Raw genomic sequence first — 144,179 nt, 5'->3', positions numbered from 1 at the left:
TCTTTTTATCTATTGAAGCATAGTTGATTTAAAATGCTGCATTAGTCTCAGATATACAGAAAAGTAATTTCTATTTATGATAGCCAAGACATGGAAACAACGTAAATGTCCATCTGAGATGAATGAATGGAGATATGTTTATACAATGGAATATTATTCAGTCATAAAAAATAATGTGATTTGCATGAACATGAATGAACCTAGAGATTATCGTACTAAATGAAGTAAGCCAGCCAATTCACATGTTTTTAAATGTCAGCAAGGCTGACTGGAAAAGAAACAAAGATAGGGGGATAAAGTCTATTGCCTGGGTGCCAGGAATTCTTGCTTCTTCTTAATTTCCAGTAACTGAAAGGGCTTAGAGAAATCTCCTTAGTAACATAGAGAGTTAGCATGTACTCTCACAGATTAACAACGGTTTTGTAAGGAAATTAAGAGTATTTTAAAGACAGATTGGATATAAAAGAAGTATATTGAATAGTAAAGGTAGTAAGTATTAGTATTATTAACATATATACAGTTAATCAGTTTGAAGTAACAGAGTAAATTAAAATTAAATAACAAGGCTATAAATTAAAAAAAAAAATACACTGACTCTAGAAAATCAGAAGTAGAATTTATATTGCTGGCATCTCTGTAAATCCTTAGAAGACTTTCTTTACCAGTCTGTTCACCAAGTCATGGGGAAGAAAGCTAGACTAATTGTATTATTCTTTGAAATTCTAGTCTCTTTGGGCTTAATATTTTGTGAAGAAGTTCCATTTGTATACAGGACTGCAGTCTAAATTACTTACCAGACATATTAAACACCTTTTGGGGAGCAAAGGAGCTTCTTTTTTTTTTTTTTTTTGCAAAGGAGCTTCTTAATAGCATCTTTCATATCCTTATTTCTCAAGATATATATAATGGGATTGAAAAAGGGAGTAAGCACAGAGAATGTTAGTGCAATGATGGTGTCCCAGAAGATGTATAAGTAGCAAAGAATCTAAAATACATGAGAGCCACACTGCCAAAAAACAGCAGGAAGATGGACATGTGTGCTGCACAGGTAGAAAAGGCCTTTTTACAACCCTCAGCTGAAGGGATACCCAGGATAACAATGATAATTCTGATGTAAGAAAGAGAAATAATCAGATCTGTTATTAGAATAGCGAGGGCATGAATCATCTTGCACCAAGATCACAGAGGCATTTGTGCAGGCTAAATTTATTAAAGGTGTGAAATCACAGAGCAGAAGATCTGATGGATTTAGTTGGGACCACAGAAAGGTAGGGTAGAAATTCACACAATCTCAGGTAGAAGGATAAGGAAACCAAATATACAAGAGCCTGCAGAGAGCCGAGCACGGAGGTGGGGAGTCATGATGGTTAGGTAGTGGAGTGGGTTGAGGTGGCCACATACCCGTCAATGGCCATGACGGTCAGCAAGGCTCCTTCAGTGTTTCCAAGTGGAGGCAAGAAGTACGTCTGCAAGAGGCAGCCAATGAAAGAGATGGCCTTTCGACTGCTGATCAGATTGGAGAGCATCTTAGGAATAGCAGCTGTGGTGTACCACATCTCAAGAAATGTGAAGATACTGATGGGATTATACATGGGATTGTGGAGACACATATCCAGTCTTACAGCAAAGATCAATAGTTTCCCAAATATGATAAAGGTGTAGATGAAGAGTAAAGGAACAAAGTATAGGAGGCCACCATCTTGGAAGCAGAGGAACCCAGTGAAGATAAATTCAGTCACTGCTGATAGATCTCCATCTCCCATGTCCCCAGAAGAGCTACCTGTGAATGAGGAAGATGGTACACCCAACTAATAGAGAAGGAGATCAACACAGTGTAAATGTAAACGGTATTTTTGTTACCTGGTATTTTTGTGTTTTGACTTTTTCCAGATTCAAAATAATGGACAACTTGTCTATATCACTAATCTTTTTATTTGAGAGATAATACAGAATGATGATTAGTAACGGGTTCAAATCAGACATTCTGAGCCTAAATTCTCATTCTGCTACTTATTAGTTAAGCAAATAAGCAAGTTACATAATCTCTCTCTGAACCTCAGAATCTTCTGTAGTGGAAAAATATTAGTGCAAAATTATGAGTATTGAAAGAATTAATGTATCAGAGTATTAATATTGCTCAAAATTTGTTAGTTATTTCCTACCTTGAATAGTTTTCTGAAAGAATAACAATATCTCATTTAGATCTCTTCACTCCTCAATCATTTGCTATGTGACTGCTTTCTCTCTCCTATAGGGAAGGCATTCTGTCCCATGTATCAGTGACATGGTAGCTGCAAAATAATGGAAAACTTTCAGTCTTTATAACTTCACTTTGGCATTAGAAACTGCTGATTACTACTACTTGAAGACTGTCTCCCTTGGCTCTCATGAAACCACCCTCTCCAAGTTTACCTTCTTCCTGAACAGAAGCTTCCTCTCAGGTGGTTTGTTATAAAACTTTCTTATTTCGTGTGTTATAAACTCACTGTCTTGACGCATTCTCTAAATGACTGTGTGTCCCAGTTTCCTGCTGTGGTCCCTAAAATTGTGTCCTGCCTTGTTGTTGATGAACACATGCCCTCCACAGTTTTCCAGTTCTTTCAAGTCTGTGTCGCCAGCAGAGGTATGTTTCCTGAACTTTAGATCTGCATATTCAGTCTTCCCCATCTGCCTCTCTCTCATGCTGCACTGCGACAGTTTTCAGAGTCCACCCTGATTTCTCCTGGATCGTTGCTTTTGTGAATGTTAACCCTCTTCTTAGAAGACCTGCTTACTCCTCTTCACTTGACTAACTCCTAGACTTTCCTCAAGTTTCAGCATAGGAATTGATCCCTATCAGAAGCCCTACAACAGTTACTGTGATTTCATCTCCCTCCCTACATTTATACACACACACACAGACAAACACAGACATGTTTATCTTCATATATATCCTACAGAGAGTTTCTACCATCATCCTTAATATGTTTTTATTATAACTTGTTATTTGTTAAACTTGACGAGATTGTGAGCTTCTATTAGATCTGGATCAACATTTTGTGTTTCATAACCCTAGCATGCATAGATCGCTTAAAAATGGCCATTTTCTAATGAATACATTTGGATTAGGCTTAGAAAAATATTGTTGCTATTTTTCAGTTCCTATGTCTTATTCAAATCTTTGCAACCCCATGGACTGCTGCACACCAGGCTTCCGTGTCCACTATCTCCCAGAGTTTACTCAAATTCATGCCCATTGACTCGGTGATGTCAACCAACCATCTTATCCTCTGTTGCCCCTTTCTCCTCCTGCCCTCAATCTTTCCCAGCATCATATTAAAGCTAGAAAAATCTAGAAATAAGACTGGTAGGAAGGAAACTTGTAAGCATTTATGTCTTGGACAGTTGTAAAGTCTGAATAACTAGATATTATTTCTGATTTTAAATGTGAAAAGCCCAGAACCCCAAAGATGGCGCTTTCACATAAATTCTATTCCAATGCCAAAATTTAAGCCTGCCTGAATCTTCATTATTTGAATCTTTAGAGTGTGTCTCATGCTGAACATAAAAAATGAATAGTTTCTACCCAAACCCCAGTGACCCTCAACTCACCTCTGCCAGATGCAGTAGTGGTCTTCATTTTTCCTGGATCTCTGCATTTTTAAATGTTCTCTCAACTTCTCTGGAAGGGATTGTTATAACGATCCTAGGAAAAATACTAAAGGGGAAATGAGTTTCACTGAGACTTCTTCCCTTGGTACTAAATAGAAAGCACTCTTTCTTTTTCCCATGGGATCAGTATCAGAATGTGATTGCACTTTTTTCTCATCATATTTTCAGATCAAAGGAGAATCAGTGCTCCAAGGAAGACTTCAAGTTCTGGTGACCATTGTTACATCTTTTCTTGTCATCATTGTGATTTAACCAGTCAACTTCCCTTTAGGTGTGGAATTGGAAGTGTACCATATAAAGGTGCACTCACCTTTGATTGGACCTCATCCTTTCACAAACACAAGAAACAGGATGATGTCAAAAGAGCCTTACTGACATGTTAATTATTGTGAACAAATTAATGAATAGAAAATAGATCAATTTTCATGAAACTATGTAAGTTAGAAGTACACCATACTAAAAAAGATGGAAGGGTGCCAAGTTTTATCCAACACTGTACACAGGGTTTGCCTTCAAATTGTTTCTATTAATTCTGCTGAACTCTTTACATTTCCCCTTTTTCAGCAAAAAATATATTAAAGATTTGTATGTACTTCTTGTATACTACTTTCTTCCACTCATTGTTTCTTAAATTCTCATAATTCCATCTCACTTCATGGCTATAAAGAAATAGCTCCAGAGTAGTTAGTCCATATTTATCATACTGTGAATGCTCACAAAATTGTTTTCATGACTCAAATGAGGTAAAAGTTTAGATATTTAATATTAACTAGCAGCATATCTGTAAATACTTTTGATAAATTTAGGTTAGTGTACAACGCATATGTGTGTGCAGGCAGATAAGAACAGGATATCATGTGATAATACAACTTATTGAAATGTTTTGGTTTTTTGGACAACCAAGTTTTAATTATGTGGATATTCATAAGAGCTCTAATTCAGAAAAAAATATTTTAATGATAAATAATTCATGTAAAAAAGTGCACAAATTATAAATACATATTTCAATAAATTTTTACTTTATGAAAATACTTGTCTAACTCTACACAAATCAAGTATTAATTCTGTTATCACTTATGTCCAGTTTGTTAATCTGCTTTTTAAGCTTCCACATGATTGTGAATTTCTCCATTGCTAATTTTGATTATATCAATTTTTGTCTTATAAATTATAAGCCTTTTTTTTTGAAACATAGATAATACAATGTATTCCATTTTAGTTAGAAACATTTATTTTTGTCTGGTTTTGTTTTAAGATAACTTCTTCTATCATTACTGTAGAAACTTTACAGTTTTCTCAGGGTATTAGTGAAAGTCACTTAGTCGTGTCTGACTCTTTGCAACCCCATAAACTACTTGGAATTCTCCAAGCCAGAATACTGGAGGGGGTAGCCTTTCCCTTCTCCAGGGGATCTTCCTGACCCAGGAATTGAACCCAGGTCTCCCGCCTTGAAGGAGTATTCTTTAACTGCTGAGCCACCAAGGAAGCCCCAAGGTACTCCTCAGGGTATTAGTCTCTTTATTTCTGGAATTTCTGTTTCATTAATATTTCATTTCTAGGATTTAGTTTCCATGTAATCTATTTTTGCAAGACATTGTACTTTTCTTCCTTAAATTTTATGATATTTTCTCAAGTCAAAATTCTAGATTAGTTTTCTAGTGTTCAATTCTTTAATTTATTCCACTGAATATTATTACTGATCATTAATTAGTTAGTTTTTATCACTAACAGTGCCACAACAAACTAGCACATGTCATACATTAAAAGACCTTTATAATTTCTTTTTTTTTTCTTTTTTTTTTTTTAGCCAGCTTGGAGAATTTTGAGTATTATTTTGCTAGCATGTGAGATGAGTGCAACTGTGTGGTAGTTTGAATATATTGTGGCATCACCTTTCTTTGGGATTGGAATGAAAACTGACTTTTTTTTTTTTTTTTAATTTAATTGTTCACTTTGTTTTTTTTTTTTTTAATTTATTTATTTATTTTTTCAGTGGGTTTTGTCATACATTGACATGAATCAGCAATAGATTTACACATATTCCCCATCCCGATCCCCCCTCCCACCTCCCTCCCCACCCGATTCCTCTGGGTCTTCCCAGTGCACCAGGTTCGAGCACTTGTCTCATGCATCCCACCTGGGCTGGTGATCTGTTTCACCATAGATAATATACATGCTGTTCTTTCGCAACATCCCACCCTCACCTTCTCCCACAGAGTTCAAAAGTCTGTTCTGTACTTCTGTGTCTCTTTTTCTGTTTTGCATATAGGGTTGTCGTTACCATCTTTCTAAATTCCATATATATGTGTTAGTATGCTGTAATGTTCTTTATCTTTCTGGCTTACTTCACTCTGTATAAGGGGCTTCAGTTTCATCCATCTCATTAGAACTGGTTCAAATGAATTCTTTTTAACAGCTGAGTAATATTCCATGGTGTATATGTACCACAGCTTCTTTATCCATTCATCTGCTGATGGGCATCTAGGTTGCTTCCATGTCCTGGCTATTATAAACAGCTGCGATGAACATTGGGGTGCACGTGTCTCTTTCAGATCTGGTTTCCTCAGTGTGTATGCCCAGGAGTGGTATTGCTGGGTCATATGGCAGTTCTATTTCCAGTTTTTTAAGAAATCTCCACACTGTTCTCCATAGTGGCTGTACTAGTTTGCATTCCCACCAACAGTGTAAGAGGGTTCCCTTTTCTCCACACCCTCTCCAGCATTTATTGCTTGTAGATTTTTGGATAGCAGCCATCCTGACTGGTGTGTGATGGTACCTCATTGTGGTTTTGATTTGCATTTCTCTGATAATGAGTGATGTTGAGCATCTTTTCATGTGTTTGTTAGCCATCTGTATGTCTTCTTTGGAGAAATGTCTGTTTAGTTCTTTGGCCCATTTTTTGATTGGGTCATTTATTTTTCTGGAATTGAGCTTCAAGGGTTGCTTGTATATTTTTGAGATTAATCCTTTGTCTGTTTCTTCATTTGCTATTATTTTCTCCCAATCTGAGGGCTGTCTTTTCACCTTACTTATAGTTTCCTTTGTAGTGCAAAAGCTTTTAAGTTTCATTAGGTCCCATTTGTTTAGCTTTGCTTTTATTTCCAATATTCTAGGAGGTGGGTCATAGAGGATCTTGCTGTGATTTATGTCGGAGAGTGTTTTGCCTATGTTCTCCTCTAGGAGTTTTATAGTTTCTGGTCTTACATTTAGATCTTTAATCCATTTTGAGTTTATTTTTGTGTATGGTGTTAGAAAGTGTTCTAGTTTCATTCTTTTACAAGTGGTTGACCAGCTTTCCCAGCACCACTTGTTAAAGAGGTTGTCTTTTTTCCATTGTGTATCTTTGCCTCCTTTGTCAAAGATAAGGTGTCCATAAGTTCGTGGATTTATCTCTGGGCTTTCTATTCTGTTCCATTGATCTATATTTCTGTCTTTGTGCCAGTACCATACTGTCTTGATGACTGTGGCTTTGTAGTAGAGTCTGAAGTCAGGCAGGTTGATTCCTCCAGTTCCATTCTTCTTTCTCAAGATTACTTTGGCTATTCAAGGTTTTTTGTATTTCCATACAAATTGTGAAATTATTTGTTCTAGTCCTGTGAAAAATACCGTTGGTAGCTTGATAGGGATTGCATTGAATCTATAGATTGCTTTGGGTAGAATAGCCATTTTGACAATATTGATTCTTCCAATCCATGAGCATGGTATGTTTCTCCATCTGTTTGTGTCCTCTTTGATTTCTTTCATCAGTGTTTTATAGTTTTCTATGTATAGGTCTTTTGTTTCTTTAGGTAGATATATTCCTAAGTATTTTATTCTTTTTGTTGCAATGGTGAATGGTATTGTTTCCTTAATTTCACTTTCTGTTTTTTCATTGTTAGTATATAGGAATGCAAGGGATTTTTGTGTGTTAATTTTATATCCTGCAACTTTACTATATTCATTGATTAGCTCTAGTAATTTTCTGGAAGAGTCTTTAGGGTTTTCTATGTATAGGATCATGTCATCCGCAAACAGTGAGAGTTTCACTTCTTCTTTTCCTATCTGGATTCCTTTTACTTCTTTTTCTGCTCTGATTGCTGTGGCCAAAACTTCCAACACTATGTTGAATAGTAGTGGTGAGAGTGGGCACCCTTGTCTTGTTCCTGATTTCAGGGGAAATGCTTTCAATTTTTCACCATTGAGGGTGATACTTGCTGTGGGTTTGTCATATATAGCTTTTATTATGTTGAGGTATGTTCCTTCTATTCCTGCTTTCTGGAGAGTTTTAATCATAAATGAGTGTTGAATTTTGTCAAAGGCTTTCTCTGCATCTATTGAGATAATCATATGGTTTTTATCTTTCAATTTGTTAATGTGGTGTATTACATTGATTGATTTGCGGATATTAAAGAATCCTTGCATTCCTGGGATAAAGCCCACTTGGTCATGGTGTATGATTTTTTTAATATGTTGTTGGATTCTGTTTGTTGGAGAAGTCCTGAGACTACAGGAAAAATAAAACTGAAATCCAGAGGCAGGAGACTTAAGCCCAAAACCTGAGAACACCAGAAAACTCCTGACTACATGGAACTTTAAGTAATAAGTGACCGTCCAAAAGCCTCCATACCTACACTGAAACCAACCACCACCCAAGAGCCAATAAGTTTTAGAGCAAGACATACCAAGCAAATTCTCCAGCAACGCAGGAACATAGCCCTAAACGTCAACATACAGGCTGCCCAAGGTGACATCTAACATATAATTTCTTTATAGATTTAAATTTGAAATATTTTAAATTATTTCTGTAATTCTTCCTTAGGGCAGCTTATGGTTAAATATTTGCTATTATTAACAGAATATGCCTATTTTTAGTGTACATTAACCTTTCTCCAACCATCACTCCATGCCTGAAAATGCAGATTCCAATGTAGTGTTCTCATAAACACACAGATATCCCTAAATGTCACACACTATTACATACACAGAAGCGTATACACAGTGTGGTGCTGGGGAATGAAATAGGGACATACATGCCTTTAAAATAAAGAAACAAAATACAGAGATATTAAAAATTGATTGTTTATGTTTCCAAAATTATTTTTCTCAACTAATCAAGAAGCAAAGCTTCAGATGCTAATCTCCTGTGGTCAAGTGCGCAAAAGTTTTGTGTGATATAGAATGAATCACATTTTCTGAATTTTAAGGCTTTATGAAATTTTCTGGCTAGAAATGTACTGTATTTTGCAAGTAAACTTTCCTTGGTTTTCTCCATTTGGTTTGTTTAAGAATCTTTTGGAAAATATAAATTTTCTAGATTGGGGCACACAGAGGGGCTAAGAGAGTGGTGTATTCAGACAGGGCTTGGAAGATCCATGACCCACTCTGCCTCCTTGCACTACCTTGCTCTATACAGCTTTTCTATTTGTTTTCCTTACAGTTTTATCTTAATAACAAGCTAGTAGATGAAAAACTATAAGTATCCTAGGGCTCATGATCAGTGAACAAAGATTTGAAAAACACAACCAATATCATGTTATGACCTGATCAAAAAAATCATCCATCCAAAGCACCAACCAACTATGGTGAACTCATTGCCTTAGGGTACAAAGACTGTCTCCCAAATGGTGATAAAGAAAGAAGGAAAAGTCTATTTGCCTTGTTTTTAAGATATAAAGCAAATAGAGTGAAGCCCAGCACTGTAGTTATGGCTTTTTCTCCTTAGGTTACAAAGGAAATAAGCAAGAAAGACCAGTATAGCATAGCATGGGGCCCAGACAGCAGTAACTGAATATGCTCATGAAAGCAACATTGATGTTTCAGATTGGTCAGTTGACTGAAAATCTCATTAATTTTGTAATAACTGATATAGTTCCAGGAGTAAAAGTATTGATAATTCTGATACACAGTCAGTGCAAAACAATATATCAAGATTTGCTTTTAGAATTATATGTGAATATAATTTCCCCTTTACAGCACAGATATATGCTGCAGGATTTGACTCATCAAAAAACACCTTTCTGGGGAAGAAGAGTGGCATATTGAAGGTGTCAGATGGGCAGAGGAATGGCTTGAACACTAATGGCCGTTTTGTTATGCATCCACATAATGGGTTCACATAGGATTCTAGCACTGAAATATGGAGAGAAGTATCAATGTGTTGAAATGCATTCAGCTTTGTATAAAACCAAATTAGCTCAGCAGAGAGGGAAAATGGTGGAAATTGAAATCAATAAGCTATAAGATGTCTTGTTAATTCAACTCTGCAGTATAATGTTGTTGTGGCATACTCCAGAAGGCCTTTTCTGCCTCCGGTAGTGAAAAATTCAGTTTTAAGACAGAAAATCAATGCAGTGTTACCTCAGAACCCTATAGAATTCAAAGCACTAGCATTTCCTAGTATAAACAGGAAAGATGTCGATGAAAATAGCCACGGGTATTCCTAAACTGTAGCCATATGTGTTGTTACCATAATGGGGGAAACAGAAAAACATGAGGGAAAACATCATAAATGTCCCATGTGTAAGTCTGTTGGTTCCTACATCCTTCTGTGGCTTGGATTTGAAGCTAGATTTTGTGTGGATCCTGGCCCTCCAACTTATGTATGTAGCATCTGTGGTTATGGGAGTTCAGGAAAAATAACCTCCTCTGAATCCCAGACCCCACTTCTTCGTGGTTCCCATGTTTCTCACGCAACCTGGCCCTTTTGTGTCCATTGGTTGGTTGGAGAACCAGGCTACATTGGAATTATTCCCCAAGGACCTTTAACAGTCCAGTTGTCCAATATGTTAGGTTTCCAATCTGTTATCTACATCACATTTTCTCTGACTCTAGCTATTTGCACCAAGATGAATAATTTATTAAACTGTATAATGAATGGTAGCAATTTCCAAGCAAAAATATGAGAAACTCAGCAAAGAATTTTTGAAAGTACCAGACTTTTGGATTCTGAGTTTTGAAAATATATTTTGACAAAAAAGGGCAAAATTAAATTGATAAAGTTAACTTGATGCCTTAATTTTAGTATTTTTTAATTGTACATCCTTAATGTTGAAAAATTGCTTTGTTTAACCGAGGGTGCTACTGGTTCAAGCTAATTAGTTTGCAGTTTACTGTAAACATTGCAAAATATAATATGTATATTAACCTTTTTCCTATTAATATTTATATTTATTGTGAAAGATGCCTTAGAAATTTCTTGATAGAGTAGCATAACAATGGTGTCACATCCTTGGTGCATTCACAAATAGTGGTTTAGTAAGCACAGTTCAAGGACTTGCTATGCTAGGAAGAAAGACAAGAGAGCATCTCTCCTCACCTCCATCAAATAATGGTATTTAGTAGATTAGAATACATTGTGAAGCCAAATTTGTATTAACTACCATTGTGTATAACATGTTTGTTTTTAACCATTGAAAATAATTGGGAAATATTTTTCCTTGATATTTCTACTAAATTTCTACTAAAATAGAAATTTAAAGTTAAGAAATATTTTATATGCTCCTTTGAATGTGAAATTATCTAATTTTCTTCCATGAAAACTGTTTTTAGAATCAGCAGCATTTGGCAAATTTATTTTTCAGACATAATCTATGTTTCATCTGTTCACTGTTTTTAGGAATAAAATTATTTCTATAAGAAAAGCATAAATTTACAAAAAAGAGAGTGACAATTTGCTTTTAAAAAAGAAATGCTTCATTAATTAGCCTATATTTGTCCTTATCCAGGTGTTAGGAAATCTAGATATAAAGGATTGAATGACAACAGTGCCTTCTTTGGTTAACCTAGCAGATTAGCTTTAACTGTGGGTTTGAATCCCGAAGAGAGTTGTCATGGTAACTCAAGTAAATGGTGGCAAATGGGCATCAATGGCAACAGTGTGGAAGGACATACTTTCAGTCTATTTGTTCTGTAAGGTCAATGAGTTCATGCTTTCAGAGCAAGAAAAATTTCTTCTCCCTGCTCTCTTATAAAATGTGTCTTGTCTTAAATTCCTCTATTCACAGATTATATAGTATTCTCAGAAAATCTGAGAAAGTCAATTACTCTTTTAAAAAATAATTTTGTTTATGTGCTGTGCTGGGACTTCATTGCTGAGTGGACTCTAGTTTCAGTGAGCTGGGACTACTCTCTAATTGCAGTGTGTGGGCTTCTCATTGCTTCTCTTGCTTCAGAGCATGAGATCTAGAGCAAGCGGGCTTCAATAGTTGTAGTGCATGGGCTCAGTAGTTGCAACTCTACAATTCTATGATTCTACACTTTAGTTTTTTTTATGGACATGTCTAACAATACTGAGAATTTAATCTTACTAAACATATACTTTTATTGTAATAAAGAAGAGTTAATTATATAACTAAAAATTAAAGTGTAATTTAATTCTGCAAGTGCAGTTTTTGCTTTTACTTAGCTATCTGCTTCTGGACAAACCTAATGGGAATACCAGACCATCTAACCTGCCTCCTGAGAAATCTGTATGCAGGTCAAGAAGCAAGCTAGAACTGGACATGAAACAACAGACTGGTTCCAAATTGGGAAAGGAGTACGTCAAGGCTGCATATTGTCATCCTGCTTATTTAACTTATACGCAGAGTACATCATGAGAAATGCTGGACTGGATGAAGCACAAGCTGAAATCAAGACTGCCAGGAGAAATATCAATAACCTCAGATATGCAGATGATACCAACTTTATGGCAGAATGTGAAGAAGAACTAAAACACCTCTTGATGAAAGTGAAAGAGGGGAGTGTAAAAGTTGGCTTAAAACTCAACATTCAGAAAACTAAGATCATGGTATATGGTCCCATCACTTCATGGCAAACAGATGGGGAAACAATGGAAACAGTGACAGACTTTATTATTTTGGGCTCCAAAATCACTGCAGATGGTGACTGCAGCCATGAAATTAAAAGACACTTGCTCCTTGGAAGAAAAGCTATGACCAACATAGACAGCATGTTAAAAAGCAGAAACATTACTTTACCAACAAAGGTCCATCTAGTCAAATTATGGTTTTTCCAGTAGTCATATATGGATGTGAGAGTTGGACTATAAAGAAAGCTGAGTGTCAAAGAATTGATGCTTTTGAACTGTGGTGTTGGAGAAGACTCTTGAGAGTTCCTTGGACTGCAAGGAGATCCAACCAGTCCATCCTAAAGGGAATCAGTCCTGAATATTCATTGGAAGGACTGATGCTGAAGTTGAAACTTCAATACTTTGGCCACCTGATGTGAAGAACTGACCCATTGGAAAAGACTCTGATGCTGGCAAAGACTGAAGGTGGGAGGAGAAGGGGATGACAGAGGATGAGATGGTTGGATGACATCACTGATGTGATGGACTTGAGTTTGAGTAGGCTCTGGGAGTTGGTGATGGACTAAGATAGCTAGAGTCCTACAGTCCATGAGGTCACAAAGAGTCAGACACAACTGAGTGACTGAACTGAACTCAACTGAATCAGGTAATCCATAATTCATAATTATATAGAAAATATTCCCAAGATCTATTTCCTACATAAAGACATATGTCTTGAAACACTTAGCCAGCTTCTGAAATGTAATTCTAACCCTCTAAAATGGTGAGAAATTTTTCCTTTAATTGTAACTTTTCAGAAGAAAGAAGAAAATCTTTCAGCTCCATAATAAAATTCTTGATGAAATACCCATCAAGTTTCCTAGCAATGGCAGAACATAAATGTGTTTTCCCAATAAAATAAAATAATCAGGATAGCAGACAGATGGCTCAATTTGGCAAAAAAATTTAGAGAGAAAATAATTTCATATTTTAATCTGTTAGAGAAATATTAAAAGAGTGAAAGGCAATCTGTGGCTCAGAATTAACCTCCAGATGTGTTCAACACTCTTTGAATACAGAAGAGTTTTCTAATTGCATTCTTCATGTCCTTTTTCTCAGACTATAGATGATAGGATTAAAGATTGGGGGAAGAAGAGTAAATATGAGTGCAATGGCTGTGTCCAAAATGGGTGAATAAGTGCCACTGAAATGCAAGTACATGAGGGACACACTGCTAAAAAATATCAGGAAAACTGTGAGATGACCTGCATAGATACAAAAAGCCTTTTGTTGACCTTCAGCAGAAGTAATCTTCAGGATCATGGTGACAATTCTTATATAGGACAGGGCAATGATTAAGACAGTAATTATGATGGCCACAGCAAGGATCACATCCTCAATCAGAATCATGGATGTGTCTGTTAAGGCTAGGCTCAGAACTGGGGCCAAGTCACAGAAGATTTGATGGATTTGACTGGGACCACAGAAAGGCTATATTGAAATCATTACACTCTCAGGAAGCAGGATGAGGAAGCCAAAGATGCAGGAGCCTGCAGAAAGCTAAGCACAAAGACAGGGAGTCATGATCATTTGATAGTGAAGAGGGTTGCGGATTGCAACATATCTGTCAATGGCCATGGTGATTAGCAAGATTCCCTCTGAATTTCCAAGTGAATGGAAGAAATACATCTGCAAGAGGCAACCAGTAATAGAGATCATTTTTTATTTCACTGATGAGATTGGAGAGCATCTTGGGAATGATGGCTGTGGTATACCAGATTCCAGAAAGGAAAAGATGCTAATGAAATTATACACGGGATTGTGGAGCTGGGTATCCAGCCTTACTGCAAAAAGATCAATAGATTTCCCATGACAATAAAAACATAGATGAAAAGTAAAGGAAAGAAGTACAGAAGACTACCTTCCTGGATCTGAGGAAAGTAAGTGATGACAAATTCAGTCACTGCTGATAGGTTTGTCTATCTCCATATCCCCAGAACTACCTGTGAATAAAAGAAAGGGTACACACCGGTTCAAGGAGATCAAACCAATCAGTCCTAAAGGAAACCAACCTTGAAGGACTGATGCTGAAGCTGAAGCTCCAATACTTTGGCCACCTGATGCAAAGAGTTGACTCACTGGAAAAGACCCTGATGCTAGGAGGTCTGAAGGTGAGAGGAGAAGGGGACTACAGAGGATAAGATGGTTGGTTGGCGTCACCAACTCAATGGACATGAGTTTGAACAAACTCTGGGAGATGGTGAAGAACAGGAAGCCTGGTGTGCTGCAGTCCATGGGGTCACAAAGACTTGGATACAACTTAGCGACTGAACAGTGAACAACATGCCATCTCACAAGGAAGAATATTTAGTGTATTGCTAAATAACTTGAATGAATAAGAAGAAATAACTTGAAAGTTTTTCCCCTAATTTCATATTTTATAAAAAGTGATCAACATTCTATATTTTTTTCTCACTTACTCCTCCAGAGTCACCACTGCAGAAATAGATTTTTACCAAATGCTTTTAGTGGTAAAAAAAAAAAAAAAAATAGAAGTATTTTTAACTTAACTTCTAATATAAATATTTGTATTTGAAAGTTATGCATGGGGACTTCCCTGGTGGTCAGGTGGAAAAGACTTCACCTTCCAATGCAGGGGCTGTGGGTTCGATCCTTGGTCGAGGCACTAGGATCCCACATGCTTCACAGCCAAAACATAAAACAGAAACAACGCTGTAATGAATTCAATAAGGACTTTAAAAAATAAAACAAAAGCTATGTGCATGTACTATACTATGATGGACAGGGCATGGCAACCAATTCCTAAATTATTGCCTGGGGAATCTCATGGACAGAGAAGCCTGGCGAGCCCACTGTGTCTCAAAGATTCATACATGACTGAGCGACTAACACACACATATGCACACATTATCTAACAATACATTTTAAAAGTAAGAAGCGTGAGTGAAAATAAACATAACAGAAGTACTGTTCTTTTCTTTTTCCACCCTTGGGCCATCTTGCACATTCCTCTTTGGAGATCTCTGTTCTAGGGCATTAGAATGTAGGCCTGGAGTCTACATTGAAATCTCAGTTAAGTTTGTTATTATCTATGTGTCTTTTGGTAAATTACTTAATCTGTCTGTCTCAAATACTCATCAGTAAAATGAGATTAATAATAGTATCCACTCATAGGTATAGTGTAGGATTAAGTTAATATCTACAAAAGACTTAAAACAGTGCTTAACAGGCAGCTTAGTGAAAGGGTAATAAAGTCCAATTCACCACACCTCTCATTTTCCTTTAACATTCTGCTTTGTGCTTCCTCTCCTACTAATCCATGAAGCTCATCTGACTATGTTAAGTAACACCCTGTCTGCTAATTACTAATAGAAACTAGCTCATAAGTTTCCGAGAATGGTTAAACATAATAAAAATAATAGTATAGCATAATATGATTCATATCATTGTGAATTCTACAGTATTGCATTGATTGTTCAATCGCTCAGACATGTCCGACTCCTTGTGAACCCATGGACTGTAGACCCCCAGACTAGATGGGATTTCCTAGGCAAGAATACTGGAGGGTTTGCCATTTCCTCCTCCAGGGGTTCTTCCCAACTCTGGGATCGAACTCGTGTTTCTGGAGTCTCCTGCATTGGCAGGCCGATTCTTTACCACTAGTGCCACCTGGGAAGGCAGTACTGTGTTACATAGCATTATGAATATTGTATGCATGCTGCTGCTGCTGCTAAGTCACTTCAGTCGTGCCCGACTCTATGCGACCCCATAGACGGCAGCCCACCAGGCTCCCCCGTCCCTGGGATTCTCCAGGCAAGAACACTGGAGTGGGTTGCCATTTCCTCCTCCAATGCATGAAAGTGAAAAGTGAAAGTGAAGTCGCTCAGTCGTGTCCGACTCTTTGCGACCCCACGGACTGCAGCCTACCAGACTCCTCCATCCATGGGATTTTCCATGGGACTTACTCATCTAGGCAAGAGTACTGGAGTGGGTTGCCATTGCCTTAGCCAGTATACTATGTATATTACATAGTACTGAGTCACTAACTGCAACAAGCACAAGTATATATTTTTCATTTAATGCTCAAAATGCTCTAAAAAGATAGAATTATTAATCCCACTTTACAAATGAGAAAACCTAGGCATAGACAAAGTAAATATATTTAAATACTTAAAGTATGTTAGAAATGTACTAAACATTCCAAAATACTGGGCACCATTACACTAGAGTGTCTGCATTATATTTATTGTGTTACATATATTTATTGCATTACATAAGGATCATTTATTGTATTACAACTTAGTTGTTTTACCTTCTCAAGAATGAGTTTCTCCTGAAAAGGGCTGACAAGCAAAATATGAGCTGGTGTCAAATAGATCAACTTGAATCAAGGCCACCAGGTGCAGTTATGATTAAACCCACAAGACAGTCATGAATAACCTAGCAAAGAAAACTGAGGACTGTTTGGAAAGAAAAGTATGAAAACTCAATTTTGATAAGAGTCATAATCAAGTCTAGACAAAATAATCTTTCAAAAGATGGCACTATAAATGGAGTCTTCTGTTTCATGTATACCTCTGCCTAGTACCTCAGCAGGCAGAGTTTCTTCTAAACTTACCATTGCCTATCACCAAAATTCAATGCCTCTAATTTTTTATATGCAATATAATAATAATCTATATTATATAATAATATAATAATGCAATCTTCATGTAATAAGATTATTCTTCTCATGCACAGTGAGTGAATACCTTCTTTCCAAGCCTGAGTCTTCTGTACTACCTCTACCAAAGACCACAGAAACTCTTCTGTTCTTCTGGATCTCTTCATCCTGATATCCTTTAAATCCCTCAAAAGGCAGACTTGCAATTATATTTACAGGTACCTCAGGGCATAACAGAAAGGGAAATGGGCTCCATAGGGGACTTCTCCCCTGCACTGCAGTAGAGAGCATCACTTTCCCTCATGGGGTTAATTACCAGAAAGCTCCCCACTGTACTTTCCTCTCATTAGATTTACAGGTAAAGGTTGTCAATAAATATTTATTTCCTGATTGCACTCATCATCCTGACTGTTGGAAGCTACTTTCTCCAGCCCCATGATCATTGCCCTTAGTTGTGCCTCAGGGCACCTTGAAAAGAACAGTTTTGTCATGGTCCTGTCTTACATGAACAAAGAGATACAGAAAGTCTTGAATGAATATACTGACACCAGTAAAAATATGTTGAAAGATATGTATAATAGAAAATAAGGTGATTTTATAATAATCAGGCAATTAGGATTTTATACCAATATTGAAATGAAGGAACAATGTTATTTTTTTCCTATACTACAAATGTATGTGAATCTCTCCTACCTTAAACAATTCTCTTTAGTCCTGTCAACCTCTCTATAGACAATCAATATCTCATCCTTTTCATGAGATTATTATGTACTTAAGCTACTGCTCTGCTGAAAACTCAAAGTTATTTTTTTTCCAAATGTAGTTGATTTTATCATGTAATCTTCTTAAAAGATTACCTATGAAATTTTATAAATATATTTTGGTATAAGAAGACAGGAATGGCGGCTGCACAGCGCAGGAGCCACCCCACGTCCAAGGTCAGGAGCGATGGCCATGAGGAGATACCACACGTCCAAGGTAAGAGAAACCCAAATAAGACAGTAAGTGCTGAGACAGGACATCAGAGGGCAGACAGACTGAAACCACAATCACAGAAAACTAGCCAATCTGATCCCATAGACCACAGCCTGTCTAACTCAGTGAAACTAAGACATGCCATGTGGGGCTGCCCAAAACAGATGAGTCATGGTGGAGAGGTCTGACAAAATATAGTCCACTGGAGAAGGGAATGGCAAACCACTTCAGTATTCTTGCCTTGAGAACCCCATGAACAGTATAAAAAGGCAAAAAGATAGGACACTGAAAGATGAACTCCCCAGGTCGGTAGGTGCCTAATATGCTACTGGAGCTCAGTGGAGAGATAACTCCAGAAAGAATGAAGGGATGGAGTAAAAGCAAAAACAATACCCAGTTGTGGATGTGACTGGTGATAGAAGCAAGGTCTAATGCTGTAAAGAGCAATATTGCAAAGGAACCTGGAATGTTAGGCCCATGAATCAGGACAAATTGGAAGTGGTCAAACAATAGATGGCAAGACTGAACATTGACATGCTAGGAATCAGTGAACTAAGAAGGACTGGAATGGGTGAATTTAACTCAGATGACCATTATATCTACTACTGTGGACAAGAATCCCTTAGAAGAAATGGAGTAGCTATCATAGTCAACAAAAGAGTCCAAAATGCAGTACTCAGATGCAATCTCAAAAATGACAGAATGATCTCTGTTTGTTTCCAAGGCAAACCATTCAGTGTCACAGTAATCCAAGTCTATCCCCTGACCAGTAATGCTGAAGAAGCTGAAGCTGAACGGTTCTATGAAGACCTACAAGACCTTTTAGAACTAACACTCAAAAAAGATGTCCTTTTCATTATAGGGGACTGGAATGGAAAAGTAGGAAGTCAATAAACACCTAGAGTAAGAGGCAAATTTGGCCTTGGAAAACAGAATGAAGCAGGGCAAAGGCTAATAGAGTTTTGTCAAGAGAACACACTGGTCATAGCAAACACCCTTTTCCAAAAGCACAAGAGAAGACTCTACACATGGACATCACCAGATTGATTATATTGATCAGACTGATTACATTCTTTACAGCCAAAGATGGAGAAGCTCTATACAGTCAGCAAAAACAAGACCTGGACCTGACTCAGATATATGAACTCCTTATTGCCAAATTTAGACTTAAAGATAGTGGGGAAGCCACTAGACCATTCAGTTCAGTTCAGTTCAATCGCTCAGTTGTGTCTGACTCTTTGTGACCCCATGATCGCAGCACGCCGGGCCTCCCTGTCTGTCTACCCAAACCCATGTCCATCGAGTTGGTGATGTCATCCAAAGATCTCATGTTCTGTAGTCCTCTTCTCTGCCTGCCCCCAATCCTTCTCAGCATTAGGGTCTTTTCCAGTGAGTCAACTATTCATATGAGGTGGCCAAAGTATTGGAGTTTCAGCTTCAGCATCAGTCCTTCCAATGAACACCCAGGACTGATTTCCTTTAGGATGGACTGGTGGGATCTCCTTGCAGTCCAAGGGACTCTCAAGAGTCTTCTCCAATACCACAGTTCAAAAGCATCAATTCTTTGGTGTTCAGCTTTCTTCACAGTCCAACTCTCACATCCATACATGACTACTGGAAAAACTATAGCCTTGACCAGATGGAACTTTGTTGGCAAAGTAATGTCTCTGGTTTTAAGTATGCTATCTAGGCTGGTCATAACATTCCTCCCAAGGAATAAGCATCTTTTAATATCATAGCTGCAATCACTACCTGCAGTGATTTTGGAGCCCCAAGAAATAAAGTCTAACACTGTTCCCACTGTTTCCCCATCTATTTCCCATGAAGTGATGGGACCAGATGCCATGATCTTAGTTTTCTGAATCTTGAGCTTTACGCCAACTTTTTCACTCTCCTCCTTCACTTTCATTAAGAGGCTTTTCAGTTCCTCTTCACTTTCTGCCATATGGGTGGTGTCGTTGCATATTTGAGGTTATTGATAGTTCTCCCAGCAATCTTGATTCCAGCTTGTGCTTCATCCAGGCCAGCATTTCTCATGATGTACTCTGCATATAAGTTAAATAAAGCAGGGGGACAATATACAGCCTTGACGTACTCCTTTCCCTATTTGGAACCAGTCTGTTGTTCCATGTCCAGTTCTAACTGTTGCTTCCTGACCTGCATACATGTTTCTCAAGAGAAAGGTCAGATGGTCTGGTATTCCCATCTCTTTCAGAATTTTCCACAGTTTATTGTGATCCACACAGTCAAAGGCTTTCGCATAGTCAATAAAGCAGAAATAGATGTTTTTCTGGAACTCTCTTGCTTTTTCGATGATCCAGCAGATGTTGGCCATTTGATCTCTGGTTCCTCTGCCTTTTCTAAAACCAGCTTGAGCATCTGGAAGTTCATGGTTCATGTATTGCTGAAGCCTGGCTTGGAGAATTTTGAGCACTGCTTTGCTAGCATATGAGATGAGTTTAATTTTGCGATAGTTTGAGCATTCTTTGGCATTGCATTTCTTTGGGATTGGAATGAACACTGACCTTTTCCAGTCCTGTGGCCACTGCTGAGTTTTCCAAATTTGCTGGCATATTGAGTGCAGCATTTTCAGAGCATCATCTTTCAGGATTTGAATAGCTCAACTAGCTCATTCAGATATGACCTAAATCAAATCCCTTATTATTATACAGTGGAAATGAGAAATAGATTTAAGGGGCTAGATTTGATAGACAGAGTCTGATGAACTACGGATGGAGGTTCATGACATTGTACAGGAGACAGGGATCAAGACAATCACCAAGAAAAAGAAATGCAAAAAAAGCAACATGGCTTGTTAAGGAGGCCTTACAAATAGCTGTGAAAAGAAGAGAAGCAAAAAGCAAAGGAGAAAAAGAAAGATATACCCATTTGAATGCAGAGTTCCAAAGAATAGCAAGGAGAGATAAGAAAGCCTTCCTCAGCGATCAATGCAAAGAAATAGAGGAAAACAACAGAATGGGAATCTCTTCAAGAAAATTAGAGATACCAAGGGAACATTTCATGCAAAGATGGGCTCAATAAAGGACAGAAATGGTATGGACCTAACAGAAGTAAAAGATATTAAGAAGAGGTGGCAAGAATACACAAAAGAACTGTACAAAAAAATATCTTCACGACCCAGATAATCACGATGGTGTGATCACTCACATAGAGCCAGACATCCTGGAATGTGAAGTCCAGTGGGCCTTAGGAAGCATCACTACGAACAAAGCTAATGGAGGTGATGGCATTCCATTTGAGCTATTTCAAATCCTGAAAGATGATGCTGTAAAAGTGCTACACTCAATATGTCAGCAAATTTGGAAAACTCAGCAGTGGCCACAGGACTGGAAAAGGTCAGTGTTCGTTCCAATCCCAAAGAAAGGCAACGCCAAAGAATGCTTGAAGTACCGCACAATTGCACTCACCTCATACGCTAGTAAAGCAGTGCTCAAAATTCTCCAAGCCAGGCTTCAGCAATACATGAACCACGAACTTCCAGATGCTCAAGCTGGTTTGAGAAAAGGCAGAGGAACCAGAGATCAAATGGCCAACATCTGCTGGATCATCGAAAAAGCAAGAGAGTTCCAGAAAAACATCTATTTCTGCTTTATTGACTATGCGAAAGCCTTTGACTGTGTGGATCACAATAAACTGTGGAAAATTCTGAAAGAGATGGGAATACCAGACCATCTGACCTGTCTCTTGAGAAACGTGTATGCAGGTCAGGAAGCAACAGTTAGAACTGGACATGGAACAACAGACTGGTTCCAAATAGGGAAAGGAGTACGTCAAGGCTGTATATTGTCCCCCTGCTTTATTTAACTTATATGCAGAGTACATCATGAGAAATGCTGGCCTGGATGAAGCACAAGCTGGAATCAAGATTGCTGGGAGAAATATCAATAACTTCAGATATGTATATGACACCACCCTTATGGCAGAAGAAGAGCTGGAGCTTCTTGATGAAAATGAAAGAGGAGAGTGAAAAAGTTGGCGTAAAGCTCAAGATTCAGAAAACTAAGATCATTGCATCCAGTCGCACCACTTCAAGGCAAACAGATGGGGAAACATTGGAAATAGTGCTAGACTTTATTTTTGGGGGCTCCAAAATCACTGCAGGTGGTGATTGTGAAAGTTTGTTGCTGAACGATAAGACGCAGGATTCTTGGCCTCCGAGGAGACGAATTCAATCCGGGGCCAGAGACGAGGCTAGATCGCTCAGAGCTTTTGTGTAATAAAGTTTTATTAAAGTATAAAGGAGATAGAGAAAGCTTCTGACATAGGCATCAGAAGGGGGCAAAAGAGTACACCCCTCCTAGTCTTTAGCTGTATGTTATATAGTCACTCACAGTCTGTTAATGAAGAGAAAGGAATGTCATAAAATTTAGAATGGCACCAGATAATTCATCCCTGGCCATAAAATGATTGACTTGAATCTTGTAGAAGGGCAGAATACCAACAAATAGTTTCATTTACATAGATTAGGGGAACAATACCTGAGTAAGTAAGTTAGGCCGTTTGGCGGAACCAACTTGAAGATAGAGTCTGGGGTACATTAACATAGCTTAAGACAACATTTCCATAAGAAAAAGAAATGTATTGTTTAACTCAAGGTTTGAGAGTAGTTAGCTTTAGGTGAGACCAGGTGTCATGGCAACAGAGCATTTTAAGAGAAACCTTCTTTTAACTTTGTATAGAGAAGGAAAAACACATCGCTGGTTTGTTTCTTCCTGCTGCTTAAGAGAGAGAAAAATGTCTGGCACTTGCAGCCTCTTTCCTCCATTTGGAGACCCCTGGCCTTCCTGCCTGTTACCCTGTCAATTGCAGCAATGAAATTAAAAGACGTTTACTCCTTGGGAGAAAAGTTATAACCAACCTAGACAGCATATTAAATAGCAGAAGCATTACTTTGTCAACAAAGGTCCGTCTTGTCAAGGCTATTGTTTTTTCAGTAGTCATGTATGGATGTGAGAGTTGGCATATAAAGAAAGCTGAGTGCTGAAGAATTTATGCTTTTGAACTGTGGTGTTGGAGAAGACTCTTGAGAGTCCCTTGGACTGCAAGGAGATCCAACCAGTCCATCCTAAAGGAGATCAGTCCTAGGTGTTCATTGGAAGGACTGATGTTGAAGCTAAAACTCCAATTATTTGACCACCTGATGCGAAGAGCTGGCTCATTTGACAAGACACTGATGCTTGGAAAGGTTGAGGGCAGGAGGAGAAGGGGACAACAGAGGATGAGATGGTTCGATGACATCACCGACTCAATGGACATGAATTTGGGTAATAGATAGCATATTAAAAAGCAGAGACATTACTTTTCCAACAAATGTCTGTCTGGTCAAGGCTATTGTTTTACCAGTGGTCATGTATGGATGTGAGTTGGACTGGGAAAAAAGCTGAGTGCCGAAAAATGGATGCTTTTGAAGTGTGGTGTTGGAGAAGGCTCTTGAGAGTCCCTTGGACAGCAAGGAGATCCAACCAGTCCATCCTAAAGGAGATCAGTCCTGGGTGTTCATTGGAAGGACTGATGCTGAAGCTGAAACTCCAGTACTTTGGCCACCTCATGGGAAGAGTTGAGTCATTGGAAAAGACCCTGATTCTGGGAGGGATTGGGGGCAACAGGAGAAGGGGACAACAGAGGATGAGATGGCTAGATGGCATCACCAACTCAATGGACGTGGGTTTAAGTAAGCTCCGGGAGTTGGTGATGGACAGGGAGGCCTGGCATGTTGTGATTCATGGGGTCGCAAAGAGTCGGACATGACTGAGCGACTGAACTGAACTGAACTGAACTGAGCTGAAACTTTGGGAGTTGGTGATGGACAGGGAGGCCTGGTGTGCTGCGGTTCATGGGGTCACAAAGAGTCAGACACGATTGAGTGACTGTGAAGAAGGAATTCATAGGGCCTGGACTCCATCTCAGGCCTGTCTGTGCTGATCGTGCGCGGCCACCTCTCCAGTGGACTCTGAACTCTGTGCTTAGCGCCTGTGGGAATGACAATGGAAGGATAAGACCCCCCTCTGGGCAGGGGAATCTTGAAGAAGAGAAAACAGACACTAATCACCCCTGCCTCCGGACACTATCTATCAGAATGTAAGCACAGGCTTATCAGTTATTAACTATTTGGAATGTAACTGTGGGCTTATTGATTATTGACTGTTTGAACACATAACACGTGAATGATGGGGTTATTGTAGTTGTATTTGCCCTTCCTTTGTTTATGTAAGTCTCAAGGGAATTGGGGTAGTGGGTTTGGACACATGGGGTATAAAAGATTTTCACAAATGCTGGTCGGGGTCCTTGGCTAAGAGGAGACTCTGCCTTGGGCCCGCCGGTGTAATAAACTGCACTCCACTATCTGCATTGTCCTTCTGAGTGAGTTTGTTTCCCGGAAAGCGTGGCTATAACAACTGAACTGAACTGAATGATAGGAAGACATTCTTTCTCTGTGAGTTTTGTCTCTTGTGACTTTGGAGCTTATTTTCCTTGTCTATTTTCTCATATTTTTTCTTAAAGTTAAAAACTTTCAGTTGGCAAAATTGGTTTTTTAATTATGTAACATAGGAAAAAGCCATCTTTCTTTCTTATCAGATTTATTGAGATATAATTCCATTAAAAAAAATTCTGGAAAGTTTGAAGGCAAAAGGAGAAGAGGGCAGGAAAGGATGAGATGGTTGGATACCGTTACTGAATCAATGGACACGAATTTAAACAAACTCCTGGAGATAGTGAAGGACAGGGAAGTTGCAGCTGGCATGCTGCATTCCATAGGGTCACAAAGACTTGATCACTATGAATGACTGAACAACAACAGTTTGGATATAAAGAACCACACATATTTAATGTGTACTGCTTGATGAGTTTGAATATATTGCAAACACCCTTGACAGCATCACAATAGAGGTAATATGCATATCCAGTACCTTCTAGAATGTCCTTATACCTCTTAGTTTGTAGTTTGATTGTTATGGTTTTCTCTGTGTTACTTGTGAAGAACACAATATGAGATTTACCCCTTAGAAATTGTGAAATGCCCAATGCCATATTCTTAACTATAGGCACTATGTTACATAGCAGATTTATAGAACTTATTCATGTATCATGGTTGAAACTCTATACTTACTGAACAACTCCTCGCTTCCCTCACCTCTCAGTTCCTGGCAACCATAATAGTATTCTCTGCTTCTGTGAATTTGACTGTTTTATATACTTCATTTAAGTGGAATCATACAGTGTTTTACTTTCTGTTGTTAGATTCATTTAGCTTAATATCTTCCAGATTTATTCATATTATTGCAAATGGCAGAGTTTCTCTCTTTTTTAAAAGGTAAATAACACTCCATTGTGTCTGTATACCACAGGTTTTAATCAGGTTATCTCACGATGTACACTTGGGTTGCTTCCATTTCCTGACTATTGTGGAGAGTGCTTCAGTAAACATAGGAGTGTAGATATCTATCTGTGATCCTGACTTGAGTTCTTTCAGATGTATACCCTGAAGTGGGAATACTAGATCATATGGTACTTGAATTTTTTATTTTGGGGGAATCTCCATATTGTTTTCCATATCTGTGCACCATTTTACATACCCACCATACAAGGGTTTCAATTTCTCTGTCACCTCACCAATATTTGTTATCTTCTGTTTTTTGGTTAATAGCCATCTTAACTGGTATAAGGAGATGTTTCATTGTAGTTTTGATTTGCATTTCCTTGATGATTAATAAGTGCTAGTTGCTCAGTCTCATCTGACTCTTTGCGACTTCATGCACGACAGCCTGCTAGGCTCCTCTGTCCATGGAATTCTCCAGGCAAGAATAGTGGAGTGGGTTGCCATTACCTTCTCCAGGATATCTTCCTGACCCAGGGATCAGATCCAAGTCTCCTGAAGCACAGGCAGATTTTTTATTGTCTGAGCCACCGTAATGTTTTAATGTTGAATATTTTTTTTTATATACCTGTTAGCTAAGTGTATGTCTTATTTGAAGAAACATCTGTTCAAATCCTTTACCCATTCTAATTGAGTTATTTGAGGGGATCCTTATATATTTTGGGGTTTCCCTGGTGGCTCAGACAATACAGTATCTGCCTGCAATGCGGAGACCTGGGTTTGATCCCTGGGTTGGGAAGATTGCCTGGAGAAGGAAATGGCAACCCACTCCAGTATTCTTCCTTGGAGAATTCTATGAACAGAGGTGCCTGATGGGCTACAGTCCTTGAGGTGGCAGAGTCGGACATGACTGGGTGACTGACATACGTTTTAGAAATTCTCTCCTCCTCAGATATATGGTTTGCAAATGTTTCTCTCATTCTGCAGGTTGCCTTTTTGTTCTGTTGATTTCCTTTGCTGTACTGTAGTTTTTAGTTTGACATAGTCCCACTTGTCTATTTTTTTCCTGCTTCTCTATTTTTGTTTTTGTTGCCTGTGCTTAACGTCATTGGCAAAATTGATGCCAAGGGTATTTTCCTCTGTTTTCTTCTAGGAATTTTACAGTCCCAGGTCTTATGTGAAATAGTCTCTTCTGATCTGCTGATTCAGTTGTTCTTTAGCTCAAAAATAATTTCCTTTAATTTCAATTATTATTTTTCTTCTACTTTGTTTCTTTATGGAATTTCTATATTCATGTGTATGGCAGAGGATGAGATGGTTGGATGGCATCACTGACTTAATGGACATGAGTTTGAGCAAACTCCAGGAGACAGTGAAAGACAGGGAAGCCTAGCATGCTGCAGTCCACGGGGTCACAAAAAGTCAGACACAACTTAGCTACTGAACAACAACAACAAAAATATATGGTTTGTAGAATAAGTGAATATATTCCCTATATATTTCTTTCCTTACATTTAATCTTTGGCTTTTCATGTTGGTCCTTTTTTTCTGGAATATGTCCTTTAGGCTTTCTTCTAAGTCATTATTTTCATTTTTTATAGTATTCAATTTATTAAATATTTCTATTTTATTTTTGTATTTTTTATTTGTCAGTATTTTTACTAATAGATATTAATACTATTTTAACAAATCTCATTGAACATTTAAATAAAAATTAATTATTTTTTAAATTAGATGTATTCTGTTTTATTTGCTTCCAATCCTCAAATCTCTCTATCTCTATTTAATTATAGTAATTCTTCAAGTAATTATTGAGCCATGCATTAAGCACATTTAGTGGTCTTATAGCACTCAGTGTAGGGGAAGACTAAAGTACTTTCTCTACAAAAGGATAATCTGGGTGTGTGGGTATATATGTGTGTGTTCGTGTATATGACTACATATATGGATACAAAACTAACTAGAGAAGAATATTTCAATGATCTAATGGCTCATCACCAATGTGCAAGCATCTGCCATGAAGTCTGATATCAGCTGTAGATGACTGCTTCTGTGCTGAGAAGCTGTATGTTTCTGGTTTTGTTTTAGCAGCCTGAGATCACTTGGGTACTTAATCACTTCTCTCGTTTGTGTATTTCAGATTTACCTTTTGTACACTTCTCAAGGCATGGCTCCACTGTGATTCTATTTGATTCTATTTCCTGTATCTGGAGCTTCCAAATGCACCATGACTTCTCAGCATCTGCTTTTCAAAGTTCCGAGCATTATTTTTTTCATAGCTTATATGTAGAATTATATCCATTTTCATCCCTAGGTTCTTTTGTCTTATTTCCTTTACCAATATCTGCTGATAAGTATGGTCTTCAACTGAACCTTGTATGTATGCATACTGGGGAAACAATTCAAGTTTAGGGATAAATTAAGGGACAATCTTTTTTACGGTATTTATAGTATTTTGGTTTTATTTTAGTTTAAGTTTTGTATGTTCTGATTTACTGTAGTTTTTATATATACAGCTTTGATCACTGCTGGACTACCCAACAGAGAGATTCAGCTGGTGCTTTAGACACTTCAAATCAAATATATTAATTTTTTTCTTGAAAGGAATGTGACATATGGTATTTCAAGGTATAAAAGTAGCCATTATGAATGTCCTTGGGCAACACAAAGAGAACAAAAATAAAAACAAGAGAAGTAGCTCAGAAAGATCTGTATCTTTAATCATATGTATTATCTCCCTATTCATCATCTATTTACATTTTAGCATTTCAGAGTGTGTTTGAAACCACATTAAATCAAATAGTTTAATTCAATCAAATTGGATGAATTCAACCAAAATAGTCAAAGTAAAGTTAAGATTGATTCTATTTGGCCCCAGAAAAACAATAGTAACAAAACTCTATGAATAATAATCATAGATAAATGTCCTTAAGTATGAGATTTCATTTCTAATATATCACTCTTTACTATAGCATTCTTTAAAACAGCCAAAATAAATGCAAGTAATTAGTGGTAAATAACAACTAACACTTATTTTTGGACTTGCCCTATGTTATGAAACATTCTAATTACTTGCATAGAGTAATTCACTCAGTTTTTATAATAACTATTTGAAGCTCTACTTTCAACATATATTACTTTTATATCCAGTTCATAGATGATGAAACTAAGATGCAGAGTGAATAATTAACAACCTGCCCAAGGTCTCAAAGCTAGTATGTGGTAACAGTGAAACACGGACCTCACCCTCTTCTCTATATCTTATGCTTTTAACTGCTATATTTTATAACTTTCAGTTGTTATTAATGCCTATAACATTATATAATAATATAATAATATTTATAATTTTAAAATATATTAACAATAAAATTGATGTTAATAAACAACAAAATAAATGTTCAAGAAAGCAAATAACAATATAATCAATGCTCAAATATATTTTGATGGCTTAAACATTATATTTCCTTTCTATTATTTATCTATCTGTTCAAGTCTAAACAGGTAGTTATTGATATCTTAATTGAATGCATATAAATGTAATAAACAGGTACATGGGAAGAAGAACTGGGATAAACAGAAAATATCAGTATGACAATAAATTAATTATATGTTAATTTTAGGATCTAGAACATTAGAGTGACATTAAAATTGAGAGATTTTAATGATCAATCAATTCTTAGAATCTAGCATTAACTTGCAGATGCATAAAATACCTTCTGAAGGCAGAGAAGCTTCTTAATTGCAATCTTCATATCCTTGTTTCTCAAGCTGTAAATGATAGGATTGAAAAAAGGAGCAAGAACTGCAAACATCAGGGCAATGATTGTGTCCAAAATTGGTGGGAAAGTGGCAGAGAAACGCAGGTACATGAGGGATACACTGCCATAGAACATCAGAAAGACACCAAGATGAGATGCACAGGTAGAAAAGGCCTTCTGACGACCTTCAGCAGAGGGAATTCTTAGGATCACGGTGATGATTCTGATATATGAGAGGGAAATTATCAAGACAGAGAAGATGATAGCAATAGCATGGATCACATCCTCAATCAGAATCACAGATGTGTCTGTACATGCCAAGCGTAGCACAGGTTCAAAGTCACAGAAGATCTGGTGGATTTGGTTTGGCCCGCAGAAAGGCAGTGTGGAAATCCATGCAATCTCTGGGAGCAACACAAGAAAACCAAAGATGCAGGAGCCTATAGAGAGCTGAGTGCACAGCCGGGGCGTCATAATGGTTGGGTAGCGGAGAGGATTACAGATAGCAACATACCTGTCAATGGCCATGGTAGTCAACAAAACCCCCTCTGAATTTCCCAGTGAGTGGAAGAAGTACATCTGCAAGAGGCAACCAATTATGGAGATGGTCCTCTTCTTACCGACAAGATTGGAGAGCATTTTGGGAATGGTGGCTGTGGTGTACCAGATCTCCAAAAATGAGAATATGCTGATGAAATTATACATGGGGTTGTGCAGATGAGTATCCATCCTGACTGCAAAAAACACAGTGAGATTCCCAATAATGATGAATATGTAGATGATGAACAAAGGAATAAAGAAGAGGAGGTTACCATCTTCAAACTTGGGAAATCCAGAAAAGAAAAACTCTGTCACCGTAGATGTTTGGTTACTTCTCACCATGGTCTCAGCAGCCTTAATTGTTATACGTAAAAAGACACAACTCACTCCCTAGATGAAGTGTGAAGAATCAGGTCAATTACCTCATATGAGTATAAAGAACAACACTTGAGGTAAATTATTTACCTCTTTCATTCTTTGATTCATTAAACAAATATTTATTTAGTGCCTACTCCGGGAGTTTGTGATGGGCAGGGAGGCCTGGCGTGCTGCGATTCATGGGGTCGCAAAGAGTCGGACACGACTGAGCTTATGAACTGAACTGAACTGAACTGAACTGATGTGCCTCGGGCTTCCCAGGTGATGCAGTGATAAGGAACCCTCCTGCCAATGCAGGAAATTCAAGAGAAGTGGGTTTGACCCCCAGGTTGGGAGGATCCCCTGGAGCAGGAAATAGCAACCCACTCCAATATTCTTGCCAGGAGAATTCCATGAACAGAGGAGCCTGATGGGCTACAGTCCATGGGGTCGCAAAGAGTTGGATATGACTGAGCACGCACACACACACATGCCAAACACAACTGTAGGTTTAGAGTTCAGTAGTGAAGAAAATAGTCTCTACTTTCATGAACCTTACATACTAACTAAAGAGACAGATAATAAGCAAATAAAGTATTAATAATGTCATGTATATAAGCCATAGTAACTACAATAAAGTAGAATATTAGGGGTACTATTAATAATCACATTTTTATAAGAACTCACAAAATCATTTTCAATCACATACTAAATTCTCTAATGACTCTTGGCTATAGATTAGAAAAATCAAAACTTTTAGTTTGTATGATGATGTAATCATCATAAAGTTACTTTTTGCATTTTATGGGACATCCCCAGTTTCCAATATTATGCTTCTTTATCAGGCCACAGAGCAGCTTTGAGTGTAGCTAGAGAAGAGACCAAGGCTTTCAGACACACATATCGATATAGAGATTTGGTAGGAAATTCCAGCAGCAGCAAAAGTAAATCTAGTAGAAATTGGCCACCACAGAATGAAAGGACTGGTGAAAAGTTCAGCACTAGAGCATTTTGTAAGTATGAAGGAGGCCCAGTGGGTGAACTGTGGGCTCTCTCTCGGGAATCTGGTTCTTGAAACCTTTTTAATCAGAGTTCTACTATGTCAATCTGTTAGAGTATTGAAAAGAAGCAGAGATTCTGGATGAATAACTCTCTCCCTATTCAGTTTTCTCAGCCGAATTACAAAAAAAGGTGATTTTCTTAGAACTGGAACTTTAAGCTTAGTAGATTTGGAGGAAGTGGCTGAAATGCTTCAAGGAAAAACTCAAAAATAATGGCATACATTGCTTAGCTTTTGGATTTAAGGGTTTAAGATGGATGTATAAGAATGTGAAGACAATAAGATATTGATAATTATGTGGAAATGGAGGTCTAGAAACTGATATTCCCATGAAATTCAAGATAAATTATAACAGAAATAATAATTAATGAGATAAAAGGTCATATTCTTAAAGACTGATATATTAGAGTTCAAAATATGTAAGGTAGAATAATTACTATATGTCGAAAGTCCTAGAATGGGAGAAAATCAATGATATAAATTCAAGGTAAAAGTTTACGAGAAAAGTTGTTAACTGAGTCATTCCTGTGAACTTTAATGTCTTTGCATGACTCAACTAAGGTTGAAGGTATCAAAGTATGTGCCAAAGAAAATAATTTTTAGGTAACAGCAATGTAAGGAAAAGGAGAATGCAAATAAAACATTTTCCCTGGAACATTTCTCAGCCTAGAAGCATGAGGGAAGTGGAAGAGTTGGCAACTTTCATCTGAAAATGGTATTGTTTTTAGAAAAGAGATTCACTTCAGTTAAGCAAGAAAGTAAATAGAAGGTAAATAAACAAGAAGGTAAATTATAGACACAGAGAAGACTATTTGCCAAGGGAAAAATGCTGCTGGGTATTCATAGGAAAGAATAGGAAGGGGTGGTGTTAGTTGGGATTAGTAGGAACAAGGCTATATTAGGAAACTCTTGGAGAAATCAAAAAAAGAAGGTAAGAAACAGGATTGACTTCAAATTCACAGAAATGTTAGGCTATCCCAACACCCAAAGGGAAAGCATCAGAAAGGAAAGAATTACACTTTTAAATAAAGGAAGTGGATTTAAGAGTTTAATGTACAGGAATAAAATAATAAGAGTAGAAGATCCTTCTTGCTCCACCCTCCACCTCAAAAATACAAGGACAGTGAAGAAACTGGCTCCTGATGAAAAACCTGTATGAGTTTTCAGACATTTCCCAGCAGGCTCTCCAGGGGAAAGATGCTCTCTCCACTCCAGATTTGTGCATAGCCAGGTCATCACAGTCTCTGAAGGGAGTTACAGTAAAAGACCCAGTCTCCCCTGGTCATTCACACTTTTTGAACTTTTACATTCACCCTGGCATTTTCATTCCTAGGTCGCTTTAGCTGAAGCCTCAGACCAAAGTACAAAAGTCATCCTCAGGTATCTCCGCTGAGGTCTGTTTATGGGAGGAGAAGGAAAAGCCTTTGAGATACTTTTCTCCTTTCTGACTTAGCTCACTCTGTGACTTCCCCTCTATTTCAATGTCTATGAAATGTTACAACCTTTTGTTCAGAGCCCTTTCAATGCTGAAATGACCTCCAAGTCTGTGTTGATACCCCTGATGCTTGACTGGTGCTCAGTTTTATAGGAGATATGAAACGGGGCTGGAGTGGGGGGAGTTGGTCCTTTCTCCAGTCGCACTATCACGGGAAGTGATTCAAAGCTTCACTTTTATTCTCACTTGTTTCAGTTGCTACTCTAATCCACTGTTTTGACATCTGACAATTCAATGCTCTTAGATCAGGTGAACTCAGGATGAGATCAAGGGAAGGAGCAAAGAAGAGTTACATGATCTCCATTTACAAATTAGTGGAGAAATGACTGCTGCTAATTCCTTAGAACTGAGACATTTCGGACCTCGAAAGCAGTCACAGCTACACGCTTCTTGGGTTTCTAGCACCTCTATTTATTTCCTCTAAGTGACTAGTAGTAATCCTTTCAATAGAATCCAGGTGCTTATATTTTAGCAAAATCAATATTGTATTCAACAGATCTTCATGTGAAATTTACCTGTTGGAGACTGGGAGAAGAGAAATGAGCTGACCCAACCCCTTTGGAGAAAGGAAGATGCACGTTAAAAAACTGATCTAGAGTTAGAGACCAGTCAATTTGAGTCAATACTCTGGGATATGATTTTCAGTAATATACTGATACTACCTAATCTTTCTTTATTCATTTTCTCATTTGGCTTATATTCATTTCATTGGGAACAGAAACCAGTATATAAAATGACTTACTTTTGGACCAGAGTTAATTTCACACTCTGAAGGTGTGAAGCAGAGAAACATAATAATTAGGGAAAAGGTGTTAATTATTCAACCCATCATGCCTCAGATAAAACATAACATTACCACTGGTTTTAAATCTATCACCTCCCTTCTAATCCTGATTCCATTCATACAATCTCAAATATGTCCCCAAATATTGGTATTTAAGTTAACAGAAGAAGCACTAGCTAAGTGCCCTTTTCTTCTACTTGGGAAGAAATTTACTTTCTCATTAACATCGGGCCAATCTCATCTTGGACCCGTGTGCATTTTCCTCTTACCTCTGGCAGAAACAATGAGGTCCCTTCCCTTTCCTGCATTTAAGCAGTTCAAGTCCCTTCGGTACCTCAGGTAGGACTGTTATACCTGTCTAAAGTCTTCTTGGGGATATTTCTCTACCAAAATATTTCCCCTGATGACTGAAGAAAAGCAGCAATTCTATTTCCCCATGGGTTAATTAGTAGAACCCTTCTCCTCTGGTCTTTTCTCTTTAGTTCTCCTTTCTGTTAAGAACTCCTAGAGTCTTCCTTAACTATGACAATTTTTGATAGATACGCTCAGAATCAATACAAATGAATACCATTATTCTGAAGAATTGCTTTCAACAGAATTAGGGTATATTTTTTGTGGTGCATTTTGTTGTTGTTGCTTTGTTTTTGTTTTTAACTATTCTCTGAAAGGATAGTGGCCTTTTTCAAGGCCTGCTGAATTTCCCTGAGGAAGATGCGATATCATTTGCAACAACATTGTTAATTGTAGCACACTATGCCGTGATAAACTTGTTTAATTTGCTAAAGATACTCCTCTACCACAAACTCTAAATATAGACCACTACCTTTCAGTTTGAGCCCACACATACAGGATTAGTTTCCGTGGTTCCAGTGAAGATTTCAGCATAATGTGGGGATACCAATCATCTCTATATGGTAAAGAAAATCACACAATCTTAACTCTTCCCTGTATCCATGCCCTTTGCAAGCTAGTTTGGTAGCTCTTTCTAGTGCAGTGGTAAATGATCTGCTTGCCAGTGCAAGAGAGGCAAGAGATGCAGGTTTGATTCTTGAGTCATGAAGATCCCCTGGAGACAGGAATGGCTATCCACTCCAGTATTCTTGCTTGTAGAATTCCATGGACAGAGGAGTCTGGTGGGCTACACTCCACAGGGTCACAAACAGTCAGACACGACTGAGCATTCATACACTCACTCACTCTACCAAGAAGTGAAATTTCTTTCCCTCCTCTAAGCACCCCTTTGTTGACTATGAGGGCTACTCCATTTCTTCTAAGGGACTTTTGCCCACGGTAGTATATATGATGGTTATCTGAATTAAATTCTCCCATTCCCATCCACTTTAGTTCTCTGACTCTTAAAATGTCAATATTCACTCTTGCCATCTCCTGTTTGGCCACATCAAATTAAACTTGATTCATGGACCTGACATTCCAGGTTTGTATGCAAAATTGTTCTTTACAGCATCAGACTTAACTTTGACCACCAGACACATCCACAACTGGGCATCATTTCCACTTTGGCTCAGCCTCTTCACTCTTTCTAGAGCTTCCCCAGTAGCATGTTGGACATCTACTGACCTGGGAGGCTCATTTTTTTGCCTTTTCATACTGTTCATGGGGTTCTCAAGGCAAGAATGCTGAAGTGGTTTGTCATTCTCTTCTCCAGTGGATCACATTTTGTCAGAATTCTCCACCACAACCCAGCCATCTTGGGTGGCCCTGCACAGCATGGCTCATAGATTCATTGAGTTAGACAAGGCTGTGATCCATGTGATCATCTTGGTTAGATTCCTGTGATTTTGGTTTTCATTCTGTCTGCTGTCTTATAGATGAGGATAAGAGGCTTTTGCAAGCTTCCTGATGGGAGGGACTGGCTGTTGGGAAAACTGGATCATGCTCTGGTGGACAGGGCCTGCTCAGTAAATTCAATTTTCTGCTGATGGGTGGGTATGTACTCCTGCCCTGTATTTTGGCCTGGGGCTGCCCAGTCCTGGAGTCTGCAGTCTCTGTGGTAGGGCTATATTCTCTATACGGACTTCCCGGTTGGCTCAAATGGAAAAGAATCTGCCCACAATGTGGGAGAGCTGGGTTCGATCCCTGGGTTAGGAAGATCTCTTGGAGAAGGGCATTGCAACCCACTCCAGTATTTTTGTCAGGAGAATTCCATGAACAGAGAAGTCTGGCCGGCTACAGTCCATGAGATCACGGAGTCGGACATGACTGAGCAACTAACACTTTCCCTTTCACAGTCTCTATGGTAGGGCTAATGGCAACCTTCTCCTAGAGGACTTATGCCAACATGCCACATCTCTCAAGACCGCTGCTGCCAGTGCCCCTGACCCTGCAGCAGGCCTTTGTCGACCTATGCATCTGCTGGAGACTCCCAAACACTCACAGGCAAGTCCAGCTCAGTTTCTTGGGGGGTCACTGCTCCTTTCCCCTGGGTTCCTGGTGCACATAAGGTTTGGTTTGTGCTCTCCAAAAGTCTCTGTTTCCCCAATCCTATAGAAGTTCTGTAATCAAATCCCACTGACCTTCAAAGTCAGATTCCCTGGGGATTCCCAGTCCCTTTAAGAGATCCCCAGGTTGGGAAGTCTGTTGTGGGGCATAGAACCTTTGCAACAGTGTGAGAACTTCTCTTGTATAATTGTTCTTCCATTCCTGGGTCACCCACCCAGCGGCTTTATGGTAGGACTAATGGCGACCTCCTCCAAGAGGACTTATACCTCACAGGTCTGCTGCTGCCAGAGCCTGTGTCGCCACGGCAGGCCACTGTTGACCCATGCCTCTGCAGGAGACCCTCCAACCCTCACAGGCAAATCTGGCTCAGTCTTTTGTGGGGGTCACTTTTCCTCTCCCTGGGTCACAAAGAATTGGACACTCCTGAGCAACTGAACAAGTCCCCCTTTTAAATTGATTTGGCTGTAGGGTGCAACAGAAGGATTTATGTGTCAGTTCTGAAATGAGTCTCTAGAAGCCCATGTACTCAGCCTCTATATTAACACCCTAGCGAGCCATTGTGTGCACAATAGGGGTTAGCCTGCTATAAGATGAAAGACATGGGAGACAGTATAACTGTCTTAGCCAGACAGAACATTGTCCTAGCTCAGTCAGTTCTAACCAAACAGTTGTTGACTCTTAATGCATGACTGAACCAGGACTATAAGAACTAGCTATTCGATTACAGTGAAAATTAACCCATAAATTAAGAGACAGAGAGATAGTTTCTGTTTTAAGCTCTAATTCTGGGGGCAGTCTGTTTTGTAACAGAAAAGCATTACTATGTTCCCATAATTCATCTTTTCTACCTCCACATTTGCTACACTCCAACTTGTATTCATGGGCTTCCTAGGTGGCTCAGAGGTAAAGAATCACTGCCAATGCAGGAGACACAAGAGACACGTTTTTGATCCCTGGGTTGGGAAGATCCCCTGGAGGAGAAAATGGCAACCGACTCCAAGATTCTTACCTGGATAATCCCATGGACAGAGGAGTCTTGCAGGCTATAGCGTATGGAGTTGCAGAGTTGAACATGACTAAGCGACTGAGCGTGCACACAATTGGCATTCATACAACAGCAGGGATGTTATTATAAGAATCTAATATCTTACTTCAATGTCTTCAGTGTCTTCAGTTGGAACAAATTCCAGTATCTCATAACATGCACTGCAAGTTTGCATATTTTGCTACTAATCTTCATCTCATGGCTCTTACTGTGTTCCATTTGCACATATGCATTTGGTTTCTTTAAAATGGTTTTCTTAGAAACCCAGCTACTTCTAACCTCAGGATATTTGCACAATTGCTTTATCTTCTATATTTTCCTGGCTGATTTCTTCTCAGTATTCAACTGTCAGTTTAAATGCTACTTCATCAAAAAAGCATTCTCTGTCACTACTTCTAAATACACATATTAATTCTTTTGATGCATGTTGCTAAATTGCATTAGAAAAGATTATACTATTTTAACACTGTGTCAGTACTGTCAGAGAGTGTATATTTATTTTGCTTTAGAAAAGATTATACTATTTTAACATTGTGTCAGTACTGTCAGAGAGTGTATATTTATTTTCTTCATCATTAAAATTGCCATCATTTTTAAAAGTAAAACTTGTTTTTTTAATAAAGTGCAATACTTTATTATAAATAGATTAGAAAACTATAAGCAAATACAAAGTTAAAAATAGAAACAGCTTATTAAATACTCATCCAAAGAGAGCAAAGATTAAAGACCTAATTTCATCAATTTTTCAAACTTATCACAATCCATTAGGAAGTGGTGAAATCAGTTCCAAAATGATTTTAAAGAAATAGAATGAGGAAAGGAAGTAAAGAAAAGATAAAAAGTACCATATGGATTAAGCATAATTATTCTTTTGTAAAAACACTGTTTTAGCTATAAATATGGATGTGAATATGCATTTATGTAGATATGTGTATCCTATATTATGGTTTAAACTATATTGTGACTCACACTTAACTAAGTATTTTAATGATTCCACTTGCTTATTATTACCTTATTTCTCTGTTTTCTGTCGTAGTAAAACTCTGTGAAAGAGTTATCTGTAATTGAAATTTCCAATTTTTCTTTGATTCTCTTCTATCCAACTACTCAAGTCAGGCTTTTACTTTCACCGTTTCATGCATACTTCTCTTACTTATTTAACAGTCATCTCCAAGTGTCTAAGTTCAAAGTCAGACTTCAGTCTTTACCTTACTTGACTATTTTGCAGAATTTAACAATCACTTCTTTCTTGATGTATTCTGTTCACTTGACTTTCAGAATGCTTTATCTTTGTTCTTGTATCTTATTGATCATGTCTTCTGAGTCTTCACTAGCTTTTACTCCTGCTTAGATAATTCATTATTTTCTCACCTCATATTCCTATGAATCCCAATTTTATTCAAATCTTTGTTCAATTGTAACCTTATAATGAGGTCCTATTATGGCCACTTTATTTAAAATTATGATCTCCCTACCCACACTAAATCCTATTATCTTGCAATAGTTTTATTTTTCTGTTTCATAGAGACTAGATGATTTTATTCTATTTTGGAATTTTTTTATTATTTTTAATATTTTTTTGATAACTTCCCTCATCATGGTGCAAGTTGCATAATGGCAGGGAACTTTTTTTAGTCTTATCACAAGCACTCAAAACAGTGCTTGGCATAGTAGCCTTAGTAAACATTTGCTGTATGAATAACAAAATGGGTCATATTATTATTTCTTTAGTTGGTTAGTATCTTTTAAACTCAACAAGGTTTTAGAAATGTTTAATAGAATCAAAACTTATTATCTATATTTTGCACTAAGGAATTTGTATATATTTAGTATTTTATGCAGTTGCATTATTTGAGATAATTTGACCTATTAGAATACTAAATCTACCTTGCAATTCTAATTTTAGATTTCTAATTAAGAAATTAATTTACACATTTAAAATTTTTATTTATTTATTTACTTTTGGCTATGCTGGGTCATCAGTGCAGTGTGGGCTTTCTCTAGTTGCAGAGCACAGGCTCTAGGCATGCGGGCTTTAGTGGTTGTGGTATATGGGCCTGAGTTCTGGTTCTTAGGCCCTAGAACACAGGCTTGATAGTGGTGGTATACAGGCTTAGCTGCTCCACAACATGTGGGATTCTCCCAGACCAGGGATCAAATCTGTGTCTCCTGCATTAGCAGGCAGATTCTTTACCACTGAGCCCCCAGAGAAGCCTTTTACTTTTTAAAAAAAATTTTAAGTTTATAAAACGCACACATTAAATCAAGATTTTACACTTTATTATTTAAAATTTAAATCTTACTATATTTGTCACAGTATTAAAACACTTAAAAGTATTTAGGATAAGCCATGTTTATAACTTTCTTTTTAGTTTTGGGGAGTTTTTTAAGATTATAAAGATTGTTTTTTAAAACCTGTGGAGGCTTTGTTTATTGAGTCAGAAAATTGAGGTACTTAAAAGCAAAGTAGTATATGTCATGTGCTGTGCTGTGCTTAGTCGTGTCTGACTCTTCGTGACCTCCTAGGCTATACAGCCCACCAGGCTCCTCTGTCCATGGAGATTCTCCAGGCAAGAGTGTTAGAGTGGCTTGCCATGCCCTCCTCCAGGGGGTCTTCCCAACTCAGGGATTGAATCCATGTTTCCTGCCTTTCAGGTGGACTCTTAACTGCCTGAGCCACCAGGGAAGCCCAAGAATTCTGGAGGGGGTAACCTATCCATTCTCCAGGGGACCTCCCCAACCCAGGGGTCAAACTCCCTGGCCCAGGGATCTCCTGCATTGCAGGCGAATTTTTTACAAGCTGAATTACCAGAGAAGCCCAGTGTATACCATATTTAAATGTAATTTTAAATGATTTAATTGCCAAGTTTATAAACCAGACCAAATATTTGTCAAATACCTTTAATAGTGAATAATAAAGTCTGTTAGATTTATAAATGGAATACTAAGCTTTTAAACCAGGAGTTCAAAGGTCAAAAGGCTAGGTTTCTAAACAGTAACCTCAAAGAAGTTCATTTTAATTTTATAACCGAGAAAAGTCTATATACTTTTCTTTACTTCCAAAAAATTTCCTTATGGGTATCAAAAAGCTCACATTAATATAGGAGATAATTTGCATTTACTGGAGTGAGAGGGGATATAGGATAGCACTGGTTCCCTGAGGCATGAGAGGAAACGGGGCCTGGAGCTGATCCAAAGTTGAGAGCTAACACTGTCTTCCACCTTAACATTCCCAAGTGCATTTAAGAATTTATCTCCCTCATCAAAGCTGACTGAACTTTCTTTTGATGTTCTATCCTACTGATATTTCTATTTTTTGGCACCTCTCTTTTCTCTCACCTGTGGTTGTCTTCCTGCTACTTCTGAGACCACTGAGACCATTGGTTTGCTTCCAACAGGAGCTGGAAAAAAAAAAAAAACTTTTTCTGGAGACAATTTACCCTAAAATCACTAGAGCACTTTTGTAGGAGGAAGGCATGGATTCTTATCCCAGAAGATAAAATATGTGTGAATTCCAGTTAGAATGGCAATCATCAAAAAATCCACAAATAAAAATGCTGGAGAAGGTGTGGAGAAAAAGGAAACATCTGCACTGTGGGTGGGAATATAACTTGATACAGCCACTATGAAGACAGTATGGAGATGACTCAAAGCACTCTGAGTGGAACTACCATATGAGCCAGCAATCCCACTACTTGGCGTATACCTCGAGGAAACCAAAATTGAAAAAGGCACAAGCATAGCAATGTTCACTGCAGCACTATTTACAATAGCGAGGACAGGAGAAGCAACCTAGAAGTCCAACATCAGATAAATGGATAAAGAAACAGGGTACGTATATTCAATGGAATATTACTCAGCCATTAAAAGGAACACATTTTTTGAGTCAGTCCTAATGAGGTAAATGAACCTAGAGCCTATTATACAGAGTGAAGTAAGTCAGAAAGAGAAAAACAAATATTGTATATTAATGCATATATATATAGAATCTAGAAAGATGGTACCAATGAATCTAATTGCAGGTCAATAATGGAGGCACAGACATAAAAAACAGACTTATGGACATGGGTGGGGGAGAGGAAAGAGAGGGTGGTACGAATGGGGAGAGTAACACGGAAGCATATACACCACCATGTGTAAAACAGATAACCAACGGAAATGTGTTGTAGGACCCAGGGAACTCAAACTGGGGCTCTATGACAACCAAGAGGGGTGGGCAGATACGGGAGGCGGGAGGGAGGTAAAGAGGGAGGGGACATGTGTACTTACGGCTGACTCATGTTGATCTAGACAGAGGTCAGTGCAACATTGTGAAGCAGGTTTCCTTCAATTAAAAATAAATACATTTGAGGTGGGGAAGGAAACAAAAATGTGTGTGTGTGTGTGTGTGTGTGTGTGTGTGTATTTTTATTTATTTTTTTGATGCTGAGTATAAGTTCCAAGGCAGAAAATAAGAAAGGGAGAAGCATTCCAGAGCAGAAAGGCAATAAGAATAGGGACACTGAGGCGTGAGACTGGCCCAGCATTTTAGTATAACATAACATAGAGCATTATTTATATAGTGATAGTGATTTTTTTTAGATTAGCACATCAGATATAATTATATATTTACATAATTTATGGGAGCTTTTTGATCTGAAGCCTATATATTTTGTCTATTTAACCTTCAAGCTTTCAAGAGTACTTGGTTGAGAATTTTCTGAGCAATGTAAAACAAAACCCAAAAGAGTTAATAAAAACAGCAGGACACAAGCATCACAAGGTCAAAGGCTATATGGACTGCACAATTCTTGTCATCTATCATTTGACAACCTATGGAGGGATAACTGTCTCTTAGATGAGTGTTAGCAAGCCAGGTTTCTTCTTCTGCCTTAAACTACCTCGCTGCTGCACATCTTGTTAATCTTTTTTAAATAAAATAATAATAATAATAATGATATAGGAGTGCCGTGAATATAAAATGGAAGTGTAGGTAAGGAAAATTTTAGATTTGCAATAAATAAATATGATTATTATTTAGCTCAGTATCCCCACTGATTTGGTGTTATAAAGTGTACAAAATACTCCATCATAATCTATGTGTTATAAAGATAGGTGGATCACCAACAACTTCCTCTATCAGATTAAGCAATAGTTCTTAACGTTAGAAAAGTGGAAATCATACCCAAACTACTACATAAAAATAAATTATGCCCAGTAGTTTTAAAAACTGATTTGTTAGCATTTTAAACTTATGAATATAGATGTTTGAACAGATAGAGTGAATTCTCATTGGCTTCCAGAGACAGTGAACATTTTTAGAGAACAGAGGATATTCTTTCTTTTTACATTTTTTTTTTAAGAGTTACTTATTTGCTTTATTTTTTGGCTGTGGTAGGTCTTAGTTGCTGCGCAGGGATTTCTCTAGTTGCAGGGGTGGGCTACTCTTGCAGTGTGTGGGCTTTTCATTGTGGGGGCTTCTTTTGCAGAGCACAGGTTCTAGGCTTGCAGGCTTCCCTAGCTGTGGCTCACGGACTCTAGAGCACTGTCTCAGTAGCTGTGGTACACAGGCTTAGTTGCTCCAGGGCATGTGGGATCTCCCTGGACCAGGGACTGAACCCGTGTCCTTTGCATTGCAAGGTGGATTCTTAACCTTTGGACCACCAGTGAAGCCCCAAGAACAGAGGATTTTCTCGATGGCATCTTTCATGTCTTTGTTCCTCAGACTGTAGATTATCGGGTTGAAAAGCGGGGCAAGGACAGCAAACATCAGTGCAATGGCCTTGTCCAGTAGTGGTGGGAAAGTGACAGAGAAACGCAGGTACATGAGTGTCACACTGCCAAAAAACAGGAAGAAAATAGTAATGTGGGCTGCACAAGTGGAGAATGCCTTCTGACGGCTCTTACCTGAGGGGATCCTCAGGATCACAACAATGATTCTTAAATAGGAAAGGGTGATGATACAAACAGAAGTCAAGATGGAAATAGCATGAATCACATCTTCAATCAGAATCATAGATGTATCTGTACAGGCTAAGCGTAATACAGGTTCAAAGTCACAGAAGAGTTGATGGATTTGGTTGGGACCACAGAAGGGAAGAGTAGAAATCCACACAATCTCGGGCAGCAGCATAAGGAAGCCAAAGATGCTGGAACCAGCAGAGAGTTGAATGCATAGTCGAGGGGTCATGATGGTTGCATAGCGGAGGGGGTGGCAGATGGCAACGTACCTATCAATGGCCATCACTGTGAGGACTAGGGCTTCTGTGACCCCAAGTGAGTGAAAAAAATACATTTGCAGGAGGCAGCCAATGAAAGAAATAGTCTTCTCTTTACTGACAAGGTTGGAGAGCATCTTAGGGATGGTCACTGTGGTGTACCACATCTCCAGGAAGGAGAAGAAGCTGATGAAATTGTACATGGGATTGTGGAGACGTGCATCCAGCTGGACAGCAAAGAAGATCATGAAATTTCCAACAATAATGAACACGTAAATTAAGAGCAAAGGAATGAAGAATAAGAGACTGCCCTTCTCAAACTGAGGGAAATCAGAGAAATAAAACTCAGTCACCATTGTCTGATTCTCCTGACTCATATTTTCAGGTGTTTCACTTGTTGGCTGGTGAAATCAAATATAAAAGTCAGAACTCTACCTAATTTAAATAACCAATATAAACTTTCTTTTTAAGCAGCTCATCAGCCTTGAAATGAGGTTGATTAAATTAAACAAAATATTTATGTGCATTGCTTTGCAAATTATAAAATGAGTATGTCTAACTTGCAAATATGTTTTTAGTAATTATAACACATTGTATTATCAACTATTCTGAGAGCTAAGCAAACAGTTTTGCTATTTGCACATTTAAATTGGTACAAACTCTCCTGAATGGAAATTTGGCAATCTTTTTTTAAGAGTTTTGAGACTTTTTAGAGACTTCCTTTCACTGTATAGCCCAAGAAAATTATTTTAAATATTTAAAACAAATACAAGGCTATTCATTGGAATATTTATTATAATAGTGAATTAGAAACACCTTAAATAGGCAGACATTTTTATTTTTGACTTTAAATATTGGAGACACAAATGAGTTATGACAAAATGATCCCCTTTGTGAATAAAAATAAAACTATTTTTAAGTGGGTATCTTTAAAATCAAGTGCAGGTACTGTCTTCCCTTGCTGGCTTCATAGTTAGCAAAATAGAGTAAAGAGAAGAACTAAATATCATACTGAATTCAATTTACTTTAAAACATGACAGCTTAGACCCATGCAATATACCTTTGTGTGCAAATTAATCTTAATCTATGTTAGTTAATGGTCAATGGTAAAGAGCATTAGCTAATAATTGAAATATACTAATCGAGAAATCACACTCTAGGAGTGGTTTGATGACATTTCAAAAACTTTGATTAGCAGTCTCTAGCCAGAGGCAGATAGTTTCAAGTATCCAGAATGGCATCTTCACCATGAGTGCTTAGATGCTCAGTTGTCTGACTCTTTGCAACCTTTTGGATTGGAGCCCACCAGGCTACTCTAGGGGCTTCCCTGGTGACCAGATGGTAAAGAATCTTTCCACAATGCAGGAGACCCGGGTTCGATCCCTGGATAGGGAAGATCCCCTGGAGAAAGGACTGGCAACCCACTCTAATATTCTCGCCCGGCAAATTCCATGGACAGAGGAACCTTGTGGGCTACAGTCCATGACGTTGTGACTAACACTTAGACTTTCAGGCCACTCTGTCCATGGGATGTTTCAGGCAAGAATATTGCATTGGGTTGCCATTTTCCTTCTTCAAGGGATTTTCCTGACCCAGGGACCAAACCTGCGTCTCCTGTGCTGCCTTTATTGCAGGTGGATTAATTAACTGTTGAGCCTTCAGGAAAGTGGATTTATTAATTAGCATAGGGCAGGTTTTCTCAACTTCAGCACTACTAACTTTGTGTATCAGATAATTTTTTGCTAGGGTTAAGGAAGAGAGAGGTTTTCCATGCATTGTAGGACATTTGGCAGCAGTTCTAGCTTCTACTAGAAACCAATAGCCCAGACCCTTTCCTCAGTCATGATAAACAAAATGTGTCTAGAAATTGCTAAATATGTCTGCAGGGGAAGAATGGGAGTAAAATTGCCCCAGCTGAAAATCAGCAGCATAAAGAAGTTTAGGTTTCTTTTTTTTAATTAAAAACCAGGTGACCAAGATATGTGGCCTGGCTAGAAATAAACCTAAACCATTTCTTGAAGTGGTGTTAGAATAAGAGCTTGTCATGCCTCCTATACAGTGTGGAAGGGTGGAATAGACCCAGGATTCATTCATTTCTGTGCCCCTCCCTTACCAGAGGATCTATCACATGACTTCACCATGTCAGTTTTTCTTCCAGTGAGAATTTGGTTACCTTTTGTCTTTGATAGAATCTTTCATTCATTCTAATCAGAGAGACTAAGGAATAGAGTTGGAACTTCCTTGGGCTTCCAAAACCAGGTTTGATATTGGTTTTTGTACCTGCTTGTTAGTAAATATTTGTGTGCCTGGCAGAATTCTGAGACTTGCCTTCAATGAACTAGCTGATAGTTTAGCTCTTGTACATGGGACTTCTATAATTTTGTGATGTGACAAGAGTGATAAATAACACTATGATGTTAATCAGACTGCAATGTATAAATGCATCAAATAAACACATACACCTTAAATTTATACAGTGTTATATGTCAATTTCAATTATTAAAAATTTAAATAAATAAACAAATAAGTCAGCAGAGGTAAAGCGTCTAGTGTCCCAGACAAAAATGATCTCTCAAGGGCTAATGTCCCAGACAAAATTTAATAGGTTATCTTATGACCAAGTCTAGTCCTAGAACACACATTATCCAAAATCCCTCATTCCTGAACTACTTACTATCTTTCCCCCTACCTCACATGCCTACAAAATGTCAGCAAATCTTCTACAAATCTTAATTTAAAACCAACATAAAAATAATCTGGTTTTCTGTGCCTCTTCCCCTATGTAGGGCACTCACCCATATGCCAAAGTACAGAGCCCACCCTTCATCCCATACCTACCTCTTTGAGAAACTCAGAGGGCTCCCTCTTTATTTCCCAAATGTCTTCATTTTCACTGTTCTGCAGACCAGCAAATCAGAAGGTTCTAGCCACAATCACAAATCTAGGTTCTCTGGGACTAGTTAGTAGAGTAGGGAATGGCTTGCTTCTGTAGGGTTCTCCCTCAGTGCCTAGAGGAAATCAACTCCATGTCCCATGTGGTTAATTAAGAAAACACTTGTTACCAGGCTCCCTTTCAGGGAGTTGTCTTACCTATGGGAAGTTAAGTCTTTGAGTCAGGCTAGAAATCAGAAGGAAAGAGATACTTTGTTTCTTTTCTGAACAAAGTGTGAAAGGATTGTCTGTGTAAAAAGTGTCTGCTGAGACAGGGGAAGGTTAAAGAACAAGAGGAATTAAGCTGACAAAAGGTGGTTCAAAGGCAGAAGGATTTTCTTCACTCTTCATTGAAACAGATTCAGAGCAGTTCGGTGATAGCATAGCACAGCTCCGAAGTATATTCTAGAAAATTACATCAGCAGCTGTGTAGCACAGCTCAGCAGAACTTCTTCAGAAGGATCTAGGTTGTTAAAGGACCATTAGCAGTGGTGGTGGGAAGCAGGGGTTCACATGCAGGAGATTTCACCGACTTCAACGGTTCCAGAGGCAGATGGCCCCAAAAGCTGGAGTCAGGATTTAACACTCCTTGACTGCAAGATAAAGCTTACTGTTAAACTATTTGACCCAGTTTCCTACCACTTGCTCTAGTTAGTATCTCTTTGGTCTTCAATATCTTTAGTTTCTTTTTCACTACTGACTCTTCTCCCTCTCTTCCAAGTATGCACATTTTACTACTATATCATAGTATCTAAGAAACTATATATCTACTATAACTTAAAGAAAGTTATCCTTGATTACATTACCTGCTCTAGTTCTCCCATCTTTTCATTATCAAAAGTCTCAAACATCATCCCTATTGGTTGACTCATTTGTGTTAATTTTATTCTTTCATCTTCCATGGACTATGCAGAAGTCATATGGCTAAAACTATATTAACTCTTCATTTGCCAATGATCCTCTAACCACAAAATTTAATTGCCCTTTTTTTTTGTTTTTATTTTCCCTGACAAATATTCACTCAGCAAATATATCCAAGGTGGTTTTAAGACGTGGGTGGGCTTCTCTGGTGGCTCAGAATCTGCTTTCAGTGTGGGAGACCTGAGTTTGATCCTTGGGTCTGGAGGATTCCCCTGGAGAAGGAAATGGCTCCCCATTCCAGTATTTTTGCCTGGAGAATCCCATGGGCAGAGGAGCCTGGCGGGCTACAGTCCATGAGGTCACAGAGAGTTTGACATGATTGAGTGATTAACACTTCCAACACTTTAAGACATTGAGAATAGGGAATAATAATAATAAAACTAGATCATTTCCAAATCTCACCCATTGATCATTTATTTGTTCTTATACTTTTTTCCCTTGATTTTCATGACACAGCTGTGTCTTTGTTCTCTTAGTTCCCTGGATGTTCTGGAACAAGACAGTAGGATAGACTTAGATTCTAATTCTGACTTTGTCACCTTCTTAGTTACATGACTATTGGGATGATACATAAGTCTTTTAAACTTTAGTTTCTTCACTTTTAAAGTGGTTTATAATAATGAGCAACTTATAGGAATACTGAATCGATGAAATGAGAAGAAATATATAATTTCCTTGGTGCATTTTTAGCACATACTTAACCCAGTAAATAATTGTTATGTATTATATTCCTCCACCCACCAATTATAATCTTCCAGTCTCTCTTGCCATTTCTGACACTGTTTTTCAACTATCTAGTGCATCCTCATAGTTCAATTATAATCTTTACTTAACACTTATATCTAAGTCCATAGACTTTTCATCTCTCCTGAAGTCCATTCTTCATCTTTAATGGCAATAAGAAATTTCTACTTATAAGCTTGTCCATATATTCAAAATAACATATCTATAACTCATATTATAAAGGCCCCCATCTATTAGCTTTTGCTTTAGCTGTTACTGTATTTATCAATAATGGTCCCTGACAAACTAACTCAAACTTAAAATCTATCTCTTTAATGCTCTTCTTTCCAACATGCCCTACACAGAGTCAGTTGTCAGATCTTATTAATTATTTATATTTATTCTTACCCCTTTTATCCTTTATCTTCATTATTACTGTCTTATTTAGGCCTTTATTCCAGACCATTGCAGAAAGGAGTCTGATGCCTGAACAGTGGTGAATAAATGCTAGTTAAATGAATTAATGACAGTCCTCACTTCCATAATTTCTCTGCATTCTACACATTAAAGTGCAATTTTGTGCAATAATGTCCACTGTAAAATTTCCTAATAACTTCATACTGCTTGCAAAATATATTAAAAAAAATCCCAACACTTGACATTCTAGATCTCCAAATCCACCTAACTTAATCCTCCAATGCTGTTTCTCCACCGATTCACTATACAAGCCCTCTGTTTCAAATCAAGTATATTTAATATCCTACAAATATAGTTCTTATATTTTCACTCCTAGACCTTTGTTTATCCTCTTCATTAAGCATGCGTTACTTGAGCTCCATGTAAGTCCCTGGGCTGTGTACTAGAAATTCAAATATGAATAGATAATTACAGATCACCATTAAATTTCTTAGAATCTGGACATATAACTAGATAATGTCAACAACATATGTATGTACCAGATGCTTTAGGAATACAAAAGAAGATCCCCCAAAACAACCTGAGAACCAAGAAAGGCTTCCAGAAGAAGAGGGTATAGTACTGAAACTTGAAAAATTAATAAGAATTACAGAGGTGAAGTGTGTGCCTATATTTTGGGTGGAAAGAAGAAAGCAGGGTTGAAATTTGAGGAAGAGGGAAGAATAGGGAAAAAACCCAAAGCATGATAGATCAAAATAGCATTGTGAGAGTATGGCTACAAACAGTTTGGTTGCTGGGACTTACAGTTCAAGACAGGGAATAGAGTGGAAAATAGAAAAATGTAAAGCAAAAGCTCAGGAATGTCCTTATTTTCCCTGCCTTTCTTCTTAGTTAAACTAAGCCCTATTAAATGATACTGCAAGTTAAGTAAAAGATCATTTTAGAGAATTTATATTTGGGAATAATTAAAGTTGTAATCAAAGGAAAGGTTAATCTTTAGCTAATTTTGAGTTTTGAGGCTCAAGGTTCAATTTCAACCTTGCATTTCTTGGCTATGTAAACTGGAGCAAGCCTTTAACTGCTCTGAATTGTTCCACCTGCAAAATGGGAATAACTCTTGTCTTGGCTGCTTCATACAAACAGTTTTTTATATTTAATTGTGGTAAAAAGTGTGTAATATAAAATTTACTTTGTTAATCATTTTAAGTTTACAAATTCTTTTTCTAAAGAATTAAATGAGGGGGAGGGAGGCTCAAAAGGGAGATGATATGTGTGTGTATACATATACATATACATATACATATACATATATATATACACATGTATGTGTGGCTCTAGGTTAGTGATCACACCATTGTGGTTATCTGGGTCATTGAGATCTTTTTTGTACAGTTCTTCTGTGTATTCTTGCCCCCTCTTCTGAATATCGTCTGCTTTTATTAGGTCCATACTGTTCTGTCCTTTATTGTACCCATTGTGCATGAAATGTTCCCTTGGTATTGCTGATTTTTTGAAGCAATCTCTGATCTTTCCCATCCTATTGTTTTCCTCTATTGCTTTATATTGATCAGTTAGGAAGGCTTTCTTATCTCTCCTTGCTATTTTTGAAACTCTGCATTCAAATGGATATATCTTTCCTTTTCTTCTTTGCCTTTCACTTCTCTTCTTTTCTCAGCTATTTGTAACATCTCCTCAAACAACCATTTTGCCTTTTTGCATTTCTTCTTCTTGGGGACAGTTTTGGTTACTGCCTCCTGTACAATGCTAGGAACCTCTGTCCATAGTTCTTCAAGCACTCTATCAATTTTAATACCTTGACTCTATTTGTCACTTACACTGTATAATCATAAGGAGTTTGATTTAGGTCATACATGAATGGTCTAGTGGTTTTCCCTACTTTCTTCAATTTAAGTCTGAATTTTGCAATAAGGAGTTCATGATAAGAGCCACAGTCAAATATATAAAATTATGACTCATTCACATAGTTTTATGAAAGAAACCAACACCTTGTAATTATCCTCCAATTAAACAATAAATTAAAAAAAAGAATTAAATGAATGTGTATTTAAAACTTCAAAAATATATTATTTTCATCATCATTATCATCATCTCAGTAGAAGTGGAAAACATAGTGAAAAATGAGTGAAAGGCTGAGAAGAAAGTAGTGTTTATTGGTGGTCTGTTTCAGAGAGGTGTGATCTTGAGAGAAGTCTATTCTGACACCCATTGTCATTCTGGGCCCCAGTGCCTAGATCTATACTCCCCTATGAGAGATAAGATTATTTAGCCAAAAGAAAGTTTTGAGACTGACCCCCTCAGGAATGTCTAGTTACCATGTGACATGCTTCCTCTAATAGGTCCCTTAGAGTGGAGAATGAGATGCACCACTTTTAAAAGATCCTGTATTATCTAAAGAGAAACTCCCAGGAAAGATAATCTTTCCATTCTAGATACTCCAGAAAGAGAGTGCAGAAACATCTATAGTCTCACTGACAAATCAGCAGAAGGGGCAGATTGTTGCAGAGATTCTGAGGAACATTCTTGTGGTCTCAGGCAAGGTACGTGGTAAACTAGTTGAGCATGCTAACCTGCGTTTGGTACCCAAATTAACCTGGTCTTTCAGGTTAAATTTTCTTTCAGGGTAAAATTTTCTCAGAATATGGAGTAAAACTTCATATGTTTAGAACTGTATTATATAAGTGAAGAAATTAGAATAAGTAAAGAAATTAGAAAGGATATTAGGAAGAATATTGTTCACCTAACAGATGAAGATACTGATGATATCTAAGGTCTTTCCAACACTAAAATTTTAAGGTCCAAAGAATTGTGGGTTCCTGGAGACTTATAGAAAATTTTACTTCTTTATTTCCAGGACTGCAATCTAATTCAAGTCTCTTTTTACTCTACAATGAAAATCTGTAGGCTGAACTCCTTAGGCACTGCTGATTATCTGTCATTCCAGGATTTACTTAAATGTTCTTTATGTGTCTCAGGAGCAAAAATTAATGTTTCATTCAACTTTATATAGCCCTTGAGCCTTCAGCGAGCTTCCCAGGTGGCACCAGTGGTACAGAACCTGTCTACCAATGCTAGAGATGTAAGAGTCACAGGTTCTATCTCTAGATTGATAAGATCCCCTGGAGGAGGGCATGGCAACCCACTCTGGTATTTGTGCCTGGTAAATTCCATGGACAGAGGAGCTGGCAGGATACAGTCCATTGGGTTGCAAAGACTAAGACATGGCTTAGCACACGTTTATGCACAAACCTTCAGCAGTGATTGGCACATAGCAGAGGATCAATAAATATATGAATGCAACTGAATTGATGTACAGATGATAGATAACAATGTAAACTTGCTAGTGAGAAGAGCCTCACTCAAAGTAAGAAATAGTCACTCTAGTTGCCTTTTATAAGCCACTTAGCTCTGAAATTCCATTTTTCATAGCTCCATGGTCTCTTGCTTTATCCTTCTGTGTTCTCTATAATGACTACTCAGTATGGCCACTCTCTGGGACTTTAGTCTGAGAAAAGATAACACACAAGAGACAGAAATGTGGCTGCTTTCAACAGAGAAAACTCAGTTATCTCACATCTTTCTCAGTGCACGCCTTCTGCCCTTCTGCTTCACTTGTGCCTGCTCCCTTGCAAAACCTGGCTCTCCTATCTTTCTTTCTCAAGGCTTGAGACATAAGGCAAGAAGCATCTTCTAAAACTAATTTTCCTAGCCTTCAATGCATTTATTTTAACCTCTGTTTGACCTGAGGTGGGGAAAAACACATTAGCTCTCTCATCTCATACCTGGCACAGCCATAAACACATAGTGATACTCAAAGAAGAAAACAGAATGAATGATGAATCCTGATCTAAATTTCCCAGTATGGTACAAATAATAATAGTACTAAAGACCTAAAGACCAAAATTCCAGTTATTGCTTTGGATCCTAGCTATGTGAATTTGGGAAATTACTTTTCTCCTCTGGTTCTCAATTTCTCTACCTATAAAACAATAATAATAATAATCTCCCTAACATGCATACAGGCCTTCTCAATTGCTTCAGCCATGTCTGACTCTTTGCGACCTCATGGACTGTAGCCTATGAGGCTCCTCTGTCCATGGGATTTCCCAGGCAAGAATATTGGAGTGGATTGCCATTTCCTCCTCCAGGGGATCTTCCTGAATCAGGAATCAAACACAGGTCTCCTGCATTGCTGGCATATTCTTTACTGTCTGATTTGGGTCTCCTGTATTGTAGGCAGATTCTTTACCATCTGAGCCCCCAGGGGAAAATGAAAAAAAGATGTATTAAATATCATGAAAGAAGAAAATATAAAGTATTCTTAAGAGAGGGTGTTTACTTCTGGTGGTGAGAATCAGTGAGACGTTTATGATAATGGGAGCATTTACTGAATATTGGCAATTGGATTCCAACAGGAAGAGGTCAAGAAATAGAAGAAAAGAATAATATAAAAATAAAATGCAGGAAATTGGCCCTATATGGCAGAGCTGATGAGCATATAGAAAATCATTTGGCTTAAAAGTTTGACTGGTATACAGTGAAAGACAAATACATGATACTGCTTATATGTGGAATCCAAAAAAATGGTACAAATAAACTTATTTACAAAGCAGAAAAAGAGCCACAGATATAGAAGACAAATTTATGGTTACCAGGGGAAAGGGGGCCAGGAGGGATAAATAGAGAGATGGGAATTGACATAGACAGAGTACTATTGTGTTATTCAAAAATATATAAAATAGACAGGTCGGGGCAGCGGCCAAGAGGAGCTATCCCACATCCAGGGTAAGGAGCAGTGGCTGAGCATTGCTGGAGCAGCCGTGAAGAGATACCCACGTCCAAGGTAAGAGAAACCTGAGTAAGATGGATGGCAGTGAGAGAGGGCATCAGAGGGCAGACAGACTGAAACCACAATCACAGACAACTGGCCAATCTAATCACACAGACCACAGCTTGTCTAACTCAATGAAAATAAGCCATGCCATGTGGGGCCACCCAAGAAGGACGGGTCGTGGTGGAGAGGTCTGACAGAATGTGGTCCACTGGAGAAGGGAGTGGCAAACCACTTCAGTATTCTTGCCTTGAGAACCCCATGAACAGTATAAAAAAGGAAAAAGATAGGACACTGAAAGATGAACTCCCCAAGTCAGTAGGTGCCCAATATGCTACTGGAGATCAGTGGAGAAATAACTCCAGAAAGAATGAAGGGATGGAGTCAAAGCAAAAACAACACCCAGTTGTGGATGTCACTGGTGATAGAAGCAAGGTCTGATGCTGTAAAGAGGAATATTGCATAGGAACCTGGGATGTTAGGTCCATGAATCAAGGCAAATTGGAAATGGTCAAACAGTAGATGGCAAGAGTGAACATCGACATTCTAGGAATCAGAGAACTAAGATGGACTGGAATGGGTGAATTTAATTCAGATGACCATTATATCTACTACTGTGGGCAGGAATCCCTTAGAAGAAATGGATTAGCCATCATAGTCAACAGAAGAGTCCAAAATGCCGTATTTGGATGCAATCTCAAAAATGACAGAATGACCTCTGTTCATTTCCAAGGCAAAAACCATTCAATATCATGGTAATCAAAGTCTATGTCCTGACCAGAAATGCTGAAGAGGCTGAAGTTGAACAGTTCTATGAAGACCTACACGATCTTTTAGAACTAACACACAAAAAAGATGTCCTTTTCATTATAGGGGACTGGAATACAAAAGTAGGAAGTCAAGAAATACCTGGAGTAACAGGCAAATTTGGCCTTGGAGTACAAAATGAAGCATGGGTAAAGGCTGATAGAGTTTTGCCAAGAGAATGTAATGGTCATAGCAAACACTCTCTTCTGACAACACAAGAGACTCTGCACATGGACATCACCAGATGGTCAACATCAAAATCAGACTGATTATATTCTTTGCAGCCAAAGATGGAGCAGCTCTATACAGCCAGCAGAAAAAAAAAAAAAGACCAGGAGCTGACTGTGGCTCAGATCATGATCTCCTTATTGTCAAATTCAGACTTAAATTTAAGAAAGTGGGGAAACCACTAGACAATTCAGGTATGACCTAAATCAAATCCCTTATGACTATACAGTGGAAGTGAGAAATGGATTTAAGGGACTAGATCTGATAGAGTGCCTGATGAGCTATGAACGGAGTTTCGTGACACGGTACAGGAGACAGGGCTCAAGACTATCCCCAAGAAAAAGAAATTCAAAAAAGAAAAATGGCTGTCTGAGGAAGCCTTACAAATAGCTGTAAAAAGAAGAAAAGCAAAAAGAAAAGGAGAAAAGGAAAGATATTCCCATTTGAATGCAGAGTTCCAAAGAATAGCAAGGAGAGATAAGAAAGCCTTCCTCAGTGATCAGTGCAAAGCAATAGAGGAAAACAACAGATTGGGAAAGACTAAAGATCTCTTCAAGAAAATTAGAGATACCAAGGGAACATTTCATGCAAGATGGGCTCAATAAAGGGCAGAAATGGTATGGATCTAACAGAAGCAGAAGATATTAAGAAGAGGTTGCAAGAATCCACAGAACTATGCAAAAAAATCTTCACGAGCCAGATAATCATGATGGTGTGATCACTCACCTAGAGCCAGACATGCTGGAATGTGAAGTTAAGTGGGCCTTATGAAATATCACTTCGATCAAAGCTAGTGGAGGTGATGGCATTCCATTTGAGCTATTTCACATCCTAAAAGATGATGCTGTGAAAGTGCTGCACTCAATATGTCAGCAAATTTGGAAAACTCAGCAGTGGCCACAGGACTGGAAAAGGTCAGTTTTCATTCCAATCCCAAAGAAAGGCAATGCCAAAGAATGCTCAAACTACTGCACAATTGCACTCATCTCACACGCTAGTAAAGTAATGCTCAAAATTCTCCAAGCCAAACTTCAGCAATACGTGAACTGTGAACTTCCAGATATTCAAGCTGGTTTTAGAAAAGGCAGAGGAACCAGAGATCAAATGGCCAACATCCGTTGGATCATCAAAAAAGCAAGAGAGTTCCAGAAAAACATCTATTTCTGCCTTATTGACTATGCCAAAGCCTTTGGCTGTGTGGATCACAGCAAACTGTGGAAAACTCTGAAAGAGATGGGAACACCAGACCACCTGGCCTGCCTCTTGAGAAACCTGTATGCAGGTCAGGAAGCAACAGTTAGAGCTGGACATGGAACAACAGACTGGTTCCAAATAGGTAAAGAGTATGTCAAGGCTGTAGATTGTCACCCTGCTTATTTAACTTATATGCAGAGTACATCATGAGAAATGCTGGGCTGGATGAAGGTGGAATCAAGATTGCCGGGAGAAATATCAATAACCTCAGATGTGCAGATGACACCACCCTTATGGCAGAAAGTAAAGAACTAAAGAGCCTCTTGATGAAAGTGAAGGGGGAAAGTGAAAAAGTTGGCTTAGAGCTCAACATTCAGAAAACTACGATCATTGCACCTGGTCCCATCACTTCCTAGCAAATAGATCGGGAAACAGCTGAAACAGTGGCTGACTGTATTTTGGGGGGCTCCAAAATCACTGCAGATGGTGATTGCAGCCATGAAATTAAAAGAGACTTACTCCTTGGAAGAAAGTTATGACCAACCTAGACAACATATTAAAGAGCAGAGACATTACTTTGTCAACTAAATTCCGTCTAGTCAAGGCTGTGGTTTTTCCAGTAGTCATATATGGATATGAAAGTTGGACTATAAAGGAAGCTGAGCGCAGAAGAACTGTTGCTTTTGAACTGTGGTGTTGGAAAAGACTCTTGAGAGTCCTTTGGACTGCAAGGAGATCCAACCAGTCCATCCTAAAGGAGATCAATCCTGGGTATTCATTGTAAGGACTGATGTTGAAGCTGAAATTCCAATATTTAGGCCACCTGATGCAAAGAATAGACTCTTTGCATCAAAGAGATCTTGATGTTGGGAAAGATTGAAGGCAGGAAGAGAAGGGAACGATAGAGGATGAGATGGTTGGATGGCATCACTGACTCAATGGACATGAGTTTGGGTAAACTCCGGGAGTTGGTGATGGACAGGGAGGCCTGGCGTGCTGAGGTTCATGGGGTCACAAAGAGTCAGACACAACTGAGCGATGAACTGAACTGAACTGAATAAAGACCTTCTGTATAACACAGGGACCTCTACATAGTACTACTCAGGGACATAGGTGGGAAAAGAATCTGAAAAAGAATGGATCTATAAATGTGTATTACTGATTCACATTGCTGTATGCCCGAAACTATCCAACATCGTGAATCAATTACACCTCAAAAAATTTTTAAATTAATAAATAAATTGAAATCCATAAAAGATAAGAAAAAGAAAAAAATGATGAGAAAAGACAATAAATATCAGGCTATGATCTTTGGGTTTGTCCTTTAATGTTTTTGAAAAAAACAAGGGACAGTAAGACCACATGCAGAGATATTCATGTGTAGAATGACTTCATGGAGATAAGATCAGTGAAAAAGATGTTAAAATAGTTAAGAGATAAGCATACTGCCCTGGTGGCTCAGACGGTAAAGCATCTGCCTAAAATGTGGGAGACCCGGGTTCAATCCCTGGGTTGGGAAAATCTCCTGGGGAAGGAAATGGCAACCCACTCCAGTATTCTTGCCTGGAAAATCACATGGACGGAGGAACCTGGTAGGCTACAGTCCATGGGGTCACAAAGAGTCGGACACGACTGAGCAACTTCACTTTCACATACTTAAGTTTAATTAGCCTTTCAAAAACTTTAGTGGCCCTTTTTTCCCAGCAACTAGATGTTGGCCTGAGTTCTATTGCAGCTGATTTTGGGGACATTTTCTTCCCAAGATTGACAAAGGTATTAGAGAAGCATTTTTTTTTTTTAAAAATTTCAGGATGATCTCTTCCTCCCTTTGGTTCTTAGATGTGGTCTTTCTAGGAGAAATGGGATGTGCAAGGGTGAAATTACATGTTTGTCCAAAATTCAATGGCCACTTTTCAGGTATACTGTGATTCTGAAGAGACTCTTGGTCTGAGCACCTATCAATATCAACCACTAAGAGAAGAGAAGGAGAGGGAGTTACAGAGAAAGCAGAGGAGAGGAGGGATACTATCTGGTGTCTGGGTACCTATGCTCTAAATGGAAAATAGGCTTACTACTATGAAACCAACAGAAAAGAGGCAGAGAGATAAAGGTAACCAGTCCAAGGTTAGATAGCAGAGCTAGAAAATATGAGTGAGCAACTGAAGATTTATTGAGTGAAGTGTTCTTGATGGTGTTTTATATTTTTTAATTGCTTTTCTAAAGAACAAGAATTGAGAATAGTGAAAAAGAAAGGTACATGTTTTAAAGCTAAACACAGAGTGGGACAAAAAACTCAGAAATTAAAAGTTGACTGCACCTCCATATAATAATCCCAGAGGATTAAAATTGTGTGCTGCTTTGTGTTTTCTTCATATCATTTGAAGATGTTTACAAAAAAATTAATTTAGAGGTTCAAAAGCAAGCATTTCAGATGTTCCTGCATAGAGGTGCAACTGGAGAGATTTCTAACTGGCCTGTTTAGGGCCTCAGCATCAGGTTAAGTAACTGATTACAGAAAAGAGCAAAGCAATTTTCAATAAGTAATCACCATCCCTATTTCAGGAGTTTTTGGTCTCCTTTCTTCCCTTCCCAGGTGACACAGGGGATGACCAGTGGGAATCAGACAAGGGTGACTGAGTTCCTCTTCTCTATGTTCCTGCATCTACATGAAGGTGGCCTCTTATTCTTCATTCTCTTGCTTCTCATCTATGGATTTATCATAACTGGAAACCTAATGATATTCGTTGTCACCCAGCTGGACGTGGCCTTGCACACCCCCATGTATTTCTTCATCCGCGTCCTCTCTTTCCTGGAGATCTGGTACACCACGACCACCATCCCCAAGATGCTCTCCTGCCTAGTCAGTGAGCAGAAGACCATCTCTCTTGCTGGTTGCCTTCTGCAGATGTACTTCTTCCACTCACTTGGCATCACAGAAGGCTGTGTCCTGACAGCAATGGCCATCGACAGGTACATTGCTATCTGCAACCCCCTCCGTTACCCAACCATCATGACTCCCAAACTCTGTATCTGTCTGACAGCTGGATCCTGCCTCTGTGGCTTCCTCCTGGTGCTACCCGAGATCGCATGGATTGGCACCCTGCCCTTCTGTGGCTCCAATGAGATCCAGCAGATCTTCTGTGACTTCACCCCCGTGCTGAGCTTGGCTTGCACAGATACATCTCTGGTGCTCATTGTGGATGCCATCCATGCAGTGGAGATCCTGGCCTCCTTCCTGGTCATCGCCCTATCCTACCTCCGGATCATTGTGGTGATTCTGCAAATGCCCTCGGCTGAAGGCCGCCACAAAGCTTTTTCTACCTGCGCCGCCCACCTTGCTGTGTTCTTGCTCTTTTTTGGCAGTGTGGCTGTCATGTACTTGCGATTCTCAGCCACCTACTCAGTGTTTTGGGACACAGCAATTGCTGTCACTTTTGTTATCCTCGCTCCCTTCTTCAACCCCATTATCTATAGCCTGAGAAATAAAGATATGAAAGATGCAATTGGGAGGCTCTTCGGCTCTCAGAAGAGGGCTGGTGGGGTTGAGAGATAGATCTAGATCTCTCTAGACTCTGAAAAATCTCGGAAGTTCAGCTTTGCACTGTTCCTTGTCTTGTTCATGATTATGCTCCTTTTCTATTGTCATAGCTACTTGTTCCATTATTATAAACAAGGATGAAAAACTGCTGCATCCAAGTCATTGGTAGCGATCACAGAGCTTATTTACATTGATGTAGTTGTGGTAGCTGAAAGCAGTCTGCATGGGTTTTCCTGCTTTATGGTGCAGGCAGGCTTCTTCCTCATACTCTGTTAGCAAGACTCCTGCCCTTGTTTTCTGTGGTCCCAAGTGCTGCTGAGGCCAGAGAGCAGGACTGAAGAAGCATAAAAGACATCATGGTTCTTGATATTGCTGTTAGCTTTTCCCCAAGGATGAACCCCATGCAAGCCCACATTCCACATCAATAAACAATTTCCTGAAACTGCAGAGAAAACATCTTCACTTTTAGCTTATTTAATGCACAAATTCAACTCAATGGCCATGTTCTGATCTTGTATACCATGTACTATAGAATTTTAGCCCAATAGAGTGGCATAGTAATTAGTAATAGTCCACTATTTCCTCTAGTAATTTATTATTTTAAATATTTTCACATACATGAATCCTCTTGACTTAAAAAAAAATAATTAGGTCAGATATCACCATTATTTAAATGTTGGAACAAAGGTTCAAAGAAATCTAATGATCTTCCTAAAGCCATATAGATCATTAGTGACAGAGCTGGAACTTAACTTCAGGATTCTGCTTCATGCTCTGCCCCCAATAAATACATGTGTTCATTTAATATATTCTGTGTTCAAGAAAATAAATTATACACATTGCTTTTCCTCAAAGTTTCTTGAAACCTTACCAGTCTTTAATGAATACTAGGAGTTATGGGTTCTTTCCTTTGTGAATTTCCTAGTCCTCAGGTGAGGTGGAAAGACTATTGGACTATAGGGTTCAAGGACAAAATATTCTGTCTTTTTCTGCCACTAAGCTGTGTCATTTCCTCATCTTTAAAATTACATGGTTCCTGGAACTGATTGATCATCAGAACTTATGACTGAGAAAAACTTAAAGTGAAAACCATTCTTGTGCATTTCTGAGATGTTTCCAAGAATATTCTGATGATGAGCCAGATGTGGGAATGACTAAACTCATTCCTAGCTCTAGGGTTTCTTTACATGCGTAAGAGCTAAGATTTTTTTTTTTTTAATTTAAGGTAAAGATCTTAAATGTATTACTCATTTATTCTTACAACAACCCTGTGAAATAAATATTAAATCTTTTTTGTTTTACAAATGGAAAACATGAAACACAGTTTCAATAGTTCAAGTATGTGGAGCTTACTATTAGAAATCCAGAGCAAAAATTCAATTCTACCTGATCCCAGAGTCAGGTCTTTATTTGCCAAGATATTGTGCTCACTTTATATGGTTTTCATTCTGGACCAATTACTAAACCTAATCTTCCAAAGGAAATACAATATTCAGTAAATATGATAACTATTAAACAAAAAGTGATGAAAGAGTTTGCTCCTCAAGATTTCAAGATTTACTTAAAAAAAAAACAGTTTGATTAGCAGTTCTATGTTAGGTACCCTATTAAGTGCAGAGGGTTTAATTAGTGGCTATCATATCAGTATTTTTGATCTTTGGAGGCCTCAGAGTCTGATGAATAACTATTGTTCCTATTTTAATGAGTGTTGTTATTCATTGAATTCTCATTTTTCTTAGCATAAAATGTAATGGTCCCTATAGACTCAGTGTTCCCAGCCTTAGGCTATTTTATTTCATCTAAATCTTCTAAACATTTAGTATGTGTTCTTCAAGCCTCTTTGAATATGTATCATTTTTTCATCCTTTCTTCTTTCAATCTAGCATATTGATTCTTTTCACAAGGATAACCTTAACTTTTGACACTGAAGCTCAGAAATTATTGTTTTTACTATTATTGTCCTCTACTTCTCAATATTAACTGCAAGCTTCAAGAAAGATTCCTCATATTCAAGTATGATATTCTGGGTACTGACATCAGGGCCAATATAGGCCCTTGTTTTGCTGTGACTTATTTTCTATCTTTTTGCTTGTCTTGCTGTTTCTTGCTTGCTCCACATCTCCCATTGGACTGAGGATCCACAGGGATAAGGTTTCCTCATCCTTCTGAATGTTACACCATTCAGCATAGGATCTGTTGACTATCCAAGGTTTGCTGTTGGCTAACTGACTGACTGATTGAGAAGCTGGGCTGACTGCCAAAGGTGGATCAATACCTGTGAGAACAAATGAAGGAGAGAGAAAAGATGGTCTTGGTAAAAACCCAGTATCTATATCAGTCTAAAGTAGCAAAAGGACAAGGAATGAAGAGAAGATGTGTTAAACAGGTGGATGCAATATTCAGAGGAGCAAGACTAAGATAATGATTAATCTAAGATAATCATCAGACTAATGATTAGTCTTAACTGCTTCATGCTCTGGACTATTTCTTAGACCCAGCCCTATTTCAGGATGAGTATCTTCTATGTATAATAGTGCCTTTGCTTTCTGTTTAAGGTCATTAGAATGATAGAGTAGCTACTTTTCCCCATTTGTTCTGAACTCCAAAGTTAACTTTGGAGACATCAGGTTATCTCTACACCTGATGAGGAATCACTATTCAGCATGTCTGAACAAATGTAATCTAATCTCTGCTTGAACACTTAACCAGGGTGGTCTCCTACAATGTTGGATAGCTCTAATTTTCAGATTGCTTCTCCTTATTAGAGTAAACTTAATGTGGTCTAAGACTGAGAATCTGAGATCATACTGTCTGAACATGAACCTTTACTTTTCCATTTGCCAACTGTACAACCATGGGGAACTAGCATAGGTGTCCTGAGCTATGGTGTCAGTATCTACAATATGGGATCTTCAAGGCTTTTGAGGATTAAATGCTGTAAGGTGTATAAAATGCCAAGCACTATGTCTATAGTGCTTATCAAATATTAGTTACTATTAGTCAATTTTTTTTTTTTACTTTTATTATTGTTCTAAACTGAAAATTACTTCCAGGTCCCTCATCTTGTACATCTCTAGGGAATGCCATTCAATCTTTAATTTTTGCTTTCTGAAATACCAGTAGCAGATGCTGAGTTACACAAATTTCATAACATGAGTTACCCAAGGCCAAGACCTGAAATTGTTGTATGAACTGTTGGCACAAACTAAAGAACACTTTGCCATTGTACACATAGATTACAGAGGCCTGGCTAAGATGTAATCACATCTCCCCATGTTGGAAATTTACTGTTTTTCAGAAGACAAAATTCCTCTCATTTTGAAACTTAAAAATGATCAGAGCTATAATTAAACCCCTTAGCAAAATAGTCAGTACCATCAGAGGATGGAATTAAACACTGCTTCTCTAAAACTGTGATTGGAGAACCTCATTCTCTGCATTTAAATTTCATTTCTCCAGGGAACAAAGCACCAGGTCTGCATAAAGCTGGTTGGTTGTGCAAAACCCTTGTTTAAATCAGTTTAGCCAGTGACATTCCTGAATTCAATACTTATTTTTCCTTTAAAAATAAACTTTTTATTACTCATTTTGTTACACTACATCCCATCCCATATATCTTATATCTTTGGACTAATCAACTCTCATGCAGGGTAAAGTAAAAAAGATCCAAGAGATAACATTTATTTTTGATAATGTTATCTCCTTTCAATAATCTCTTCCTAATCCATCCCTCCCATCCACTTAAAATCACTATGTTCAGAGAAATTAATCAGTAAAATATCTATATTTTGAAATAGAATTTGTTTATAAGATTTTATTTTCGTATGCAGAGTCCCTGATTCTGATTTGCTCTATAGTTTTGGCAGGTGTTTTATCTAAGTCTAAATTTCCAATTCTGTAAAATAGAAATAATTATTGCAATTACTGCTTTCCTAAATATGTCTAATTGTGATTTATCCTTAGGTTTTCACCTTAAATGTAACTTATTTGAGAAGAGAGTGCATATGTGCATGCTAAGTCACTTTAGTCGTGTCCAACTCTTTGAGGCCCTGTGGACTGTAGCCTGCCAGGCTTCTCTGTAGCTGGGATTCTCCAGGCAAGTATACTGGAGAGGGTTGCCATGCCCTCTTCCAGGGGATCTTCCAAACCCAGGAATCAAACCCATGTCTCATATATCTCCTGTATTGACAGGCAGGTTCTTTACCAGTAGCATCACCTGGGAAGACAGTGCATGTATATTTAATTACTAATTGCCACAATTTAAATCAATTTGTAATTAATTATAAATTGAGCACAAATTTAATGTCTAGAATCTTCAACTCTTTGAAAACATTTCTAAGAACAAGAACTTAAAAACAGGGTAACATCTGCTTTGTACATCATCATTTTATGTAAAGTTTAGCACAGCATTTGGTATACACTAATAGCTAAATAAATATGTGCTGAATTGACAGATGGAAGATTGTAGAAATACAAATACTTTGGGATCTTTATTGTGTTGATCTATGTAATTCTACACAGATTTAAAGATTTTATAGTCAACATTTGATAATCTATCAACAGTAGATAGCCAATGTATAAATAATCCCTAACACCAAATAATAATTAAAGACTTAAATTTCTCAGATGCTAAACCATAGGATTATTTGTCATATATTAAGGGAAGTAATTAGCTTGAAATGAAATAAAGTAGTCCAACATAAAATGTGATCCTATTTCTTGCCACAGACTCCTTCATTTTCATGCTTTTTACTGGGAACAGATATTAAGACCACTGAGATAAACACATCTCACAAATTCTCCTTCTGGCTAGTTTAGCCCTTTCTTCCTTTTAAGAAAAATATCTGGGAAATATTTTTGCTTAATTATGTTTTCCTGGATATTGTTCTAACAGAGTAATGATGAGAGGTCTGGGCAGAGTTAAATAAAATAAATGTAATTCTTTTTTTCAAAACAACCTTCAAGAATAACAAATGATGAAATTGACTCATCAATTAAGAAAGTTTGAGTTATAGAAATTCTGTATGTAATAGCTGATTAAATGAACTAGAATTTAAACCAGATATATGTGATGTTGAAAGAAAGCTTTTCTCTACTACATCCGTGTTTTCCATTTTAATACATAGATATTCAGTATACATGAAATGATTGTAAATGATACATGAAATACCCTTTTTTTCCTAAGATGTGTTTAGGAAATTTTATTATTGATCATATGACTAAATGTATTTACATTAAATCAAGTAAATCTGAAAGACTTATATATAAGGAAGACATAGATTTGACTAACATCCAAAGTATGGTGTACAAACATCCAGGATTTGATAGTCACAGTACCGTATCATATTGCTAGAGAGGATTGCCAGTCTCTGGTCCGAAGTCACATGTGGTGGCAGCAGATATTATAATGGCTACACTATCACTGAAAACTAGGCGTCATTTGCCCCAGTTCAGTAGCCCATGCAGAAAATCTCTGAGCACTTTGTATTTCATCTCTGACCACTGAGGACCCCCAAGGTCACCATATGCTCAGCTTCACACTTGGCCTGCTTCCTCCACCTTCACTCCAGTATCCCTGTCCTCTTTAACTGCTTCCTCACAGCCTCCTTGATCTCCTTGTTGCGCAAGCTGTAGATAAAGGGGTTGAGGAAGGGCGTGAGCACTGAGTAGACCACAGCCAAGGCCCGGTCATAGTCCAGGGAGTAGCTCTTCTTCAGCCGCACGTACATGAAGAGGATGCTCCCGTAGAAGATGAGGACCACAGTGAGGTGGGAGGCACAGGTGGAGAAGGCCTTCCTCTTGCCTGCAGTGGAAGGAATTCTGAGCACCGTACAGATGATCTGCACATAGGAGCTGAGGATTAACAGAAAGGTGGCCAGGATCTTGCAAGAATTTATAATAAAGTCCACTAGGACATTGATCGATGTGTCAGTACAAGCCAAGCTCAGAACAGGAGGGAAATCACAAAAGATGTGCTGAATGTGATTGGGACCACAAAAAGGGAGGTGGGAGACCAAGGAAATTTCAGCCACTGGCCCAGCCAAGCCTCCCAACCAACAGCCAACAGCAATCTTGACACAGAGTGCTGGGGTCATGCGAGTAGGATAGTGGAGGGGCTGACAGATGGCTAAGTATCTGTCATAAGCCATAGCTGTGAGAAGATAGCATTCAGTGGCCCCAAGAGAGTGGAAGAAGTAGATTTGCAGAAGGCATCCAGAGAAAGAAATGGTCTTCTTCTCACTGAGCAAGTTCGACAGCATCTTGGGGATGGTGGCAGCTGTGTAGCCAAGCTCCAGTAAGGAGAGCATGCTGACAAAACGGTACATGGGTGTGTGGAGCCGGGGGTCCAGGCAGACCACCAAGAATATCAGCAGGTTTCCCAGGATGGTAGTGAGGTAGATTAGGAGTAACAAGAGGAAGAGAAAAGCCTGAACACCCTGAAGATGGGGAAAGCCCAAGATGATGAACTCTGTTACCTGGCTCCAATTCCCAGGCTTCATTGCTCTCCATTCATATCCCTGGAATGTAAAGTACGGAAGGATGAGGAACAATGCTGAGCCAAAGAATATCTAAGAAGAAGGAAACCCTCAAAGTCCATTTGTCCTTCCCCCGGACTTCCAGAATAACTGATCTTAGTACCTGTCTTAGTACATGTTCTACGAGGCTGGACTTTCTATCCCTCCCCCAAACAATTGTCCACAACCTCCTTCAGAGTATTTATTCTTATAACCAGACTTAAATTGTCTTCTCTAATTATACAACCCATTTTTGGCCACTGTAATTCCTTCTATAACCAATTTATCTTTCTTAATGGAATCTATAAGTGTTTTAAAAATTTAAATATTCCTCAACCAGATTCATATCATAACTTATATATATTCCTTGTATGAGGTATAAATCATCATTTATACTAATAAAATATTGGTAGTTCACTCCACTAAGATTAAATCATTTGGACCATACATTTTAATTTCAATTTTAATTCACTTTCTTCTTCAGTGTTCCGGACACCAAAGAATCAATGCTTTCACTCCCAGCTCCATTCCATTTTCTTATGGAAACAGGTCTAACAGCTTCTTTCAAGCAGGTAGATCAGAGTTTCACCTCTTTTGGACATTGGTGAGAATCCCAGCCAAGGAAAAAGGGGGATTAAGTAAATAAAAGAGCCACCAAAAACCAGAGGGCAAATCTATCTCTGCATTTCTACTCCATACTGTGGCTACTTTATCAGTTCTTCTTACCACTTTCCCCCTCCACTAACTTCAAATGCACTTTTCTGATTTGTTGCTTCACAGATGGTAAATATTTGTTTTTCATTGTGTTGAGGTCAATGTGGCAAAAGTTAACTGAACATTATCTGTGTATAAGCATTATATTAATACCTAGAACAGGGGCTAAATCGATAAAGAAAATATGGCATCTGAAGTTGAGAAACTAATATTCTAATAGAGAAAATGGAGGGCCAACTAATTACTTTACAACTGTTTACTAGAACATTCTATCATCATGGAAATATGCTACTGTTTTGTCAAGGAACAGAAAAACAAGAAACAAAACAAAACAAAATGCAAAAAGTGAACCTCTTGATTCACTTACCCCACAGCCACTGCCCCATTTCCTTCTCTGTCACTGTAATAAACTCTTCCCATATGTAAGCTGCCTATATTTACTGCCTCTAATTCCTCTCTTACTACTCTTTTGGGGTATACTTGATTAAGAAGGCTATGTTAATGTCAGGCGTACAATAAAGTGGTTCAGTTTACATACACATGTATCTGTTCATTTTCAAATTCTCTTCCCATTTAGATTATTACACAATATTGAACAGAGTTCCCCATACTCCACAGTAGGTCCTTGTTTGTTATCCATTTTGAAAGCAGCATTGTGTACATGTTAATTCCTAACTATTCCTCTCCAACTTTGTCACTGTATTTCTTCTCTAAGTCTGTGAGTCTGTTTCTGTTTTATAAATAAGTTTATTTGCATCACTTTTTTTATCTTCCACACATAAGTGATAAGGTACAGTATTTTTCTTTCTCTGTCTAACTTGCTTCACTATTAAATTCATTCTAATTAAACCTTCACCACATCCTCTCCAGCAAAGCCTACATCCTATAGCCACTAATTAGCTAAGATTTGATAAATCCAATTGTCACTCTTATTCCTTTGCTTACTTGGACTCTCAGCCATTCTTCATGGAGGTCATCTATCCTGACTCTTGACACACTCTCATCGCTTGGCCCTCAGGATGCTATACTTTAGGTTTCTTTCTACGTTAGTGGAAATTTTCTCTCTGCCCTACCTTTTTAATGCCATAGTTTGCAGAGGTTAGCATTAGTTCTTCTTTTCTCATTTCTTTGTAAACTCACCACTTTGCTAAAGTCATCCAATGCTATGGTTTAAACCTCCCCTCCATATATGTGTTGATTTCTAAATGAATATCCCAACCAACATTTCTCTCCCCTATATATCTCTCCCTTATTCAACTGCCTGTGCACATCTCCTATGAATCATTTAGTAGCCATCTCCAAATGAATTCCCTTGGGCACTGCCCCTAGTCTTCCCCATCTCAAATGATGGCAATTACAATCTCTCAGCTAATGGACCAAAATTCTCACATTCATCACTGTTTCCACCTTTCTCTCATACATCCAGGATCTATTTTTCACTTGAATTAAGCCACTGTCATCATGCACCTCTGTTACTATAATTGCCTCCTAACAGATATTCTTATTTGCATTTGTTCATCAATACCCTCAAGCTGATGCAGCCACCTGAGTTATCCTTTTAAATTATTAAATTAGGTCTTTCTTTTCCTCTCTTCTGTGGCTTGATATTTTACTGTCTTTGCTGTAGATGTTTCCTCTTCCTAAACTTTTTTTCACCAGATATCCACTTGGATATCTTTTTCATTCATTACAAGTTTTTGGCCAAATCTAACTCTCTCAGTCAGCTCTACCTGAACCATCCTAAATAAAACTGCAGTCTCCCTCCTTCCTTGCATCCATATCCTGTACTGAAATCACCTTTCGCTACTTTACTTTTCATTTTTTTTTCCAATGGTACTTATCATCTTTAACATATTATAAAATGTACTTATTGATTATCCCAATTATTTATTGTTTCTCTCCTTTGTGAGAATATAAACTCTGTGAGATCAAGGGATTTTGTTGTTTAGTTCGCTGATATACTTCAAGTGTTTAGAGTTGTGTCTCAAACATGATAACAATTCAGTAAATACTTGTTAAATGAAAAAGCAAATTTGTAAAGATAAATGCTTATTTGCATATACAGTAAGAGTTGGAAGAGCAATAAATGACCTATGGGCTGGAAATGGAGTTCAGGAAAACCTCATAGAAGGCATAATTTCATTTGAAATGAAAAATTGTCAGAATTTTCTAGATGAAAAAATTAAAGTATTCTAGGCACAAAGGTATACTTGTGTAAAGGCAAAGTGTTATGAAAGGTCTCCTCTTTCTGCCCTCCAAGCTTCTTATCACATCTTCCCTCTCCAGACCCCTCTGATCCCATCCAAGCTAATATTATTTACTCCGCTTTGTTCTTAGGATTTTCTTCTAAATCCAAGCAGCATGGCCACCTCTTATATCAAAACCTTTTTCATTCTGAGAATTAATGTGAATGTTTCTCCACTAAGATACCAGAGGACTACTTCTAGACAGAACTCTTCTGTGGGTGACTCTGCTTCAGCAGAATCATTTACTATCAGAGATTTCCTCTTTGTTTAGTTTTTTTAACTTTGAATTCATGTCTGTCCACTGCCCAATTCTGCCTTCTCTCTCTTTCAAATCTTGGATGTAGGCATGTCACCTCTAGAAACTTATCCCACATTTTTATCCAACTCAGATCCTTTCTTTCCCAAATGTTTTACATTCCATCCCTTTAAACTTAAATATAAAACACCATTCCTGGAACTGTTGCTGCTGTTGCCGCTAAGTCACTTCAGTCGTGTCCGACTCTGTGTGACCCCATAGACGGCAGCCCACCAGGCTCCCCCATCCCTGGGATTCTCTAGGCAAGAACACTGGAGTGGGTTGCTATTTCCTTCTCCAATGCATGAAAGTGAAAAGTGAAAGTGAAGTTGCTCAGTCATGTCCGACTCTTAGCGACCCCATGGACTGCAGCCTACCAGGCTCCTCCGTCCATGGGATTTTCCAGGCAAGAGTACTGGAGTGGGGTGCCATTGCCTTCTCCAATTCCTGGAACTGCTCCTCTCCATATCTGGCCTCCCAATTCCACTCACAGATATGTTGTGTAGAGACCTTAACTAAACTTTCAGATATTCATGGCTGCAGCCTCCAGGCTGAATGTTAGAAGCCAATATCTTTCTCTTTACTTTCTCAGAGGGTAAGGTTTCCACTTGACTCCAAAGACTCACAGTATTCTCAAAATGCTTTGCTTCATTGCTTAATGATGACCTGATGTCATTAGCTCCTTGGATACTCTGTCTGGGAAATCAAAGTTCAGGCCAAGCATATTTCCCACTGAAAACTAGCACCTCTGTACTCATTCAACTCCTCAGTTTACAATTAGAGCGATTTTGACCAATTCCCTCATACCCAATCAATATGGCAAAAAATACTGATGTTTCTCCCTTTGCACAGTTGTTTTATTTCATTTTCTTTTATAATTTTTAAATGCTGCTATAATTCAGTTTCTGCACCAAGAGATTTTGAGTCAGTGTTGAAAAAAGCATTAGGAAATATCACTCCCTCTAGTGACTTTCATAATTTTGTATTTCATTGTATGACTAAGAATATTTTAAGTGTATCAAAGATTCCATCAACTGATAAAAATGAAAGATCTTTTAATATCTGTAAAAAGAAAGAAAGCTGAAATAAAGAATAAAAGGAAACAGTCTGAACCAAACTTTATATTGTCTGTATGGTTTTCATTTTTATTCAAAGCAGTGAAAACTCAGATCTTCTCAGCCATGTAGGAATCCATCCTCTTGGCATCCCCCCACAAATGGGAATTAAGCTTTTGTTTAGACTGACAGTGCCAGAAGGTCCTTGCACCATATGACAGTTCTTTCCCACTGTTGAAATAAGCCATTGCTGTTTATGGCTCATAAACATAAAGTCTTGTCCTTCCCTGGAGGAAGGAAATGACAACCCATGTCAGTATTCTTGCCTGGAGAATCCCACGGACAAAGGAGCCTGGCAGGCTATATATAGCCCCTGGGGTCACAGAGAGTCGGACACAACTGAGCAACTAACACTCCTTCTATGGACCTGAAATCTGAGTTTCACCCACTATTCTTAGTTTTCACTCTGTGGTGGGGAAAAATTGCTCTAGGACAGATTCATAAATTTAAACATAATTGTCATGTCATAGGGATCTCACTGTTTACCAAATCGGTTCCCATCTTCAGCCTTGCTTCTTTTGTTTGCCATGCACCCTTACTAGAATATACTTTATCTAATATTAGTCTGTTGACACCTAAACCATTTCTGGCTCAAGTTTCCTCACATTTTCCCTTGACCATCCAAGGTAAACACTGGCCTTTCGTACCTCTAAATTCCCAGTAGCACTTCCTCACTTTTCCTCCAATTATATTCTGTAATGTACTGCAATTACTTTTCATGTATACATCTTATCATCCCAAAGCAACTCTCTGTCAAGTTAAAGAAATCTCATATTATGCCCCATCTTCTAGATACTTAGCACAATGCCTGATACGTTGCAACCGTGGTGGCTAATAGAAAAATTATGATAATTTAGATGACTTACACAGCTCCTTAACTTACTAATTACTCATCCCCTCCCATTGGTTTCCTGATATTGTTGTCAGGGATCTTATAAAAATCTACTGCATGTATTGTTTTTGTTTTTCAGTAACTAAGCTGTGTCCGACTCTGTGACCCCATGGACACATCTGTCTATTGGGTTCTCCCGGCAAGAATATTAGAGTGGGTTGCTACTCTCTTCTCCAGGGGATCTTCCCTATCAAGGAATTAAACCTAGGGCTCCTGCATTGGCAAGCAGATTCATTACCACTGAGCCATCTGGGAAGCCCATACCACATGTATAAATCAGTATTTATCTTACTTCGGTCCTTTGTAATCATATTTTATTCCCCTTATTCCAAAAATAGCTTTTACTACAAACCCCTTGCATTCTATTTTCAAGTCCCTACAGTTGCATTATCCATAACCCCAAATTATTTAAGCATAGGACCAAAAAGTTGGGAGTTAGGAAGGGGGTGAATTTTAAAGATCATCTTGCTCTATCTTCTTTTTGCAAAAGAGGAAACTAGAATACAGAAAGGAGGGATGACTTTCTCAAAGTCAGATTAATTACAACATAGCCATATATCCCTCCCCCTTGCACCTTCCTCTCACTCCACCCCCCTCTTCACTTTGTCATATAGCAGACACTAACACAATATTGTAAAGCAACTATAATCCAATAAAATATAAAAAATAATCAAAGTTTAAAAAAACAAACAAACAAAAATAATCATAACAGCATTAATGGATGTACAGAGTTAAGACAAAGTACATAAAAATGGAAAAAAAATTAAAAGATAAAACATAGCTAATTTACTAATTCTGAGCCCAAAGGAACATTTGGAAAGGAGAATATCTGTGTGTGTGTGTGTGTGTGTGTGTGTGTGTGTGTGTTTTAATGGTTTTTATGTTCTGAATTATATGTCCTCTGAACTCTAATCATTCTCCTCCTCTTCCTATTTTACAATGCTCTACGTTCTTCCCAGTGCTCAGCCTAGAATACGTGATGGTAAAAATGCCTGACTGACCACGTTCTTACCCAGAGCTTGATGGTGGGAGGGTTCTTGGCTGTGGCAGCCCAGTCACTGCTGAGTTGGAATTGGAAAAGAAAAACTCTCAGCTCACTTCTTACCTTTTACTTACAGCATTACAGTCACATACTCCTGGGGCCTGGAAGAGTAGGAGTTTGGCACTTCGGTAGAACCGCTGGGAGTAAGTCAAATCATGAAAGATTCCCCTCCTGTGACCAATATCATTGATAAAGTTCTTAGAGAGGTAGAAGCCCCTGGGTCTCTGAGCAAGCCTTCTGGGTTTGTTAAAATGCTCTCTCAGGAAGGTAAACTGTCAAAGAAGTTCATTACCCAATGGTCCTTCATCATCCAGTAGTTCACTACAATTGTAATAACCACCAGTCCAAGTTGAGAAAGAATATCTCTAAGGGCAAATATTTTTTTCTGTAAAAATACAGTAACTGGTATGGGAGATCTAGGTTCAGATGGATTCCTGTATCATACAACCTAGGAGAAAGCATATAACTTCTAATTATAACAGGATCTTTCTAAAATGCAACTGGCCTTCTGGGGCCCTGAGAGAATAAGAATAGAGCCAGGATGAGAACATAAATGATGTCAAGGCAGCCTCCTACTCCTGCCTGTTGCTCGTATCTATAGCAGTTTTATTTCAACTGCATACAGAATCTTCCTCTTTACTCTGCTGTTATCTTGCTCTACAGAGAGCCCTGCCTCAGGATCTTGCATTTCAGTTCCAGGTGTTCTTCTAGCCATTTATGTGACATTGGCCACCTACCTGAGTATTTGATGTTCCATATTTCATGTTAAGAAGATATACTTTCTTCATATGAAGCAATAACGACCAAATGTCATAATGAATTTAAAATGTACTTATCAGCTATAACATATTCCATGAAAGGATTTAAGGTTTTTTCATTTTCCCAGTCCCATTCATGCCTTCAAGTTTGTTCAACCAAACTTTTCCTTCTCTTCTTACTAACCTATTCCTTGAGAACTTTACTCTTTTCAAACTGAGTTATGAAAGTTTTTTTTTTTGTTTGTTTATTGTAGATATATTTTAAACAATAATTTAATTTTTGAGTCAAAGTGTTATTTTATCCCTTGATTGTTATGGATAGATTTTTAACTAATAATTATATGTAATTGATGACTATAGATTTATTTAAAACTTTTGGCTATCTCCACCCCCAACTCACACACATTAAAAGACTTGAACAAACAATAACATAGTTTATAACACCTCAGTGCTTCATCCCAAGAATGATTCTCAGTTCAGTTCATTCAGTCGTGTCCGACTCTCTGCAACCCCATGAACTGCAGCACGTCAGGCCTCCCTGTCCATCACCAACTCCCAGAGTTTACCCAAACTCATGTCCATCGAGTCGATGATGCTATCCATCCATCCCATCCTCTGTCATCCCCCTCTCCTCCTGCCCTCAATCCTTCCCAGCATCGGGGTCTTTTCCAGTGAGTCAGCTCTTCGCATCAGGTGGCCAAAGTATTGGAGTTTCAGCTTAAACATCAGTTCTTCCAATGAACACTCAGGACTAATCTCCTTTAGGATGGACTGGTTGGATCTCCTTGCAGTCCAAGGGACGCTCAAGAGTCTTCTCCAACACCACAGCTCAAAGACATCAATTCTTTGGTGCTCAACTTTCTTTATAGTCCAACTCTAACATCCATACATGACTACTGGAAAAACCATAGCCTTGACTAGATAGACCTTTGTTGGCAAAGTAATGTCTCTGCTTTTTAATATTCTGTCTAGGTTGGTCATAACGTTCCTTCCAAGGAGTAAGCGGTTTTTAATTTCATGGCTGCAATCACTGTCTGCAGTGATTTTGGAGCCCAGAAAAATAAAGTCAGTCACTGTTTCCATTGTTTCCCCATCTATTTGCCATGAAGTTGAAAGGTTGTTGCTGAATCATGCAAAGATGCCAGGGTTCTTGGCCTCTAGAGGAGAATAATTCAATTCAGGGCCAGAGACAAGGCTGGATCGCTCAGAGCTTTTGTGTAACAAAATTTTATTAAAGTATAAAGGAGATAGAGAAAGCTTCTGACATAGACATCAGAAGTGGGTAGAAAGAGTATCCTCTTGCTAGTCTTAGCACTGGAATTATATACTCTCAAATTAGTTGTTACAGTGAATCAAAAGAATGTCTAGAGGTTGTAAAGACCTCACCAGACCTACTCCCATGATTTACATTTTGAGATAACAGAATTAGCCAGAAGGTTTTTTTCAGAGACTGTCCTCAAGCAGGATACATTATTGTTATATAATCCTAAGGAATGTAGAGGGGGAAAAAAGTTTATCCTTTCTTCCTCCTTAAGAATTCCAAACCCCTCTCTCCATGGGGACCCCTAGACTTCTTATCAACCTGCCTAGGAATTGACTCTCTCAAAGCGATGGGACCAGATGCCATGATCTCAGTTTTCTGAATGTTGAGTTTTAAGCCAACTTTTTCACTCTCCTCTTTTCACTTTCATCAAGAGGCTCTTTAGTTCTTCTTCACTTTCTGACATAAGGGTGGTGTCATCTGGACATTTGAGGTTACTGATATTTCTCCCGACAATCTTGATTCCAGCTTGTGCTTCCTCCAGTCCAGCGTTTCTCATGATGTACTCTGCATATAAGTTAGACAAACAGGGTGACAATATACAGCCTTGACATACTACTTTTCCTATTTGGAACCCTTCTAGCCACCCTTAATGAAGTTGCTGCCTGAGACAGTCCAAGGCTGCCAAAAGAATCTACTGTTTATTCTAGCCAACAAGTAGGCCCTTTATTTTTGGGGACTCCAAAATCACTGCAGATGGTGATTGCAGCCATGAAATTAAAAGACGCTTACTCCTTGGAAGGAAAGTTATGACCAACCTAGACAGAATATTAAAAAGCAGAGACATTACTTTGCCAATAAAGGTCCATCTAGTCAAGGCTATGGTTTTTCCAGTGGTCATGTATGGATGTAAGAGTTGGATTGTGAAGAAAGCTGAGCACCGAAAAATTTATGCTTTTGAACTGTGGTGTTGGAGAAGACTCTTGAGAGTCCCTTGGACTGCAAGGAGATCCAACCAGTCCATCCTAAAGGAGATCAGTCCTGGGTGTTCATTGGAAGGACTGATGCTGAAGCTGAAACTCCAATACTTTGGCCACCTCATGCGAAGAGTTGACTCATTGGAAAAGACCCTGATGCTGGGAGGGATTGAGGGCAGGAGGAGAAGGGGACAACAGAGGATGAGATGGCTGGATGGCATCACCAAATTGATGGACATGAGTTTGAGTAAACTCTGGGAGTTGGTGATGGACAGGGAGGCCTGGAGTGCTGCAGTTCATGGGGTCACAAAGAGTTGGACACGACTGAGCGACTGAACTGAACTGAACTGAGTAGGCCCTTGATTACCCTTTCTTAGAGCACTTACTGAAAAGGGCTTGCAATTGTGACTCCTTCCCTTATCCTTTTGAGATGTGTATGGATCTCTTCCAACTCAGAAGTGTCTTTCTCAAAGTACCTAAGAGCCATTCCTTTAAAGTGTAGTCATCAGGAAAGGCAGGACCTCTGTCTCCCAGTCTCTGTAACAGATTAGAATCCTAACTTAGTTTATTGCCAGCTACCAGACACAACTGGCCTTATTGCACTTATACTTACCAACCATATTTAATTTTTTACTTCCCTGACTCTACGTGCCCATTCTCAATTCTCTCTCTACTCTCTCATTCTTATTTTAAACAACTGTCACCTGTGTACAAATTGAAGTTGAGTTCGGTTCACACTGTACCTCCTACTTTATTCCAATAGCATGTAACTGATTAAAATTTCTCCTTACTACTATAACTAGTACCTAGCTTTGTTTATTTTTGATACCCATCACCTTGAAAAAAGGCTCCTATTTGTAGGATTTGGGTTTCCCTGGCAGCTCACCTGGTAAAAAAAATCTGCCTGCAATGTGGGACACCTGGGTTCGATCCCTGGGTTAAGATTCCCTGGAGAAGGGAACAGTTACCCACTCCAGTATTCTTGCCTGGAGAATTCCATGGACCATATAGTCCACGAGGTGGCAAAGAGCCAGACTCGACTGAGCAACTTTCACTTTCCTTGTAACATTTATTGATTTGCATAGTGTATATATTCCAACACCATGACTGATTTCAAGCTACCTCTCAGGAATAAACTGAATATGTTCAATTGTTCAGTCACTCTGTCTTGTCTGACTCTTTTAGATCCTGTGGACTGTAACCCACCAGGATTCTCTGTCCATGGCATTTTCCACACAATACTGTAATGGGTTGTCATTTCCTTTTACAGGGGAACTTCCTGATCCAGGGGTCAAATCTGCATACTCTGCATTGGCAGGTGAATTCTTTACCACCAAGCCACCCGGGAAGCCCCCAGGAATGAAAAAGCTACAGCCAACTAAGACAGCAGAGATGAATCTCATAAATATATGTAGAGTGAAAAAAATCAGACACAAAAGATGTATACTGTAAGAAACAACTTCTGCAAATACCAAAACAGACAAAATCAACCGACAGTGTTAGATGTCATGTTATTGATTATACTCGTGGGAAGGAAAGGGATATGTTTAATATAAAGGAACATGGGGAGTGTTGGAGATATTTCCAGTGTTCTGTTCTGAATGCTCATTATATAAAAAGGTTCCATCAAGATTTCTCTGGTAGTTCAGGGGCTAAGATTCTGGACTCCCAGTGCAGAGGGCCCAGTTTTGATCCCTACTTGGGGAATTAGATCCCACATGTCTCAACTAAAGATTCAGAATGCCACAATGAAAGAGTCAGTGTGCCAAAATGAAGATCCTATGTGCTGTAATTAAGACTCAGCACAGCCAAATAAATGTTTTTTTCCAATAATCATGCACAGATGTGAGAATTGGACCATAAAGAAGGCTGAGTGCTGAAGAATTGATGCTTTCAACATGTAGTGCTGGAGAAGATTCTTGAGAGTCCCTTGGACTACGAGGACATCAAACCATTCAATCCTAAAGGAAATCAACCCTGACTATTCATTGGAAGGACTGATGCTGAAGCTGAAGTTCCAATACTTTGACTGATATGAAGAGCCAACTCATTGGAAAAGACCTTCATGATGGGAAAGACTGAGGGCAAGAGGAGAAGAGGTGACAGGGTGAGATGGTTGGATGGTATCACTGACTCCATGAACATGGGTTTGAGCAAACTCTGGGAGATAGTGGAGGACAGAGAAGCCAGGTATTCTGCAGTTCAATGGGTCACAAAGAGTTGGACATGACTTAGCAACTGAACAACAACAACAACAACACAGCCAAATAAAAAATAAAAATAAATATGTTTTCTTAAAAAATAGTTCAGTCTCTACGAACATCCATTTTGTTGCACATTTATATCTTATACAGTTCTCTGTATGTTTAAGTGTCATATTTCAATAATGATTTTCACTGATAGTCTACCATCTAGCTTGTACATTTTGCATTCCTTTGGCTAGTTGCAGGCTCTGCAAAACAAAAAGATTGTGGGGTCAAGAACTGAAGCTGACATATAGTATGTAATTTATTCAGAGTGTAGTCAATTTTTTACCAAATCAAGTAGAGAGTAAAACAAACTAGGAATCAGGCCCAAAGAAAGCTGAGTCTTTTCTTTTGTAATTTCCAAACCCTTTTGCTTTGTGTTTCCCACAGACATTTACATTGAATGCATTGCAACTAGGTGTGGAGGATTTGAAGAAAGAGATGAAAGATAGTACCTTTCATTAGTAAGTAGGAAGGCAATGGGCTCCAGTAGTGATTGGAATCAGGAAGAAATCACTAAAGATAAAAATATGTCAGTGACAAGAGTGGGTAAGACTCATGGTTGTTATCATTCAGTCTCCCAGTCATGTCCAACTCTTTTCAACCCCACGAACTGCAGAATGCCGGGCCTCCCTGTCCCTCACTATTTCCTGAAGTTTGCACAAGTTCATGTCTGTTGCATCAGTGATGCCATCCAGCCATCTCATTCTCTGACTCCCTCTTCTCCTTCTGTCCTCTGTCTTTCCCAGCATCAGGGACCTTTCCAATGAGTCAGCTGTTCGTAGCAGATGACCAAAATACTGGAGCTTCAGCTTCAGCATCAGTTCTTCCAGTGAGTATTCAGGATTGATTTTCATCAAGATTGACTGGTTTGGTCTCCTTGCTGTCCAATGTACTCTCAGGCATCTTCTCCAGCATTACAGTGTGAAGGCATCAATTATTTGGCACTCTGCCTTCTTTGTGGTCCAGCTTTCACAACCGTACATGACCACTGGAAAGAACATAGCCTTGACTATACAGACCTTTGTCAGCAGAGTAATGTCTCTGCTTTTCAACTATTGTCTAGGTTTGTCATAGCTTTCCTGCCAAGAAGCAATCATTTGATTTCATGGCTGCAGTCACCATCCACAGTGATTTTAGAGTATAAGAAGAAGAAATCTGTTACTACTTTCACCTTTTCCCCTTCTATTTGCCATGAAGTTACAAGGCTGAATGCCATGATCTTCAGTTCAGCTCAGTTCAGTTGCTCAGTCATGTCTGACTCTTTGTGACCACATGGACTGCAGCACGCCAGGCCTCCCTGTCCATCACCAACTCCCAGAGTTTACTCAAACTCATGTCCATTGAGTCATTGATGCCATCCAAACATCTCATCCTCTGCTGTCCCCTTCTCCTCCCACCTTCAATCTTTCCCAGCATCAGAGTCTTTTCAAATGAGTCAGCTCTTTGCATCAGGTGGCCAAAGTACTGGAGTTTCAGCTTCAACATCAGTCCTTCCAATGACTATTCAGGACTGATCTTTAGGGTGGACTGGTTGGATATTCTTGCAGTCCAAGGGACTCTCAAGAGTCTTCTCCAACACCACAGTTCTAAAGCATCAATTCTTTGGTGCTGGGCTGGAGGAAGCACAAGCTGGAATCTAGATTGTCGGGAGAAATATCAATAACCTCAGATATGCAGATGACACCACCCTTATGGCAGAAAGTGAAGAAGAACTAAAGAGCCTCTTGATGAAAGTGAAAGAGGAGAGTCAAAAAAGTTGGCTTAAAGCTCAACATTCAGAAAACAAAAATCATGGCATCTTGTCCCATCACTTGATGGCAAATAAGTGGAGGAACAGTAGAAACAGTGGCTGACTTTATTTTGGGGGGGGCTCCAAAATCACTGCAGATGGTGACTGCAGCCATTAAATTAAAAGACACTTACTTCTTGGAAGAAAAGTTATGACCAACCTAGACAGCGTATTAAAAAGCAGAGACATTACTTTGCCAACAAACGTCCAGCTAGTCAAGGCTACTGTTTTTCCAGTCGTCATGTATGGATGTGTGAGCTGGACTATAAAGAAAGCTGAGCACCATAATCTTAGTTATTTTAATGTTTAGTTTTAAGCCAGCTTTTTCACTCTCTTCCTTCACCCTCATCAAGAGTCTCTTTAGTTCCTCTTTGCTTTCTGCCGTTAGAGTGATATCATCCACATATATGAGGTTGTTGATGTTTCCCCCACCTATCTCGATTCCAGCTTGTAATTTTCAGCCCAGCATTCCTCATGACATGCTCAGTGTATAGGTTAAATAAACATGGTGACAGCAGACAGCCCTGTCGTACTCCTTTCTCAATTCTGAACCAATCTTTTGTTCCATACAGGGTTTTAACTGTTACTACTTGACCCACATACAGATTTCTCAGGAGACAGGTTAGATGGCCTGGAATTCCCATCTCTTTAAGAGCTTTTCACAGTTTGTTAAAGACTCATTACACTTTCCATTTATTACATTTTTATTAAATACTCACGATATTTAGACACTTGTTAGATTCTGGGTATAGATATACATCAAGTAACAAAACTGACATGATTTTAGACCAAATATATTTTATAGTCTTGTAGGAAAAAACTGAAGATTTTATCTATATCCAACTATATCTACATATACACAAATGTGAGAGACTTCCCTGGTGGCCAGATGGTAAAGTGTCTGCCTACAATGCAGGAGACCTGGGTTCAAACCCTGGGCTGGGAAGATCTCCTAGAGAAGGAAATGGTAACCCACTCCAGTATTCTTGCCTGGAAAATCCTATGGATGGAGGAGCCTGGTAGACTACAGTCCATGGGGTCGCAAAGAGTTGGACACGACTGAGCAACTTCACTTTCACACAAATGTGAATATACATATAAATTTTGATACATATTTTGAAGGAAAACAAACTACTTCAAAAAGAAAATAAGTAGCATAAATAGGATGGCTTTTCAGAAGTTCTTTAAAAGATAATGTCATTTGAAAGTGACATTTGAACAGAAACTCATGCAAAGAGGAATGAGTCAATTGAAGTGCTAGAGGGGTTGTGGAGGTTGTGGAGAACAGTATCAGTTTCCTGAAACCATACGGATCTTAATTTGTTTGAAGAAATTAGAGTGATAAATTGACTGTATAAGAGTGAACTGGTGAAGGAAAGGTGGGAGTCAATGTTGGAGAGAAAGGTATGGGAGAATACTGTTGAATCTTATAAAGTGTAACAAGGCTTTGGATTTTGTGTTAACCATAATTGTAATATTTCATGGTTTTATTGAATGACATATCCAATTTAGCTTTAAAATATGTCACTTTGGTTTTGCTATGGAAAATATATTAGAATGGAACAAGAGTAGGATCAAGGAGAGTGGGGAGAATATTATTGTATCAATTCAGTAGAGAGATATAGGAGATTTATACCAGGAGAAACACTAAAGAGAAAAAGAAAGGGGAAAAAGAAAGGGGAAAAAAAAAAGATTTGAGAATATATTTTGAAGAAGGATTGGCACATGATAATAATGAAGGACTAGAAGAAAAATTAAAATAAACTTTGAAATTTTCTGCCCAAGAACAGAGAAACAAAAGCATTAAGCTTTCAGGATGGGAAAATTGAAAACTTACCTGTGAGCTCTAATAAATATTCAAAGATTGGAAAATTATAATCTTATAAGAACTCTTGCAGAGTCTAGGAAAAAAAGAACTCTGTTTTTAACAAGTTAAGTTTTAAAGTATTTAAATACATCCAGATAGGATTGTTAAGAGGCATTTGGATGTATAATTCTAAAGCTCATAAAAGAGTTCTGGTTTGGAGATGTCAAGAATTTTTGACATCAGTAGGGATGGAATTTAAATTCTTAGGAAAAGCTGTGAACATCTAGAAGACAGTGCTACATGACAAGGACCACTGATAGAGACCAATTAGAGAGATAAGGAGAAAATCAAGAGATGTTGATAACATGGAATCTTAGAGACAAACTTCTTAAGAGGAACTGGTTACATGCGTCAGGAGCTCAGTAAAGAGCAAAGGCAAGACGTACCTAATGGATTTGGCAGTGTGGAGGTCAGTAATGACAGTGGCAAAATATTGGTTGAAAGGTCTGAGCCAAAGCCAGATTGAAATGGGTTGAAAAGTGAATAGGATGTGAAGAACAAAAGATAGATTGTGCCTTTCACTATATTGAGAAATGTGACTGGAAAAGAACAGAGGAATAGACCTCTAGCTGGCTGGAAATATGCAACCAAGGAAATGTGTGCTGTGCTATGCTTGGTCACTCAGTTGTCCAACTCTTTGCGACCCCATGGATTGTGGCCCGCCTGGCACCTCTGTCCATGCGGATTCACCAGGCAAGAATACTGGAGTAGATAGCCCGTTCCTTTCTCCAGAGGATCTTCCCAATCCAGGGATTGAACCCAGGTCTCCCACATTGCAGGAGGATTCTTTACCAGCTGAGCTACTAGGGAAGCCTGAAGGAAATGTGTACACTTATTTTTAAGAATGGAGATACTAAAGTATTCTTAAATGCAGAAAGCACTGTTCAATTAAAGAATAAAAGCATAAAGATGTAAGAAATAAAACACAAAGAAGTAAAGCCCTTGAGAATGTAAGAGGAGATGATATCCATTGCATGTATGATGATGGGAAGGTTATTACAGGTTAGGACAAAGATACATAGAACTTTATGAGATCAACATAGAAGCGGAGGAAAGACCTTGGTAGAATGTCAATGTTGGGTGGGACTAGCTCTCTCTCCCTTCCGAAAGATGGTTCTCTTAATGGCCTTAATGAGTTCCTTGTTACGAAGACTGTAGATAATTGGGTTGACTAGTGGTGTTAGTACAGAGTAGACTACAGCAAGCGTCCGATCAAGGGTCAGTGAATAGCTCTCCTTTAGCCGCACATACATGAAGATGATGCTCCCGAAAAAGATGAGGACCACAATAAGATGTGAAGCACATGTAGAGAAGGCCTTCTTTCTTCCTGCAATCGTTTTTATCTTCAGTACAGTCCCAATGATTCTTCCATAAGACACCATAATAAAGAAGAAGGTGATAAGGATGATGAAGGCATTGATGGCAAAGTCCACCAGGACATTAGTGGATGTGTCCTTGCAGGCCAGGCTCAGAAGAGGTGGAAAGTCACAGAAGATGTGTTGAATTTCATTGTAGCCACAAAAAGGGAGCTGGGAGACCAGGATGACTTCAGATATGGGACATAGAAAGCCACAGGTCCAACAACCAGCAGCCATCTTGGCACAGAGCATGGGGGTCATAATTGCGGGATAGTGCAGGGGCCGGCAAATGGCCAGGTATCGGTCATAGGCCATTGCTGTAAGAAGGTAGCATTCAGAGGCCCCTAGGGAGTGGAAGAAGTAAGTCTGAAGGAGGCATCCTGAAAAAGAAATGGTCTTCTTATCACTGAGAAGATTAGCTAGCATCTTGGGGATAGTGGTGGCTGTATACCACAGCTCCAAGAAGGAAAGAATACTGACAAAGTGGTACATGGGTTTGTGTAGGGCTGCATCCAGCCGTATGACTAAGAAGATGAGCATGTTGCCACAGATAGTGAACAGGTATGCCAACAGCAGCAGGACAAAAAGCCAGCCCCTGATATGTCCCACCCTGGGGAAACCAAGGAGCACAAATTCAGCCAGGCTTGATTGGTTGTGGGGCTCCATGAGAGGCTGAGGTAAGGAATGAAAGGAGAAACTGGATTGAAGTGACTGCAAAATTCAACTCAAAAGTTCCTCTTTACTATTTAGTCTTTTTTTTTTTTTTTTAAATTTAAAGGCAGAACTTTAATTACTACTGCAACAGCTATTGCTATTTATACTACCCTAAAAATAATAATAGCTAACTCTCATTAGCACTCACTGTGCGTTGAGCATTTTACAAGTGTTTTGCATTCAATATTTTACTTAATTTTCACACATCCACTCAAATAAGTACCATTGTTATACGTGTTTTACCAATGATTAAATTAAGAAGAGAAAATAGATTATGAAGATTTTCTATTTCATATGGATACCGTGGTACAGAAACAGAATTTGACCTTATGCATGCTAACTCCTTGCTATTTACCTCTATACTATGTGACCTTCCCCAAGCATTCTATTTCCCTACCCCAGGTCATAGTTTTTCCTTCAGTCAGGTCTCCAAAATTTGAGGCAGGAGGCAGATGCACTCCCCCCGCAGGGTAAAACAATTAGAGATTCATTCCCTGTGGACTGAAACTCTGAGATGAGAGTAGCAGGACAATTAAGAGAGGAGGCTGGCCCCTGCCCAGACCACATATTTCTCATTCTCAAAGTCAGAAGACCTCCCGGACCACACATGAAATCCAGTTTGGCTAACAGATGTGTGTGCACACATGGGACAATCCTGAAATATACCAAATGTGAACAGTGAGCCAGGAAAATAAAAATGATTGGCTGAAGAAAACCTGGAAAAAATGTCCCGTAAAATGAATTCAAATTGCCATGAGAGTGAGACTCAGGGACTCTCTGAGCCTGCCCTTGTGTCTACCAACACATGTTGTACTCTTTTCCTCCAAGTAAATACTTCACATGTTTCACTACTTTCTATCTTTGTGGGAATTCTTTTCTGCAGAGCTGAGGGGCCTTTGTCACTGATCACTGGGCTAATGGCTAGGATTTGGTGTTTTCACTGCCATGACCCAGCCTCAACCTCTGGCCAGGAACCTAAGCCCTGCTTCAAGCTGTTGCAGGCCGAGGCCACTCAAGATCAGGGTGAATTTTATCCTATGAGATTAATGCAGTGAAAAGCCTTTTCTAATTGTTCAGCTCACCTGTTTAAAACTTTATTGGATACAGATGTATCTGGCACAAGGAATGCAGAGTGAAACAAGCTATAATCCCTGTGTCCAGAAAGCTTGCATCCTGCTGGGGAAGCAGACAAAGCAATCATCTTGATACAGCCTATGAAGTACAGAATACTACAGTGTGCTAAGGCAAGGGCCCATTTCTCAGACCAGGAAGGCTGAGAGAGGCTTCTCAGAGGAGAAATGCTTTGAAAAGAATTTTCCAGGAAGAGTAGGAGTTACCTGGAAGAGGAAAACAACATTTCAGACAAAAAGCGCACAAGCAGATGCTGAACTGGAAGCAACCCGATTTAGGGAAACTCATGCTTGCCTCTACAATAAGGCAACTGGGAAAGCTCACCCAATGATTCAGGATCTTTCCCCAAAAGGTTGGGGGAGCCATTGCAGAATATTAGGTCAGTAAATGACATGGCCATATGAAGATTTTGAAAATGTCACTGATATTTAGCTACTCTAACCAAGCTCAGAGATGAAGGTACGAATTTGCCTGTGGGCATCACTAATGGAAAGATGAGTGGGGTGTTAATACATCTGGTGAGAGAATGAAGGCTAAAAAATAAACATGAGACAAGTGCTCGGGCCTGGTGCACTGGGAAGATCCAAAGGGATCGGGTAGAGAGGGAGGTGGGAGGGGAGATCGGGTTGGGGAATACATGTAAATCCATGGCTGATTCATGTCAATGTATGACAAAAACCACCACAATATTGTAAAGTAATTAGCCTCCAACTAATAAAAATAAATGAAAAAAAAAAAAAACATGATAAAGTGGCAGTTACTATAAATCCTACATTTTCAGAAAAACAGAAACAGGTGAGACATATGTAGGTGGCTTGATGATATTTCATAGGAACAGATATCAGACATTCTTATTCTCAAGCCCAAAGTGAAGTGGATACAGAAAGAAAAAAGGGGAAAGAAAAGAAACCATGAGAACTAAAAACAAACAAACAAAAACCCCCACAAGGAACGTGACTTTAAATGCATGAAAATGGTAACCAGTGTCAGTCACATCACATTTGCAGAGGACTGTCCATATTTTAGCCACCAAACTGACAAACTGCAGTCTCTTCCTATTTTTGTAGTCCTAATATTTGTCATAACTTATTAAAGGTATTCAGTAAAAGCTAATTGCTTAATGAAACAAATCAATGTGGAAATTATTTAAAAATTGGTAGATTCCCCTCCCAATACTTTCCCTTCAACTCATACCTCAGACCTAAAGCAAGACATTGCTCCCAAACCAAAATATCCTACAGAGGAAATCAAATTCTGGGCTTAATATTTGTAAATCCTAAATTGACTCAAAGTAATTAGTGTTTAAGACATTCTTCTTGAATCTATTCTAACTCTAAAGGAATTGTGTATTAACCTCTCTAATTGCAAGAGACAAACATGCTAAAACAGAAATCTTTGCTTGACTACAATCTGGCACATTTGCTCTTCTGCCCCATTTGCTTCTGGTTTACCACTCAGCCCATTTTTTCCAGCTGGTAACTTGCTTCTCATCCTTCAAAATGAGATCAAATGTCAGCTTGTTAGTGACACCTTCTGAATCCCCCAGAAAATGTTTATTCCATCTTCAAAGTCCTCATAATGGTTACAGTGTCCACTTGACATATTGTATTACCTTTATAACATCGGTATTCCTCATAAATTGTAAGATCTTTGAGAGTAAATGTGATACCTTATTAACTATTGTATATCCCCCGTCAGTGCTTAGAACAATGATAAAATTGTAAACTCAATGTTTCTCAAATATTCTTGAACTTTTTGTAGATAAATTTATGTTTTTTGATTGCATTTGAACACATCCTTCTTGTTCTTTTGGTGCCTTAAGTTTAATATCCCTACTAAACTTAGCAGCTCAAGTTTTGTCCTGCCTCCTTTCCCCTAATTCTGTTGAAAACCCATCATTACTCTGACCTACCCAGAAAAATTAAATCCAAGAAATATTTTGATCATTTTTTGTGTATAGGCAAGGATTATTGAGGGGCTTCTCCAGTGGCTTAGGAGGTAAAGAACCTGCCTGCCAGTCCAGGAGATCCAAGAGACACAGGTTCAGTCGCCTGGAGACTCCCATGGAGTCTCTAGGGAAGAATTGTAGGAGGGTTGGGAGTTTGAGTTTGAATCTACCTGCTGGAAGACAGACGTGGTTTCTATCCAAGTGCCCTCCCAGGAACTTCACCTAAGCCTGATTCTCATCGGTATCTGGGGCTGAAGGTATCCCCCTTGCCTGTGTCCCCCATGGCCTGAGACAGTCTATGGGGTTGCAAAGAGTCAGACATTTGAGCATGTTATTGATTATATTGATGAGTGAGGGTTATTGATGATGTTTTATCTTTCTATAAATTAGCTTTGTTTCAACAAAGCTAACTGTATGTATAGGTTGAGTAAGTTCTTACCAATGTGGAATAATTTCAGTAGCATTCTGAAGACCTCTAGATCTTAACACTGACTCATCATCAGGTACCTTTAACATCCCCAGTGAGAGAGCTGTGTACACCCTCTCTACATGAAACATTTTCAAATACAGCTAGCTGTTCCTGAGATGATACAATATTTCATTAGACCTTCTTAGTTACAGTCCCTATGTCATGAGTGATTTTCTCAGAAACCTCTACTCTCTGCCATCCTTGCCAGAATGTAGCCAGTTTACAGCAGTACACAGGGAAACTTCCTGTCTCTCAAAACAGCCATTAGCCAATCTCTTGGCTGTAAAGTGAAATTAAGTATCAAGCAGGACAGTGGACAAGGTAACCTGTAAAGTTTCCTCTAAATTAGAAACTCTATGATTCTCAGAATTGGACATCCCAAGTCCCTATCATTTAAATCATCTTTCTGCCAGCCCAACTCTCTAACTTCAAAATATTATGGTTTCAAATCCTTTATTAGAGGTCTCCCCTTCCAGATCCTCAGATCACCTACCAGCAACTGGATGTCATTCGGTATCCTTTGTCTCACTTTGCTCAGGTACATGTGGGAGATGGAGACTGTACCTAGAAGCGTTTTCTCCTCTTTAAGAAACTCCATCCCCGTGGGACAGTGTCCCCAGAGCTAACCTCGACTGTCTCAGGCCATGAGGGACACAGGCAAGGGGAACACCTTCAGCCTCATATGCAAGGCTCCTGAGAGGGCACTTGGATAGAGGCCACGTCTGTCTTCTACCAGGTAGACTCAAAGAAGCCTTTCTCCAAATGCTTGCGATCTTTTCACCGGTTCTTCAACCCCTATTCCTCTCCCCATCTCTAGTGACTTCTCAACAGACTTTTGGACTCTGGCTCTGCAGAAATGACCCCCAACCCTACAATTCTTCCCATAAACATACATTCTTGTTTCCTTGTCTTGCCTCACAAGTCCAAAGAGACTTTGTATATCCCCTCATCTTTTCAAATAATGACTTCTCCTAATTATTTGCCCAATCCAGCCAAACATTGTTCTTTCTTTGAGAAAACTTTCTAATAGGAGTTGCTTGTTCTGGGGAAAACAAAACAAAAGAAAACAAAACAAAGTCTTAGAGCCTCAGAAACCTAAATTTCAGCCTGGCTCTCATAAAATACCCATTTACTGATCCTTTGACAAGTAATGTTGTTCTAAGTAGAATGCATGTATCAACTGATATGATAGTTGCAATTTGTCTATGAGGTTGGTACAACTGTTATTCTCATGTTAAACTCTCTGAAGCACAGAGAGTTTAAAAATATATCCAAGATCACACAGCTAGTATGAATCCTTGTCAGGATTATGAAGCAAAGTGTTCTGACCCCAGAACCTGTGTTCATCACTCCTAAGCTCACTGCCTTCAGTGGTTGATGGAATAACCAAGGGCAATAGCCACCTGGCCACCACTCATTATCTATGTGCCCTGAAGCAGTCATTCATCTCTGTGACTATATTGTCTCATGTATAAATCTGTGTTGTGAGGGTTATGTGAAAATTAATAGGAAAAGTAACTATATTGGTTCTAAAATGTGTCTGCATATATTCCTGTTTCATTTAGTAGGTGTAGAGTATATGTTTGTTCATTAAATTCCTCTAAATAACTGTGAAGGCATCTAAATTATTCAACCACTCATAACCTTATTTTCTTCACCCTTAAAGTGTGTATATTTAGGTTGCTTTTAAAATTAAAGAACATAGCAATGCCTTCCACACAGTGGACAGGAACACACCTTAGAGTTTAACAAAATTTGGTTTATTGCAATGAGTGAGATTGCACATCATATGGACTGTGGAGCATTTCAGTAAGGGGTTGTTAGAAAAGAACTTATTGTAGGGTATGGTTTCATGTTAGGTGATTCAGGGGAAGGTCCAAAGAAGCAGGAATTGGTCTGAGTTGGATCCTGTCGGTTACTGGAGATAATTCTGTGACTGAGTATCTTAATGAATTTTATTTAGAAGGTAAACTAAACTTGCAGTTGATAAGCAATAGTCGGGGCTAGTGACCCAATAGTCTCACCTCCTGAAAAGAGCAACAAGGCCACCAAGATTTCACACAAAAATAGAAATCACCTAAATTATGTTGTTTAATCACACTTCCCTCTGCTTGGGACAGTCCTAGAAAAGAATTCTATTACAGTATCCCTCTACCCTGACCCCTTTCACCAAGGTAATACCACTTCATTCTTACAGTAACATCTCTTCCTCAAAGAGGTCTGATCTGATCACACTATCTAAATATATATATATATGCCCTATCTTCCAATGCTTTTTCTATCCATTGCATCCTAGCCATTCCTTTCACAGAACAAATTTTAATTACTTATGTTTATTTATCAATATATGATAAAGTTGGTGAAGAGAAAGGCCAACTGTGCTTAATACATCATTCAGTGCCAAGTATTTTTTCTTGCACAAAGTAGATATTCAAGAACTATACACTGAATGAATAGATTAAGAAAAGACTTTTCTGATACCCTCCATCACACACATAAACATACACAATATTTATAACCAAGATAGGCCAGATTCTCCTATTAGATGTTTGCAGAGAACTATGCATTTCTACATTCCTCCCATTTCTAATAACATTATCTATTTCCAAACTGAATGTAAGCTTCATGAAGGTAGAGATTGTGTTTTGCTCTGTATTTGTCCAATCAATGCTATTTCTTGAATTTTGGGAGGCCATGCCATTCAGCTTGTGGAATCTCAGTTCCCTGACAAGGGATTGAATGCAGGCCAGGCAGTGAAAGCCAGGAATCCTAATCACTAGGTCACCAGGAAACTATCATTCAATGCTTTATTTTTTATTGCCTAATACAGTGTCTGGATTAGAAAAAAACATTTAGTATAATTTTAAAACTGGATATAAATATTTTTTCCTGACAATATTTGTTTGAAAAGTTTTATTATGGTTATGGTACTTTTTTTGTTTGTTTGTTTTGAAAACCAAGCACAAGACCCTTTCTTAACTACATTGAAGTTTATCTTATGAGATTCAATCTATTTTCCAAGAGCTTTCAGATATTTTTAGATTCTGACTCTGCCACCTGCCCTTTTGTGTATTCCTCCCAACTTTATCCACAGGTCTGACAAGTATATAATTTAGATTCTCTGATGGCTCAGTGGGTAAAGATCTTCCTGCAATGCAGGAGACACAGAAGACACAGGTTCAATTCTTTGGTCAGAAAGATCACCTGGAGGAGATGGAAACCCACTCCAGTATTCTTGCCTGGAGAATTCCATGGACAGAGGAGCATAGTCCATGGGATCTGAATGTCAAATGCGATTAAGCTCACCAGGTTATTAGTGAAAATTTTGAGTGCCACTGCCGATTGAGTAGAGACCACTGTAACAGACCCCAGATCCTTTTTATGAAAGTCTTTTTGAAATAAACATTTCTTAGGAAAAGAAGAAAGAGAGGAGAGTGAAAAGGCTGGCTTGAAACTCAGCATTCAAAAAACTAAGATCATGGCATCCAGTCCCATCATTTCATGGCAAATAAATGGGGAAACAATTTAAACAGTGACAGACTTTATTTTCTTGTGCTCCAAAATCACTGCAGATGGTGATTGCAACCATGAAATTAAAAGACACTTGCTCCTTGGAAGAAAAGCTATAACAAACATAGACAGCATGTTAAAAAGCAGAGACATTACTTTGCCAACAAAGGTCCGTCTAGTCAAAGCTACTATTTCCAATAATCATGTATGGATGTGAGAGCTGGGCCATCATCAAAAAAATTGATGCTTTTGAACTGTGGTGTTGGAGAAGACTCTTGAGAGTCCCTTGGACTGCAAGGAGATCAAACCAGTCAATCCTAAAGGAAATCAGTTCTGAATATTCATTGGAAGGGCTGATACTGAAACTGAAGCTCCAATACTTTGGCCACCTGATGACAAGAACTAACTCACTGGAAAAAACCCTGATGCTGGGAAAGATTGAAGGCAGGAGGAGAAGGGGATGACAGAGGATGAGATGGCTGGATGGCATCACTGACTCAATGGACATGAGTTTGAGCAAGCTCCGGAAGATGGTAAAGGACAGGGAAGCCTGGTGTGCTGCAGCCCATGGGGTCACAAAGAGTCAGACAAGATTGAGCAATTGAACAACAACAGCAACAAGGAAAAGTTATTTTTCTAGCTATAAGCTATAACATTACTCTCATCCAATGCATTTTTCCTTTTCTCCCCAGGTATATCCAGGGCATATTCATATGACTGGAATCATGCAGGCAGGGAGAAATTGAAGATAAGAAGCCCTGGTAAAGGATGGATGCATGAGACAAGTGCTCGGGCCTGGCGCACTGGAAAAACCCAGAAGGATCGGGTAGAGAGTGAGGTGGGAGGGGGTATCGGGATGGGGAATACATGTAAATCCATGGCTGATTCATGTCAATGTATGACAAAAAACACTACAATATTGTAAAGTAATTAGCCTCCAACTAATAAAAATAAATGAAAAAAAAAAAAAAAAAGCCCTGATAATAACTGAGCAGGGCTAAAAGAAAATGTTGTGTAAGACATCAAAAAATGGTATTGCAGAATCTGAATCAGCAGTGGGGAGATGCCTAATAAAAAACCAACTTAAAAATGGTAAGTGACCACTTATTAGTTTGCCCTGAGAATATAATTTGCCCTAAGATTATAATTTACTCAACTCTATGTTTACCAGTCTATACATTATTAGATAATATATAAATACTGGAGCTTCCCAGGTGGAGCTAGTGGTAAAGAATACACGTGCCAATGCAGGAAATGCAGGAGACAAGGATCAGGAAGATATCCTGGAGGAGGAAATGGCAGTCCACTCTAGTACTCTTGCCAGGAGAATCCCATGGACAGAGGAACATGGCAGGCTGCAGTCCATGGGGTCACAAAGAGTTGGACATGAGTTGGACAAGAGCATGTCCGACTCTTTGTGACTGTTGGCATGGATGGGCAAACATTTATTAGAACCAGAGAGAAAGTATTTTATGCTTTTCAAACCCTATGTCTCTGTCACAACCCTTCAGCCCTGTGGCTGCAGCACAAATGTAGCCATTGACAATATATGAATTAATGGATGTGGCTGGGTTCCACAAAGTTTGTTTTCAAAAACAGTCTGTGTACCTGATTTGGTCCATGGACCATAGTTGTATCCAAGGCTATAACTGAGGAATCTTTTTAAATACACACACACACACACACACACACACACACACACACAGATATGCACTATTTTGAATGACTTTTCTCTTACTTTAGTGTTTTGAGTCTATTTTCATCTGTCATTATGCCTGAAAAACTTTCCCTTCCCAGAAAGTATTCATTCAGCAAAAATGTCTCAACTGAATGGACATTCTTCTACAAGTTTGTCTTATGTTTAGATGAAGTTGACAAATGCAGAATTTTAGAAAGCAATACCTCGTACCTCAGAACTGGAAGGCAGTGCCCTTTATATAATTTGTTGATGGCAGAAATAACACCAGCAAACCCTGGTGGGAGCAGTGATCACAGTGAAATGTCATCCAAGTCCCTATGAGGAAGAAAAAACTGGTATGTTAAGGTGATGAGGGTTTCCACCAGGCATTGAGTGAGTCAGAAGGAAATAAACCATAAGGGGGAAAGGAAGGAAATAAGCTATAAAGAAGGAAATAAGCTATAATTGAAAAGAATCTACAAAATCATCACTTGGACTTAAATGTTTGTTTAAAAACTCTTTTCTAAATATCTTGATTATTGTTAATAGGAGAAGCATAAAAATATGATTATATAATTCCCCCAGAAACTAGACAATTGTGCATATTAATCAAAATGAGACAAAGTTGCTCAATAAGACTGATGTCGACTCTGCTTGGCAGAGACCACATCTGTTTTGATTCTACAAATTTAGGAAAAGAAATTGGACTATATTGCTGTTAATTTTAATTATGAGCATAAAACATAAGCTTTCATTTTTTGTCATGATGGATCAGCTGGCAAAGAATCTGCCTGCAATGCGGGAGATCTGAGTTTGATCCCTGAGTTGGAAAGATCTCCTGGAGAAGGGAAAGGCTACCCTCTCCAGTATTCTGGCCTGGAGAATTCAATGGACTGTAGTCCACAGGGTTGCAAGGAGTCAGACACAACTGAGCACCTTTTACTTCATAAAATATTATTTGGTAGATTTTAGGATATCATAAAGCATGTCCAATATGAAAGATTAAGAGTGGTCATAATTTGTTTTTGTAGTTAGTCATTTCAGATGTATCTGATTTCCCCACACACAAAATGAGTCTAACTTTTGTTTCTTCAAGAGGAACCATTATAAAAATTCAGAACAGCTTTCAATTTCTAAAGCAATAATCACATTAACTTTCTTTCTTCTGTTTCAGTTTGTAGGAATCTAAAACATTTAAATCTTTTGGCAATTTTTAAGCTGAGCATTATGTGGAACACTTTATAAACTGTGACAGGCACCCTTATAACCTCCTGTTCAGGGTTTCAATTTGAATTTTTTTACCTTCTCATATGGATAATACATTCCCACATGGCCCTGCTTCTAAAAGGCCATTAGAGAAAAACATCAGGTTCAAAATAATTCTTTAATATAAATCAAAACTTAAATTATAATATTTTCCAATATCATCACCTTCATAGACCTCTGAGTATAACTAAATTATCTTGTAAATCTGACTCCCTGGATGCCTGGTGGAAATCCCCATCACACTGATATGCCACCTCTTTTTATTCTTCTTGAATGGCATGATCAAGTTGTCCTTGGGAAAGATTATCTAATTCCATGGACACCACTTTTCGAATTTTGTGTGAGATTTTGTTTTATTAATAGGTCAACTCAGAGCAAGAAATATTTTTCTAATATTGATGTCCCATCCATGAAGGTGTTCTATATCATCATTTATATAAAAATTCTATATAATAAGTTTAAATGTAAGTCTATAGGGATTTTCAAAGTAGTCTTGAATATCTCTTAAGTACTTTATATGTATTTTATTTTTATTACAAATTATTTTAAATTATATTTATGATTGCTGATATTATACAATAACACAATGTTGCTTTTTTTTCATTGAGAAGTATCTAGCAAGCTCATCAACCATATTAATGCTAATAATTTATCCATGGCTACCTATAAATGCATGAGTGCCCAATTGTGTCCAACTCTTTGCAAGCCCATGGACTGTAGCCCACCAGGTTCCTCTGTCCTTGGGGATTCTCCAGGCAAGAATACTGGAGTGGGTTGCCATTTCCTATTCCAGGGGATCTTCTGGACTCAGGGGTCAAAACTGCATCTCTTGCATCTCCTGAATTGACAGGTAGATTCTTTACCACTAGTACCACCAGGGAAGCCTGATGGTTAACTATGTGCTTAGATGGTACCTATATCTGTAAATGTGTAAGTGCTCAATTGTGTCTGACTCTGTGATCCATGGACTGTAGCCAGCCAGACTCCTCTGTTCACGGGGATTCTCCAGGCAAGAATATTGGAGTGGGTTGCCATGCTCTCCTCCAGGGGATCTTCCAAACCCATGGATCAAACCCAGGTCTCCCATATTGCAGGAGGATTCTTTACCAGCTGAGCTACCAGGAAGCCCATGGTTATCTATGCTTCAGTGTAATATCATCTAAAAATAATTCAAGTTTTATCCAGTACTTTTAATTTCTTTATTCTTTTTGCTTATTTGCTATAGTAGCCAGGACTATCTATAAAAGGTAGATTAGAAGTTATATGCAGAGCACATCATGAGAAACGCTGGGCTGGAGGAAGCACAAGCTTCCTGGAATCAAAATTGCCAGGAGAAATATCAATAACCTCAGATAGGCAGATGACACCACCCTTATGGCAGAAAGTGAAGAATAACTAAAGAGCCTCTTGATGAAAGTGAAAGAAGAGAGTGAAAAAGTTGGCTTAGAGCTCAACATTCAGAAAACTAAGATCATGGCATCTGGTCCCATCACTTCATGGCAAGTAGATGGGGAAACAGTGGCTGACTTTATTTTTCTGGGCTCCAAAATCACTGCAGATGGTGACTGCAGCCATGAAATTAAAAGACACTTACTCCTTGAAAGGAAAGTTATGACCAACCTAGACAGCATATTAAAAAGCAGAGACATTACTTTGTCAGCAAAGGTTCATCTAGTCAAGACTATGGCTTTTCCAGTAGTCATGTATGGATGTGAGAGTTGGACTATAAAGAAAGCTGAGCCCCGAAGAATTGATGCTTTTGAACTGTGGTGCTGGAGAAGACTCTTGAGAGTCCCTTGGACTGCAAGGAGATCCAACCAGTCCATCCTAAAGGAGATTAGTCCTGGGTGTTCATTGGAAGGACTGATGTTGAAGCTGAAACTCCAATATTTTGGCCACCTGATGCGAAGAGCTGACTCATTTGAAAAGCCAGTGATGCTGGGAAAGATTGAGGGCAGGAGGAGAAGGGGACGACAGAGGATGAGATGGTTGAATGGCATCACCAACTCAATGGACATGGGTTTGGGTGGGCTCCGGAAGTTGGTGATGTACAGGGAGGCCTGGTGTGCTGTGGTTCATGGGGTCTCAAAAGAGTCGGACACGACTGAGCAACTGAAGTGAACTGAACTGAGAAGTTGTATTATTCATTAATTTTGTTTGTCCTTGATCTTAAAAGAAAGGTTTTCATTCATCACTTTTAGTTCTGCTGTATGATTTTTAAAAGCGCCCTTTATAATAACAAGGAAGCTATTTTCATTTGTAATTTTATTTACTGTTTCTTATTTTAAGTTATGAATCATTATTTAATGGTTTTTATTCTTGATCAAGAGATAATCATCATGATTTTTCTTTTTTACAGTTAATATTATCAATTATATTATGCACTTTTCAATTGTTAGATTAATCTTTCATTTCTGAGATTAAACCAAATTCAGTCATCATTACTTGATAAAGTTTATTGAAGTATGGCTTAGGGCTTTTTAGATGGTGAATTTTGCATTGATGTTAATAAGTGAGACTGGCCTCTGATTCTTTTCTTCATATACTGGTTTTATTTATTTTGGTATTAGCATACACCAAGATTTCTAAAATGTGTTAAGTTGTACTTGCAGTGTATCTGCTCTCTGAATAAGTTCTATAAAAGAAAAAAGAAAAGAAATTAACTTTCTCTTCAATATTTGGAGGAACTTGCCTGTTAAGCCATCTTGGCCGAATGTTTTCTTTCTAGTAATATTTTTAACTTCTAGTTCAATATTACTAAGATTTTCTACTGCTTCTGAAGTTGTGTGTGCTCAGTCACTTTAGTCATGTCTGACTCTTTGTGACCCCATGGACTATAGCCCTCCAGGCTTCTCTGTCCATGGAATTCTCCAGGCAAGAATACTGGAGTGGGTTGACATGCTCTTCTCCAGGGAATCTTCCAGATCCAGGGATCACCCACGTCTACTGTGTCTCCTGTATCTCCTGCATTGCAGGCAGATTCTTTACCACTGAGCCCAAGGAAGCCCTTCTGAAGTTGATACTGGTGATTTCAATTTTCGGAAAAATGAATCTAGCTAATTAAAAATTTAAATGTTTACTGTGTGTTGTTAATGTGCTGTGCTCAATTGCTTCAGCTGTGTCTGACTCTGTGAGCTCCATGGACTGTAGCCTGCCAGGATCCTGTGTACGTGGGATTCTCTAAGCAAGAATACATAAGTGGGTGGCTGTGCACTCTTTCAGTGGGATTTCCCAACCCAGGGATAGAACTCACATCTCTTACCTCTTCTGCATTGGCAGGTGGCTTCTTTACCACTAACGCCACCATCTTATTATCACTTTAAATTTTGTAGTTTAAACCTGTATTTGTATCAGATTTTTAATATTAGTTAATATTAAAATTAATGTTTTAATTTAATATTTTAATATTAAAATTTAATTAAAATTAAAATATTTTGATATTTCTTATCTTTACTTCTTTCCACTTTTATTCTTTGTTAGTCTTGTCAAGGGTTTCCTTTTATTTTAGAACCAACTCTGATTTATATATCTCCTTTGCTATATACTAATTTTTATTGTTAATTTCTGTTCCATATTTATATCTTTCCTCCCTTCTACTTTCTTTGTTTTCTCTTCCTAATATTCTTTCTCCAAGTGCCTAAACTTTGGATGCTTGCTTCACTAATCAATTTTGCACAATTTTTCTTTTATAATGTAAACATCTAAAACTATAAATTTCTTTCTAAGAAATAATTTAGCTTTATCCCATTAGTTTCAAAATTATAATTTTTATTATTGTTCAAGGCTAAAAGTTTTCTACTTTCCCTTACAGTATACTCAGATTTATAAATTGTTTAGAAGTGTTTTTTTAATATCAAGCATAAGGATATTTTAAATTTGTTATTTATTTGTTACTAATTTGATTACATCATGATTTACAAACTAATCAGTATACTATTAATTCTCTTAACTGTGTTGAAACTTTTTTTCACTTATTTTTTAGTTTTATTGACATACAGCTGACAAGTAGAAACTGTATATTTTAAGGTATACAGCTTGATGATTTGCTATAGGTATCCATTGTGAAATGATCACCATAATCAAACTAATTAAAATATCCATTACCTCACACACTAATGATTTTTCTTTCTTTCCTCGTTCCCTCCTTTCCTCCCTTCTGTTCTCTTTTTTAAATAGAACTCTTAAGAACTACCCTGCCCTCTTAGTAAATTTCAAGCATACACTACAGTGTCATTGATGGTCACCACGCTGTACATTCAATCTCGAGAACAAAAAATACACATTTTCAGTGGGCCTTATATTATAGCTTAGCATTTGTTTAATTTGACTTGTGCTTAAAGTCCATCTGTATTCTATGTTCCTCACAATATCTGCCTGGTAAATATTTACTCAGGCGAGGGTTTTCAAACATTTTACTATGATAGTGGGTGTGTTAGCTTTCCTTTCAGTCTCCCTGCCTGATTACCACAAATGCTGAAAGCCACAGCCCTCCTCCATGGCAGAGAGCATAACAGACAAACCAGGCAGGTTGTTTCCCAAGAAGAGGAACAGATGACTGGGCTACACATACCTAGTTCCTCTATCAGTCTCACCAATCAGATTATATAAATTGCTCTCAGACTTGAATTTGCTTCACATTGCCTTGAGGCTTGCTAAAATACAAATTGTTACATCTCAGACTCAAGGTTTTTAAAAGTTCTTTGATGCACATTCTCATTAACAAAAAACTCCAAATCTATGGTTAAGGTTTTACCTTAGAACATTCCAGATGATGCATCGAACTTCATTTCTCTCATAATTAATCAGTAATCTTGTGTTTGGGGAAGCTCAAAAAAGTTTACTGTCTTGTTCACCGAGTCAATGAACTAAAGGAACTACCTATAATTTCTTATTTTTAGAACTTTATGACTGCAGGGAACAAAATACCTTTCCAAAACTGGCTCTGCTAGCTCACATAAAATCATGCATGAAAGGATTTTCTCTAGTTAGCTTACATTTAAGTGATAAATGATACACAGTCTGATTCCTAGGTTCATACAGACTCTGAAAAATCCATAGCTGAAAGGAATGATAGGGAAGGTGAAGACTCAGCCATCAGAATCAGACCCTCTTTTTTAAAAGATGCTATTCATTCTTCTTACTCAGTAAAGTTAACTTTTTTTTAATTGACTTACTAAATGATTGGAAGGACATTCATCCATTTTGCTGCTATGAGAGATTTGATGAGAAAATGAACACCAAATATTCAAGTATAAATAGTATATTTGTGGAAGAGGTTGTGGAACTGGGCGAGGGCATGGGGTGGTTCTGGGAAGCTGGGAGCCCATTCCTACTTCTGGAAAGAAGAGAGAAGAGATAGCAAGAGGCCTCTAGCAGAAAGGCTGACCAGAGAAATCCTTGTTAAATCCCATGGCAGTCATGTTCTATAGACATAGGAGAATTATTCTATGGGAAAAATAGTCTGTATGTCACTCCACACACATCCTCTCCCAGTAAAATAAGTTAAACACCAAGTTAACCTTGCCATAGAAATAAAGTATTTCAACATTGTTAGGTAAATGCAGGAAGCTCTTAAATTGTATACTCACTCATTTCAAAACATGCTGCCCAGAAGAATTATTTTTTAAATGAATTTTCTTCTTGTGTTTTCAGTATATTTATGACCATGTTATCCAGAGACAGGGAATCTCCAAGGGGGATGCTACAGTTTCATGTCTGATTTGAAGAGAACTTTTAGAAAACTACCAAATGAGTGCTCAGGGTATTAGGATCCCAAAATCTGAGACTTGAGGAAACTCTCAGAACAAACTTGATCTATGGGATTGCAAAAAGTCAAATGCGACTGAGCACACAACCTCCTTTACTACTTTCTCAATGGTCTCCAAAAATTTCATCTTGAGTAAAGATGCACAGTTAGTTTTCCAGATTCTTAAAAACGCATTTATCTCTTTAAGTTTTAAGTCTACCCTGGAATTTGCATCCTTATTATCTGATTGCTTTTAATTTATGTGATTTTTTCACCCATATTAGAAAGGTATAGGTTCAGAGGCCATATTTCTCCACCTTTACAAATTTCCCAGCTTGTTCTGATATAATACTCAATACATTTAAATTGATATATGCAGTATATTTGACAAATTATTTAATTAGTTGATGGACTAACCAACTAAAGCCTACCCTTACCAAGTGAAGGGCCTATGGCTCGATCCTCAGGGTCTCTTCATCATAGCCCTAATGCTTTGGGTGACTCTCCTGACAGCCTCTCTCACTTCCTTGTTACGAAAAGTGTAAATAATGGGGTTGAGAAAAGGGGTGAGAAAAGTATACACCAAGGCAAGAAGTTTGTCAGTGCCCTCAGGGCGACTGTCAGGTGGCCCCACATAGACAATGAAAGCAGAGGCAAAGAAGAGCACCACGACAGTTATGTGGGAGGAACAGGTGGAAAAGGCCTTGGCTCGGCTGGCAGCTGAGGGCAGCTTCAGCACAGCTCTCAGGATACCCCCATACAGTCCTAAAATGAGCACAAGGTTGCAGGCATTGATAATACCAATCACTACAATGTGGACTTGAGCATGCCAACCTGTGTCCACACACGCCAACCTCATTAGTGGTGCCAGGTCACAGAAGTAATGAGCCACCTCTTTTAAACAGAAGGGCAGAGTGGCTGTGAGGCTTGCTGGTACAAGTGCAGCTGAGAAGCCAGCCACCCAAGTGGCCCCTGCCAGCCATAACTGCACCTGTCTGCTCATGAGAGCCTGGTAGTGGAGGGGGCGACAGATGGCAAGGTAGCGGTCCAGCGCCATGATGCCCAACAGGAAACACTCAGTCATGCCCAGTGAATGGAAGACGTAGAGCTGGACAAGGCACACAGCGGGTGAGACGGGTGAGCGCCCGTGAAGCAAGGTGTGCAGCAGCGTGGGCACTGTGGTGCTGACATACCAGAGTTCCAAGAAGGACAGGACGCTGATGAAGAAGTACATGGGTGTGCACAGTCTCGAATCTGCCTGAACCAGGACAATGATGCACAAGTTCCCTGCCAGGGTGAGGAGATAGATACACAGTGTCCCCAAGAAAGCAAGAGGTCGCAGGGCTCCGGTGGTAGTGAAACCAGCAAGGAGAAAACTCTGGGTCCATGTGTGATTGGCAAGGTCCATGGTTCCTAAGAGCAAGGAGTAAAGACAGAAGATTAACTGCTTCAGGAGTCTTCTTGAGAAATCTTTCCAGAACCAAAAATATAGAACGTATAACCCTGAAAATAACCTATGCATTATCAAACCTTACTTTTTAAAAGACAACTGAAGCCCAGAAGGCAGAAGCGATTTGCATAATATCTCAGTCTGTTGTTGACAGAACTGGAGTGGAGTCCAGGTTTCCTGAATCTCAGTCCAGGAATTTTTGTTTGTATAGACTGTGATACCAGAGTCAGGGGCCCAAGGATATTCTCCTGCATATCCGTTCAGGAAATAGAAGAGATAAAAAATTTTCACGCTCATCTGCTTTTAGTCCAAATGAAAGGTCTCACTATTCTTTAAGACATCCACCTGTACCGTTTCCTCTGTATCCAAAACTCAATTGTTCTTAACTGTGGGAAAAGGTGACAAATACCTTCTAAAATGTGACCACTAACTTCCTTCAGGGAGCATTTCTAGAATTCAGGGATGTTCTCAATATGGACCGAATGAGGAAGAAGTGGAAGAAGAAAGAAATGTGAATACTCTGGAGAGTTCCTCAACTATAAGAGCTATAAGGCCAGATGAGGAAACAATGAGTAAACACCGTGCATTTTCAGGAAGGATTCTCAAATAGAATTATGTACTAGGAAGTCTCTAAGAGGTGTATGTGTAAATTGATAAAGTCCAGACCCTATGATGTTGCTGTAGAGGGGCTGCCGTATAAGATAAAACACATTCTCTCGGAATCGGCTTTCTAAATGTGTTTTGCCACTAAATGAATATTGAGCCTGGCCATTTCTCTTCTCTATTTTTTCTTTTTTTTTTTTTTTATTTTTTCTTTTTTAAATTATCAAAGATTATAATTGTACAATTTTGAGAAGTACAGAACAAAATACAATTATTGGAGGACAATTGCTGTATGATACATTTCTCCTCTCTTTACCTCAACTTGCTCTTGTCTAGAATGAAGTAGTTTAAATTGGTGCCTGGAAGTCCCTTACAGCCATGGTAGCCTACTGAAAAATGTTTTGGGGATGAGGGTGGACATAGGAGCTCTACACTAAGGTCCCAAGAGTTTTCTTCCCACACATATAACAAGGTTCACCTAGGAAATGTCAAAGCCCTCTCTCAGTCGTCTTCTTGAGTACCTCTCATCACTGCTACACTGTCCCTGACCATTACCTGACTGCTTGGATGGCATTAAGTCTTATAGCTTCTTTTTCAGTGCCCTTTTTACCTCCAAACACTTCCTTATTTATGTCTTGTGTTCCTGAAAATGCTGGCTTCCCAGGGGTTCCTTGCTGTGCTCTCTGGGGTTGCTGGGTTTGACTAGCTCTTAGTAGGGGTCCCTCGGGGGCAGAATGTTGGGCGCAGGAAAGCAATGCAGAGTAGCTCTATTTCTCAAATGACTTTTCTCAACTTTACAACCCTGACCATAGGACTCTGGAATCCAGTCTCAAGGACCTTGTGTTCTCTGGACCACTAGAACTTTCTGCAACTTCCATATAGCTTTCTCTAAGAAGAAACAATTCATCTTGTATAAACATGTGCACAGGTTAAGAGTCACACTTTGAGCATCTTAAAAGAAGTGTGTGTGTGTGTGTGTGTTTAATTTCTTGCAAGATTTCTCATCCAGCTCTTTCTGATTACCACTACCTTCATCACCATATAAACACAATCAGTGTGGGAACCACCAACACTTCTCTGCTGAACATCTCCACTTTCATTGATCCCACCACCATCTCTACCTTCATCATGTCTTCTACTGTTTGTTCATTGATTCAACCATTGTTTATTAAATATCTAAAATTCTGTTCTACCTGCACGTTCAAAGTTGCCATGACTGGTATTATTACTATTACTTTTATCACCACCATTACCCTCTTGATGCTTATTCACTTTGCTATGATCCATTCTATCTATAGCCACATCCTCAATATTTTCACCAAAAACCCTGAGATTAACATTGGAGCTGTAACCTCAGGTGAGCACTACCTGTGCATGTACTTGGGTGGATGTGGAATCCCCAAAAAAATGATAGAATAAAAGCACTACTGAAAGTAATGCATTTGAATCATTCATACATCCAAATGTACTTCTCAGAATCAAATTTAAGGACAATTCACTTCCTAATTTAAGATACAGAGATAACCATAAAAGATGAACTAGTATATCAACACTAAAATGAAGGAAATCACTGAATTTTCTGAGATCCAGAAACTTCTGTGAGAGTTGGAGATTTTTGAGCCAAAGAAAAAGAAAATATTTGTTTCTAAGATTACTAATGTACCTGCAGGATTCACAGAGTCTCTTTGAGAAAAAAATAAAATAAAAAAAACCTCAAGTGTTTGGAAATCAGAGAGCTTCCTTCAATATTAACCAGCACGGAGTCTACATCCCACTTGACCTGAAATACCTGACCTTTCTCCAGGATGGATTGTTACCACTGCCCTTTCACCAAATTACTGCAACCTCCCCAGTCCTAAACACCAAAAGGTGCTTTGTTACCATTCTTATATCATCGAGCTACAGAAATTAGCTATCTATCTAGAATACTCAAACACATGATTATGCTATACTTAGAGTAGCCACTTTATTACTTATTTTTAGTTCTTTATATATTCACATCACATTGATATTCCTATATTCTCTCTTTATATAAGCCTTTATAAGGTCCTCAAAACAGACTTCCTTATTCATTTGTAGTGTCCACATGCATATGTGAATGCCTTGGCATTGACTGACTATATTAGAAGGCTATCAAAGTGAAAGAGGAGAGTGAAAAAGTTGGCTTAAAGCTAGACATTCAGAAAACTAAGATCATGGCATTTGGTCCCATCACTTCATGGCAAATAGATGGGGAAACAGTGGAAACAGTGGCTGACTTTATTTTGGGGGGCTCCAAAATCACTGCAGATGGTGATTGCAGCCATGAAATTAAAAGATGCTTACTCCTTGGAAGGAAAGTTTTGACCAACCTAGATAGCATATTAAAAAGCAGAGACATTACTTTGTCAACAAAAGTCTGTCTCATCAATCTATGGTTTTTCCAGTAGTCATATATGGATGTGAGAGTTGGCATATAAAGAAAGCTGAGCACAAAGAATTGATGTTTTTGAACTGTGGTGTTGGAGAAGACTCTTGAGAGTCCCTTGGACTGCAAGGAGATCCAACCAGTCCATCCTAAAGGAAATCAGTCCTGGGTGTTCATTGGAAGGACTGATGTTGAAGCTGAAGCTCCAATACTTTGGCCAACTGATGCAAAGAACTGACTCATTTGAAAAGACCCTGATGCTGGGAAAGATTGAGGGCAGGAGGAGAAGGGGATGACAGAGGATGAGATGGTTGGATGGCATCACTGACTCGATGGACATGAGTTTGGGTAAACTCCAAGAGTTGGTGATGGACAGGGAGGCCTGGCATGCTGCAGTTCATGGGGTCACAAAGAGTCGGACACAACTGAGTGACTGAAATGAACTGAATGTGATATAAATACTGGCACATAGGAATCATAGAGACTCTCTAGGGTCAGTAGTACAGAAATGAGAGATATATGCTAAAGAATTAGAAGTTTTCAAATATAGGCCTTGCCTAACCAAGGAAGTTGTTTCTTCTCTTTTGCATCATCACTTCTCAGTAGAGAGTGCTTACCTAATGGGAATCCCAGGGGGCACTAGTGGTAAAGAACCCTACCAGCCACTGCAGGGGACACAGGAGACATGGGTTTGATCCCTGGATCAGAAAGATCCCCCGGAGGAGGGCATGGCAACCCACCCTAGTTTTCTTCATGCCTGAAAATTCCCATGGACAGAGGAGCCTATGGTCCATAGGGTTGCAAAGAGTTGGACACAAGTGAAGCAACTTAGCATGCATGCACACACATAACAATTATTCTGTATCAGAAATGGAACAAGAGAGACTTTCCTGGTGGTCCAGTAGCTAAGACTCTGCACTTCCAATGCAGGGGGTGTGGGTTTCCTCCCTGGTCAGAAAACTAAGATCCACACATGCTGTGTGGACAAAATAAATAATTAAATAAAATAAGAAATGGAACAAGAGACAAAAATGATACCTCACACTTCCATCAGCTAATTCACAATATGGGGGGGAAAGATGACATTGAAAATTATAAAAACTTAAAACTTAAGTAAAAAAAATTGAAAAAAGTAAGCTTTAGTGTGTTAGAAAATTCACAGTATCATTGATAATATTTGAAAAAGTGTATACTTATTAGAAGTTAAAAATGAATAGATAATTTTTAAAGCAATGTTATTATAGGTGATTTTAAAATTCATCTAAACATTTTATATGCTATATTTCTATGTAATACATTTTATAAAGCATGATTTAGAGATTAGAAACATATCAAGTATAGCTAAAATAATGGGAGAAACATGGGAAATCACAGTCACTCATTTGTTTATTTAATACCTCTTTCAAACACTTTTTATGAGCTGGCCTTATGCTAGGAACTGGGAAAATGAGATGCATGAAACATAGTCCTTTCCCTTAAAATGCTGACTGCGGAGTTTTCCTGGTGGCTCAGATGATAAAGAAGCCACCTGCAATGCAGGACACCCAGGATCAAGTCCTGAGTTGGGAAGATATTCTGGAGAAGGAAATGAAGAATTCCATAGACAGAGGAGCCTGGCTGGCTACATTTCATGGAGTTGCAGTCAGACACAACTGAGCAACTAACACTTTCACTTTTTCTTTTCACTTGGGAGTGCATGAGTGCTAAGTCACTTCAGTTGTGTCCGACTCTTTGTGAGCCCACCAGGCTCCTCTGTCCATGGGATTCTCCAGGCAGGAATACTGAAGTGAGTTGCCATGCCCTTCTCCACGGGATCTTCCTGACTCAACGATCTGACCCACATCTCTTAAGTCTCCTGCAATGGCAGGCGAGTTCTTCACCACAAGCACCACCAGAGACAGACCCTCAAATTGGTCACTTACTAATATATAAAAAAAACAGGTTTTTCAAACACAAGAAAAAAAATTCAACCTCATACACAATGAGATAAATTTGAAACTTAAAACTAAAAGAAAAAAAAATACTGTTTCTCAATTATTATATTTACAAATGCCCAAAAGTTTGAATATGTACTTCATAAAAGGTGCTATGTGAAAACATGCTTTCATCCACTGCTAATTGGGAAAACTAAGTGGCATAATCCCTTTAGAGCAAAATTTAAGAACATTTACTCAAATAATATGTGCATTTGCACACTGACCCCAGAATCCCATTCCTAGGAATTTGTATGCACATATATGAAATAATTCATACACAAGATTTTTCATTCCAGTTGTGTATTTAATAGCCAAAGACTGGAGTAACCCAAGAGTCCTTCAATACAGGATTAGTCAAATTAAAATCACAATGGAATACTATGGAATTTTTTTTTTTTAAACACTCTTTACAAGGCAATAGAAAAAAGATAAAAGCAAAGCTAGAACAAGTATAGTATGGGGTCTTATGCTTAAGAAAGGTAGATTATAAAATAGTCTTATCTTCTGAGGTTTGCAAACAGAAGCATTGCAATCAATCAGGAAACATTATTAAAAATGATCTTCTATCAAGGTTGGTTGAAAACCAGGAAGGAGCAGATAGGTTGGGAAAATGGAGTAGCAAGATTTCTCCATGTAAATACTTTTGGATGGCTTTGATTTTGAATCCTTTAGGTGCATTACTTGTTGAAGCAAAGAAACTGCGTTTAAAAAAAAGAAATTACATTTAAGAAAAAAGAAAGTTCAGTGGTGTATAGTGGGCTTTTGTCCTTGTTTGCCCCAGACAACTCTGGTTTATTAAGCCCATGTCTCCTTATTGATGCATTCCTAATGCATTTGCACTTGGATGGTGAACTGTATAGCACTCTGCAGGGTAGAATGCTAGCCTTAATGAAAGACAGAGTGAATGGTCTGTTTATAATATATTTCCATCCTGGCTTGTTCTCATTGTTTCTCCTGCTAATCATTATCCACATGTTACCAGGGGAGAAGTGGTCAAAGTTGAGCCTTAATTTGGGTGTGCATGTGTGCATGCTCAGTCGCATCAGACTGTTTGTGACTCCAAGGACTGTGGCCCATCCCTCTGTCCATGGGATTTTCCTGGCAAGAACACTGGAGTGGATTGCTATTTCCTGCTCCAGAGGATCTTCTCAAAACGGGGATAGAACCTGAGTCTCCTAGATCTCCTATGTCTTCTATTTAGCAGACAGATTCTTTACCACTGAGCCACCTGGAAATCCCTTAACTTGAGCACTTACCCCAATATATCACACAATAAGGTGTTGCTTCTCTAACATATTTTTTACATCTTCAGTTCAGTTCAGTTCAGTCCTCAGTCGTGTCTGACTCTTTGCGACCCCACGAACCACAGCATGCCAGGCCTTCCTGTCCATCACCAACTCCCGGAGTTTACCCAAACTCATGTCCATTGAGTCGGTGATGCTATCCAACCATCTCATTCTCTGTCATCCCCTTCTCCTCCTGCCTTCAATCTTACCCAGCATCACTGTCTTTTCAAATGAGTCAGTTCTTCGCATCAGGTGGCCAAATTATTGGAGTTTCAGCTTCAGCATCAGTCCTTCCAAAGAACACCTAGGACTGATCTCTTTTAGGATGGACTGGTTGGATCTCCTTGCAGTCCAAGGGACTCTCAAGAGTCTTCTCCAACACCACAGTTCAAAAGCATCAATTCTTCAGCGCTCAGTTTTCTTTATATGCCAACTCTCACATCCATACATGACTACTGGAAAAACCTTAGCCTTGACTAGACAGACCTTTGTTGACAAAGTAATGTCTCTGCTTTTTAATATGCTGTCTAGGCTGGTCATAACTTTTCTTCAAGAAGTAAGTGTCTTTTAATTTCATGCCTGCAGTCACCATCTGCAGTGATTTTGGAGCCCAGAAAAATAAAGTCAGCCAGTTTCCCCATCTACTTGCCATGAAGTTATGGGACCAGATGCCATGATCTTAGTTTTCTGAATGTCGAGCTTTAAGCCAACTTTTTCACTCTCCTCTTTCACTTTCATCAAGAGGCTTTTTAGTTCTTCTTCACTTTCTGCCATAAGGATGGTGTCATCTGCATATCTGAGGTTATTGACGTTTCTCCCGGCAATCTTGATTCCAGCTTGTGCTTCCTCCAGCCCAGTGTTTCTCATGATGTACTCTGCATATAAGTTAAATAAGCAGGGTGACAATATACAGCCTTGACGTACTCCTTTGCCTATTTGGAAGCAGTGTGTTGTTCCATGACCAGTTCTAACTGTTGCTTCCTGACCTGCATACAGGTTTCTCAAGAAGCAAGTCAGGTGGTCAAGTATTCCCATCTCTTTCAGAATTTTCCACAGTTTATTGTGATTCATCCAGTCAAAGGCTTTGGCATAGTCAATAAAGCAGAAATAGATGTTTTTCTGGAACTTTCTTGCTTTTTCGATGATCCAGCGGATGTTGGCAATTTGATCTCTGGTTCCTCTGCCTTTTCTAAAACCAGCTTGAAAATCTGGAAGTTCTTTTGGATAGCAGGCATCCTGATTGGCGTGTAATGGTAAGGTTGGATGCATGAGACAAGTGCTCGGGGCTGGTGCACTGGGAAGACCCAGAGGGATCGGGTGGAGAGGGAGGTGGGAGAGGGGGATCAGGATGGGGAATACATGTAAATCCATGGCTGATTCATGCTAATGTATGGCAAAAACTACTACATAATTGTAAAGTAATTAGCCTCCAACTAATAAAAATAAATGAAAAAAAAAAATCTGGAAGTTCTTTTGGATAGCAGGCATCCTGATTGGCGTGTAATGGTAAGGTTGGATGCATGAGACAAGTGCTCGGGGCTGGTGCACTGGGAAGACCCAGAGGGATCAGGTGGAGAGGGAGGTGGGAGAGGGGGATCAGGATGGGGAATACATGTAAATCCATGGCTGATTCATGCTAATGTATGGCAAAAACTACTACATAATTGTAAAGTAATTAGCCTCCAACTAATAAAAATAAATGAAAAAAAAAATCTGGAAGTTCATGGTTCACATATTTCTGAAGCCTGGCTTGAAGAATTTTGAGCATTACTTTACTAGCGTGTGAGATGAGTGCAATTGTGCGGTAGTTCGAGCATTCTTTGGAATTGCCTTTCTTTGGGATTGGAATGAAGACTGACTTTTCCCAGTCCTGTGGCCACTACTGAGGTTTCCAAATTTACTGACATATTGAGTGCAGCACTTTCACAGTATCATCTTTTAGGATTTGAAATAGCTCAACTGGAATGCCATCACCTCCACTAGCTTTGTTTGTAGTGATTCTTCCGAAGGCCCAAACTTGACTTCACATTCCAGGATGTCTGGCTCTAGGTGAGTGATCACACCATTGTGATTATCTGGGTCGTGAAGATCTTTTTTGTGTAGTTCTTCTGTGTATCTTTGCCACCTCTTCTTAATAGCTTCTGCTTCTCTTAGCTCTATACCATTTCTGTCCTTTATTGATCCCATCTTTGCATGAAATGTTCCCTTGGTATCTTTAATTTTCTTGAAGAGATCTCTACTCTTTCCAATTCTATTGTTTTCCTCCATTGCTTTGCATTGGTCGCTGAAGAAGGCTTTCTTATCTCTCCTTGCTATTCTTTGGAACTCTGTATTCAAATGGGTATATCTTTCCTTTTCTCCTTTGCTTTTTGCTTCTCTTCTTTTCACAGCTGTTTGTAAGACCTCCTCAGATAGCCATTTTGTTTTCTTGCATTTCTTTTTCTTGGGGATGGTTTTGTACCCTGTCTCCTGTACAATGTCATGAACCTCCGACCATAGCTTATCAGGCACTCTATCAGATCTTGTCCCTTGAATCTATTTCTCACTTCCACTGTATAGTCATAAGGGATTTGATTTAGGTCATACCTGAATGGTCTAGTGGTTTTCCCTACTTTCTTCAATTTAAGTCTGCATTTTGCAATAAGGAGTTCATGATCTGAGCCACAGTCAGCTCCTGGTCTTGTTTTTGCTGACTGTATAGAGCTTCTCCATCTTTGGCTGCAAAGAATATAATCAATCTGATTTCAGTGTTGACCATCTGGAGATTTCCATGTGTAGGGTTTTCTCTTGTGTTTTTGGAAAAGGGTGTTTGCTATGACCAGTCAGTTCTCTTGACCAAACTCTGTTAGCCTTTGTCCTGCTTCATTCTGTACTCCAAGGGCAAATTTGCCTGTTACTTTAGGTGTTTCTTGACTTCCTACTTTTGCATTCCAGTCCCCTATATTGAAAAGGACATCTTTTTTGGATCTTAGCATATATAAAAAGTGATAACACTTGCAGAGAACACTTTGTTGTTGTTCAGTCTCTAAGTCGTGTCCAACTCTTTGCGACCCCATGATCTGCAGCACGCCAGACTTCTCTGCCCTTCACTATTTCCCTGAGTTTGTTCAAACTCATGTCTATTAAGTCAGTGATACCATCCAACCATCTCATCCCCTGTCATCCCCTTCTCTTTTTTCCCTCAATCTTTTGCCGTATCAGGGTCTTTTCCAATGAGTCAACTATTTGCATCAGGTAGCCAAAGTATTGGAGCTTCAGCTTCAGCATCAGTCCTTCCAATGAATATTTAGGGTTAATCTCCTTTAGGATTGATTGATTCTGTTAGGGGAAGCACACTGACTGAAACCACCCACCCTGGCCAGGCACCATAGTAACCATTTGCATGAGTTGTTTTTTGACAGGAAGTCCCTGTAAGGAACACAGAACTAATCAGCCACCACCAACTGGAAGAGTTCAGGACAGGTCACAAGGAGACACCACATGTCTGACCACCTCCCAGAATCTTTCTTTCTGGTATCCATCTTGGGCTGAACAAGGCCTGCACCACCAGGAAGGACTCTGAGTCAGAATGATTGGCTAAGGACAACCCGGAAGCTAATCCCATCACCATAAACCCCAAGACTGCAAGCCATGTGGCAGAGTGGTTCTCCTGGGTTCCCTTATCCTCCTGTTCTCTACCAGGGTGCCCTTCCCAATAAAATCTCTTGCTTTGTCAGCACATGTGTCTCCTCAGACAGTTCATTTCTGAGTGTTAGACAAGAGCCCAGTTTTGGGCCCTGGAAGGGGTCCCCCTTCCTGCAACAGTTTGATCTCCTTGCTGCCCAAGGAACACCTAGGTGAACAGAAAGGCTGTTTTCCATACAGGCAACTAGTCCAGGGACTCTAGTTCCTTCAGGCCCTTCATGAACATTTGAAAGTCATGTGTGAGGGGTAGGGAATCAGTTACTCAACACCCCATTATTTATACCAGTTGGGAAACTCTGCACTAAGGATTATCTAAATTTTATATTCTAAAGAGAAAGATCTGAGGAGGTTACAAGAGCAGAAAGATTATAAACTGAAGGCTAAGGGAGTTTGAAGCTATGAAAAATCTAAGAAAGAGACTATCTTCTGCTAGACTTGTAGAGTTATTCAGTCATGTCTCACTCTTTGCATACCCATGGACTGTAATCTGCCAGGGTCCTCTGTTTATGAAATTCTCCAGGCAAGACTACTGCAGTGGGTGACCATTCCCTTCTGCATGGTTTCTCCTTGACCCAGTGATCAACCTGGCTGTCCTGCATTCCAGGCAGATCTTTACCATCTGAGTCACAGAGAGTCCCAGAGTTGTAAAAGGAGAATTTAAATTTCTATCACACTCATTTGACACTTGAGAGTTCGCTCATTAAAAGAATAAATACCAAGCACTGTGCTAGAAATCAATGGTGCTGCATTGAGTTGTTAATTAATAACTGATGTCTCTGAAACAGAGTTATAAACCCCTAGGCTCACCACACAATATAGATCCACTGTTAACTAACATGACCCAAGTCATTGCTAGGGCAAGCAGTTTCCAGCCATTTTTGGTGCTGCCTCCACAGGGAGTGCCCACGACCATTCCTGCATAAAGATCTTCTAAATGAAGCAAGGTATGAGAGGAGAGAAAAGATCAGAATTCAAAAGAATTAGACTTGGTAGCTCAGCAGAATGGAGTGTTGCATTTTGTATTGGGGGAAGAGCATAGGCTTCATGAAAACCAGGACTCCTGAGGCTATAGAAAGCTGACTCTGAACACTTCAAAAGGAAATGCTTCACTTGGGGAATTATCAATTCTAATGATTCTACACATAATGAAAATGTGAGATATGTGTGAAACTAAGCATCCTCAAGGAATGAAATTCCCACTGCAGAAATGTAAGTGGAAAATCTTTGAAGTAGTAATAATTAACATGTATATGGTATTTAAGATTCTACTATGTCCTCACTTTACAGATCAGGAAATCGAGACACAGGAAAAGTTGCATGCATTGCTTGAGGTCACAAAGAAATTAAGTGGTAGAATTAATGTTCCAACCCAGGAAGGCAGGCATCAAAGTTCACGTTATAACTACTGCATTGCTTTGCCTCTGGGATAATAAAGCTAACATGTATTGAACACTTAGCCTGTGTTATTTTATTTAAACTTTAGGACTCTTTGTTACAGAATTTTTTAAGGAAGAAAAAATTAAGATCAAAGAGAATTTACTTTCTTTTCTGTACAGGGTTGAAGCAAGATAGATGGGCCTCAGGCTGGACAGCTGAAGTTTGTTCCCTATGGACAGACACTCAAAATAGCAGTGGATAGGAGAAGATAATTCCTGCTATGATAAGAGATAAAAGGCCACATATTCCACATTCTTGAAGTCAAGGAGACCTTCCTTACTACACACAAGCAGAAAATCTCCTTTAAGGTCACAAAGGGAGAGGGGAACAACTCCATAGTAGGTGATGTCAATCTACCCATAGACATCTTTGATAGAATCTGTCTTAGCTGGGAGATGCATGTGCACACATGGGAGGACCCTGACATAAACCAAATATAAACTCAGAACCAGGCAAAGCAAGATGATTGGCCAGAGGAAACCTGAAAGACATACCCCATGTGAAGTGATTTAAACCACTGAAAGGGTGAGATTCTCTGACCCCGCCCATGTGTCTATCCACACATATGCTTTTCCTTCCTAATAAACACTTTGTTTCACAACTTTTCATCTCTGTGTGTAAATTCATTTCTACACAGCTGATGGGCCAGGGCTTTGTCACTGGCCACTCACTTGTCCCTGGTGGCCTGGTGGCTAGGATTCAGCGCTGTCACTGCCATAGGCCTCCTGTGGCTGTCTCCTGCCATAGGCAGGAGACTGAAATCCTGCTTCAACCACTGCAGCTGGAAGCCACCTGAGATCAGAATGACATAGCCAAAAACAGTAAAACTTAGATTTGGACCATTACTTTCCTCTCTCTATTCCGGATTTTCAGAATTTACCATCTGAGTCTGGTCCAGATCCTGCTTTCTTTAAGACATGTTGCAATCACGGAATCAAAACTTGCTAAGCAGGAAGGGATGTAAGCAGTCATTAGCTCCTTACTGACACCTGGCAAAGAGTGCAACTGAGGAAGTCTTGCTAAGTTCACCCAGCCCACTGAAGTGGATCTGGGTTTAAATCCATGTCTCTTGACAGTAAGTGCGGTAACCTTTCTAGTGTCATCATGTAGATAATGAGATGATTCTTTCTTCTTTAAAAGATTTTATGAAGATTAAGTTAAAAATACATTTGAAAGCAGCTGTCACTGTTCTGGCATAGGACAGACATACCAAAAATAAATGACTTGATTTTTTAGAAGTTACATAAGAATGAAAACTAGACAGAGTATTTAAATCCCACACAGTGACCCAGTCTCTACCAAGATCCTGGTCCTGTCTTTCTCAAAACCCTGACAGCTTTTGGCAGGGGCTAGATCTACAGTTTGCATATTGCCAAAGTACAGAAATTAAACCTAAGCAATAACTTTCAAACTTTGCTGGGCAGAAAAAGTGGTAAGGGAGCTGGGGAAAAAGAGAAGGTAGAGAATGAGGTCATAGCCACAGGTCCCCATGTCTATTGTTTATTTCAGTATGCTTTCTACATTGCACATGTGTGCTTACAAAACTTTTTGTTTGTCTCTTTGTTGCTTGGATTTTATTTTATTTATTCATGTATGGAATATGGCTACAGATCACTCTAAGGCATATTTCACAGTATCAGAAGAGAATTCAGATAACACTTTCATCTCCAACACTTTTGTCTCTCCCCATTAGACAGTAAATTATTATCTAGAGTTACTAACTTCCTACCCAATAAGGTCATTGTCTTCTCCAGTGAGCTACATTTGATCACATGATTTCCCCAGATCACTGGGTTCTTGATAAGTTTTCTGCCTACAGCTCATGGCTTCACATATGAAACTTACACAGGTTATACTTTTTGGCCAGTCTTGTTTTCCACCTTTTCTGGGAATCTTATTCTGGGAATATTCTGGGAATCTTATCTTGACAAAAGTGCCAACTCTCAGCTTTAGTTTGCTTTCTTTCTCTCAGTATCTTACTCTCTCCCTGGGCCCTAATTTCAAAAACATTTGCATGTTCTCTGGTTTATTTCTCTTCCTTTGTGGCCTATCTCTCCCATTTGTCTGGAATGGAACCAAAGACATACATCCTTTCTCTCTATATGTTCCAATTCTGATTAATCCAGGCTTATGTCTTCTTCAGTGAATGTCTGCAATGGACATGATAAATGATAAGACTGATTTTATTTCCCTGGCATTTACTTTAACTCTGGAAAGATGATTGACTAACCAACCAGGTGATTCATTCCTACAGTTACCAAGAAACCTCAAAATGATGAAAGAGATTGTCAAGCTTCCTTCAACATGGTCCGTATCCTGACCCTGACCCTTTTCATAGCCTCCTTCACCTCCTTGTTTCGAAGGGTATAGATGATAGGATTGAGAAAGGGAGTAAGAAGGGCATACACTAAGGCAATACGCTTGTCTGTTCCCTCAGGGCGACTCCCAGGTGAGCCCACATAAACTGTGAAGGCAGAAGCATAAAAAAGCACCACAACAGTTATGTGGGAGGAACAGGTGGAAAAGGCCTTGGCACGGCTGGCAGCTGAGGGCAGCTTCAGCACAGCTCTCAGGATACCCCCATACAGTCCTAAAATGAGCACAAAGTTGCACCCTGTGGCCACACCAATCACTGCCCCATGGACCCCTTTATGCCACCTTGTGTCCACACATGCCAACCTCATTAGTGGTGCCAGGTCACAGAAGTAATGAGCCACCTCTTTTAAACAGAAGGGCAGAGTGGCTGTGAGGCTTGCTGGCACAAGTGCAGCTGAGAAGCCAGCCACCCAAGTGGCCCCTGCCAGCCATAACTGCACCTGTCTGCTCATGAGAGCCTGGTAGTGGAGGGGGCGACAGATGGCAAGGTAGCGGTCCAGCGCCATGACGCCCAACAGGTAGCACTCAGTCATGCCCAGTGAATGGAAGACGTAGAGCTGGACAAGGCACACAGCGGGTGAGACGGGTGAGCGCCCGTGAAGCAAGGTGTGCAGCAGCGTGGGCACTGTGGTGCTGACATACCAGAGTTCCAAGAAGGACAGGACGCTGATGAAGAAGTACATGGGTGTGCACAGTCTCGAATCTGCCTGAACCAGGACAATAATGCACAAGTTCCCTGCCAGGGTGAGGAGATAGATACACAGTGTCCCCAAGAAAGCAAGAGGTCGCAGGGCTCCGGTGGTAGTGAAACCAGCAAGGAGAAAACTCTGGGTCCATGTGTGATTGGCAAGGTCCATGGTTCCTAAGAGCAAGGAGCGAAGACAGAAGATTAATAAACATCAAGATTTTTCCTATGTTCAGAAAATTTCCCTAGTGTCAAGAATACTGAAGTTGAGCACCTTAAAGGAACTTGATATTATCTAAGCAATACTCCTCACTTTGCAATAGAAGAATTGCAGTCCTAAAAGCACACATAGTGGGACCCAACAGAAGCTGTTGTTTCCAGAACTGGAACTAGAAATCAAGGCTCCTTATGCCAGTTCTATGCTTTTCTACACCATAATATTGTGCTCTTATGACTCCAGAAACTGAATTTCTTTCCTGCTCCACCATCAGAAAGCAGGAGACACCTAACTACTGGTTGAAAATAGTGAAACCAAAGGATGGTAGAGAGAGCAGAGGAAACAGACAACAGTCTTCAAACTTAAACTGTCATTTACTAAGATCTACAGACAGTAAGGAGTAATAGAGAAGCACACATACATACAATAGAGGTCCAATTCTCTTAGTACCTTAAGGTTACAAAGTTCAAGAAATATACGTTTATGTAAGGTAAGTAGATGTTTATGTAGATCTAAAAATGAATATATATATATATATATATATATATATATATATATATATATATATATATATGTCTAATTACTCTGCTGCACAGCACATTCTTTGTATGATGAAACTAATACAATATTATAAATCAACTATACTTCAACTTTAAGTGTGAGTGTGTGTATAAAGGAAAATAAGAGAGAGAAGAAAACGTTTACCTCCATCTTTCCTATAGTTTCTAATGATTAAAAAACAGCCATATAGGGCTATGGAGAAGAGAGAAAAATCATCCTCTAAAAGTGACTGTTGAGGCCTCTTTCAGAAATACCCTCTAGAGTTTATAGACATTTTTCTAAGGAGTAGGAAAAAAAAAGGATGGGAAGTAAAAGAAATGCAAAATTTCTGAGAACTGTTCCCAAAATCTCAGGTCCATAGTGCCTGCTAATAACTCACTTTGAAAGATGATCCACAAAGAAGAAATGTGCCAGGAATATTCAAAGAGGAAAACCATGAAGACAGAACAACCAACAACAAGTCCTAATATATTTTAAAAAGAAAAGGCCTTCCACTAAGTTAGGGATTCTGCTTTGAGAACTTGCTCTGTTGCTAACAGGCAGAACACTTTGGGCTAAGCAACTTCTTTTTCTCTAACATGAAAAAGTTTGAACTGATGTTTTCTAAAACTCTTACAACACAGATAATTTATCATTCCCAAAAACCACTGAAAATGTTTCTGGACTGTGGGAAACATCAGCACCATGGTTCCTAGCATTTTTTTCTCATCCCCTAATCCTCTTCTTTAGATCCATGCATCTCTGATACACCATCCCAAATTACTGTCTGGATGAAATTAGGACTTGTAGCATCTTACTCATCATCCTTTTACCCCAAGACACTTCTGTACTTATATCTCATGTTCCTGGAAATGCTGGTTTCCCAGGGGATGCATAATGTGTGTTCACTGTTGTTGTTGGGTATGATGAGCTCTCAATAGAGGTTCCTCTCGGGGAAGGATGTTGGGCACAGAAAAGTGATCCAGAGTAGCACTATTTCTCAAATGATTTTTCTCAACCTTGCAACACTGACTGTTGAACTCGGATCAGGTCTCAGGGAAATTGCCTTTTCTAGACCACTTTGAAAACTTTGCAAAAATTCCGTGTAGCTTTCTATGGAAAGAGACAACTCATCTTGCATAATTTTATGCACACATACAGAGTAACACACTGAGTGCCCCAGAAGTGAGTTTCATCTTCTGAAAAATTGCATTGCAAGGAGATTTCTTGGTTTCATTTCCATGAAACTCCAATAATAAGAGCTAGGTGATCTAAGAAGAGTAAATCATCAAGTTGCTCACTACTAACCTTACCACAATTTTCCCTTGTAGCTCAATTGGTAAAGAATCTGCCTGTGATGCAGGAAACCCGAGTTTGATCCCTGTGTCAGGAAGATTCCCTGGAGAAGGAAATGGCAACCCACTCCAGTATTCTTGCCTAGAGCATCCCATGGACAGAGGAGCCTGGTAGGCTACAGTCCATGGGGTCACAAGAGTCGGATACAACTTAGTGGCTAAACCACCAACTATACCACGGCCTTCTCTTTTGGCTCAGTGATAAAGAATCTGCCTGAAGTGGAAGAGATGCAAGTTCAATCCCTGGGTCAGGAAAATCCCCTGGAGTAGGAAATCAATTTATCCATTGATTCAATTATTATTGAATACTTACTATGTACCAAACCCCATTCTAAACCACCAAAACCACCAGCATTGCAGTCATCATTTATACCTCTACCATTGTTATAATTACGTGGAACATCTACATACTGTTTTTTCCAATAGTCTTGTATAGATGTGAGAGTTGGACCATAAAGAAAGCTGAGCACCAAAGAATTGATGCTTTTAAACTGTGGTGTTGGAGAAGACTCTTGAGGGTCCCTTGGACTGCAAGGAGATCAAACCAGTCAATCCTAAAGGAAATCAGTCCTGAATATTCATTGGAAGGACTGATGCTGAAGCTGAAGCTCCAATACTTTGGCAACCTGATGCAAAGAGCTGACTCATTAGAAAAGACCCTGATGCTGGAAAAGACTGAAGGCAGGCGGAGAAGGGGACGACAGAGGATGAGGTGGTTGAATGGCATCACTGACTCAATGGACGTGAGTTTGAGCAAGCTCTGGGAATTGTACAGGGAAGCCTGGCATGCTGCAGTCCATGGGGTCGCCAAGAGTTGGATATGACTGAATGACTGAACTGAACTGAACATAATGCTTATTCAGTTTTCCATAATCATGTCATTTTTTATTACCATCAGCATTATCTTCATAAAAGCCCTGCAGTCAGTTCATTCAATTCTGACCTTGATTGGGCATTATACATAGGCATGGACTGTTTGGATATAAAAATCATGTAAGTAACAGATTGAAAGAATTAATCCACTGGAGAATAGTAGAGTTGCATCACAGATCAGTGTAAATGTGGTTTCACATTTAGGAATCAGAGGCAGAGGACAAGATAACAGCAAAATTAAATTGGCTCTCAGAACATTAACCAGGAAAGGTTTGCAGATAGACGGCATAAACTTGAGAGAATTCAGTCCTCAGCTCTTCGAATCAGCCAGGAAAATCTTCCTGTGAGACCTGGAGTTGTTTTAATGACATTAAAGTGTGATATTTGATTTTGAGTGTTTTGCTTTAGAAAATAATGTAACGTCAAGATTGGAAGAATTAATCTTTGAGTAAAATTTTTTTCTGATGCTTGGGAATGTAGAGGATCTCTTTCAGTCTTTTCCAGCCTTCTGCAGAGATTCCACTTCAAGTGAAAAAAATGACATTTCTCTGGGATAAACAGTTACAACTATCATTTGATGAAATTGCTGCATCCTTCACATTCCCAAATGTGACTTTATTTTTTGGGGCTCCAAAATCACTGCAGATGGTGATTGCAGCCATGAAATTAAAAGATGCTTACTCCTTGGAAGGAAAGTTATGACCAACCTAGATAGCATATTAAAAAGCAGAGACATCACTTTGTCAACAAAGGTCTGTCTAGTCAAGGCTAAGGTTTTTCCAGTAGTCATGTATGGATGTGAGAGTTAGACTGTGAAGAAAGCTGAGCACTGAAGAATTGATGCTTTTGAACTGTGGTGTTGGAGAAGACTCTTGAGAGGCCCTTGGACTGTAAGGAGATCCAACCAGTCCATCCTAAAGGAAATCAATCCTGGGTGTTCATTGGGAGGACTGATGCTGAAGCTAAAACGTCAATACTTTGGCCACCTCTTGCGAAGAGTTGACTCATTGGAAAAGACCCTGATGCTGGGAGGGATTGGGGACAGGAGGAGAAGGGGACAATAGAGAATGAGGTGGTTGGATGGCATCACTGACTCGATGGACATGAGTTTGAGTAAACTCTGGGAGTTGGTGATGGACAGGGAGGCCTGGCGTGCTGCGATTCATGGGGTCGCAAAGAGTTGGACACGACTGAGTGACTGAACTGAACTGAAGTGAACTCACATTCCCAAATACAAAAACACTCCTAATTTGTAGCTTCGTTTATGGATCTATAAGACAGTTTCTGGGACAGACTTCCCCCATGCTTTGGAGTACTCAATTGTATACCATCATGGCTTGCATCAAAAGAGTATGTAAGGCTGTTTGTTTGCCTTCAGAAAACAATCATTGTGATACAATTACTTGTTTGTAAGAAGTTCAAACACAAATCCAAATCAATACAAAATACATATGCAAAATATTTAGCATTGTAGATAAATGAGTGAAATATTTGTCTTAAAAGTAGCACAAAGAGGGAAAATAGAAGTTGGAGCATTCCAAGTTTAGGAAATTGTTTATTTTCCTCTCATGTCATCCCGCACCAGCAAAACTTGCTCTCTTAACTAATACATATAGTGTATTAGAAATGGAGCAAAAGAAAAGAACAAGGTGTGATACCTCCATCAAGACATCCGTGATTTAGCAAAGGAGACAATGAAGAATATCTGTTAGTGTGTTAAGTGAAGAAAACAGTATTTCAAGTTTCAACATTGTACAATGATTATTAATATTTGAAAAAAAGCCTGAATAGGTGAAAATTGTTTTAAAAATAATTTTATAAGCAATTCAAATTTTATTTATCTATATATTCTATATTGTGCATATATTTATATGAAATATTATTTTCCAGGAAAAAAAATGTGATCCAAAGGTTAGAAAAAAGTGTTAACAAAAAGCAACAATAGTGTATGGAGAGAGGAAATCAGCGATTCTGTTATTCATGAAATATATTTAGTAAACGCCTTCTATTTCCCATACCTCTTACTGAGCAAAGTATGAAATGAATAAAACATAATCTCTTTCCTCAAGATGCTTAATTTGGAATGTGGGTAATCCATCCCCAAATAGGCATTTATAAAAGAATAAGGGCACTTAAATACATGAAAAGATATTCATCTTAACTCATAATGGCGCATGCAACTTTAAACTACATTGAGATACTTTTATCACCTTCAGACTGACAAAAATCCAAGTTTTAAGCACACTTTATTGGGCCAACTGCAGGGAAATAGACATTTCATACATTGCTCATAAAAGAACCAAATAGTGAAATAAATTTGGAGAAAAATTGATCAATCTTTATGCAAACTACATAGTCATTTGTGCCTAGCAATACCACTTCTAGGAATTCATCTTGCATATATGTATATGAAATGATATATACACAAGGTTATTCTTTGTAGTTCTGATTATAATAGCAAGACTGGAACCCATGAGCCCTTCAGCACTGGACTGTTTAAATTAAGCACACAATGAACTATTTATCAAACTGAGAAAGGACTTTCTACAGTGATTGGAAATGGTCTCCAGGGGACTTATGATAATACTCATATTTACTTGTTTTTATGTAAGGAAACACTGCACACTTTTAGGAAACACAGATGAAAGTTGTTTTCTTTTCTTTTTTTTTTTTCTTTGAAAGTTGTTTTCTATTGTGGGGAGTGGGGATAGCATGGGACAGATGGACCTGGATTGGAGAAATATTCTTCTATTGATTCATATACCTTTTTATGAGTTATTTTGATTTTTAATAATGTAGGTATATTCTTAAAATAAATGTTTATACAGTGACATAGTGCAATCATACATCCTGGCTTGCTCAAGTGAGTTCTGGTTAATGCCTGTTGTTCAAGATAATTATTAATAGTGCCCTGCTTTATTCTTAAAAACGTGTGGGCTTTACTTTCATGATAAACTATGCATACATCCTATGTGATAGAATGTTAACTTTGATACTCCTGCAAAGTTTGCAATCAGAGTTACTATATATATAATTTTACTCCTTCTAGAGTAATAAACTGCTATGAACATGGAAAAAAGAAGGAGACAAAGAGTTGGCCCTGAGGCATTCACCCCAATGTGTCATATTCATGCATTTTTTCCTACTTATTTTCACTTCTTAGCAAATTTTAAAAAGTGTCTGCTTAAGTGCAAACTGTCCAAAGTCTGTAATTTCCTCAGGTTGTATCTTATCACTCAAAGTTTGAGGTGGAGGGAGATGGGCAGTTCAACCCACCTATTACCTATGTTTGTTGGGAAACTAAGGACAGTCTGAAAGGAAGGACCTCAGAAGGTTTGAGCGCATATAAGATTGTGCAATAAAAGAGAAGATGAGTTTGAAGCACAGAACTGATCTAAAAAAGAGGAATGGCCCCTGGTAAGCTTATAGAAAGCAACAATCTCTACCATCTTATTTGCTCCTTAAGAGTCCATTTATTCACTCATCCATTCATTCTTTTGTTCACTTATTCATAAATGAAAGAATGAATATACTAGAAATCACTGGTGAAATATATGCTTCTTTGAATTATAAGATGTATCTACAACAGGATTGTAAGCTCTCAAGCTCGTTACACAGTATTGATTAATGTGACCCAAGAAATTGCTAGTGATTCCTTTTCTTTTTTAAAATTTTATTTATTTATTTTTGGTTGTGCTGGGTCTTCATTGTTGCTCAGGCTTTTCTCAGGTTGAAGCAAGCAGGGGCTACTCTCTAGCTGGGGTGTGTGGCCTTCCCTTTGCAGTGGCTTTTCTTGCTGTGGAGTGCAGGCTCTAAGGCACATGGACTCAGTAGTTGCAGCCCCTGGGCTCTAGAGCACAGGCTCAGTAGTTGTGGCACATGGGCTTAGTTGCTCTGTGGCATGTATGATCTTCCCGGGCCAGGAATCAAACCCATGTCTCCTACATTGGCAGGCTGATTCTTTACCACTGAGCCTCCAGGGAATCCCCACTGCTAGTGATTCATTTCAACTGCCACCTGGTAATGTGCTGACCAAATAGTATTTTGCTGCAACCCACGACCACCCCAATAAAGACAAGCTGAGATAACCATGGGGTAGGAGAAAAGAAAGAGTAGGAAGAGGATAAGGGCCCCAAAGCCATGTATTGAGGGATAGTAAAAATTTCACAAGGGCAAGGAGAAACACACAGGATGTTCTAGGGTGATTTTGGACACCTAAGCCCAGGAACAATGCTCAGTTTGAATTATTATCAATTCTATTGACCCACACATGTGACAAAAATGTGAGATATGTGTAAAATCAAGCATGCTTAAGGGAAGAAATTCCCAATGCAGAAATTTATGTGACGAATTTGTAGTAATAATGACTATCTCATATGTAATATTTACTATTTTGTTTGCTGAGAAGGGGGCCATAGAGGATGAGATGGTTGGATGGCATCACTGACTCATTGGACATGAATTTGAGCAAACTCCAGGAGTTAGTGAAGGACAGGGAAGCCTGGTGTGCTATAGTCCATGGGATCACAAAGAGTCAGACGCGACTTAGTGACTGAGCAACAACAACAACAATCCTCAAAAGAATTCTTTGAATGAGGGTCTTCTAGTCCTCATTTTACAGATCAGGGAGTTTTTTACATATGGAAAATAGGAAGGTTAAGTGAATTGTTTAAGGTCATGCAGAAAGAAAGTGGTAGAGATAATGACTGAATTCAGGAACCAAGCTTCAAAGTCTCTGGCCCTGCCCCTAAAATAATAAAGCTTTTTATTATTCATAGAGTAACTCAAGTATCAGGAACACTTAAGCATTGATCACTTTAAATGTTTTGTTTCCTCTAATCTTTATAGAACTGTGTGGTGATCATTATAAATATTTTTTCTTTAAAAAACAAGGAAACAGTTGCTCAGACAGAGGTTAAGATTTTTATTTGGAATCGTATAGCTGGCACTAGTGGTAAAGAATCTGCATGCCAATGCAGGAGTCACAGGATGTGAGGATTTGGTCCCTGGGTCGGGACAATCCCCTGGAAGAGGGCATAGCAACAGACTCTAGTATTCCGGCCCAGAGAATCCCATGAACAGAGGAGCCTGGTGGGCTACAGTCCATGGGTTGCAAAGAGTTGGACATGACTGAAGCAACTTAGCCGGTAGCAGGCATATAACAGAAAAGGGATCTGGACCAGCACTTTTTCCCCTCTGTTCTGTGTGTTTGCCTTTTCATATTATTCATGGGGTTCTCAAGGCAGGGACACTGAATGGTTTGCCATTGCCTTCTCCTGTGGGCCATGTTTTGTCAGAACTCTTCACCATGACCTGTCCATCTTGAAAGGCCCTACACAGTGTGACTCATAGTTTCATTGAGTTAGACAAGGCTGTGATCCATGTGATCAGTTTGGTTAGTTTTCTGTGATTGTGGTTTTCATTCTGTCTGCCCTCTGATGGATAGGATAAGAGGCTTGTATGGAAGAGACTGACTCTGGGGGAATCTGGATCTTGTTCTGAGGGGTGGGGCCATGCTCAGTAAATCTTTAACCCACTTTTCTGTTGATGGGAGGGTCTATGTCCCCCCCCCCCCCGTTGTTTGGCCTGAAGCCAAATTATAGTAGGGGTAAGGGTAATGGGGACCTCCTTCAAAAGGACTTATGCCCACAACACTGTTGTATTCAGTGCCCCTGACCCTGCAGCAGGCCATTGTCAACCCACATCTTCACCAGAGACTCCCGGACACTCACAGGCAAGTATGGCTCTGTCTCTTGTGGGTGCTCCTTTCTCCTGGGTCCTGGTGCACACAAGGTTTTGTTTGTGCCATCCAAGAATCTGTTTCCCCAGTCAGTGACATTATAGTGGCAGAGTTTATTTCTTTGGGCTCCAAAATTACTGCAGATGGTGACTGCTGCAATAAAATTAAAACACACTTGCTCTTTGGAAGAAAAGCTATGACCAACCTAGACAGCATATTAAAAAGCAGAGATATTACTTTGCTGACAAAGGTCCATCTAGTCAAAGCTATGGTGTTTTCAGTAGTCATGTACAATGTGAGAACTGGACCATAAAAAAAGCTGAGCACCGAAGAACTGATGCTTTTCAACTGTGGTGCTGGAGAAGACTTAGAGTCCCTTGGACAGCAAGGAGATCAAGCCAGTCAACCCTAAAGGAAATTAGTCCTGAATATTCACTGAAAAGACTGATGTTGAAGCTGAAGCTCCAATACTTCGGCCATCTGATGGAAAGAACTGACTCATTGGAAAATCCTGACTCTGGGAAAGATTGAAGGGTACAACAGAGGGTGAAATGGTTGGATGGCATCACCGACACAATGGACAGGAATTTGAGCAAGCTCTGGGAGTTGGTGATGGACAGGGAAGCCTGGCGTGCTGCAGTCTGTGGAGTTGCCAAGAGTCAGATGTGACTGAGTGGCTGAACTGAACTCTGTGTGTTGTATCTTACCTGCCTGGGTTGAATTTGGATCTTGCTTTTTTTTTTTTTAAGAAGTGGTGCAATTGTGGAATTAAAACTCTGTAAACAGGAAGGAATATGGACAGTCACCCACTCCTTACTGTCATTTTGCAGAGCGTGAGAATGAGGCTGAGGAAGTCTTGCCCACTGTGGTGGATCTGGGGGTGAATCCATGTCCAGGAAACTATTTAATTTCATTTTTTCCATAAGAACAGTTAAAAACAATTTTATAAAGAATATTCATGATCCATACAGTGACCTATCTCTGCCAAGCTCTGGTCTTATCTTAGTCCCTAATGAACTGTGCATTTTTGGTAGCCCATCACCTCCTCAGCCTTCAGCTCTCTCGTCTGAAAAAAACAAGAAGAAACTGAATCATCTCATCAGAGTAACTGTTTAAGGTGCCAGGATAGAAAAGAGGGGACAGGGAGTGACCAGAGCTTTGGATCCCCATTTCCGCTTCCTATTTCAGTCTGTCTTGTACTTGGTACTCTGGCTTTATGCATTACAGTTCTGATATTGTTTGCTTGAAAATATGGGATTAGATGATTTTCTGGTGTCTTCTTTGATATTTCAAGAGTACCAGCTCTGTTTCTGACTAGGGTTACACAAGAATTGCTGAATGAATGTGAAGAATGAAAAAGAATTCCTCATTCCAGAACATCTGCCTACCTTTGGCAGACTAAGACCAGGGTGCATTCTGAACAAATGGAATAATTGAGTGCCTTTATCAAAAGAGTCAACAAGACTGGTGCCTCAGCATATGGATTGAGGTCCAGGAATCAAGGACTGGATGACAGTATTATTTAACTAAAAGCTCTTATGAATAGTGAGAGGCAGAGCAGATGGGGAAATTGGGGGAGGATCTGAGACCCCTGATATACTAATGAATCTTCTGTTTCTGCTGTTTCACACAGAAAATGGATACTTCAGGAGACTAACGATGAGGGTTTTGGTAGATCCAGATGCCGCAGTTCAGGGAAAGTAAAATTGGGGCAGTAATGACCTCTAACATTTTCTGAGTCTCTCTTTAATTGTATCTCCCATTTATTCCCCCTTATATGTGTGCCTTTCCATCTGTTACTAATTATTAAACCCATCTCCCTACCTATCCTCTATATAAAATATTCTCCTCTTTCTCCCCTCACTTAGCTATGCTCATTAGATGCATCATTTTTGCTAAATGATCCTAAACTAGCTACATAGCCTTTCTGAGCCTCAGTTTCCTCATGTAGTGTAAGTTTATATATCCATTATAGTGGGCACTCACTGAATAGTATTACTGCTATCACTACTAATGTGTTGGTGGTAAATATATGTGCTGTGCTGAGTCACTCAGTCATTTCCGACTGTTTGCAACCCCTTGGACTGCAGCCCGCCAGGCTCCTCTGTCCATGGGGATTCTCTAGGCAAGAATGCTGGAGTGGGTTGCCATGCTGTCCTCCAGGGGATCTTCCCAATCTAGAGATTGAAACCAGGTCTCCCACATTGCAGGCAGATTCTTTACCAGCTGAGCCACAAGGGAAGCCCAATAAGGACTAGAAAGCCCTCTAACAGTGAGGGCAGTCTCTGTACCAGATAGGTTTCAGGCATCTATTTAAAAAACAGAGAATAATAATATTTAACCTGTCCTGCCTTGCCTCAGTGAGGAGGCACTGCTGAAATGTGAGAGTGCATGGTGAACGTGAAGAGCTGTACCGATGTACAGTCTGCAGGAATTTTGTATTTGGGGAGGAGTCCAGATGGCATGGACACCTGCTCAGAGGCTCAACAGCACAAGATGAGCCTGGAAATCTTTGAGCAGTGTGTCCAAACAAGTCTCACATTCCCCTCCTTCTGAGTTAGATCTCAGGCAGCTGTACTGAACTTTCATATCCTTAACCAGCCCAGATCTTTCCTTCCACTTCCCTTTGGTCAAGCAGAGGAGCCTTGCCCATTGCTGAATTATTACTGCTGCATACCCCTTGTTTGAAGGACCTGGATACTGAGATTCCCTTAGGGGAAGCATGAGAGCCAGATCTATGCAGCTAAGGAAATCCTCCCACAAAACTTTTCTTCTGAGCAACTCAAGGGAACAGAGCAATGTGCTAACTAGTTTTTTAATGAGAAGACAAATGAGGAGCAGTTTAGTTGAACTGGGGAAACCAGAGGGTGAGACTAGGGAACTGTTCCCAGGAGAGGCTGTGCCTGCTTAACGAAGCTGAGCCTCAACTTCAGTGATTAGCAGCACTTTTCTCTGCAGAGACCTCTGCCTGCCTGAGTGGAGGATCTGGGAGCTTTGGGGGAGGCCCCAGTTTTCTCCTCTTGCTTTCCTCAACTAATACTAATTGCGAAGGTGAGTATGCAGAGCAGGAAGTGAAAAAAAGCAGCTCTAGAAAACAGTCCTCCTAGGAATCCTTTCTTTAGGCCTGTGGGGAGGCACCGGCCTCCCAGCTTTGTCTGAACCATGCTGAGGGCATGTGTTCCCTACACGCATAGAAGGCCCTGTGGACATAGAGTGGGAGTCAGGAGGCCTGAGCTTTAACTGTGGCTCTGTCACTAACCTTGACCCAAAGGGGGTCACACACCTTTCCTGACCTATACTAAAATATGGAAACTGGACTTCACAAGTTACTTGGTTTCTTTGAGCTGTAATGTTATGAATTATGATAAATGATGTGGTTTTCATTCTGATACCCAGGATAACAGCATCCAGAAACAAGAGTGCAGTAGCCTCACTTCCGTTTAAAAAAAAAAAGTTTATTGAGCTTAAAGGAAGTAAAAGGAGAAGGGAGAATATAAGAGTAAGAGAAATATAAGTACCAAGAGATCCCGCACCCCAACAGAAGAGGGGTGTATACCATCTAGGTTCAAACAAAGGAATGTGTTGCCACACTTATTTGCCCCTTTCAGAACAATTTTTTAATTCTCATTTCCTGTTTTGGGGGAAAAAATTCTATCATTTTCTCTCAGAAAAAGATGAAGCAGTTCTAATCATCTGCCTGTCTGCACATCTCTGCTTGTCTACAGACCGATAGACACATTTATGGCACTACAACTCTCAAACAGCACCAAAAAATCAGAATTACAAGTGCAATTTTCAGTGTTGGTAATCATATAAAGGGGCTTCCCAGGTGGTGCTAGTGATAAAGAACCTACTTGCCAATGCAGGAGACAGGAGACCCGGGTTTGGTTCTTGGGTTGGAAAGATCCCCTGGAGAAGGGCATGGCAACCCACTCCAGTATTCTTGCCTGGATAATCCCATGGACAGAGGAGTCTGGAAGGCTAGAGTCCATAGGGGTGCAGAGAGACGAACATGACTGAAGTGACGGCACGCACGCACACAATTGTATAAAGAACACACAGTAAGAAAACCCTGAGTTTGAATCAACGGTTGTAAAATAACAATCACAAAGCAGCAGTTCTAAAATACAGTACAATTTAGCCAACCCCATTTTGCCTCATTTGCAAAACTAAAATGTTAATCGCAGCTGTCTTTTATGTTGTTGGGAGAATTAAGATAATTTATGTTGGAATGCAGTAAGTGCTAGAAAATAAAATCAAACTTTGTTGATTGTTATTATTATCAGCATTATAGTTACATGTCTAATACCTAATAGGACCAAGGAGATGATTAAAATTCACCAGAAGAATTCAACAAAGAGGGGAAATCCTCAAAGTTTTAGTTCTGTAGAGTTACAGTGTCCCTACAGAAGCATCAACCACTCACAGACCAAGCTGCTTAAAAGTAGTCAGCACCACTTCGTAAACTTACTCAGTTTTAGTAATTTTTGAGGATTCAAACTCTTCTTCTGACACAGGGCAAGCTGACCAGAATGTGGTTGTAAGCAGGATGGTAGGAGAGATAGAGAAGGAATCTTTCTGTTTATGTATTGAAAAGTTGAATTGTTTAGGGTGAATTTGACTGGAAGTTGTCTGCTTGGGAACAGAATCCCTGCACCGTATATGAGTTGCTTCTCTCCCTTTCAAATTACTTCCCAGTATTTCCTCCTACTCACGAATAACAGGGGATCACTGATTCATTCATTAATTCATTCATCAGTATTTGTTGAGCACCTATGTGCTAAACACTATACTATCTTAGGTACTGGTAAAACTGGCCATTTTTACATGATAAATATTTTATAATTATTTAATGTGTGCTTGAGAACAGTTTATAAATGTTGGATTCAAAAATGCTATGTCAGATAAAATTTCTTAAGCTATTCATTGTGTTAGCCAAATCTTTTGAATCTTAATCATAACTATTTGTTAGCCTTGTTGTTTCAACCGTTGAGAGAGATGATGACATCTCCAGCTGTAATGATAACTTTGTCAATTTCTTATTGTAATCCTTTTGAATTTTTCCATATATTTTAATATACTTTATATATATATACAGCTTTTCCCTACTATCTGAAAGGAGAGTATTGCTCTGAAACCTTTCATAAGCCAAAAATGGCATAAAACTTTGCAAAAGTTTGCCTTACACCACTTTACTTTTGCCAAAAACCTGTATTAGTACATTTTTTGCTAATTGAAAGAAATACGAAGAGGATTTTCACTTAAAAAAAAAAAAAAAAACCTTATTGAGTTAAAAATTGTTAGGCAATCAGTGTAGAAGTCAGAGCTTCGGTACTTTTTCTAATTTCAATTTTAATTTTCACACACAAGCATTTTGCTTCATTAAAAGCTATATTTACTCCTTCAGTTTCCAGGCATTCAGAGGAATGCCTCCCTGGTCTGGAGGGTCATAAGACATTAAGACCCAGGACAAGACAATCACTAACTGCTGCCCAGTTTATCAAGGAGAAAAACTCCAGGTAGCTCCTAAACACATATGCCCCTCAATAATGGTCTGGGTGTCGTGAGAGAGGGTCAAGGGATGACATTGCAATGTCTAGAAAAAACTGAGAAACTGAAAGATCCAAGAAAGTCATAAAAAGGACAAACTGGATATTGCAACATTTAAACTGATTTGTCAGAAATTACATATATCACATGTCTAACCCTGAGCCAACCAAAAATGAACAGATCAACTCTAATAAAAACTCTATAAAAACTGAGATTATTCCCGCCTTTGGGAGCTCTCTTCACCCCTTCTCAGTATCTATGCTGAGGGCTTTGTATCTCCATCCTTTAAAATAAACTTTGCCTGCATACGTGTTTGCTGAGTTTGAGGGATTCGTTCTTTAACTCCGTGAACAGAACCCTGTTTCCCGTTTCATTATCTTGCCGATATGGATGTTTGTTAAAAGTGAAGTGGCATAATATGAACTCTTGGAAAACAGAAGATACCTGTACAAATACCAGTGTACATACTAGCAAATATACTAGTAAATAAAGGGAAAGAAAAAATTACGATATGCTGCTATATTGAGTAATGTAAAATATGTGTATACATATATATAATATGAATACATAAATTAAATCATATTTTCTCAAGGGCTGACTATATTGTAATTATGTAGTGAAATCTACAAGTCTACCCTATCTGTATTGATTTTTTTTTTCTCTCTAAAACTCTATTTTAAGCTACACTATTATGTGGAACCCCATACCAAGTTCACAGGACAAAACTCTGGACATGACCAAGTCCCATAGCAACTGTTGCCACAACCCTCCAGTTCCCTGACCCCATATTAGATAAAATATCCACCCTATTACCCATCCTATAGCATCCTAACCAATCACCTAATGCTATCATTCCAGTAGGGATTTTCTCTGTCTTGAGGTTGTAAAAATTGACTACTAGCCTGCGAAAGCCTTTCTATTCTTCCTTGAGCAGACCAGCTGTTCTGATCTTGTCAACCAGTCTAATAAACCTTATTCTCCTCTCATTCTGCCTCATGTCTGGAAATTCTTTTCCAGCCCATGCATGGACCATGACGTATATATCTAGGTATCCAACCTTTAAGTGACTTTATGTTTCATGTGTATTTTGTAAACCACACACAGCTGGATTTATTTTTAATCCACATTGAAAAAAATTATCTCCTGTTCATTTGTGTACCTATTATATATATATATTTTAGCTTGATTCTTCCATCTTACTTCATTAGAATTTGTAACACTTAGTATATGCTTTCTTCTCCTTTCTTATCAGTTTCTTTAAAAATCATTATCTTCTTTTAAGAATAAGTGCCTTAGAGAATTCTCATATTCTCTGTGTTGACATACTTCCTGCCTTCTCCTCTTCTGTTCTGGCTTTACTTATTTATAAGACATCTAATGAAGGCATTTGCTCACCCTTATTTATTTATTTATTTATTTTTCTGGTTGCCAATATTTTTTAGATTTATTTCTTTTCTCATTGAAAAGCTCTTCCCAAACAGTTGTTGATAAGGGCCTTTGTGTTGCAAAACTAGTGAAACTTTGAATATTGAGAATTGTTTTGTTTTGTTTAACTGTATTAAAATGCATATCATAAAATTAACCATTTTTAAACACAGGCATATCTCATTTTATTGTGATTCAATTTATTGCACTTGGAAGATATTGTGTTTTTACAAATTTCAGGTCCGTGGCAACCCAAGTTCTAGTAAGTCTATCCACACCATTTCTCAATGCCATTATATTTAAATTAAGGTATGTTTGGGCTTCCCTTGTGAATCAACTGGTAAAGAATCCACCTGCAATGCAGGATACCTGGGCTCGATCCCTGGGTTAGAAAGATCCCCTGGAGCAGGAAAAGGCTACCCACTCCAGTATTCTGGCCTGGAGAATTCCATGAACTGTATAGTCCACCAGGTTGCAAAGAATCAGACACAACTGAACGACTTTCACTTCACTTCACTTCAAGGCAAGTTTACTGTTTTTTAAAAATAATATAATGCTAAAAAAAAATAATATAATGCTATTTTTACAGTAAACCACATTATAATGTAAACATAACTCTTATATGCACTGGGAAACCAAAAGAAAAAAAAAATCATGTCACTTGCTTTAATTGCAGTCATCCAAAAACAAACACACAATATATCAGGGTACACCTGTATACAATTCAAGAGTGTTAAGTACGTTGACTTTGTGCAACTAACCTCCAGAACTCTTTTCATCTTGCAAAACAGAAACTCTATACCAATTAGGCAATATTCCTTCATTCCACCTCCCCCAAGATTCTGGCAAATACCAGAAAGCACTAATTTCTGAGTGTAATCATACACCATTTGCCATTCCGTGGCTGATGTATTTCACTTAACACATCAGGTTCCCAGAGTTCCTCCATGTTATAGCATGTGTCAGAATGTCCTTCTTTTTAAGATAAAGTTATTTTCTATTGTATGTGTATATGACATTTTGTTTATTAATTCATCTATTAATGCACACTTATATTGTTTTAACCTTTTGGCTGCTGTGAATAATACTGCATTGAACATGGGTGTGTAAATATTTTTTTAAGATTGTACTTTGACTTCTTGGGGTATATGGATATATACCTAGAAGTGGAATTACTGGATCATAAAAATTTTATTTTTAAGTTTTTGAAGATTCTCCATACTGTTTTCCATACAACTGTACTGTGGAGCCTTGTACTAAGGTCACAGGATAAAAATCTCTGACCAAGCCCCATAGCAGCTGAGCCATGAGTCTCCGTATCTAAACCAGCCAGTTCCCTGGCCCCACGTTATACAAAATATCCACCCATCCATCCTATAGCATCCTAACCAATCACCTAATGCCACCATTCCAGTAGGAATTTTCTTCTTTCTTGAGGCTATAAAAATGGGCTGCAAGCCTGTGAAAGGGTACAGCTCTTCCTAGAGACAGCCTTCTGTTCTAACAGCATCTCCCACTCTAATGAACTTTATTCCCTTCTCATTCCAACCCACATGTGGCCCACGACATGTACTCTTTTACATTCCCACTGATAGAGCACAAGGTTTCCAATTTCTCCACATCCTCATCAACAATAATCATTTTCTATTTTCTTTATATATATATATATATATATATATATATATATATATATAGTAGTCATTCTAATGAGTGTGATGCAGTAATTCATTGTGTTTTATTTTAATTTGCTCAATGATTATTTTTACTAAATACTTTCTCATGTGCTTTTGATCATTCATATAGCATCTTTAGAGAAAGATTTATTTCAAATTTTTCTTATATTTTCTAGCCAAATTGCTTGATTTTTTTCATTGAATTGTAAGAATTTTTACATATCTGGATATTAATCCCTTTACAGACATATAATTTGCAAATACTTCTTTAAATTTTATATGCTTCCTTTTCACTCTGTTGACTGCTTACTTTAACACATAGAAGTTTTTTTTAATTTTGATGTCCTCCAATTTATCTATTTCTTTGTTTGTTTTTGACTACATATTGGACGTCACATCAAAGAAACCATTGCCAAATCCAATGTCATGAAACTTTCCCCAATGTTTTCTTCTGAGAGTTTCATAGTTATAACTCATGTTTGGATCCTTGATCAGTTTGAGTTAATTTTTGTATATGATGTAAAGTATTCAGTTTAAATCTTTTGCAGGCGAATATACTTATTACTCAACATCATTAAAAAAAATAAAACTGTCCTTTCTTAATTAAATGATCTTGATAACTGTGTCCAAAATAATTTGACCATATATGTAAGAGTTTATTTTTGTGCTGTCTTTTTTATTACATTGGTCTGTTCAATGTATGTCTTTATACCAATACCACACTGTTTTGATTAAAATCAGGAAGTGGGAGGCCACCAAATTTGATATTCCTTTCCAAAATTGTCTAGGCTACTTGGAGTTCTTAGATATTCTGTATAAATTTTAGGATGAATTTTTCTCTATCTACAAAAAAAGAAAAATGACCTTGGTATTTTGGTAGGGATTATATTGACTCTGTAGATCACTTTGTATAGAATTAACACCTTAACAATACTAAGTCTTCCAATCAATGAACGCATGATATCTTTCTAAGTATTTGTGACTTTGATTCATTTCAGAAGCCGTTTGTAGCTATCAGTATACATGTCTTTTGCCTTCTAAACTATGTTTATTTCTAACTATTTCACTTGTTTTTAAGCCATCATAAATTGTATTGTTCCTTAATTTATTTTTCAGATTGCTATTGTGTAAAAATATACTGATTTCTGAATGTTTTCTTGTCCTGAAAATTTGCTGAATTCATTTATTAGGTCTAATAGTGAATTTTTTTGTTTGTTTGTTTGTTTTGCATGTGTATATCTACAATTCCCAACACAATTTGTGAAAGAGACTATGCTTTATCCAATGTATATTCTTGGCACTGTCGTCAAAAATCCGTTGACTCAGTTAACTGTATATTCAAGGGTTTTATTTCTGTGTCTCTATTCCCATTTTTCTGTATGACTGTCTTTATGCCAGTACCATACTATTTTAACCATTAGTACAGTTTGTAATCTGTACTAATTTTGAATTCTGGAAATGTGATACTTCCAGCTTTATTTTTCTTTTTCAAAATAGCTTTGGCTATTCTGAGTCTTCTGAGATTTCATACACATTTTAGGATTTTTTTTTTAAGTTTTTGTGAAAGATGCAATTGAGATTTTGATGTAGATCTCATTGAATCTGTAGGCAATTTTGAGTAGTATGGACAATCAATGAACACAGGATATCTTTCCATTTATTTGTTTCTCCTTTAATTTCTTTCTTCAGTTTTTAGTGTACAAGTGTTTTGTATACTTGGATAAGTTTATTCCTAAGCATTTTATTCATTTCGATGCTATTATACTGACACTGTTTTCTTAATTTCCTTTTGAAACACTTTGACTGTGGTTCAGGAGCTCTGAAGAGCTCCAGTACCATAGTACTTTATATCTCAGCACAAAGAATACAGTGAGAGCAAAGTGATAGATAAAAAGTGATTTATTAGAATAAGACACGTGTGAGATTTTCTCCAAGCTAGACTTCAACAGTACATGAACTGAGAACTTCCAGATGTACAAGTTAGATTTAGAAAAGGCAGAGAAGCCAGAGATTAAATTGCCAACATCCATTGGATCATAGAAAAATCAAGAGAATTCCAGAAAAAAAAATCTACTTCTGCTTCATTTACTACGTGAAAGTCTTTGACTGTGTGGATCATAAGAAACTGTGGAAAAGTCTTCAAGAGATGGGAATACCAGACCAACTCACCTGCCTCCTGAGAAATATGTATGCAGATCAAGAAGCAACAGTTAGAACCAGACTCGGAACAATGGACTTGTTCCAAATTTCAAAAGGAGTGGATATATATTGTCACCCTGCTTATTTAACTTATACACTGAGTACATCATGTGAAATACTGGACTGGTTGAAGCACAAAGTGGAATCAAGACTGCTGGGAGAAATATCAATAACCTCAGATATGCAGATGACACCACCCTTATGGAAGAAAGCAAAGAGGAACTAAAGAGTCTCTTGATGAAAGTGAAAGAGGAGAATGAAAAAGCTGGCTTAAAACTCAATATTCAAAAACCAAAGATCATGGCATCCAGTCCCATCACTTCATGGTAAATAGATGGGAAAAGAGTGGAAACACTGAGACACTTTATTTTCTTGGGTTCCAAAATCACTGCAGATGGTGACTGCAGCCATGAAATTAAAAGATTCTTGCTCCTTGCAAGAAAAACTATGACCAACCTAGACAACATATTAAAAAGCAGAGACATTACTTTGCTAACAAAGGTCCATCTAATCAAAGCTATGGTTTTTCCAGTAGTCATGTATGGATGTGAGAGTTGGACCATAAAGAAAGTTGAGTGCCAAAGAATTGATGCTTTTGAATTGTGGTGTCGGAGAAGACTCTTGAGAGTCCCTTGGATAGCAAGGAGATCAAACCAGTCTATCCTCAAGGAGATCAAACCAGTCAATTCTAAAGGAAATCAGTCCTGAATATTCATTGGAAGGACTGATGCTGAAGCTGAAGCTCCCATACTTTGTCCACTGATACAAAGAACTGACTCATTGGAAAAGACCCTGATGCTGGGAAATATTGAAGGCAGGAGGACAAGGGAACAACAGAGAATGACATGGTTGGATGGCATCACCGACTTGATAGACATGAGTTTAAGCAAGCCCCAGGAGTTGGTAATGGACAGGGAAGCCTGGTGGGCTATAGTCCATGGAGTTGCAAAGAGTCAGACACTACTGAGCAACTGAACTGAGCTGAGACTTACAAGAGGCTTCCTTGGTGGTTCAGGTGGTAAAGAATCTGCCAGCAATGTGGGAGACCCAGGTTCGATTCCTGAGTTGGGAAGCTCCCCAAGAGAGGGGAATGACTACTCACTCCAGTATTCTTGCCTGGAGAATTCCATGGACAGAGGACCCTGGTGGGCTACAGTCCATGGGGTGGCAAAGAGTTGGACACAACTGAGCAGATAGGCAAGAAATCCCACACCTGTAGTGGGCTACAGTTTTTGATTTTTATTTTTCATTTATTTTTATTAGTTGAAAGCTAATTACTTTACAATATTGTAGTGGTTTTTGCCATACATTGACATGAATCAGCCATGGATTTACATGTGTTCCCCATCCCAATTCCCCCTCCCGCCTCCCTCCCCATTCCATCCCTGTGGGTCATCCCAGTGCACCAGCCCTGAGCACTTGTCTCATGCATCCAACCTGGGCTGGTGATCTGTTTCACCCTTGATAGTACACTTGTTTCAATGCTAGTCTCTCACTACCCTCCCCTTTTCCCACAGAGTCCCAAAGTCTGTTCTGTACATCTGTGTCTCTTTTTCTGTTTTGCATATAGGGTTATCGTTACCATCTTTTTAAATTCCATATATATGCATTAGTATACTGTATTGGTGTTTATCTTTCAGGCTTATTTCACTCTGTATAATGGGCTCCAGTTTCATCCATCTCATTAGAACTGATTCAAATGAATTCTTTTTGATGGCTGAGTAATATTCCATTGTGTATATGTACCACAGCTTCCTTATCCATTCATCTGCTGATGGGCATCTAGGTTACTTCCATGTCTTGGCAATTATAAACAGTGCTGTGATGAACATTGGGGTGCACGTGTCTCTTTCAGATCTGGTTTCCTCGGGGTGTATGCCCAGAAGTGGGATTGCTGGGTCATATGGCAGTTCTATTTCCAGTTTTTTAAGAAATCTCCACACTGTTCTCCATAGCGGCTGTACTAGTTTGCATTCCCACCAGCAGTGTAAGAGGGTTCCCTTTTCTCCACACCCTCTCCAGCATTTATTGCTTGTAGACTTTTGGATAGCAGCCATCCTGACTGGCGTGTGATGGTACCTCATTGTGGTTTTGATTTGCATTTCTCTGATAATGAGTGATATTGAGCATCTTTTCATGTGTTTGTTAGCCATCTGTATGTCTTCTTTGGAGAAATGTCTGTTTAGTTCTTTGGCCCATTTTTTGATTGGGTCATTTATTTTTCTGGACTTGAGCTGCAGGAGTTGCTTGTATATTTTTGAGATTAATCCTTTGTCTGTTTCTTCATTTGCTATTATTTTCTCCCAATCTGAGGGCTCTCTTTTCACCTTACTTATAGTTTCCTTTGTTGTGCAAAAGCTTTTAAGTTTCATTAGGTCCCATTTGTTTATTTTTGCTTTTACTTCCAATATTCTGGGAGGTGGGTCATAGAGGATCCTGCTGTGATTCATGTCGGAGAGTGTTTTGCCTGTGTTCTCCTCTAGGAGTTTTATAGTTTCTGGTCTTACATTTAGATCTTTAATCCATTTTGAGTTTATTTTTGTGTATGGTGTTAGAAGGTGTTCTAGTTTCATTCTTTTACAAGTGGTTGACCAGTTTTCCCAGCACCACTTGTTAAAGAGGTTGTCTTTTTTCCATTGTATATCTTTGCCTCCTTTGTCGAAGATAAGGTGTCCATAGGTTCGTGGATTTATCTCTGGGCTTTCTATTCTGTTCCATTGATCTATATTTCTGTGGTGGGCTACAGTTTTATAATCAAAGGAGAGGTGGGCAGGGGGAGAATACTTCTTTGTCTTTCTTGAGTAGATATCATGTTTCCATCATGAACTGCTCCTCCAGGTTGGGCAAAGGAGGTTTCTCCCTACATAGTCAAATGCTAAGTCCACAAATTACTACTTTTTATGTGTGCAAAGAGCATGTCCTAATCCTAAGGATCGCTAACTTATTGAGCTCAGTGGGAAGTAGGTGGGTCTCATACCACCATTGTTTTATTGTTTGGGGGCATGTCTTAACACTTCAGTTGCATGGTTATGTTGCTAAGCAAGTCTGATTGGTTTTGTGTTTAAGCAAACCTGCTTTCTTGAATAATCATTAACTTAACAGGGGTCTCTGATTTTTTTGTTTATAATCTCCTAGTGGGATTAGCTATTTAATCACCTGTTTTGTCCCTTCACTTTGTCCCTATCACTTTTTGGATGGTTCATTCTTATTATGTGAAAAAGAGCAACTGAAATCTGTATGTTAACTTTGTATCCTTTGACTTGACTGAATTTGTTTATTTGTGCTAAGATTTTGGCGGAGTCTTTAAAGTTTTCTACACATGGGGTCATCTGCAAACACAGGTAATTTTCTGGCTTCCTTTTTAATATGAATGGATTCTTTCTTTTTTCTTAATTGCCCTGGCTAGGACTTCCAGTGATATATTGATGAGAAGTGGTAAGAATGGGCAAACTTCTCTTGTTCCTGAACTTAGAGAAATGCTTTCAGCTTTTGAACACTAAGCATGAAGTTTAGCCATGGGATGGCAATATATGCCTTTATTATACTGAAGTGGTTTTCTTCCATATACAATTTGTTGAAAATTCATGAAAAGTAATGAATATTCAATAAATGTCTGCATTTATTGAAATGATAATATGATTTTTGTCCTTTTTTCTCTTAATGTATGTTAACAAATTTATCAATTTTCATATGGTAAAACCTCCTTGCCTTCTTGACATAAATCCATTAAGTGATGCTGTATGATACTTTCAATGTGCTATTGTATTATTTATTATATTATTGAGGATTTTTGCATCAATATTTGTCAGGATATTGATGTGTTGTTTTCTTTTCTGTCTAGCTTTTCTATCAGGGTAATATTAAGAGATTTTAAATTTTTATTCAACTTCTTTATCTGTCACTGATGTTCAGATTTTCTATTTTTTAATGATTAAGTCTGGGAGGGTTGTCTATTTCTAGGAATTTATCCTTTCACTTATGTTATACAGATTTTGGTGTACAATTGTTCATACTAGCCTCAGGACCCTTTTTATTTCTGTGACATCAGTTGTAATGTCCCCTTTTCATTAATAATCTTATTTATTTGAGTCTTCTCTTTTTTCTTAGTCTAGCTAAAAGTTGGTCAATTTTACCTCTTCAAAATATAACTTATTTTAATTAATTTTCCCTTGTTGTTTTCTAATATCTATTTTGTTTATTCTACCATTTTTTCCCTACTATTGGCTTTGGATTTTGGATAGTTTACTCTTTCTCCTTTTTCTAGTTCCTTGAGGTGTCAAGTTAGGTTGTTGATTTGAGAGCTCTCTTATTTGTAAGGGTTTGTATCTGTAAATTTTTCTCTTAGAGCTGCTTTCACTGCATCCAGTGAAATGATATTTTGTGCTTTCATTTCTCTAAATGTCTTATAATTTTTCTTGTGATTTCTTTTTTGATTGATTGCTTGTTTGAAAGTGTGCTGTTTGATTCTCCATACATGGATTTCTACAAAGTCATTGTCTTTTCTGCTACTTATTTCTAGTTTTATTCCATTTTGATTGGAAAATACATATTATTTCAAACAAATTTTATTAATACTTATTTTGTGGTCTAATTTATTGTATACTCTGGACAGTGTTCCATGTGCGCTTGAGAAAAATGTTTTTTCTACTGTTGTTGGGTGGAGTGTTCTGTGTATATTTCTTAGGCCTGATTTGTCTGTAGTGCTGTGTCATTATTGATCTTCTGTCTGGTATAAATCATTATTGAAAGTAGTGTGTTGAAGTTCAGTATTATTATTTTAGAGCAGTCTATTGCTTCCTTCAAATTTGTTAATATTTGCTCCTTGTGTTTAGGTATTCTGATGTTTGAAGCATACATTTTATAATTATTGTATCTTCTTGGTGAATTGACCCACTTATCACTATACAATATCTTTCTTTGTCTTTTGTAGTAGTTTTTAATCTTAAACTTAAACTTGTCTGATATTAACATAGGCACCTCTGCTGTTTTTTGCTGTTTTATTATTGCATGGAATGTCTTTTTTCCATCCTTTCAATTTCGACCTATGTATGCCCTCAGATCTATAACTGCTTCCAGATTTAAATTGGATCTCTTGTAGACTGCATGGTTGAATCTTGATTTTTCAAAATTTATACTGCCAATAATGTTTTTCAATATTTTTAAAAACTTAATCCATTAGTTTAATCCATTTATATTTAAACTAATTGCTTCTAAATAAGGACTTAACAATTGCTATTGTGTTATTTGCTTTCTATATGTCTTAAAATGTCTTTGAATCTCATTTAGTACTCCCTTACTGTTTTCCTTTGTGTTTAGATGAATTTTTGTAGTGATGTATTTTGATTCTCTTCTCACTTCCTTTTGTGTATGTTCAATAGTTGTTTTCTTTGTAGTCACCATGTGGATTACAAAAAACAATCTCAATGTTATAGCAATCTATTTTCAACTGATAAAAACTTAATTTTAATCACATACAAAAGCTCTACATCTTTTGAGCTCCATACCACTCATATATTTATGTAATTGATGTCACAAATATATATATATTTATATGCTTTATATACATGTAAAGCATGTATATACTTTATATATATATATCTTTATATACATTAACACAGATTTATAATTTTTATGCTTTTACCTTTTAAACCCTAAAATAATTAAAAACATAGAGTTACAGACTTAAATTGTTATAATACAAACTTTAATATTTGTCCAATATATTTACTTCAGCAGAGAAATTTATATTTTTGTATGGGTTTGAATAACTGTGTGGTACCCTTTGTTTCAGTTTGAAAAACTCCTTTTAGTATGTTTTTTGTAGGGGAGGTCTGGTAGTAGTGAATTTCTTCAGTTTGCATGTATCTGGATAGTCCTGAATTTCTCAATCATTTATGCAGACAGACTTGTAAGACTAGAATTCTTGAGTGACAGATTTTTCCTTCAACACTTTATAGATCATCCCACTACCATCAGGCCTGTAAGGCTTATGCTGAGAAATCTGCCGATAACTTTATTTAAGCTGTCTTGTAAGTGAGAAGTTGCATTTTACTTCTGCTCAAGATTGTCTTTGACTATCCAGACTCATCAAGAAAAAAGGGGAGAAAAATCAAATCAACAAAGGTATAAATGAAAAAGGAGAGGTTACAACAGACGACATGGAAGTACAAAGGATCATAAGAGAATATTATAAGCAACTATATGTTAATAAAATGGACAGCCTAGAAGAAATGGGCAGATTCTTAGAAAAGTTCAACCTCCCAAGACTGAACCATGAAGAAGTGGAAATTAAGACTAAGACAATTACAAACACTGAAATCAAAACTGCGATCAAAAATCTCCTCCAAAACAAAGCCTGGGGCGGATGGCTTAACAGGGGAATTCTATCAAATATTTAGAGAAGAAATAATGCCTGTTTTTCTGAAACTCTTCCCCCAAAAATGTAGAGGAAGGAATACTTCCAGACTCATTCCACAAGGCCACAATCACCCTGATACCAAAACCAGGCCTGCAGAACACAAAAAAAGAAAATTACAGGCCAATATCACTGGTGAACACAGATGCAAAAATCTTCAACAAAATTCTAGGAGACAGAATTCAACAACACATAAAAAGCTCATGCATCATGATCAGGTTGGGTTTATTTCAGGGATGCAAGGATTCTTCAATACATACAAATCAATCAATGTGATACACCATATTAACAAACTGAAAGGTAAAAGCTATATGATAATCTCAATAGATGCAGAAAGAGCTTTCAACAAAATTCAGCACCCACTTATGATAAAAACGCTTTAAAAACTTGGCATAGAGTGAACTTACCTCAACATAGTAAAGGCCGTATACGATAAACCCACAGAAAACATTATTCTCAATGGTGAAAAACTAAAAGCATTCCCTCCAAGATCAGGAGCAAGACAAGGGTGTCCACCCTCACCACTATTACTCAACATAGTTTTGGAAGTCCTAACTATGGCAATTAGAGAAGAAAAAGAAATTAAAGGAATCCAGATCAGAAAAGAAGAAGTAAAACTCTCACTGTTTGCAGATGATATGATACTATACATAGAAAACCCAAAAGAAACTATCAGAAAATTACTAGAGCTGTGAATTCAGCATCAGCAAGGTCATGGGATACAAGGCCAATATACAGAAATCACTTGCATTCCTATACACTAACAATGAAAGATCAAAAAGAAGAATTAAGGAATCAGTCACATTCATCACTGCAATAAAAAGAATAAAATATCTAGGACTAAACCTACCTAAGGAGACAGAAGAATTGTATACAGAGAACTATAAGACACTGATGAAAGAAATCAAAGACGACGTAAACAGATGGAGAGACACTCCATGTTCCTGAGTAGGAAGAATCAATATTGTGAAAATGACTATACTACCAAATGCAATCTACAGATTCAATGTGATCCCTATCAAAATGGCATTTTTCATAGAACTAGAACAAAAAATTTCACAATTTATATGGAAACACAAAAGACCCCAAATAGCCAAAGCAGTCTTGAGAAAGAAGAATGGAGCTGGAGAAATCAACCTTCCTGATTTCAGACTATACTACAAAGCTACAGTCATCAAGACAGTATGGTACTGGCACAAAAACAGAAATATAGACCAATGGAACAATATAAAGTTCAGTTCAGTTCATTGCTCGGTTGTGTCCAACTCTTTGTGACCCCATGAACCGCAGCACACCAGGCCTGCCTGTCCATCACCAAGTCCCGGAGTTCACCCAAACTCATGTCCATTGAGTCGGTGATGCCATCCAACCATCTCATCCTCTGTTGTCCCCTTCTCCTCCTGCCCTCAATCTTTCCCAGCATCAGGGTCTTTTCAAATGAGTCAGCTCTTCGAATCAGGTGGCCAAAGTATTGGAGTTTCAGCTTCAACATCAGTCCTTCCAATGAACACCCAGGACTGATCTCCTTTAGGAACAAGATAGAGAGTTCAGAGATAAATCCACACATCTATGGGCACCTTATTTTTGACAAATGAGGCAGGAATATACAATGGGGCAAAGATAACCTCTTATATAAGGGGTGATGGGAAAAAGATAGCTACATGAAAAAGAATTAAATTAGAATATTTCCTAAAGCCAGACACAAAAATAAACTCAAAATGGATTAAAGACCTAAATGTAAGACCAGAAGTTATAAAATTCTCAAAGGAAAACATAGGGAGAACACTCAGTGACATAAATCAAAGCAAGATCTTCCATGACGCACCGCCTAGAGTAATGGAAATAAAAATAAACAAGTGGGATTTAATTAAGCTTAAAGATTTTGCAGAGCAAAGGAAACTACAAACAAGGTGAAAAGACAACCCTCAGAATGGGAGAAGATAATGGCAACAACTGACAAGGAATTAATTTCCAAAATATACAAGCAGCTGATATAACTCAATACCAGGAAAAAAAAAAAAAACAAAAAAAAATCGAGAAGTGGGAAAAAGACCTAAACAGACATTTCTCCAAAGAAGACATACAGATGGCTTACAAACACATGAAATGCTGCTCAACATCACTGTTAGAGAAATGCAGACCAAAACCACAATGAGATACCACCTCACACCAGTCAGAATCATCATCAAAATGTCTATAAACAGTAAATGCTGGATAGGATGTGTAGAAAAGGGAACCCTCTTGCATTGCTAGTGGGAACATAAATTGATACAGCCACTATGGAAGATTTCATGAAGATTCCTTTAAAAACTAGGAATAATACTACCATATGACCCAGCAATCCCATTCCTAGGCATATACCCTGAGGAAACCAAAACTGAAAAAGACATATGTATCCCAATGTTCATTGCAGCATTTCAGATCCTGATGCTGGGAAAGATTGAAGGAGGAGAAGGGGCGACAGAGGATGAGATGGTTGGATTGCATCACCAACTCAATGGGCATGAGTTTGAGCAAGCTCTGGGAGCTGGTGATCAACAAGGAAGCCTGGCGTGCTGCAATCCATGGGGTCACAAAGAGTCAGACACAGCTGAGCAACGGAACTAAACTGAACTGAGTCATAGCCACAAGTCTGCTTACCATCATTACAATACTGTTTACTCCCAATTTTACCCACCCTACAATCCTTTTTCCCTCTGGTAGCCATTAAACTGTTCTCCTTATCTATATGTTTGTTTTTGATGGTTTGTTCAGATTTCACATATGAGTGAAATCATACAGTATTTTTCTTTTCTGGTCTAAAGCAATTCACTTAGAATAACACCTTCAAGATTCATCCTTGTTACAAATGGCATGATTCTATACTTCTTTATGGCCCAGTAGAATTCTACTGAGTATATGTAACCCACATTCTTTATTTTTTATACATGCATCATTAAAAACCTAGATCGTTTCATATCTTGGCTTTTGTAAATAACACTGCAGTGAACATAGGATTGCATCTATCTTTTCAGGTAACTGTTTTGATTGTCCTTTGGATAATACCCAGAAGTGAAATAGCTGGGTCATATGATTGTTCTGTTTTTATTGTAGTTTTTTGAGGAAATTTCAGTTTTCTGGAGTAGATACAATATTTATAGATCCATCAACAGTGTATTAGGTTTCGCTTTTCTCCACGTACTCCCCAATACTAGTTCATTCTTACTTCTTTGATAATAGTCTTTATAACAAATAACTGTGAAGTGATAAGTGGTTTTGATCTGCATTTCTCTTATAACTAGTGATATTGAACATCTTTTCACAGGCCTGTTGGCCATCTGTATATCTTCTTTGGAAAACTGTCCATTCAGATTCTCTATTAATTCTTTCACCAAGTTCTTTCATTCTTGTTGTTGTGTTGCATCAGTTCAATTCAGTTACTCAGTCATGTCTGACTCTTTGCGATCCCATGGACTGCAACACGCCAGGCCTCCCTGTCCATCGCCAACTCCCCGAGTATACTCAAACTAATGTCCATTGAGTCAATGATGCCATCAAACCATCTCATCCTCTGTCGTCCCCTTCTCCTCCCACCTTCAATCTCTCCCAGTATCAGGGTTGTTTCAAATGAGTCAGTTCTTTGCATCAGGTGGCCAAAGTATTGGAGTTTCAGCTTCAGCATCAGTCCTCCCAACAAATATTCAGGACTGATTTCCTTTAGGATGGACTGGTTGGATCTCCTTGCTGTCCAAGGGAATCTCAAGAGTCTTCTCCAACACCACAGTTCAAAAGTGTCATTTCTCAGGCACTCAGCTTTCTTTATGGTCCAAATTTCACATCCATACATGACTACTGGAAAAACCACAGCTTTGACTAGATGTACCTTTGTTGGCAAAGTAATGGCTCTCCCTTTTAATATGCTGTCTATGTTGGTCATAACTTTTCTTCCAAAAAGCAAGCCTCTTTTAATTTAGATAATTAAATTAGATAATTTAGATAATTTAGATATTAGCTGCAGCTATATATCTGCAGTGATTTTGGAGCCCCCCAA

The 144,179-nt window shown here is 38.6% G+C and overlaps 7 protein-coding genes and 3 pseudogenes across 7 annotated transcripts; 2 read left to right on the top strand and 8 right to left on the bottom strand.

Annotated features, from left to right (window-relative positions):
- Positions 1-802: 802 nt before the first annotated feature.
- LOC122676435 lies at positions 803-1,772 on the bottom strand (annotated as a pseudogene).
- A 7,388-nt stretch (positions 1,773-9,160) lies between these two features.
- LOC122676434 lies at positions 9,161-10,532 on the top strand (annotated as a pseudogene).
- A 2,928-nt stretch (positions 10,533-13,460) lies between these two features.
- On the bottom strand, positions 13,461-17,060 carry LOC122676430 (annotated as a pseudogene).
- Positions 17,061-29,102: 12,042 nt separating this feature from the next.
- LOC122678158 (olfactory receptor 6K3-like) lies at positions 29,103-30,053 on the bottom strand. Its single transcript, XM_043878716.1, has one exon. It carries the CDS (start codon positions 30,051-30,053, stop codon positions 29,103-29,105), a length of 951 nt encoding a protein of 316 aa, XP_043734651.1.
- Positions 30,054-40,221: 10,168 nt separating this feature from the next.
- LOC122676429 (olfactory receptor 6K3-like) lies at positions 40,222-43,486 on the bottom strand. The gene is made up of 2 exons (XM_043875619.1): positions 42,556-43,486; positions 40,222-40,313 (listed from the first exon to the last, which is right to left on the bottom strand). Exons 1-2 carry the CDS (start codon positions 43,484-43,486, stop codon positions 40,222-40,224), a joined length of 1,023 nt encoding a protein of 340 aa, XP_043731554.1.
- Positions 43,487-57,710: 14,224 nt separating this feature from the next.
- On the top strand, positions 57,711-58,733 carry LOC122678022 (olfactory receptor 6K6). Its single transcript, XM_043878445.1, has one exon. The coding sequence runs from the start codon at positions 57,786-57,788 to the stop codon at positions 58,731-58,733; it is 948 nt and encodes a 315-aa protein (XP_043734380.1). The 5' UTR covers positions 57,711-57,785.
- A 5,486-nt stretch (positions 58,734-64,219) lies between these two features.
- Positions 64,220-65,232, bottom strand: LOC122678312 (olfactory receptor 6N1). The gene has a single exon (XM_043878950.1). The coding sequence runs from the start codon at positions 65,216-65,218 to the stop codon at positions 64,280-64,282; it is 939 nt and encodes a 312-aa protein (XP_043734885.1). The 5' UTR covers positions 65,219-65,232; the 3' UTR covers positions 64,220-64,279.
- A 16,276-nt stretch (positions 65,233-81,508) lies between these two features.
- Positions 81,509-82,462, bottom strand: LOC122678360 (olfactory receptor 6N2). The gene has a single exon (XM_043879027.1). The coding sequence runs from the start codon at positions 82,460-82,462 to the stop codon at positions 81,509-81,511; it is 954 nt and encodes a 317-aa protein (XP_043734962.1).
- A 16,259-nt stretch (positions 82,463-98,721) lies between these two features.
- Positions 98,722-99,666, bottom strand: LOC122676590 (olfactory receptor 6N1-like). Its single transcript, XM_043876005.1, has one exon. It carries the CDS (start codon positions 99,664-99,666, stop codon positions 98,722-98,724), a length of 945 nt encoding a protein of 314 aa, XP_043731940.1.
- Positions 99,667-113,389: 13,723 nt separating this feature from the next.
- On the bottom strand, positions 113,390-114,334 carry LOC122676553 (olfactory receptor 6N1-like). Its single transcript, XM_043875912.1, has one exon. The coding sequence runs from the start codon at positions 114,332-114,334 to the stop codon at positions 113,390-113,392; it is 945 nt and encodes a 314-aa protein (XP_043731847.1).
- Positions 114,335-144,179: the final 29,845 nt, after the last annotated feature.

The sequence above is a fragment of the Cervus elaphus genome, chromosome 20 (genome assembly GCF_910594005.1).
Source record: "Cervus elaphus chromosome 20, mCerEla1.1, whole genome shotgun sequence".
In the NCBI taxonomy this organism is placed as follows: Eukaryota; Metazoa; Chordata; class Mammalia; order Artiodactyla; family Cervidae; genus Cervus; species Cervus elaphus.
This window is presented reverse-complemented; position numbering and strand designations above follow the sequence as displayed.

Bases quoted from the DNA above. Each gene is read 5' to 3' on its own strand.
- LOC122678022 (XM_043878445.1), top strand. From the start codon at position 57,786: ATGACCAGTGGGAATCAGACAAGGGTGACTGAGTTCCTCTTCTCTATG.
- LOC122678158 (XM_043878716.1), bottom strand. From the start codon at position 30,053: ATGGTGAGAAGTAACCAAACATCTACGGTGACAGAGTTTTTCTTTTCT.
- LOC122678360 (XM_043879027.1), bottom strand. From the start codon at position 82,462: ATGGAGCCCCACAACCAATCAAGCCTGGCTGAATTTGTGCTCCTTGGT.
- LOC122676553 (XM_043875912.1), bottom strand. From the start codon at position 114,334: ATGGACCTTGCCAATCACACATGGACCCAGAGTTTTCTCCTTGCTGGT.
- LOC122676429 (XM_043875619.1), bottom strand. From the start codon at position 43,486: ATGAGTCAGGAGAATCAGACAATGGTGACTGAGTTTTATTTCTCTGAT. The intron at 40,314-42,555 runs GTGGTCCAAAGG...TTTTTTTTCCAG, and splicing joins CTGTTCTTGGGGCTTCACTG to CTCCTGTTGGAAGCAAACCA.
- LOC122678312 (XM_043878950.1), bottom strand. From the start codon at position 65,218: ATGAAGCCTGGGAATTGGAGCCAGGTAACAGAGTTCATCATCTTGGGC.
- LOC122676590 (XM_043876005.1), bottom strand. From the start codon at position 99,666: ATGGACCTTGCCAATCACACATGGACCCAGAGTTTTCTCCTTGCTGGT.